General features: G+C 42.5%; 1 protein-coding gene across 3 annotated transcripts; it reads left to right on the top strand.

Moving 5' to 3' along the window:
• The first annotated feature begins 56,519 nt into the window (after positions 1 to 56,519).
• Positions 56,520 to 143,960, top strand: RHOBTB1 (Rho related BTB domain containing 1). 3 transcript variants are annotated; one of them, XM_069753614.1, is made up of 11 exons: positions 56,520 to 56,590; positions 73,566 to 73,671; positions 110,681 to 110,882; positions 113,294 to 113,397; positions 124,079 to 124,264; positions 125,991 to 126,952; positions 129,733 to 129,851; positions 132,771 to 132,921; positions 134,072 to 134,160; positions 135,725 to 135,830; positions 143,628 to 143,960. In XM_069753614.1, the coding sequence occupies exons 3-11, from the start codon at positions 110,691 to 110,693 to the stop codon at positions 143,798 to 143,800; spliced, it is 2,082 nt and encodes a 693-aa protein (XP_069609715.1). In that variant the 5' UTR covers positions 56,520 to 56,590; positions 73,566 to 73,671; positions 110,681 to 110,690; the 3' UTR covers positions 143,801 to 143,960. The 3 variants fall into 3 exon arrangements, with proteins under 3 accessions (XP_069609715.1, XP_069609717.1, XP_069609716.1); XM_069753616.1 differs by lacking the exons at positions 56,520 to 56,590; positions 73,566 to 73,671 and adding an exon at positions 95,465 to 95,961 and having other exon boundaries at positions 143,628 to 143,931; XM_069753615.1 differs by lacking the exons at positions 56,520 to 56,590; positions 73,566 to 73,671 and adding an exon at positions 102,287 to 102,481 and having other exon boundaries at positions 143,628 to 143,931.
• Positions 143,961 to 144,179: the final 219 nt, after the last annotated feature.

Below are 144,179 nucleotides of genomic sequence, written 5' to 3'. Positions count from 1 at the left end.
AGCAGAGCAGTTGTGCACAAGGGATTTTTTTTGTAACTGATTTAAGATAGCATGTTTGAATGAAGAGGGAAAGATACTGGATTAAAGAGGGAAGTGTTCAATATTTTAGTTAGGTGGGTAGTGACAGCTGGGGAAAGAGACTGGAGGAGATGTGAGGGAATAAGGTTACTAGTGCAGGTTTTAGGGCTTCTTCTGTGACAGGCTTGAAGATGGAATGTGAGCTTGAGGTGCGGGAGGGAAGGGGATCCAGGCTCTGAAGGGATTGTTGAAAAATGTACTGACGGATGTGGCTGAATTTATATGGGAAATGAGTGACAAAATCGTCAGCACTAAGGTAGAATCAGAAAATGATAGAGTTGAAAGGGACCTCCAGGGCCATCGTGTTCAACCTCTTGATCAATGCAAGATTCACTAAATCATCTCAGACAGATGTCTATCCAGCTTCTGTTTGAAGACTTCCATTGAATCACCACCTCTTGTGGCAGCCTGTTCCACTCATTGATCACCCTCACTGTCAAAAACTTTTTTCTAATATCTAATCTGTATCTTTTCCTTTTCAGTTTCATTCAAATGCTTCTCGTGTTTCCATGTGCAAACTATAATAAGGATGATCCCACACTGTGATATCCCTTGAGATATTTGTAGACAGCTACTAAGTCTCCTCTTAGCCTTTTTTTGCAAGCTAAGCATTCCCAGATCCTTTAAGCTTTTCTCTTAGGACATACTTTGCAATCCGCTCACCATCCTGGCATCTCTTCTCTGAGCTTGCTCCAGTTTTTCAATGCCTTCTTTAAAATGTGATGCCAGAACTGGACAACGGATTCCAGATGAGGCCTGACCAAGGAGGAGTAGACGGGGATAATTACTTCATGTGATCTAGACTCTATTCTTCTCTTAATATATCCTAGAACTTAATTTACCTTTTTTGCCGCTGCATCACCCTGTTGACTCATGTGCAGACTGTGATCTATTAGTATATCTAAATCTTTTTCACATGTGCTGTTGCTTAGCTCTATTCCTCCCTAAATGGAATTTTTGTTTTGTCTTCCCCAGATGTAGAATCTAGCAATTCCCCCTGTTAAATACGATTCTGTTAGTCACTTTATCTGTCTTCTCTAATGTTAGCTAACCCTCCTTGCTTTGCATTGCCTGCAAATATGATTAGATTACTTTCAGTTCACTTATCTAGATCATTTATTAAAATGTTTAACAACACTGGGGCCAGGACAGAGCTTTATGGTACTCCATTTGAAACACTCTTCCAATTGGATGTGCAACCATTTATCACCACTCTTTGAATACAATCACTGAGCCAGTTATGAATCCACCTAACTGTAGCCTTGTCAATCCCATACTTGGTCATTTTTTCAATAGGGATAGTATGAGATACTTTATCAAATGCTTTGCAGAAGTCAAGAAATACTATATCTACCGCTTTTCCCTGATCCACCCAGTCAGTGATTCAATCATTGGAGGAAAGTAATTTAGTCTGGCATGACTTGTTCGCTACAAATCCATGCTGGCTCTGGTTAAATACTGTATTCTTATCCAAGTACTTACAATTGTGTTCTAAAGTTTACATACCCCGGCAGAATTTTTGCTTTCTTGGCCTTTTTTCAGAGAATATGAATGATAACACCAAAACGTTTTCTCCACTCATGGTTAGTGGTTGGGTGAAGCCATTTGTCAAACTACTGTGTTTTCTCTTTTTAAATCATAATGACAACCCAAAACATCCAAATGACCCTGATCTAAAATTCACATACCCTGGTGATTTTGGCCTGATAACATGCACAGAAGTTGATAGAAATGGGTTTTAATAACTAATAAAGGTAACATCCTCACCAGTGACCTGTTTGTTTGTAATCAGTGTGTGTGCATAAAAGCTGAGTGAGTTTCTGGGATCCAAATGGACTCTTGCATCTTTCATCCAGCCACTGACGTTTCTGGATTGTGAGTCATGGGGAAAGCTAAAGAATTATCAACGGACCTACGAGAAAAAGTAGTCGGACTGTATAAAACAGGGAAGGGATACAAAATGATATCCAAGGAATTGATAATACTAGTCAGCAGGGTACAAACTGTGTTTAACAAATGGAAAATCAGGGGTTCTGTAAAAACAAAAATACGGTCAGGTAGACCAACAAAACTGTCGTTCACAACTGCCTGGAAAATTGTTTGGGATGCAAAGAAAAACTCACAAATCACATCAGCTGAAATACAGGACTCTCTGAAAACTAGTGCTGTGGCTGTTTCAAGATACACAATAAGGAGGCACTTGAAGAAAAATGGGCTGCATGTTCAAGTCACCAGAAGAAAGCCATTACTGTGCAAATGCCACAAAGTATCTTGCCTACAATGCACATTGCGTAGATTACCAGCCACCTCTGCAGTATAGCACACGTGGGTGGTTTCTTAGACAAAAAGCTTACGGTGGCAAACTCTTAGCTATAGAGCTGCTCTGAGGCTGGCTATTTCAGTGCCCTTGGGCTCCTCTCATGCTGTAGAAGCGAAGATGCCTCTGCTCGCAGCAGCAGAAGAGCAGAAGTGCCCAAAAGCGTTGCAGATGTATTCTGAATTGCAGAAGCTTTCCAGCCAGTGGCACTACAATGTCAGTAGTCCGAACTGTCAGTCATTCAGGACTGCATCGCCCTCTGTCAAGAATGTAGCCAGGAGGCAGGGGAGTGGTGCACGTCAAAAAAAGCATATATGACAATAACTCTTTAATGGGGGAAATACGTACTAAACTGAATTGTTGAGGAAACTGTCTTACCCTCTATAAAAATGACATATTTTTAAAATCATATTGTATTTCACTATGATTTACTGAATTTAAAGGGTTATTCTCAACAGTTCAAGTAATCACCTATTTCCACTGAGCTTGACAATGAATGGAGCATTGGCAACTGTGCATGGCAGCCAATCTATTCCAACATAGTACTTCAGCGCCCATTGGTTGTGAGCAGTGATTGTCCAAGAGGACAGACTCCACTGATTAGCAAGCTATTGTCTATCCTGTGGTTGGTTGACAATTTGAAATGTTGGGAGCAACCATTAAAATAAAAAAATATTTCAAAGTTTGGAAACCATTCCAGTTCAGATTCAATGGCAGTATTTTTGTAAGGTCTGGGAACTTACTAATCAGACTCCCATATTATTGAAAATCTGTGAGTAACTCAGCACAGAGATATTTATGCCTGTACATGGCCTATCAGCACATTGCCATTATTCTTGGTGATAAATCTGGTCCTGTTTACAGCCCGTAATCATAAAACCCCAATCCATTGATTATTCCTGGTGTGAATAATGATTGATGCCGTAGTGATAACACACAATGGACTTAGTGGACCTGTTATTGTTGTTGGCTAAACAAGGTTTACTACGTAAACATGATTTTGTATTATTGCACAGAAAGACTAAGCCTATCAAAAACAAACACATCACAAAGAAAGGCAATATACCGTAAGTGAAAGAATCACCATCTGTAACATTAATCAGAAACTTGTATTAGCTTTGCAGCATGTACCCTCTTTTTTGTTTGTTTTTAGTTAAGCTTTAATTGACCTACTTACATAATCAGAGTTTCTAAAATTGTTTGCTACGTTAATTCACTGCAGTAACGTTACTGATTTGTATTTGTCAGGACAGGTGGTCCTTCTGTCAGGATCCGTGCAGATTATGGCCCCATCTGACATTTGGGCTACATCCAACTGTTACCCACCAGTCCTAACATGATTGCAGCTACAAAATGTCGCTTGGAAACCAAAACCAGTATGTGGTTCGCAACATAAGTGTAAATGAACAAACTCCAATAACTAAAATGTTCACTGACTTTGTAAAACCACTAATTATGCGATGAGTTGATATCATATTATAACCCTTCATTTCAAAATCAGCGATAAATGTACCTAAGAAGAAGAATGAGCATTATCCTTATATGCACCCAAAATTTACAAAATAGGGGAAAAGATTTAAGGTAGGGAAATATGACAGTGCTCGAAGGTTCTGATTACTGGTTGGTATGAGGTCTTTGTTTTGTTTTTGCTTTTGTTAGCAGCCCTCATCTGTCCTAAATAATATTCTTATGAATAAACACTAAATAATATTTCACCATTATGTCCATTCTCCATGCCAACAGAAAGGGCTGGTCTCTTTTAAACAATTGTCACCAAGTACTTAATGCGGCTCTCCACTACTTGAATAACCCCATCTAACTCATTAGAATTCTCATGATAAAATAACAGACTATACACATCTACAGTGCCGTCGTCACCTGGTCTCCAGGTGTTTAGTCGAGGTTGTTATGTCACGTGAGCTCTGCAGCAAATCAACGACTGCCTCGCTCTTACTTCCTTTGGACAAAACTGACACACGTAAGAAGTGAGAGCTGCAGCTTTTTTCTGGCTTCTGCCAAATGTCAGTTACGTCTAAAGGAAGTGAGGATGAAGTGGCCACTGATTTAGCTGCAGGGCTCACATGGCATAAAAATGGCACACAAGCCCCGGGACAGCCAGTGACATCATCGCTGGAATATTGCCGACATCAGAGATGAATATAGCTGTTGTTATTTCAAAAGGGGAAATATGGCAATTGAGAAGGGGTTGTCTGAGTACTTGATACTCCCTTTCATGTGTCATTTCTCAGGTTCTATTTAGAATCTAATAGTGCCTTTACACTGCATTAGATAAAATTTGGTCAAATGACTGATATTGAACATAATTAACGGTCAGTTGTTTAGATGAAGCAAAAAATTGTTCGTTTTAACTGATGACCATCTAAACGAATGTTCCTTGTCTTTCAAAACACTGGTAGGGCATGATGGATTTATTCATCATCAACCGAAATAATCCAACAGAGCCGATGCAGTCCGATGCACCAACAAATGACTGTATACCTGACCAATGAATGATTGCTCATCTGCCCACTTTTACCTAATGTGTATGGGGGTCGTTCTTAGTAGCATTATTTCTCCTTTTGTAAGATGATCATTTCATTTGTGTTGATCACTTGCCATTTTACGTGTTTATTACTTTCCCATTTGAAAAGTGCTGACTACCTTGCGGTCATTCATTACAGGACAGAACTGCTTACTATGCTGTATCACTCAGAGCCCATGTGCACATTACATGACTAGTGTAGTGACAGGCTTTTAATTGACAGCAAGAAGAGATATTAAAAACGATAATTTGCCACAGAAAAGTTGCAGAAAATTTGATATGTTTCATTAAACTGTATTCACCCCTTCTACCCCGGGTGATTTTCGTTTTTATTTTTTCCTCTTCTTCTTCCAAGAACCATAGTTTTTTATTTTTGCATCCACATAGTCACATTAGGGCATGTTTTCTGCGGGACAAGTTGTATTTTTGAAATACATCATTCACTTTATCATGTGATGCACTGGAAAGTGGGAAAAAAAAATTCCAACCGTCGAAATTGGAAAAAAAAAGTACAATTTCACAATTACTTTTTTTTTTTGCCATTTTCACTATATGGTAAAAGTGACCTGGCAATTTGGTTCTTCAGCTCAGTACAAGTTTGCAAATGTTAAATATGTATAATTTATTTTTATCATAGAATGTCGATTTCCTTCAAGCAGCTCGATCTAGCTACACCCAAAGATCTTCAGACTCGCGGCAACTCTTCACTCTTCCCACAATGCAACAGAAATATGCAGATTGCATTCCACAAGCTCAATTCTCATTTTTTATTTAGAAGGAACCGATCTGGTCTGCCATGCCCTCCAACTGAGCTGCACTCACCTATGTATGAGCAAATTCCCTGACTAACAAGCTCTTCATACCATTATTGAGTGAAAACAAGGAATAAAAAAAGCATTTATAATGCCCTCATTTTCTATGCTAATGAGGGCCTTGACTAGTAGGTGAGGCATTAGATGCCCCAGATTAGTCAGCCCTCTTTCCATGTTATCACACTCCTGTGGATGTGATAGCATAATTTGCACGAGCGGCATCATCGAGTTCATGCAAATCTAGTACATGGGTGCTGCTCATTCTGGAAACATCACTCCGTCTCTGAAGTCAGGTTTATGGATCCCGGCTCCATACCTGGAAGTTTAGAAGATAGCTTTGCACTACTGTACCCAATTTACTAGATATTTTAGGAATTGGAGGCGGTACCTTTTAAACCGTCTACGCCAAAATGGACACCGACTCCATGATTTTGACTATGACTACACAGCCCTGATTGCTATATGTGCACAGAATGTTTCGAGGAATTTTGGTACTTAACTGAGAAGAAACTCTCCAAATCATCCAGAAAAAAATTGCTGAGTTTCTGCTCCAAAAACTCTTCAAAAAGACTTAGTGTACACATACGATGCTATTTTCTTGTGCCATAAAGAAGGGCACTAACTAGTGTATTGTTTTTCATCTTCTTTTCTTTCAGTACAAACATTTCTGCTGTTCTTCTTTTAATAAACAAGTCTATCGTTTTGAGCTCACAGATTGCATGAAAACATCTGTCTCCACAGTAACAGACTACAAACAACCCTTGTGTGGTCTGATCTTGCTTTCCGTCGTTTGTTTGTTAGTAAGCCTTAGTGGAAAGGTGGAAGGGAATACAACTGCGTATGATCTTTGAGACACATAGGGCTGTATAGAAATTATAGACACATAAAGATATTATTAGAAGACGGTTATATTTTATTTTATCAAATATCATTTTTACTCTTGATTTTCCCAGGAAGATTGGTTCCCTAGTTCTCTCTGCATTTTGTGTTCAAGGCTTTTATTGAAATCTAGATGTTGCCTTAGTAACAGACTACAAACGGTGTTGTTAAATTTTGCGACAATATTACCTTCCATCAAATGCTTGTTAAGTAAGTCACAGTGGAAAGATGGAAGGGAATATCACTATGTGTTACCATGAAGATACCGGCCTCCATGGGAATCATGCACACGAAAAGCTTTGATGATATTTATGAATCAAGGGCTTCTCAAATGTTTTCTACCCACATCAGACAGATGAAGATAATGCCCGGACCTCACCAGACAGACCAACATGATGTCAGGCCTCAATTTCTTTACTAGAAGTCCATACAAAAGCAAATAAAAAAATATTTCAATTTTTTTTCTTTTTTGTCACCTGAAATCAATTTAACATTCTAACAACTTAATGACTCAATTATAGAGAACATAAAGGAACCAAGAGTTTTTAAATCCTAAAGTATAAACAAATAATATATCTAATAATAATCACAAATGTCCAGGAAAATAACTATCAAAATATCTTTACTAATAATACAAAACACACACTAGACATGAAAAAAATATATATAAACACATACAATACAATACAAAAAAATAATTGGATTGGTCTAATGAACGACAATGCAAACTGGCGGGGGGTGAGCAATCCTACAATAAGAGGGAGAAGAGGCACTCAAAAATGTAAGTAATCTATCCCTGCAACCATATATACAAGCTGGAAGGCACAAGTGTGCACAGTTACTAAAAAAGAGTAACCATAAAATAACCCTCATATCATTTGGGAAAAGACACCAAGGATCACAGGAGCCACTCCATAATAATATAGGCCATGTGGCAGGATAATCATACCCCATGACTCCCAGAGTTAAAGTGCCAATAATGCGCATACATACAAAATACATATGTCTTACCCAGGAAAGCCAGACACCCACCGCACAGGTACCCCTGATAATGATGAAGATAATGCCCGGACCTCATCAGACAGACCAACATGATGTCAGGCCTCAATTTCTTTACTAGAAGTCCATACAAAAGCAAATAAAAAAATATTTCAATTTTTTTTCTTTTTTGTCACCTGAAATCGATTTAACATTCTAACAACTTAATGACTCAATTATGTTGTTAAGCTTGATATTGATGGAGCCATAGAAGTATTGTTCAGCATTTACTTATACGAAATTTGCCTCCCCAACCACTCCTCGCCAACACCCAGAGAGTTGAGGCCAGGCACAGAGATTGATAAGCTTTGGTAAAGGCTAGATCCACATATCCCTGTGTTTGTTGCCATAAGAGAAAAATGGACAATTGTTTTATCAGACGTTATCCTAGATGCCTCCTACTTGCTTTCGTTTTTTTAATTCCATTATTTTATTCACTGAAGAGGTGTGTTTGCCAATAAAAATTCCTTGGAAGGTCACTTGTTTTTGTTTAAGGTTATCACCAAATCAGCAGATCTGTGAGGCATGGGTGCAAAATGGAATCATATCAGTCTTTTAAATTTGCATCTGTGTCTCATGGATCCCCATAGAGTTGTATGGCCAAGTCTGATCTGCAAATTGGATCAGAATAGGACATGTGCTGGCTCTCTCGGATCTCATTATCTGACCCGTGATTGTAACAGCTGTGTGAATATATCCACCTATGAGTGATATCTGAGAAAAAATCAGACAGCATTCAGATGTGTCATATGGATATGTGAATTTAGCCTTAAAAATATATGATTTTTACTCTTAATTTTCACAGAAAGGTTGGTTCCTTAATGATATATATTCATGCATTAGATGAGAAGGTCGTAGCAGTGTGTAAAATATTACAAGACTTCACTGTTGGTAGGTAAAAGCACACAGTCCGGACAGTGATACCCAATGTAAACATTCCTGGAGAAGGAAGCAGAATATATCCATGATGCAGCACCATATGGAGACGCTATTCAGCTGCACACAAATACATATGTATCAGGACTCTCATAAAAAAAACAGGTGCGGATTCATTATTGCATTTGCTCTTTTTATTGTCTACTTTTTGGTGTCTTTTGCCTGTTTTTTGTTACCATTATGGTAATTTTTCTTTTAATGTGTGCCTTTTTTAGAAAGTATTTGATATGTATTCACTTTTAAGAAAAAAAATTGCTGTTGTGGTCTAGATGTGGGACTTCCAGATGTCTTCGCCTGATTCATCATTTACGACTTTTCAAAACATCATAAAATGTTGCCACAATTGTCCCCTCCTTCAGACATTTTGCAAACGGTGCTACTGTTTATGCTAAAAGTCACACAAAAAAAAGGATTCTAGAAAAAAATAAAGACCATTTTTGACTTTGCAAAAAAAAATTCATAAACCGCTAGTGCTATTTTGAAGAATTTGATTAAAAAAGACAGCATGAATACCAGGAAACAAAAAGAAAAATGACAGCAACAAAACAAAAGCACAAATGATGAATTGGGGCCATAATATTTTTACTTCTAGCAACAGCTACAAGAGCAGGGAAATACTGGTTGATATTAATAGGAACAATGTAACATAATAGCCCCTTTAGAAAAGTGACATCTTGCCCTGGGCCACTGGAGATTGAATAGCTTCCTGGTTATATAAACAAACAACAGGGAATTTTTCTAACAATGGATTTTTATTATATTTTTATAGCCCCCTTAAGGGTATTTTTGTCTGCTCAGAGAAGCCACAATGTCTATTTAAAATTAAATTACCTTGAGGCCAGGCCCTTTGATTTTGGCATGTATAAAATTCCAGGTAAAGTAGAAAAAGTCAAACAATATTTTACTTGTCCAAAACGCTATGCCCTTTGGAGCAGTAGAGTAATTAGATGCATTTTCATTTTCCTCCTGCTAGATTTACTATATGCAGTGGGGGAAAAAAGTAATTAGTCAGAGAGACCTGTAATTGACATCATAGGTAGACCACAACAACTATGAGAGTCAAAATTAGAAAACAAATCCAGAAAATCACCTTGTCTGATTTGGCAAGATTCATTTAGCAAATTATGGTGGAAAATATTTGGTCATTAACAAAAGTTCATCTCAATATTTTGTTATATATCCTTTGTTGGCAATGACAGTGGTAAAACGTTTTCTGTAAGTCTTCACAAGGTTGGCACACACTGTTGGTGGTATGTTGGTCCATTCCTCTATCCAGATCTCCTCTAGAGCAGTGTTGTTTTGGGCCTGTCGTTGGGCAACACGGACATTCAACTCCCTCCAAAGGTTTTCTATGGGGCTGAGATCGGGAGACTGGCTAGGTCACTCCAGGACCTTCAAATGCTTCTTACAAAGCCACTCCTTCATTGCCATGGCGGTGTGCCTGGGATCATTATCATGCTGAAAGACCCATCCATGTTCTATATTCAATGCCCTTGCTGATGGAAGGAGGTTTGCACTCAAAATCTCACGATACATGGCCCACTCCTTCTTTCATGTACACGGATCAGTCATCCTGGTCCCTTTGCAGAGAAACAGCCCCAAAGCATGATTGCCACTCCCATGCTTCACAGTAGGTATGGTGTTCTTTAGTTGCAACTCAGCATTCTGTCTCCTCCAAACATGACAAGTTTTGCTTCAATCAAACAGTTCTACTTTGGTTTCATGAGACCATATGACATTCTCCCAATATTCTTCTAGATAATCCAAATGCTCTCTAGCAAACTTCAGACGGGCCCGGACATGTGCTGGCTTAAGCTGAGGACACGTCTGGCACTGCAGGATCTGAGTCCCTGGCGGCATAGTGTGCTACTGAAGGTAGCCTTTGTTACGGTGGTCCCAGCTCTATGCAGGTCATTCACTAGGTCCCCTCGTGTGGTTCTGGGATTTTTGCTCATCATTCTTGTGATTATTTTGACCCCACAGGGTGAGATCTTGCGTGGAACCCCAAATCAAGGGAGATTATCAGTGGTTTTGTATATCTTCCATTTTCTTATTATTGCTCCCACAGTTGATTTCATAACACCAATCTGCTAATGCAGATTCAGTCTTCCCAGCCTGGTGCAAAGCTACAATTGTGTTTCAGCTCTTTGGTCTTCACCATAGTGGAGTTTGGAGTGTGACTGTTTGAGGGTGTGCACAGGTGTCTTTTATACTGATAACAAGTTCAAACAGGTGCCATTACTACAGGTAATGAGTGGAGGAAAGATGAGTCTCTTAAAGAAGAAGTTACAGGTCTGTGAGAGCCAGTAATCTTGCATTTTTTTAAGTGACCAAATACTTATTTTCCATTATATTTTGCAAAATAAATCTTGCAAAATCAGACAATGGGATTTTCTGGATTTGTTTTCTCATTTTGACTCTCATAGTTGTGGTCTACCTATGATGTCAATTACAGGCCTCTCTCATATTTTTAAGTGGAAAAACTTGGTGGCTGACTAAATATTTTTTTCCCCACTGTATATCTACTAAAATTTATCTACGCCCTTAAATGTACTTTCAAGTAATTTGGTCGCATTTTTTAAGTGTTCTTGCTCTGAAAAAAAATCACTCCAAAGTTCCAGCCACTCTGTGAAGGAAGGAGAGGTTTAATTGGCAGCTTACAATCCTCCTGAAAACATGTGTAGGTGTAACAAGACACCTGGCTCAGCAAGGGGAGGATATTTAGGTCCAGCCCAGAGGGCAAGAGGGGAGTGACCCCAAGGGGTTAAATGCTTGTGTAAAGCATGGCCTATTGCTTTGCTCTGGAGAGATCACAATGACATATTGTGTGGGGAGAAGTCAACAAACAGAGGACCACCAGCCTCCCTCACAATACGGCAGTCCCTCCCCCACAATCCAGGCCTTTCATCTGACTGGTAAGTGACTCTTATATTCTTCATACTTTGCCCTACATCTATTGTACTTGCATATCTGATAATTGCATATGTATAACAATTGGGTATATATATTGTGTATTGTCTAGTGTGCCCTTAAGGCAATTAAATATATAATTTAACCTTGGGTTGCTCTTTTATATTGATACGAATCCACACATCCGTGTTCTTGGCTGAACTTTCCATGCATTCTGGGCTAGTTACTGGCCTGATATAACCCCATTAACAGATTTGTCTTATATCTAACAAGGAACTGGTGGCAGTCCTACCAGGCTGACCAGGCGCTGTTTCACTGGTGCTAGTGAAATGGGCCTCTTGTGATTGTGAGCGAGTGTGGTGCCAAGTCAGCAACTGAGTGAGTCACATCCTTGTGCCTCCCTGGGCCCATGTGGACAGGGAGTGTCTGTGTAAAACTGTGCCAAGCTGACCTTATGTGTCCCCAGGGGGTGCAGAACGTCAAGTTGGTGCAAGTGAGGAGAGTGTACCACGTAATCCCTCGGACATAATAGTGACGTCAGGTAGGGTGGCAAGATGCGGGTTCTTCACATGTGATGCTCGGCTGTGACTCTCGTGGGATTTGACCTCACTGGGGGATTTTCCCTACCCGCAGCATCACTACGAATTCCAAATGCAGCGCCGACTTCGGCGGTGACTCTCAGTGCGCACGCACCGATTCCCCACCAGCTCCAGTTGGTTACAGCGGAAGGTAATTTGGGAATTACTATGCTCCTATATATTGTAGGCATAGCACACAAGGAGTCACGCCCCCCTGAAGAAGCCCACGCGAAATGCGCGGTGGGGCTGATTCCATTGCATTACCACACACAGGTTACAATGGGTGAGACGCTTGTTTGGTTATCTATTCCAGCCATGGTTTGATCCCTGCATATAAACACTTCTGGGTTTGTCTTTTTTCACCACATTTTATGGTGTAACTTAATGATTAGATAGACATTCCCTTGCTTCTTATATTAATGAGTTTGGTATTTTGACCTCTGGCAGTTCATGGATATACCATACATTATTTACTCTGATATACGTTATACTATTGCAAAGAGTGTATGTTGTTCTTACGTCTCTTATCCCATGCCTGATATGATTATTTGTGGTGTTGTGTAATGAAATTTTTTTGACACTGTGCTCCACTTTTCCATCGCCTTTTTATTAAATATGAGTGATTGTCAATATGTTTTTGTAATAAAAATTGATATTTTTTATATATATTTCGGACTTCGTACTCTATGTCTCATATAGGTTGCTGATTTTCAATATGTTTTTGTAATAAAAATTGATATTTTTTATATATATTTCGGACTTCGTACTCTATGTCTCATATAGGTTGCTGGTTTGGCAGAGTGTCCATTTTTTGGTCCAGCAACATATACAATGACACTAATTTGTGTCTTTAATTTTTCCTTTTGGTTTAGTTGATATTGAATATATCTTCACATGTGGTGGCAGCGGTGAGATTCTGCGTGTCATCCTTCACACACTCAATGTGTCCCTTCTGTATAATACACTATGCATTGCCTGTTGTCAAATGTAACTTGTCTCTAGCCATAGACACCAAGAAGAATCACAGGAAGATATAGAGTTTTGGGACCGATCCATCAAAACTTTCACTTGAGAATTCTGACGTAAAAGATTTGAAAAGTCACAAAATTTAGGCGCAATTCAGAGTTGCTCCAAAATGTTGCCACCTTTGGCATTTTCACACCAGTTTACCCCAGCTAGGCCAAAATTGGGCGTACTGGGGTGGGATGCGAGCACAGTGGGGACAGGACAAAAACAGCTTAACCAATTCATTATGAGTTGTGGTGTTCCCAGTACATGACTGGAGTTAGATTTTTGGTGTAGTGCAAGGAGGCGCACACCACTCATCAAATGCTCCAGATTCATAACCTCTTCATGAATTAGGAGCGTCGGACTTCAACATGCACCTTCATCAAGACTGGCGACAACAATGCCAATCTTGATGAATCTGGACACTTTGACTTTGCTCTTACACTCCAGTATGTGAAGTGATTAAAGGGTATCTGTCAGAAGGATTTTACATCCCAAACTATTTCTATGCCCATGTAGCTCAAAAACAAGTCCAGCCATACCTTTACCTGCCCAGTCCATTCCTCCTTTACAGAGAAATTACTGTTTGACTTGATATGCCGAAGACTTTGCCTCATTTTTCAAGCAGAAGATTGACCACCACCACCTGTGCACTTGACCCGATCCCATCCTACTTCATCCCAAACCTCACCACAGTCTTCATTCCAACCCTAACCCATCTATTCAACCTATCACTAACAACTGGTGTTTTCTCCTCAAGCTTTAAAAATGCCTCAATCACACCTATCCTCAAAAAGCATTCTCTTGACCCATCCTCTGTATCTAGCTATCGCCCCATATCACTTCTCCCCTATGCCTCAAAACTACTGGAACAACAAGTCCATCTTGAACTGTCGTCCCACCTTTCTTTTTGCTCCCTCTTCAACCACTTACAATCTGGCTGCCGGCCGCATTACTCCACTGCCCTAACTAAAGTCACCAATGACCTATTAACCGCCAAAGCCAAGCGACACTACTATGTCATCCATCTGAACCTGTCCTCTGCTTTTGACACAGTGGACCATTCCATATTACTACACACCCTCTCATCTCTTGGCATCACTGACTTGGCCCTATTTTGGATCTTGTCATACCTAACAGACCGGACATTTAGCGTCTCCCACTCACACACCACCTCCTCACCTCGCCCCCTATCTGTCGGAATCCCACAGGTTCAGTCCTAGGGCCCCTGCTCTGCTCCATTTACACCTTCAGCCTGGGACACCTCATAAAATTTCACAGCTTTCGGTATCACCTCTATGCTGATGACACACAGATCTACATCTCTGGACCAGATATCACCTCCCTACTAACCAGAATCCCACAATGTCTGTATTTCTAAAACTTAATATGGACAAAACAGAATCTATCATCTTTCCCCCATCTCCCTCGACCCCCCCAAGAGACCTATCCATTAAAGTAAATGGCTGCTCATTCTCCCCAGTTCCACAAGCTTGCTGCCCCAGGGTAATCCTTGACACTGATCTCTCCTTCAAACCACATATCCAAGCCCTTTCCACTTCCTGCTGACTTCAACTCAAAAATATTTCCCGGATCTGTACATGCCTCAACCAAGAATCTGCAAAAATCCTAGTCCATGCCCTCATCATCTCCTGCCTTGACTACTGCAACCTCCTGCTCTGTGGCCTCCCCTCTAACACTCTCGCACCTCTCCAATATATTCTAATCTCTGCTGCCCAAATAATCCACCTATCCCCCTGCTATTCCCCAGTTCCCCAGCCTCTCCCCTCTGTCAATCCCTGCACTGGCTCCCCATTACCCAAAGACTCCAGTTCAAAACCATAACCATGGCATACAAAGCCATCCACAATCTGTGTCCTCTATACATCTGTGACCTCATCTCCCGGTACTTAACTACATGCACCCTCCGATCCTCACAAGATGTCCTTCTCTACTCCCCTGTAATCTCCTCTTCCCACAGTCACATACAATAATTATCCCGCGCATCACCCCTACTCTGAAACTCTCTACCACAGCATATCAGACTCTAGCCTACCGTGGAAACCTTTAAAAAGAACCTGAAGACCTACCTCTTGCAACAAGCCTACAACCTGCAGTAACCACTGATCCACCAAACCACTGCACGACCAGCTCTGCCCTCACCTATTGTATCCTCACCCATCCCTAGTAGATTATGAGCTCTCGGGGGCAGGGTTCTCTCACCTCCTGTACCAGTCGTGACTTGTATTGTTTAAGATTACTGTACTTGTTTTTATTATGTATACCCCTCCTCACATGTAAAGCGCCATGGAATAAATGGCGCTATAATAATAAATAATAATAATATGCAAATTAGGCTGTTGATCTGAAGCCTCTTTCACTCGAGCACTATTTCCCGCCCAGCGTCACCTCCTTCTGCTTCCATAGATCCTCATCCTCATCTGCATATTCATTCAAATACTGAATTCTCAGTAATGGAAGAACAGAGTGGCCATGTAAAGATATTGCTGGACTTGTTTTTGAAAGTGCTACATGCTCATACAAATAGTTTGGGGTGTGAAATCCTGCGGACAGACTCCCTTTAAGAGATGTGTCCCAATACTTTTATTCATATAGTGTATATTACAAGTTTACATCTTAATTAGTAATAAGCAGATGACTTTTCACACAAATGCAACTATTTATGGTATTCACTAATTCATGATTATTTTCATCAAGGATAAATAAAGCTACTGTTTTTCTAAATTAAACTGTTAAATAGACAAATCCACTATTGATGGTAGCTAAATACAGTGGGGCAAAAAAGTATTTAGTCAGTCAGCAATATGGCAAGTTCCACCACTTAAAAAGATGAGAGGCGTCTGTAATTTACATCATAGGTAGACCTCAACTATGGGAGACAAACTGAGAAAAAAAATCCAGAAAATCACATTGCCTGTTTTTTTATCATTTTATTTGCATATTATGGTGGAAAATAAGTATTTGGTCAGAAACAAAATTTAATCTCAATACTTTGTAATATATCCTTTGTTGGCAATGACAGAGGTCAAACGTTTTCTGTAAGTCTTCACAAGGTTGCCACACACTGTTGTTGGTATGTTGGCCCATTCCTCCATGCAGATCTCCTCTAGAGCAGTGATGTTTTTGGCTTTTCGCTTGGCAACACGGACTTTCAACTCCCTCCAAAGGTTTTCTATAGGGTTGAGATCTGGAGACTGGCTAGGCCACTCCAGGACCTTGAAATGCTTCTTACAAAGCCACTCCTTCGTTGCCCTGGCGGTGTGCTTTGGATCATTGTCATGTTGAAAGACCCAGCCACGTTTCATCTTCAATGCCCTTGCTGATGGAAGGAGGTTTGCACTCAAAATATCACGATACATGGCCCCATTCATTCTTTCATGTACCCGGATCAGTCGTCCTGGCCCCTTTGCAGAGAAACAGCCCCAAAGCATGATGTTTCCACCACCATGCTTTACAGTAGGTATGGTGTTTGATGGATGCAACTCAGTATTCTTTTTCCTCCAAACATGACAAGTTGTGTTTCTACCAAACAGTTCCAGTTTGGTTTCATCAGACCATAGGACATTCTCCCAAAACTCCTCTGGATCATCCAAATGCTCTCGAGCAAACTTCAGACGGGCCCGGACATGTACTGGCTTAAGCAGTGGGACACGTCTGGCACTGCAGGATCTGAGTCCATGGTGGCGTAGTGTGTTACTTATGGTAGGCCTTGTTACATTGGTCCCAGCTCTCTGCAGTTCATTCACTAGGTCCCCCCGCGTGGTTCTGGGATTTTTGCTCACCGTTCTTGTGATCATTCTGACCCCACGGGGTGGGATTTTGCGTGGAGCCCCAGATCGAGGGAGATTATCAGTGGTCTTGTATGTCTTCCATTTTCTAATTATTGCTCCCACTGTTGATTTCTTCACTCCAAGCTGGTTGGCTATTGCAGATTCAGTCTTCCCAGCCTGGTGCAGGGCTACAATTTTGTTTCTGGTGTCCTTTGACAGCTCTTTGGTCTTCACCATAGTGGAGTTTGGAGTCAGACTGTTTGAGGGTGTGCACAGGTGTCTTTTTATACTGATAACAAGTTTAAACAGGTGCCAATACTACAGGTAATGAGTGGAGGAAAGAGGAGACTCTTAAAGAAGAAGTTACAGGTCTGTGAGAGCCAGAAATCTTGATAGTTTGTTTCTGACCAAATACTTATTTTCCACCATAATATGCAAAAAAAATGTTAAAAAAACAGACAATGTGATTTTCTGGATTTTTTTTTCTCAGTTTGTCTCCCATAGTTGAGGTCTACCTATGATGTAAATTACAGACGCCTCTCATCTTTTTAAGTGGTGGAACATACACTATTGCTGACTGACTAAATACTTTTTTGCCCCACTGTATGTCTTTGTTCTGGTGCTCACCAGCCCCAAAAAATAGCTAAATACTATAAGTATGTTATATATGTTTTTAAATATTATGTAATATTTTGTAATGTCAAAAATGGACCAAAATTTAAGATTGAATACTCACAGATTTATGGTCTGTATTGGTATTACAAAAGGCACACACTGGAGTATTTCTAAATATTTAACCTCTGTAGTAATAGGAAGAAAATATTTGACTTGGTTCTCATCCAATATTCATGAAATACTACATTTTGGCATTGAGGTCTTGTTTGGAGAGATAGAAACCACAAATAAAGCTATACATTGGCAAGAGCCTTGAGGAAGATCATAACAATAACCCTGGAATAGGATTCGGCTGGTTCCCACTGGTTCTCCTGAACCGGTTGCTAAAATTACAGCCGGTTCTGAGAACCAGTGGAGACACAGATGCGGATTCATGTCACGTTTGCTCAATTTAGTTGTACCACATCTTTAAGATGTTGATGTAATTGAAAATGCTTACAGCCCTTCTGAGCTCCCAACTCCAGTATACCATGTCTTCTCAGTGACGCGGATTACGTCATGATGTCATGGGGTCATGGGGGCACTAATATCTTGTGAAAACACAGAGGAGGGAACTATTACCACTTGTGGGCAGACATAGGATTATTACCATACCTTGACCCAGAGGATTACTATTACTGTGTGAGGGCACTATTATCGAGTAGAAGTAATACTAGCTGTGGAGGCACAGAGGGGACACTCCATGTGGAGGCACAGAAAGGGTAGTATTACCATGTGAAGGCACAGAGGGAAAACAATTACATAGTAGAAACACACGGTGAGCATTATTACTTTGCTATACAATGTAATGAGCAGCAAGTGCAGTGAGGTGGGCACTGCAATTACAGTTCTCTTGTACTCCTCCATATTCCTCACCTAAAGCCTACCTCCTGTCTTTGACTGACCTGTCATTGAAACATCAATTAGAGAAAGGAGGCAGGCAGTAGGTGGAGAATAGAAAGAGAGACTTGAGAGCTATATGTGCACTGCCTGCCCACTGCATTTGATAACTGTGGCTGCTCTCTCACTTCTTCCGGATGTCTGATTTGTCCAAAAGAAGGGAGAGTGAAGTGGTCATCATCACATAAAATTGTCACATGAGCTCTGGGAGAGAGAGTGCCAATATCGCTGGAATGGTGCCGACACCAGAGGTGAATATAGATTTTATTTTACTTGGTGGAAACATAGTGATTTTCAAGGGGTTGTCGGAGTAATTTTTAGGCGCAATTGTTCACGGAATGGTTAACCTCTGACCATCTTTTCTTCTGAGAGACCCTGCCTCTAACATGCTCTTTTTATGCACAGTTATGCGACTTAGTTGAAAATTGATCATCCAGATGTTTTTCGTTAGTAACACTTATTTTTCCAGCCTCTCGTAAACCCTGTCACCAGGCTTTTGAGATGTGCTGCTGCCATCGCTTTTTAAATGAGTTTATTTTTTCAAATGAAATGGAAAATGGCCAAGATTCACCTTCTGATGTGATATGTGTTCTGTTATGAATAAAATATTGCTACAAGAGGTTTCAAAATCATTGCGTTCTTGTTTTCTCTACATTTTACACATTGTCCTAACTTTTTGGGAAATAGGGTTGTAGTTGTAGGCTTGTGATTGGGGCACCAGACATGAGGAGAATAACAATTGGCCACCAGGCTAACCTATCCACTTACATACACCACTGATGATGATCCCATTATCATAGGGTACAAAGTGCAGTAGCCACATGTGACAAAAGGACATACTTTTTATTGCATTTTGTTATAACCTAGCTGTGATTAGGGATCTACATAGTGAAAATATTACATGTTCTTGCCAAGCGCCATCTCATGCCATCGGAATAAATTTTCATACGTTTTATTCAAGTTAACAGTCAAAGACACATACTATTATTGTAATTAGTGTTTACGAAGGTGAGGTTTTCTAATTGTACTACCAAAAAACAGAAAAAAGATGTATTTTTGTGCCTCCATAGTTTTCGAGTAATATCTCAGGGTCACATCAAAACCATGCTCTCATTCGCTCCTACATGTATACACATGGTTTTCGGCTGCATGTGGCCACCTCACCATGGCATTCTAGGTTAAAACCCAATCACTAGATTTTTAATTTATTTTATATGGAACTTTGGAGGAGGCATAATTTTCCCTATCTTCCTTGAGAGTCCATTATCTACTTTGGATGCTTCTGTGCTAATTGCTGGCACTGTGGGCAGTGGAGAGGGGTGAGATGCCATAGACTATTGGTTCTTATAGCTATAACAGCCAGCATTAAGTTTTTCATCAATTTCTGCTACAGAACCTATTCAGTACTGCATCATTGCTGGTTCAGGACCCAACAAGAAGGGGGGCACTGCTAGACCTAATATTAACCAACAGGCCAGCCGCATATCAAATATAAGGGTTGGGGGTCACTTGGGGAATAGTGATCACAAAATAATAAGTTTTCATGTATCCTTTAATAAGATGTGTAGTAGAGGGGTTACAAGGACACTAAACGTCAGGAGGGCAAACTTCCAACGGATGAGAGAGGTTCTTGGTGCAATTAACTGGGACGATATCCTGAGAGATAAAAATACACAAAGAAAATGGGAGACGTTTATTAAGATCCTGGATAAGACCTGTGCACAGTATATACCGTATGGGAATAAACATACTAGGAATAGGAAGAAACCAATATGGCTAAATAGAGCTGTAAGGGGAGCAATAAGTGACGAAAAGAAAGCATTTAGAGAATTAAAGGAAGTAGGTAGTGAGGAGGCATTAAATAAATACAAAAAATTAAATTCTGTAAAAAGCAAATCAAGGCAGCAAAGATTGAGACATAGAGACTCATTGCAAGAGAGAGTAAAAATAATCCCAAAATATTCTTTAACTACGTAAATAGTAAGAAACTAAAAAATGATAGTGTTGGCCCCCTTAAAAATAGTCTGGGTGAAATGGTGGATGAGGATGAGGAAAAAGCTAAAATGCTAAATGACTTTTTTTCATCAGTATTTATACAAGAAAATTCCATGGCAGACAAAATGACTAGTGATAGAAATTCCCCATTAAATGTCACCTGCTTAACCCAGCAGGAAGTACATCGGCGTCTAAAAATCACTAAAATTGACAAATCTCCAGGCCCAGATGGGATACACCCCCAAGTACTGCAGGAATTAAGTACAGTCATTGATAGACCATTATTTTTTAATCTTTAAAGACTCCATTATAACAGGGTCTGTACCACAGGACTGGCGTATAGCAAATGTGGTGCCAATATTCAAAAAGGGGACAAAAACTGAACTCGGAAATAAAAGGCCAGTAAGCTTAACCTCTACTGTGGGTAAAATCCTGGAGGGCATTCTAAGGGATGCTATACTGGAGTATCTGAAGAGGAATAACCTCATGACCCAGTATCAGCACGGGTTTACTAGGGACCGTTCATGTCAGACTAATCTGATCAGCTTCTATGAAGAGGTAAGTTCCGGACTGCACCAAGGGAACCCAGTGGACATAGTTCCTATGGACTTTTCAAAAGCTTTTGATACGGTGCCACACAAAAGGTTGATACATAAAATGAGAATAATGGGGATAGGGGAAAATATGTGTAAGTGGGTTAAGAGCTGGCTCAGGTATAGGAAACAAAGGGTGGTTATTAATGGAGCACACTCGGACTGGGTCACGGTTAGCAGTGGGGTACCACAGGGGTCAATATAAGGCCCTCTTCTTTTTAACATATTTATTGATGACCTTGTATGGGGCATTCAGAGTAGAATTTCAATATTTGCAGATGACACTAAACTCTGCAGGGTAATCAATACAGAGGAGGACAATTTTATATTACAGGATGATTTATGTAAACTAGAAGCTTGGGCTGATAAATGGCAAATGAGCTTTAAAGGGGATAAATGTAAGTTCATGCACTTGGGTTGAAGTAATAAGATGTATAACTATGCGCTTAATTCTAAAACTCTGGGCAAAACCGTCAATGAAAAAGACCTGGGTGTATGGGTGGATGACAAACTCATATTTAGGGGCCAGTGTCAGGCAGCTGCTACAAAGGCAAATAAAATAATGGGATGCATTAAAAGAGGCATAGATGCTCATGAGGAGAACATAATTTTACGTCTATACAAGTCACTAGTTCGACCACACTTATAATACTGTGCACAGTTCTGGTCTCCGGTGTATAAGAAAGACATAGCTGAACTAGAGCAGGTGCAGAGAAGAGCGACCAAGGTTATTAGAGGACTGGGGGGTCTGCAATACCAAGATAGGTTATTACACTTGGGGCTATTTAGTTTGGAAAAACGAAGACTAAGGGGTGATCTTATTTTAATGTATAAATATATGAGGGGACAGTACAAAGACCTTTCTGATGATCTTTTTAATCATAGACCTGAGACAGGGATAAGGGGGCATCCTCTACGTCTGGAGGAAAGAAGGTTTAGGCATAAACTGTAAGAGCAGTGAGACTATGGAACTCGCTGCCGTATGATGTTGTAATGAGTGATTCATTACTTAAATTTAAGAGGGGACTGGATACCTTTCTTGAAAAGTATAATGTTACAGGATATATATACTAGATTCCTTGATAGGGCGTTGATCCAGGGAACTAGTCTGATTGCCGTATGTGGAGTCGGGAAGGAATTTTTTTCCCCAAAGTGGAGCTTATTATTTGCCACATGGGTTTTTTTTGCCTTCCTCTGGATCAACATGTTAGGGCATGTTAGGTTAGGCTATGGGTTGAACTAGATGGACTTAAAGTCTTCTTTCAACCTTAATAACTATGTTACTATGTTACTATGTATTGAACTTTGAGCACCTACGACTCTGTTTCCAGTTCACCAGTTTAAATAATATAGAAAAAACTACAAAATCCTTCCAGTTGCTGAAAAATATAATTGATTTGAGAGTGACTTTAAGGACACAGTTTGTGTTTCATTGAAACATGCTGATATCAATGACCTTTTGATGATGGCCCATTATTTTACCAATGTTAGTGATGGCAGACTGCATGGCAAGGGGCCAAATTCTATACACTTGTGGCAATGAGACTGAATGAAAAATCTTAGTTCAATGATTAAGAGGTGTGTCACTATTCTGTCCATATAGCATATGGATGGTTAGCACTGAAGTGTGTAAATATTTTTAGAATCACAGTCCAAAAAGTCCAGCGTTTAATCTGTTTATATACATTTTAGCTTAGCTGTGATTAGATATGTGCACAGTGCAAACTGGTAACATAGTTTTAATGTTAGTGTTTAATAAGGATTGGTTTTATTATTCTATTACTAAAAGACAGTAAGTAAACTACAGTTTGGTGGCTTGTGCAAAAGCACATTTAGTGCTGCATTTTTATTGCATTCAGTGCTATGTTCACAATTGAATGTATTTAGAAATAACAGGGCACCATATAACAAAGTCCTAATTAGCCCAACCCTTAAGCAAAATATCTTGCAGAGTAGGTTAGCTCATACCTCTCAACTTTTAAAAACAGAGAGAGTGTCATGTATTGGGACATGTACACATTAACCCCTTCATGACCCAGCCTATTTTGACCTTAAAGACCTTGCCGTTTTTTGCAATTCTGACCAGTGTCCCTTTATGAGGTAATAACTCAGGAACGCTTCAATGGATTCTAGCGGTTCTGAGATTGTTTTTTCGTGACATATTGGGCTTCATGTTAGTGGTAAATTTACGTCAATAAATTCTGTGTTTATTTGTGATAAAAATGGAAATTTGGCGAAAATTTTGAAAATTTCGCAATTTTCACATTTTGAATTTTTATTCTGTTAAACCAGAGAGTTATGTGACACAAAATAGTTAATAAATAACATTTCCCACATGTCTACTTTACATCAGCACAATTTTGGAAACAAAATTTTTTTTTGCTAGGAAGTTATAAGGGTTAAAATTTGACCAGCGATTTCTCATTTTTACAACGAAATTTACAAAACCATTTTTTTTAGGGACCACCTCACATTTGAAGTCAGTTTGAGGGGTCTATATGGCTGAAAATACCCAAAAGTGACACCATTCTAAAAACTGCACCCCTCAAGGTGCACAAAACCACATTCAAGAAGTTTATTAACCCTTCAGGTGCTTCACAGCAGCAGAAGCAACATGGAAGGAAAAAATGAACATTTAACTTTTTAGTCACAAAAATGATTTTTCAGCAACAATTTTTTTATTTTCCCAATGGTAAAAGGAGAAACTGAACAATGAAAGTTGTTGTCCAATTTGTCCTGAGTACGCTGATACCTCATATGTGGGGGTAAACCACTGTTTGGGGGCACGGCAGGGCTTGGAAGGGAAGGAGCGCCATTTGACTTTTTGAATGAAAAATTGGCTGCACTCTTTAGCGGACACCATGTCACGTTTGGAGAGCCCCCGTGTGCCTAAAAATTGGAGCTCCCCCACAAGTGACCCCATTTTGGAAACTAGACGCCCCAAGGAACATATCTACATGCATAGTGAACCCTTTAAACCCCCAGGTGCTTCACAAATTGATCTGTAAAAATGAAAAAGTACTTTTTTTTCACAAAAAAATTCTTTTACCCTCAATTTTTTCATTTTCACATGGACAACAGGATAAAATGGATCCTAAAATTTGTTGGGCAATTTCTCCTGAGTACATTGATACCTCACATGTGGAGGTAAACCACTGTTTGGGCACATGGTAAGGCTCGGAAGGGAAGGAGCGCCATTTGACTTTTTGAATGAAAAATTATCTCCATCGTTAGCGGACACCATGTCGCATTTGGAGAGACCCTGTGTGCCTAAACATTGGCGCTCCCCCACAAGTGACCCCATTTTGGAAACTGGACTCCCCAAGGAACTTATCTAGATGCCTAGTGAGCACTTTAAACCCTCAGGTGCTTCACAAATTGATCCGTAAAAATGAAAAAGTACTTTTTTTTCACAAAAAATTTATTTTCGCCTCAATTTTTTCATTTTCACATGGGCAAAAGGATAAAATGGATCCTAAAATTTGTTGAGCAATTTCTCCCGAGTACGCCGATACCTCATATGTGGGGGTAAACCACTGTTTGGGCACACAGCAGGGCTCGGAAGGGAAGGCGCGCCTTTTGACTTTTTGAATGGAAAATTAGCTCCAATTGTTAGCGGACACCATGTCGCGTTTGGAGAGCCCCTGTGTGCCTATGCATTGGAGCTCCCCCACAAGTGACCCCATTTTGGAAACTAGACCCCCCAAGGAACTAATCTAGATGCATACTGAGCACTTTAAACCCCCAGGTGCTTCACAGAAGTTTATAATGCAGAGCCATGAAAATAAAAAATAATTTTTCTTTTCTCAAAAATGATTTTTTAGCCTGGAATTTCCTATTTTGCCAATGGTAATAGGAGAAATTGGACCACAAATGTTGTTGTCCAGTTTGTCCTGAGTACGCAGATACCCCATATGTGGGGGTAAACCACTGTTTGGGCGCACGGCAGGGCTCAGAAGGGAAGGCACGCCATTTGGCTTTTTAAATGGAAAATTAGCTCCAATCATTAGCGGACACCATGTCGCATTTGGAGAGCCCCTGTGTGCCTAAACATTGGAGATCCCCCACAAATGACCCCATTTTGGAAACTAGACCCCCAAAGGAACTAATCTAGATGTGTGGTGAGCACTTTGAACCCTCAAGTGCTTCACAGAAGTTTATAACGCAGAGCCATGAAAATTTAAAAAAAAAATTCTTTTATCAACAATGATTTTTTAGCCCGCTATTTTTTATTTTCCCAAGGGTAACAGGAGAAATTTGACCCCAAAAGTTGTTGTCCAGTTTCTCCTGAGTATGCTGATACCCCATATGTGGGGGTAAACCACTGTTTAGGCACATGCTGGGGCTCGGAAGTGAAGTAGTGACGTTTTGAAATGCAGACTTTGATGGAATGCTCTGCGGGCGTCACGTTGCGTTTGCAGAGTCCCTGATGTGGCTAAACAGTAGAAACCCCCCACAAGTGACCCCATTTTGGAAACTAGACCCCGAAAGGAACTTATCTAGATGTGAGGTGAGCACTTTGAACCCCCAAGTGCTTCACAGAAGTTCATAACACAGAGCAGTGAAAATAATAAATACGTTTTCTTTCCTCAAAAATAATTATTTAGCCCAGAATTTTTTATTTTCCCAAGGGTTACAGGAGAAATTGGACCACAAAAGTTGTTGTCCAGTTTGTCCTGAGTACGCTGATACCCCATGTGTGGGGGTAAACCACTGTTTGGGCACACGTCGGGGCTCCAAAGGGAAGTAGTGACTTTTGAAATGCAGACTTTGATGGAATGGTCTGCGGGCGTCACGTTGCGTTTGCAGAGCCCCTGGTGTGCCTAAACAGTAGAAACCCCCCAAAAATGACCCCATTTTGGAAACTAGACCCCCAAAGGAACTTATCTAGATATGTGGTGAGCACTTTCAACCCCCAAGTGCTTTACAGAAGTTTATAACACAGAGCCGTGAAAATAATAAATACGTTTTCTTTCCTCAAAAATAATTTTTTAGCCCAGAATTTTTTATTTTCCCAAGGGTTACAGGAGAAATTGGACCACAAAAGTTGTTGTCCAGTTTGTCCTGAGTACGCCGATACCCCATGTGTGGGGGTAAACCACTGTTTGGGCACACGTCGGGGCTCCGAAGGGAAGTAGTGACTTTTGAAATGCAGACTTTGATTGAATGGTCTGCGGGCGTCACGTTGCGTTTGCAGAGCCCCTGGTGTGCCTAAACAGTAGAAACCCCCCACAAGTGACCCCATTTTGGAAACTAGACCCCCAAAGGAACTTATCTAGATATGTGGTGAGCACTTTCAACCCCCAAGTGCTTTACAGAAGTTTATAACACAGAGCCGTGAAAATAATAAATACGTTTTCTTTCCTCAAAAATTATTTTTTAGCCCAGAATTTTTTATTTTCCCAAGGGTTACAGGAGAAATTGGACCACAAAAGTTGTTGTCCAGTTTGTCCTGAGTACGCTGATACCCCATGTGTGGGGGTAAACCACTGTTTGGGCACACGTCGGGGCTCCGAAGGGAAGTAGTGACTTTTGAAATGCAGACTTTGATGGAATGGTCTGCGGACGTCACGTTGCGTTTGCAGAGCCCTTGGTGTGCCTAAACAGTAGAAACCCCCCACAAATGACCCCATTTTAGAAACTAGACCCCGCAAGGAACTTATCTAGATGTGTGGTGAGCACTTTGAACTCCCAAGTGTTTCACAGACGTTTACAACGCAGAGCCGTGAAAATAAAAAATCATTTTTCTTTCCTCAAAAATTATGTTTTAGCAAGCATTTTTTTATTTTCACAAGGGTAACAGGAGAAATTGGACCCCAGTAATTGTTGCGCAGTTTGTCCTGAGTATGCTGGTACCCCATATGTGGGGGTAAACCACTGTTTGGGCACACGTCGGGGCTCGGAAGTGAGGGAGCACCATTTGACTTTATGAATACAAGATTGGCTGGAATCAATGGTGGCGCCATGTTGCGTTTGGAGACCCCTGATGTGCCTAAACAGTGGAAATCCCTCAATTCTAACTCCAACACTAACCCCAACACACCCCTAACCCTAATCCCAACTGTAGCCATAACCCTAATCACACCCCTAACCACAACCCTAATTCCAACCCTAACCCTAAGGCTATGTGCCCACGTTGCGGATTCGTGTGAGATTTTTCAGCATCATTTTTGAAAAATCCGCGGGTAAAGGGCACTGCGTTTTACCTGCGGATTTACCGTGGATTTCCAGTGTTTTTTGTGCGGATTTCACCTGCGGATTCCTATTGAGGAACAGGTGTAAAACGCTGCGGAATCCGCACAAAGAATTGACAACGCAGCGTTTCCGCATGGTATTTTCCGCACCATGGGCACAGCGGATTTGGTTTTCCATATGTTTACATGGAACTGCAAACCTGATGGAACACTGCTGCGAATCCGCAGCGGCCAATCCGCTGCAGATCCGCAGCAAAATCCGCACCGTGTGCACATAGCCTAATTCTAAAAGTATGTGCACACGCTGCGGAAAACGCTGCGGATCCGCAGCAGTTTCCCATGAGTTTACAGTTCAATGTAAACCTATGGGAAACATAAATCGCTGTACACATGCTGCGGAAAAACTGCACGGAAACGCAGCGGTTTACATTCCACAGCATGTCACTTCTTTCTGCGGATTCCGCAGCGGTTTTACAACTGCTCCAATAGAAAATCGCAGTTGTAAAACCGCAGTGAAATGCGCAGAAAAATCGCTGTAAATCCGCAATAAATCCACAGCGGTTTAGCACTGCGGATTTATCAAATCCGCAGCGGAAAAATCCGCAGAGGAACAGAATACGTGTGCACATACCGAAACCCTAACCCTACCCCTAACCCTAGCCCTACCCCTAACCCTACCCCTAACCCTACCCCTAACCCTATCCCTACCCCTAACCCTACTCCTAACCCTACCCCTAACCCTACCCCTAACCCTACCCCTAACCCTACCCCTATCCCTACCCCTAACCCTACCCCTAACCCTACCCCTAACCCTAACCCTATTCTAACCTTAGTGTAAAAAAAAAAAAAATTCTTTATTTTTTTATTGTCCCTACCTATGGGGGTGACAAAGGATGGGGGGGGTCATTTACTATTTTTTTTTCATTTTGATCACTGAGATAGGTTATATCTCAGTGATCAAAACTCACTTTGGAACGAATCTGCCGGCCGGCAGATTCGGCGGGCGCACTGTACATGCGCCCGCCATTTTGGAAGATGGCGGCGCCCAGGAAAGAAGACGGACGGATCCCGGGAGGTAAGTATAAGGGGGGGGGAGATCAGGGCACGGGGGGAGCGTCGGAGCACGGGGGGGTGGATCGGAGCATGGGGGGGGAATCGCTGTGCGGGGGGGTGATCGGAGTGCGGGGGGGTTTGATTGGAGCACGGGGGGTGTGATTGGAGCACGGGGGGTGTGATTGGAGCACGGGGGGAGCGGACAGGAGGACGGGGGAGCGGAGCACAGGACGGAGGGGAGCGTACCACAGATCGGAGGGCTGGGGGGGCGATCGGTGGGGTGGGGTGGGGGCACATCAGTGTTTCCAGCCATGGCCGATGATATTGCAGCATCGGCCATGGCTGGATTGTAATATTTCACCAGTTTTTTAGGTGAAATATTACAAATCGCTCTGATTGGCAGTTTCACTTTCAACAGCCAATCAGAGCGATCGTAGCCACGGGGGAGGTGAAGCCACCCCCCCTGGGCTAAACTACCACTCCCCCTGTCCCTGCAGGCCGGGTGAAATTGGAGTTAACCCTTTCACCCGGCCTGCAGGGACGCGATCTTTCTGTGACACAGCATATGCGTCACAGGTCGGATTGGCACCGACTTTCATGACGCATACGCTGTGTCACAGGTCGGGAAGGGGTTAATTATGCCCCTAATAAAGTCACTTAGTGGTCTCACCCACAACAATTCTACTTTCATGGCCCACCTAGTATATGACCCTACCTACACACAAAGTTAATTCCACCACATGAAGTATAATAGCCCCAGAAAGCCCCCAACACAGTATGATGTCCCACAGTGCCACCAAAACAGTATAATGTCCCCATGGCATGAAGCTCCTAATGTTCCCTACACACAGTAGGATGTTCCCATTGTTCCCCCACACAGTGTATAATAGCCCCCCAATACCCGCCACACAGTATGATCGCCCACACAGCCCCCATGCTCAGTAGAATGAGCCTCACAGCAGTGTTTGAGTCTCTTGAGTCTGTTTGTGTGTGTATACTGTATATACATTGCGTGTGTATAAATATATATATATATACAGTGCAGACCAAAAGTTTGGACACACCTTCTCATTTAAAGATTTTCTGTATTTTCAAGACTATGAAAATTGTACATTCACACTGAAGGCATCAAAACTATGAATTAACACATGTGGGATTATATACTTAGCAAAAAGTGTGAAACAACTGAAATTATGTCTTATATTCTAGGTTCTTCAAAGTAGTCACCTTTTGCTTTGATGACTGCTTTGCACACTCTTGGCATTCTCATGATGAGCTTCAAAAGGTAGTCACCGGGAATGGTCTTCCAACTATCTTGAAGGAGTTCCCAGAGATGCTTAGCACTTGTTGGCTCTTTTGCCTTCACTTTGCGGTCCAGCTCACCCCAAAGCATCTTGATTGGGCTCAGGTCTGGTGACTGTCGAGGCCAGGTCATCTGGCGTAGCAACCCATCACTCTCCTTCTTGGTCAAATAGCCGTTACACAGCCTGGAGGTGTTTTGGGGGTCATTGTCCTGTTGAAAAATAAATGATGGCCCAACTAAACACAAACCGGATGGACTAGCATGCTGCTGCAAGATGCTGTGCTAGCCATGCTGCTTCAGTATGACTTCAATTTTGAATAAATCCCCAACAGTGTCACCAGTAAAGCACCCCCACACCATCACACTTCCTCCTCCATGCTTCACGGTGGGAAGCAGGCATGTAGAGTCCATCAGTTCACTTTTTCTGCGTCGCACAAACACACTATTAGGAGTCGAGTTTCCTCTGCTGCACAGGGGGAATCTCGATCCGTGTCTGCTGCGGTCTCCCATTCTGCATCAGCCGCAGTGGGGTCTGCTCAGCGGAGACGTCGCTCCCGGCGTCTCGCTGAGGCTGATTCTGTGCATAGGGTTACTACTGCCTTTTCTGGCTCTCCTATTGTACCCTGCACTGATCTGCGGCGAGCAGGCTTCTCTGGGACTAAGTCCTTATTTACACACACTGAGCATGCCCAGGGCAAGATCTCTCAGTGGAGGTCTAGGGTCACATGCTCAGGTACTGCAGCGACTCCCATTGGTCCTTCTCATGGAAGGTCCTGCAGGTACTAGGACTAGTTCTGCTTTGCACACTGAGCATGCCCAGGGCAGGATCTCTCAGTGGAGGTCTGGGGTCACGTGCTCAGGTGCTGCAGCAATTCCATTGGTCCTTCTTTCACAGGTCCTATATGTGCTGCAGCTATTTAAGGCTCGCATGGCCGCATGGCCATGCGCTAGTATCGTCTTATGTTATATGCTTTGCGCGAATGTGGTCATGCGTTTGAATGTGTTCAGGGACCCGGCTGAAATAAGCCCCTAGAATGCTGGCACCTCCGGCGAGGAGATTGTGTTTAAGTGTGTTCAGGGACCCGGCTGAAATAAGCCCCTAGAATGCTGGCATCTCCGGCGAGGAGTTTTGTATGCATGCATGACCACTCACTGCTCACATCTGGGTAGTTGGCCTGTGCCTCTGTGAAAGTCTAACAGGGCACATAGCTTTCCTCTCGCGGTTACTCTGTGAAGCTAACAGAGTTGGTATATACCGCCATATAGAGCCGCCATTATTTAGCAGCAGGTACTTTCCTGCACGGTGGATCCCGGGTTGCGAACGCACCAATTCCATTCAATAAATAATATATTTGGTGCGTTCCGCCAACCCTAACAGTATACTAGCGCCAGGATCTGGCTAAGTAATGGCGGATAAACAGCGATTGCAGGGGTACATCCAGCTGCTGGAGAGCCGGTTGGCGTCTCTTGAGCGTGCAACCTCGGCGGTGGATGTTACCGCAATAGCTGTTCAGGCTGCTAGCGTGGCTGCAGCAGCTTTACCCACTGCCACCTCTGTTCCAACCCTATCTCACCTTCCTTTGCCCGAGAGATACTCTGGGGACAGTAAGTCCTGTAGGGGTTTCGTGAGCCAATGTGGTATACACCTCGAGCTCCTGGCTGCACGTTTCCCTACTGAGCGGGCAAAGGTGGGATTCATAATCTCTCTCTTGTCAGACAGAGCGTTGGAGTGGGCTACGCCGCTGTGGGAGCGCAACGATCATGTGGTGTGGAGTGTTCCTCTGTTTCTGGACACTCTGAAACAGGTCTTTTTAGGACCTCAGGTCACCCATGATACAGCGCTCCAACTGCTGGCTTTGACTCAGGGTTCAACCATGGTCAGCCATTTTGCTGTTCACTTCCGGACGTTAGCGTCTGAGTTGGAATGGCCAGATAAAACCCTCATTCCCATATTTTGGAGGGGGCTGGCTGACCATGTGAAGGACGCTTTGGCCACTAGGGAGATTCCCGCCACACTGGAGGAGCTTATAGCCGTATCCACTCGCATAGACCTTCGTTTTCACGAGCGAAGGTTGGAGCGAGTCCAGTGTAGGCAGAGGTTTCGGCTGGCTCCCACCATCGCCAAACCTTTGGAATCTCCAGTCCAGGCGTCCGAGTCACATGAGGCCTTAGAGGTGACACGAGCGGGATCCAAGTCTCAGTCCGCTCGTGCACATAAGGTTCGTCATGTTTGCCGGCAGTCAGGACATCTTGCCTCCAAGGGTCCTCAGTGGTCGGGGAAACGTCAGCGTCTAGTGGCAGTTGGAGGAGGTACACTAGACACGGTGACGTTTGCCTCAAAGTTGTCCTTCAAGGGGACAATTACCATAGGCCCATCCACTCTTATGGTCGAGCTATGCGTGGATTCTGGGGCAGAGGGTAACTTTATGTCTTCCACTTTTGCCAAGCGTTACGCAATACCCTTGGTGATGCTCGCCAAGCCAGTAACCGTTCGAGTGGTAAATGGGTCGACACTACCCTCACAGATTACCCACCAAACCATTCCTTTCACGCTTTCTGTGTCTCCATCACATCAGGAGATAATCTCCCTATTAGTCATTCCTGAGGGAATTGATGAGGTCCTGTTGGGGATACCATGGCTTCGCTACCATTCTCCTCATATTGAGTGGTCCTCAGGGAGAATTTTGGGATGGAGTAAATCCTGCGAGGGTAGATGTCTGAGGGAGTGCGTTCAGGTTGCTACTACACAGGTACCCGCAGATCTTTCTTCTCTCCCCAAGCAGTATTGGCCCTATGCAGACGTGTTCTCCAAAAGGGCTGCGGAGGCCCTTCCTCCTCACCGCCCCTATGACTGTCCTATTGACCTCTTGCCTGGTGCTGAGCCTCCCCGGGGTCGAGTCTATCCGTTATCTCTCCCGGAGACGGAGGCAATGTCTCAGTACATCCAAGAGAATCTGGCAAGAGGATTCATTAGGAAGTCAGTGTCACCGGCAGGGGCTGGTTTCTTCTTCGTACAGAAGAAGACTGGAGACTTACGTCCATGCATAGACTACAGGGGTCTTAACGCCATCACCGTTAAGAACAAGTACCCATTACCCCTGATATCTGAGCTTTTTGATAGGCTACGGGGAGCAAGGGTATTTACAAAGTTAGATCTGCGGGGTGCTTACAACCTGATTCACATCCGTGAGGGGGATGAATGGAAGACGGCTTTTAACACCATGGATGGGCACTATGAATATCTGGTGATGCCCTTCGGGCTCTGTAATGCCCCAGCCGTTTTCCAAGACTTTGTGAACGACATCTTCCGAGATATGCTCACCACATCGGTTGTAGTCTATCTGGATGATATCCTCATCTACTCTCCAGATATTGACTCCCATCGGAGAGATGTTCGCAAAGTCTTCGACCTCTTACGGGCAAACTCCCTCTACGCCAAGTTGGAGAAGTGTGTGTTTGAGCAGGAGTCCTTGCCTTTCCTTGGTTATATCATCTCTGCTCAGGGTTTGGCTATGTATCCTGCCAAGCTACAGGCTGTAATGGACTGGCAGGAACCCCATTCTCTGAAAGCGGTGCAGCGCTTTATGGGGTTCATTAATTATTATCGCCAGTTCATTCCACACTTCTCAACTTTGGTAGCTCCCTTGGTTGCCCTCACCAAGAAGGGAGCAAATCCCAAGTTGTGGTCAGAGGAGGTCTCCAAAGCCTTTCTCTCGATTAAGTCACACTTCGCTAGCGCTCCCATCCTACATCGCCCCGATGTAGATAAACCATTTATCTTGGAGGTGGATGCCTCATCCATTGGTGCTGGAGCAGTCCTTTTCCAAAAGGATGCTCAAGGTCGGAAGCATCCTTGCTTCTTCTTCTCCAAGACCTTCACACCAGCGGAGAGAAATTATTCCATCGGGGACAGGGAGTTGCTAGCCATGAAGTTGGCTTTTTCAGAGTGGAGACACCTCTTGGAGGGAACTCGCTTTCCCTTCCAAGTCTTCACTGACCACAAGAACTTGATGCATATACAGACGGCCCAGCAGCTGAATTCTCGCCAGGCTAGATGGTCCCTGTTCTTCTCCCGGTTCCATTTTACCCTCCATTTTCTCTCCGGGGAGAAGAACGTTCGTGCCGACGCTCTCTCCTGCTCCATAGTGTCGTCTGAGGAGGAGGAGGAGGAGCCTCGGCTTATTGTCCCTTCTGAGAGCCTGTCCTTAGCAGTGGTTTCCTAGCAGCTATTTTACCATGAAGGCCTGCTGCACAAAGTCTCCTCTTAATAGTTGATGTAGAGATGTGTCTGCTGCTAGAACTCTGTGTGGCATTGACCTGGTCTCTAATCTGAGCTGCTGTTAACCTGTGATTTCTGAGGCTGGTGACTCGGATAAACTTATCCTCTGAAGCAGAAGTGACTCTTGGTCTTCCTTTCCTGGGGCTCATGTGAGCCAGTTTCTTTGTAGCGCTTGATGGTTTTTGCCACTGCACTTGGGGACACTTTCAAAGTTTTCCCAATTTTTCGAACTGACTGACCTTCATTTCTTAAAGTAATGATGGCCACTCGTTTTTCTTTACGTAGCTGCTTTTTTTTGCCATAATACAAATTCTAACAGTCTGTTCAGTAGGACTATCAGCTGTGTATCCACCAGACTTCTGCTCAACACAACTGATGGTCCCAACCCCATTTATAAGGCAAGAAATCCCACTTGTTAAACCTGACAGGGCACACCTGTGAAGTAAAAACCATTCCCGGTGACTGCCTCTTGAAGCTTATCAAGAGAATGCAAAGAGTGTGCAAAGCAGTCATCAAAGCAAAAGGTGGCTACTTTGAAGAACCTAGAATATAAGGCATAAATTCAGTTGTTTCACACTTTTTTGTTAAGTATATAATTCCACATGTGTTAATTCATAGTTTTGATGCCTTCAGTGTGAATGTACAATTTGCATAGTCATGAAAATACAGAAAAATCTTTAAATGAGAAGGTGTGTCCAAACTTTGGTCTGTACTGTAGATATATATATATATATATATATATATATATATATATATATATATATACTGTATACTATGCAGTTTGTATTGTGGGATCTGGTGTCTAGTGATGATCGAGCACTAAAATGCCTGAGTCCTCAGTACTCAAATCGAACACTCGGATGATCGTACATGCTCAATTTGAGTAAAGAGTATAATGGTCAATGGGAAACTCAAGCATTTTTCCAGAAGACCCTAAGACCCACTGAAACGGATTGAAACAGTGCTCAAATGGAATGGGAGAAGCATAGGGAAGATGCCTGGACACATATCTGACTCCAGGGTCACTGATGGCAACAATGTTATTAGAGTATTACACAATTTTCCCAGACTGACAATAAAACATACAAAACCGAGGAGAAAATGGATTTTACAGGAAAAAGTGTTAGTAAACATTCTTTCCTGTATAATGACTTGTATGTAAGGCAAAATTAAAAAAAGGGAAAAAAATCCTCCTCCACCCCTTAATAGTCAGGCAATCTCTCACCGTATGTCTTCATCACCTATGACTACAGGTAGTAGAGGAAGAGATAAAACTACACCCACTGGCAGTCACCGGTAAATGTCATTTTAACACGTTACTACCTTATCTGGCCATGTGGCGTGTGTGACATGGTCAGACAATCCTGTTTAATTTACAAAGGAGGGACTATTAAACTCACAAAGGCTATGTGGACTATACAAGAACTACCAAAAATAGAAAGAAAAGGGACTCCGATACACCCTGTATTAGGCATAAAGAAGGGTTTCATACACTATGTGTCATCATCATCTATCTCTTGAGACACTAATTGCCGTTCACCACCATGATCTTCTTCTGACCGTAGCTGCTCAAATATTTGGGCATCACTACAAACTATCTTCTCATGTTCCCCTTTATGCAGGGTGAGAAGCTAGAATCAATAAATTGCAATGTAAAGAGTTCCTCAGAGTGTCCGAGTGTGGGATCACTTGTCTCATGGGACTCAACATGATGAGAGAAAGAAGGATGAGGGAGAGGATTATGTGGTCCAGACTATTGGCTAGTGAGACTGAACCGTGTGAAAGGCATGGTGGTGTAGGGAAATATACTGGAAGCATTATCTACCATTCAACCGACCACCTGTTCGCACTGTTCTGATTGCAGGAGTGGTGTCCGGCGCCCCCTGAAAAGTGGGACAGGAAGCTGGGTTTTGTGGATGAGCATGTTTGTTGTGTTTACACAGCAGGCACAATTTCACCTGGCCCACGCCTTCGGCCTCTTAGTGCACCTCCAGCAGCACATCCGCTTCCTCGTCCCTTACCGCATGCCTTGCACATTTTAAATTAGGTATATAATATATGCCTGCAAACTTTCCGGTATTAATAGGGAAAAGAAAATATGTAGTCCTGAAAAGGCCTTTTGTTTTTACATTTCAGCAGCAGTATACCTATAGGACTATAGGGCAATAAACCCTGCCTGTATGCCTCTAATCCAAAACTATCCTTCCTGAACCAGCTATCCCTACATTGAATACATATAACAGAAGTTTTACTAGAGAAAGGGAAGTATGTAGCCCTGAAAAGGAATTTCGTATTAATGGTGGTGGCGCTATATAAATAAACATTATTATTATTAATAGTGCAGCTGCGGTATACAAGTACTGCATTAACAATTAAACACTGCCTATATGCCAGCTGTAATCTAAGCTCTCCGCCCTAGATCATCTCTCCCTGAATAGCATTATCCTGAACTGCTTCCAGAGGAGAGTGTGTCGAGCATCGTGTATATATATATTTATATAAGACCAGATGATGCAGTGCGGCTGGCCAATCACAGTAATGCCACTAGGCAACATGGCTACGGCATTACCGTGTATGGTAGGGAATCCCCACATGTTTATTGGCTATCTAACAGCCACGAAACATGTGCATGGTACTCGAGCATTCAGAATACTCAATCGAGTAACAAGCCTACCCAAGCACCCCGATGTTCAATCGAGTATTGAGTAGTGGTGAACATGCTCGCTCATCATTACTGATAACATTACTATCAACTGATACCGCACTTGGGTGATTAGGTAGCTACTAACTCTGGCCGCAGGGACACGACCATCTGGACCTGGAGGCACGGCACACACCGCGAGGTGGCAATTTGTTTTGGCAGCGTGCACATTAGCTAACAATTGTTCAATAGCACTCCTTGTGCGGTATTTTATTTAAGTGCTGTATCCATGCGTGGTTCTTAGGTCGTGTCCCTGCGGCCAGAGTTAGTAGCTATCTAATCACCCAAGCGCGGTATCAGTTGGTAGTAATCTCATTCGGTTTTGACAGAAGTGGCACAATTTCTGGGGATACCAGCAGCTGGGGGTTTTTTTCATTCCCACTCACCTAGTGGGTACTAGTGGTGAGCACCAGTGTTATTTGTGTACCATTACTGATAACATATTTGCCTTAAGCTAGAGAAAAGGGGGAGAAGCCAGCGCTGCTTATGGTCAGAACGCAATACATAAAGTGAACATGCACATATTGATTTCTAACTGTATTTCAAAATGAGACATTTAGCAAACAATTGATAAATTCTTTGAGCCACCCCGCCACGTCAAGGCATTCTCATAATGGGGCAGTCCTGCTCTACGTTTTTTATATTCGCTGTGCCATTACAGCCTCCTGAATGTATTAAAAGAAAGAAAGAAAAAAATGTCAGCTTCACCAAATCCGTGAAAAAAAGTTTTCTTTACTCACAAACTTAAATATGGAGGATACAAACGTCAGCACAAACCATATGGGTACGAATCTCAACTAATTTCTGGAGACTAAGCTCTCTTAATCATGGTCATGATTTTATATATAAGTTTGTGAATAAAGAAAAAATTTTCACGGATTCGGTGAAGCTGGACATTTTTTTCTTTTGGATTCTACACGCCTGGACACAGTGGGTCTGTGCTCCCGAAATTCAGTTTATGCATCATGGGAGAGCTGGTTTATATTCCTTATATAAAAGAAAGACCCCTTTTAATTTGCTTTAAGCGGTCCTATAATTGTGGAGTACATTTTTCCCATGGAAAAACAACTTTATTTTTTATGCTTATGTGGATTTTTGCAATACATTATATGAATTGACATTGAAGAGGTAAGCTATAGGCTGGACCACGGTGAGTCATTGGACGTGGTATATCTCGATTTTTCCAAAGCGTTTGATACCGTGCCGCACAAGAGGATGGTACACAAAATGAGAATGCTTGGTCTGGGGGAAAATGTGTGTAAATGGGTTAGTAACTGGCTTAGTGATAGAAAGCAGAGGGTGGTTATAAATGGTATAGTCTCTAACTGGGTCGCTGTGACCAGTGGGGTACCGCAGGGGTCAGTATTGGGACCTGTTCTCTTCAACATATTCATTAATGATCTGGTAGAAGGTTTACACAGTAAAATATCGATATTTGCAGATGATACAAAACTATGTAAAGCAGTTAATACAAGAGAAGATAGTATTCTGCTACAGATGGATCTGGATAAGTTGGAAACTTGGGCTGAAAGGTGGCAGATGAGGTTTAACAATGATAAATGTAAGGTTATACACATGGGAAGAAGGAATCAATATCACCATTACACACTGAACGGGAAACCACTGGGTAAATCTGACAGGGAGAAGGACTTGGGGATCCTAGTTAATGATAAACTTACCTGGAGCAGCCAGTGCCAGGCAGCAGCTGCCAAGGCAAACAGGATCATGGGGTGCATTAAAAGAGGTCTGGATACACATGATGAGAGCATTATACTGCCTCTGTACAAATCCCTAGTTAGACCGCACATGGAGTACTGTGTCCAGTTTTGGGCACCGGTGCTCAGGAAGGATATAATGGAACTAGAGAGAGTACAAAGGAGGGCAACAAAATTAATAAAGGGGATGGGAGAACTACAATACCCAGATAGATTAGCGAAATTAGGATTATTTAGTCTAGAAAAAAGACGACTGAGGGGCGATCTAATAACCATGTATAAGTATATAAGGGGACAATACAAATATCTCGCTGAGGATCTGTTTATACCAAGGAAGGTGATGGGCACATGGGGGCATTCTTTGCGTCTGGAGGAGAGAAGGTTTTTCCACCAACATAGAAGAGGATTCTTTACTGTTAGGGCAGTGAGAATCTGGAATTGCTTGCCTGAGGAGGTGGTGATGGCGAACTCAGTCGAGGGGTTCAAGAGAGGCCTGGATGTCTTCCTGGAGCAGAACAATATTGTATCATACAATTATTAGGTTCTGTAGAAGGACGTAGATCTGGGTATTTATTATGATGGAATATAGGCTGAACTGGATGGACAAATGTCTTTTTTCGGCCTTACTAACTATGTTACTATGTTACATCAGACAACATCCTATTTGTCAATGCAATAAATGTCATATTATTAATTATGCAAAACAATCAAATCCGCAGTTATACTTTGGGATATTTATGGTTAATTACTTATGGTTAATTTTTGTCACTGCACACACTATACAGGAAGTTTTTTATTTAAGCCTAGAGTTAGAGATGGGGGTTCTGTTAATGTAAATATAAATATTTTAGATATGCTAGACGCTGCTAATTAAGTCTGCTTGAACGCAGTTTTATCTCTGGCAAGTAGGCTATAGGGAAATGGAAATGGAAATTATTTTATGCTCCAAAACAAGGGTTCACCCCTCAAATTCTTTGCAATTATCTAACTACTGACAAATTCGACATGTATGAGCAAAAAACTATTATTAATATTTTGAAAAAGGAGTGTAACAGATTGGTGTTATAGTTTGTGTCAATTTATTTTCTTTACTGCCAAAAAAATAATACTCTAAAAATAATACTCTAAAGTAACTTATATTCAATATGTTTTTATTAATCATATGCAACAATACAAATAAAGTCTTATAATGAACATAAGGCTCGAGGCAACCCCTCACCCAAAAATAATGGTATGTCTGTACTAATAACATTGTTACTTTTTGTTCAACGAGAAATATCAATCAACAACCTTAAATAGGTAACACATATAGAAAGAAAAGAAGAATGGAAAAGAGACGAAAAGAGAGAATTGAGATGTCACTTGTTTTCACATCGTAATGATCTAAATATCTTTTTTGGATAGCTAATCGATAAAATGAGTCAACTCTGAAAATGTTTAGATTCTTTGAAATCAATACAGATATACTATGTAGCAAGCCACACTGAATCCAACCTGTTATTGAATGCCCTGAGTTCCCCTAATCGTTGAAGCACATTCACCGCCTCCACCCAGTCTATCGGTTTTGGTGAAGAAGGAAATCTCCAAAGTGTGGGAATAAAATTGGCAGGTGGCTATCATAAAATATGGCAATACGTCTTTCTTAATTTTAGAAAAAGATCCCGGAAGCATAGAAAGTAAAACTATATCTGGAGAAGACTCAAACTGGATGTTGTGAAAGTGAATGTAGAGAGACAATATATAATTCCAAAGAGGTCTAACTCCTTGACAGCTCCACCAAATATTTAACATTGACCCAGTTGTACCCACACACCTCCAGCATGCATCTGAAACCACTGGGTAAATTATTTGCAATTGAGCAGACATCTTATACCACTGAGTCAATATCTTACAGTTCAGTTACTGGAGTCTACAGGATACAGTTAGATTTAAGGATGAAGGACGCTGGGTATGTGCACACGTCCAGATTTCTTGCAGAAATTTTCTGAAGAAAACCAGAAATTTTCTGCAAGAAATACGCATTTTTTTTCGTTTTTTTTTTTCGTTTTTTTCGCGTTTTTTTAGCATTCTGCAAGCGTAATTAGCTTGCAGAATGCTAAAGTTTTCCAAGCGATCTGTAGCATCGCTTGGAAAACTGACTGACAGGTTGGTCACACATGTCAAACATAGTGTTTGACAAGTGTGACCAACTCTTTACTATAGATGCTGCCTATGCAGCATCAATAGTAAAAGATAGAATGTTTAAAAATAATAAAAAAATTTAAAAAATGGTCATACTCACCCTGCAGACAGCCGATCTCCTCGGCGGCGTCCGTTCCTATACATGGTTTGTGTGTGAAGGACCTTCGATGACGTCGCGGCTTGTAATTGGTCGCATGAGCGGTCACATGAGCGGTCACGCGACCAATCACAAGACCGCGACGTCATCGCAGGTCCTTCACACAGACCATCTAAAGGAACGGAACCGGCAGCATGCACCGGAGAGGCGGGAACACTCCTGGGGCCATCAGAGGGTGAGTATATGACTATTTTTTATTTTAATTCTTTTTTTTTTTTACCAATTATATGGTGCCCAGTCCGTGGAGGAGAGTCTCCTCTCCTCCACCCTGGGTACCAACCGCACATAATCGGCTTACTTCCCGCATGGTGTGCATAGCCCCATGAGGAAAGTATGCAGATCAATGCACTCCTAGGTGTGCGGAATCCCCGCAATTCCGCATATTTAATGAATATGTTGCTTTTTTTTCCGCGATGTGATTTTTTCGGAGAAAAAAATGCAACATTTGCACAAAAAATGCGGAATATCCTGCAAATAATAGGAGGCATATGTTAGCATTTTTTCCGCGTTTTTATAGTGAAAAAATGCAGAAAAAACGCGAAAAATCCTGAACGTGTGCACATGGCCTGAGTCCACATTTTGGATAAGATGTGCAATTAAAGAGTTTGTCCTTTGCCTCTTCTGACACTATTATATTGTATATCAGAGATATGGCATGTGTTCGCATTTCCGATGAGAGGCATAGCTGTTCAAAGGCAGTGAGATCGTGGGGAAGCCCAGATCTAGTAGTCAGAGATTTGATGTAGCTGCGTAGTTGAAAATATTGTAGCCAATGTCTAGATGTCCTCCTCCCAACCCTCTAAGATGATCCAATAGTTGCCACATGATATGCCAGCAAGTAAGGCAAGCCTGTACTCCCAGTTTCTTTAGATCTAGTCAACTGGGCATGACTTAGTCGAGGCTGCAGATTGGGCGGTAGACCTGTCATTCACAATCCTAACAGCTAAGCCAACCCTCGATCCCATAGGGTGGCAAAACTGTCATTCACAGCATACTTAGAACACCGTGAGTGGTGGAATCATGAGAGGGTAACATTAAGTGACTCTGATTTTTGTAAATTTAAAGTTACTCAGTTTGCCAAAACTAATAAACTCTTTTAGGATAGATGGGAGACTAGTTCTAGGAGAAGATTCATACAAGAAAAGGTCATCCGTGAACAGGGAGAGTTTGTGTACGGTTTGGCCTTTTTGAATCCCCCTAATTGATGGGTTACATCAAAGGTCATTCACCAAAGACTCCAGATATTGGAACAAAGGACATCTCCAGCAAGTCTCTGGATTCAGTAAGCTGAAATTGGATCCATTACTGGATCCCTTAAGCAAAATTAGAATCCGTCTGCGGAGGTTGGGGTGACCGGTCTTTGGATATGGTTCCCTCTGACATGGAAGATGTCACCCTCCCCCAGGAAATAGCTGTAGCTTTGATGCAGTTCTCTGCATTTTTGTCAAAGGCAGACAGAGCCATCTTGCTCGTTCAAGACAAAGTGGGAGGACAAGACTTTATCATCTTGGAGAACATGTCATTGCTCGTCTGTCATGAAGGAGCCTCGAAGAAGTAGGATATGTCCACCCCTTCGCTCTCCAATATTGCTGCCGTGGATGTAGATCTTTTCCTGCGGACCATTACACGATCTGAAGTCAACTTTGTGCCTCTAATTTTTTGTGCTGAGGATTTGTAGGAGCTCCGTTCCCCTGTTGCTTGTCCTGTCATTAGAAAGTCACATCCCCTAATAGAACTCATTTAAAGGGGTATTATTTAATGAGGTAAGACCCCATAAGTACACCATCATACACACCATCATGAACAAAAGACCAAGGGAGTGATCTTTTGCCACATTTCTGGTGAAAAAAGCCTTGAAAAGTCACAGTTTTTTTAAGCAATGTGAGGTTGCACAAAAAATGCGACTTGTGGCATTTTCACACCATTTTCACCCCAGCTCTGACAAAGAATGCAGAGCTGGGGCAGGACGGATGCGTGACAGGGCATGGCGACACCCACTTGTTAAATTCATAACGAATGACGGTGTTTGCTTAACCATAAATCTTACTCCAGAATGGAGCCTTTTAATGAATTAGTAGCGTCTGCTCAAAATGTCTCTGTATCAAGACCAAGAAATGCCTCACAGATGTTTATCTATGCTACCTGCTTTCACCCTTGTAAATCTTTTTTCTTTGGCCTGGATCTGCACTCTGCTGACTCTGAATCGCACAATAAAATGTAGTCTTAATACATATTAATTTCCTAAATAGACTAGCTAAAATTAAAGCTACATTATACTTTAAATCGCTGTTGGCCAATTCAATTGAAGATTTGTATCTCCCTGACATTATCTGTCAGGTAAGGGTCAGGGGCCACAAACACATAGTCTATCAGCTGAACCCTTCCATATCAGCGGGTTCAGCTGACGTCATTTTAACATGTATGGGGTCTTAAGGCAGCAAATTGACCTAAGGAACATATAGCATAATTATCTTGGTGAGATCAATGCTGGCCATACACATCAAATAGCTGTTGGCTGAACAATCATTCAGCTTATAGCAATTTTTAAGCGATTCACAGGAACACTCAGGTAGGCCAATTGTTCTTATGTTTTCTATCAGAGATCCACTGCCAAAATAATCTGGCAGCAGTTTATCTCCCTGATAAACAAAGGGATTGGTAGATTTAATTCAAAACACCCAGCCTTTGTGACAGGGAGTGTCAGGATGCCTTCATGCACATTTGATGGCTGTCCAATCTTGTTAATGTCAGCATACTCAGCCAACTTTTATCTAAGACAAACTCTGATGACAGAATCACAAGGAAAGGAAGTGCAGGAATCATGAAGATGACATAATTTTATTTAATTGCCTAACCACAAAAATAAGCAAACATTAGGTAAATGCAGTACCACAGGACCTTACAGAAGATTCTGGACCAAGTTCAGGTCAGTTTATTAGGACTGATATATAAAAAATGAGATCACTTCTCACTAACAATAACAAGTGCCAGACTTGTGAGGTGAGTTGTATGATGTACTAAATCGAGAAAGCAAACCTGGAAGACAGACATTGAGGAGCAGGCCCATAGACTTAGGGACACCTGTGAGTGAGGAAGAGAGCCTGTGAAACGTTATGAGCAGTCAGGTTTGAAGTAGCTGTCCCTCCCTCTAGAAATATACAGGTGCTTCTCACAAAATTTGAATATCATCAAAAAGTTAATCTATTTCAGTTCTTCAATACAAAAAGTGAAACTTATATTTTATAGAGTCATTATAAACAGAGTGATCTATTTCAAGTGTTTATTTCTGTTAATGTTGATGATTATGGCTTACAGCCAATGAAAACCCAAAAGTCATTCTCAGTAAATTAGAATAATTAACAAAAAACACCTGCAAATGCTTCCTAAGTGTTTAAAAAGGTCCCTTAGTCTGTTTCAGTAGGCTCCACAATCATGGGGAAGACTGCTGACTTGACAGATGTCCAGAAGGCAGCCATTGACACACTCCACAACGAGGGTAAGCCACAAAACGTCATTGCTAAAGAAGCTGGCTGTATCCAAACATATTAATAGAAAGTTGGGTGGAAGGAAAAAGTGTGGTAGAAAAAGATGCACAAGCAACCGGGATAACCGCAGCCTTGAAAGGATTGTTAAGTAGAGGCCATTAAAAAATTGGGGGGAGATTCACAAGGAGTGGACTGCTGCTGGAGTCATTGCTTTAAGGGCTACCACACACAGACGTATCAAGGACATGGGCTACAAGTGTCGCATTCCTTGTGTCAAACCACTCATGACCAATAGACAACACCAGAAGCGTCTTACCTGGGCCAAGGAGAAAAAGAACTGGACTGTTGCTCAGTGGTCCCAGGTGTTGTTTTTAGATGAAAGTAAATTTTGCATTTCATTTGGAAATCAAGGTCCCAGAGTCTGGATGAAGTGGAGAGGCCACAATCCAAGCTGCTTGAGGTCTATTGTGAAGTTTCCACAATCAGTGATGGTTTGGGGAACCATGTCATCTGCTGGTGTAGCTCCATTGTGTTTTATCAAGACCAAAGTCAGTGCAGCCATCTACCAGGAAATTTTAGCGCACATCAAGCTTCCCTCTGTCGAAGCGCTTTTTGGAGATGGAAATTTAATTCTTCAGCAGGACTTGGCACCTGTCTACACTGCCAAATGTACCAATATCTGGTTTAAAAACAACAGTATCACTGTGCTTGATTGGCCAGCAAACTCGCCTGACCTTAACCCCACAGAGAATCTATGGGATATTGTCAAGAGGAAGATGAGAAACACCAGAACCAACAATCAAAGCAACCTGGGCTTCCATAACACCTCAGCTGTGCTACAGGCTGATCGCCTCCATACTAAGCTGCATTGATGCAATAATTGATGCAAAAGGAGCCCCGACCAAATATTGAGTGCATTTACTGAACATACATTTCAGTAGGCCAACATTTCAGATTTTAAAATCATTTTTGAAGCTGGTGTAATATGGTATTCTAATTTACTGAGATAATAACTTTTGGTTTTTCATTGGCTGTAAGCCATCATCATCAACACTAACAGAAATAAACACTTGAAATAGATCACTCTATAATGAATTGATATAATATATGAGTTTCACTTTTTGTATTGACGAACTGAAATAAATTAACCTTTTGATGATATTCTAATTTTGTGAGAAGCACCTGTAATGTGAGTGCATAGCATTGACTCTGGAGTCTCACTGGAAGAAGCCAGACTTTTGAGTCTGAACAGAGACTCTTGTGGATAAGGCCAGGAAGCGGAGTTACTGTATGTGAAATATTTCACTTAGTGGAAGGGAAATTGCATAATGAGGACTGGCTGCTCAGTGGACTAGCAATGGATCCACAGACGAAAAACAAAAAAACCCTGTTTGGGAGAGAAGAAAAGATAAAACGCGGCGCCCTAAGTGTGTAAACACAATATATAATAGTCTTTGATGGGTGCACAACTTCATGCACTCACCTGATGGAAGACTGATATGGCTTTAGATCGTGTATCCTCAAAAGATTCCTCTGAGATACTTTTCAATGGATAGGGTTTGCAGTTTGCATCGGGTAGATCCAGGTGAAAGAGCCAAACACAGGCTGACACAGGACAAGTAAATCAAAACGAACATATCCAGCCCATGAACGGCAGCGCTTCCCGGGACTCACATCCAAAGATGATATTTTTAATTTTTTCTTTTTTTATTATTTGCTAAGAGGAGATACAACGCATTTCGGATACAGTATATATCCATTTTCAAATATCATAAAAACACAATACAATTCCTACCAGGTTCGTTTTGATTTAAAGGATCCATCGAGAATATAGCTAAATAATGCTTGTAGGCCAAATATAGAAGAGACCAAGAATGAGTCTGGAGTTCAAATCTAGACCGATTGTCTGCCAGTGAGACTCCTTATTTGTGCTGGATTAATGTCTAGCAGTTGCTCAAACAACTGCACTGAAGAACTGCAGATAATGTAATGCATAACTATCCTAGCAGCCCAAAAACCATAAGGTTGAACCAAAAAGTTAATCAAAAATGGGTTATTGGTTCTTTTTTTCTAATTAATAAAGACAGCCCACCATTGTGTAAAAATAACAAATATTATATACTCACCTACCAAACCCCAACATTCCTCAACCTCTTTACCCTATACGAACAATGGAGAAATTTTACTAAGCTAAATGTGTAAAATTATGTCTTAATTTAATTTACACAAAGAAACAGGCATACATTATAATTTAGATTCTTTTTGCACCTCAGCATATAGTTTTGAAAAGTGTTTAAGTGTTTGGGTTATACCAAATTTAAAGTTACGGTAGTGAGGTCTAGTCTTTTATGATGCACAAACCCAAGATAAAAGTCAGAAGAAATTACCTATTTTGACCTTTTTTTGCTGACCATTGTTTGAAAATTATATGCAATCAATTGTGATGGCTGCTGCCTGTCGAAAAACAGGTCTGTCATGATGAATTTTTTTGCTTTTTGTTAATTGAAACTAGACATGTATGGCATGTTAAGCCAAATGTTTGTAACTTTGTACAAGCAAATTACACTCTTTTATTATAAAATGGTAAATGTGTCAATGCTCTTTTTGTTTGTACGAATAATCTGAAGTGCAACTCATCTGCCAGGTCTGGTAGTTTCCATTTGTATGCAAAAAAATACACCTAAAGAGGTATCTCATCTAAACATTGTATCACATATCACTCCACTGGATAGGTGATAATTGTTTGATTGGCATGAGTCCAACCACTGGGACCCCACAGATTGCCACAATGAGGGACTTGTGTTCAATACCCATAGTCTTGAATGAAGAAGCTTGTCATGTATGTGTCCTGCCATTTTGTTGAAAGGTAGTAGGGGAAAAAAATTGATAAGTAGTTAGTGTAGTTAGCGAAGGATAGGGAATTTTTAATTAATTTATATTAGAAAACAGTTTAGATTAGGGCTCAAAATAGATAGCGATTTAGAATGAAAATGACATTGCCTTCGGACCATTCCTCTTATAGAGATGTTGTGGAAGGACCTGAAGCGAGCAGTTCAAGGTGGAAACCACATCAACATAAAAGAGCTGAAGATGTCTTGAGGAATGTAATCACAATTTTAGGTTGATGTGCAGGACTAATCAACAAATGCTGGAAACAATAAGGTGCAAATACTGCTGCACAAGGGGATCACACCAGGTACTGAAAGCAAAATTTTATATACTTTTGCCACTCACAGACGTGAAAATGCAACATTTTTCTCATTTAAAAAAAATAAAGTTTTATGTTCTTAACCCATTTATTTTGTTTGGTTCTCTTTATCTACTTTTTAGGACTTGCTTGAAAATTTGATGTAGGTTTAGGTAACATTTTTGTAGAAATTCTTAAAATATGTGTGTATATATACAGCTCTGGCAAAAATTAAGAGACTACCACATCAAGACCCTGTCATGGGCAGCCCAATCTCCAGACCTGAACCCCACCGAAAACCTCTGGAATGTAATCAAGAGGATGATGGATAGTCACAAGCCATCAAACAAAGAAGAACTGCTTAAATTTTTGCTCCAGAAGCAATGTGAAAGATTGGTGAAAAGCATGCCAAGACGCATGAAAGCTGTGATTAAAAATCACGGTTATTCCAGAAAATATTGATTTCTGAACTCTTCCCGAGTTAAAACATTAGTATTGTTGTTTCTAAATCATTATGAACTTGTTTTCTTTGCATTATCTGAGGTCTGAAAACACTGTTTTGTTCTTTAATTTTGACCATTTCTCCTTTTCAAAAGAAATACAAAATTTATTGCTTGGAAATTTGGAGACATGTTGACAGAAGTTTATAGAATAAAAAAACAGTTTACATTTTACTCAAAAATATACCTACAAAGAGAAAAATCTGACAAACTGAACATTTTGCAGTGGTCTCTTAATTTTTGCCAGAGCTGCATATACACTGTTGTGCTCAAAAGTTTACAGACCCAGGCAGAATTTTTGTTTTCTTGGCCTTTTTTCATAGAATAGGAATGATAACACCAAAACTTTTTCTCCACTCATGGTTAGTGGTTGGTTGAAGCTATTTATTGTCAATCTACCGTGGTTTCACTTTTTAAATTATAATGGCAACCCAAAACATCCAGATGACCCTGATCAAAAGTTCTATACCCCATTTCTTAATACCGTGTTTTGCACCCTCTAACATCAATGACAGCTTGAAGTTTTTTGTGGTAGTTGTGGATGAGGTTCTTTATTTTCTCACATGGTAAAGCTACCCACTCTTCTTGGCAAAAACCCTCCAGTTCCTCTAAATTCCTGGGCTGTCTAACATGAACTGCGGGCTTGAGATCTTCCCCAGAGTGGCTCACTGATATTGACGTCAGGAGACTGAGATGGTCACTCCAGAACCTTCACTTTGTTCTGCTGTAGCTAATGACAGGTCGACTTGGCTTTGTGTTTTGGATCGTTGTCATGTGGGAACATCCAAGTACGTTACATGCTCAGCTTCCGGGCTGATGAGTGCAAATGTGCCTCCAGTATTTGCTGATAATGTGCTGCATTCATCTTTCCTTCAACTTTGACCAAGTTTCCTGTGCCTTTGTAGCTCACACATCCACAAAACGTCAGTGATCCACCTCTGTGCTTTACAGTAGGATCAGTGTTCCTTTCATCAAATGCCTTGTTGACCTCTCTCCAAATGTAACATTTATGGTTCTGGCCAAAAAGTTCAATTTTGGTCTCACCACTCCAAATTACCTTGTTCTAGAAGTTTTGAGGCTTGCCTCTGTGCTGTTTTGCGTCTTGTAGGCGAGATACTTTGTGGCATTTGCGCATTAATGGCTTTCTTCTGACGACTCGACCATGCAACCTATTTTTCTTCAAGTGTCTTCTTATTGTGCATCTTGAAAGAGGCACACTGCTAGTTTTTAGAGAGTCCTGTATTTCAGCTGACGTTATTTTTGTGTTTTTCTTTGCATCCCAAACAATTTTCCTGGCAGTTGGCCAACATTTTTGTTTGTCTACCTGACCGTGGTTTTGTTTTTACAGAGCCCCTGATTTTCCATTTGTTAATCAGTTTGAACGCTGCTGACTGGCATTATCAATTCCTTGGATATCTTTTTGTATCCCTTTCCTGTTTTATACAGTTCATGCACACACTGATTACAAGCAAACAGGTCATAGGTGAGGATGTTACATTTAGTGTTATGATCTGGTGGTTTAGGAACAACATGAGACAAGCTCTGAAGGAGGTGGTATCTGTACTGACCGCAGACCCTGAACCTAGCAGCGCAACTAGAAATAGCCGTGGGGGGTACCTGACGCTCCCTAGACCCCTCGGCACAGCCTAAGATCTAACTTCCCCTAAAGATGGAAACAGGAAACCTATCTTGCCTCAGAGAAAATCCCCAAAGGAAAGATAGCACCCCACAAATATTGACGGTGAGAGGAGGGGAAAATAACATACGCAGAGATGAAATCAGATTTTAGCATAGGAGGCCAGTCTAGCTTGATAGATAGGACAGGAAAGGATACTGTGCGGTCAATATAAAAACTACAAAACAATCCACACAGAGTTTACAAAATCTCATAGTAACATAGTAACATAGTTAGTAAGGCCGAAAAAAGACATTTGTCCATCCAGTTCAGCCTATATTCCATCATAATAAATACCCAGATCTACGTCCTTCTACAGAACCTAATAATTGTATGATACAATATTGTTCTGCTCCAGGAAGACATCCAGGCCTCTCTTGAACCCCTCGACTGAGTTCGCCATCACCACCTCCTCAGGCAAGCAATTCCAGATTCTCACTGCCCTAACAGTAAAGAATCCTCTTCTATGTTGGTGGAAAAACCTTCTCTCCTCCAGACGCAAAGAATGCCCCCTTGTGCCCGTCACCTTCCTTGGTATAAACAGATCCTCAGCGAGATATTTGTATTGTCCCCTTATATACTTATACATGGTTATTAGATCGCCCCTCAGTCGTCTTTTTTCTAGACTAAATAATCCTAATTTCGCTAATCTATCTGGGTATTGTAGTTCTCCCATCCCCTTTATTAATTTTGTTGCCCTCCTTTGTACTCTCTCTAGTTCCATTATATCCTTCCTGAGCACCGGTGCCCAAAACTGGACACAGTACTCCATGTGCGGTCTAACTAGGGATTTGTACAGAGGCAGTATAATGCTCTCATCATGTGTATCCAGACCTCTTTTAATGCACCCCATGATCCTGTCTGCCTTGGCAGCTGCTGCCTGGCACTGGCTGCTCCAGGTAAGTTTATCATTAACTAGGATCCCCAAGTCCTTCTCCCTGTCAGATTTACCCAGTGGTTTCCCGTTCAGTGTGTAATGGTGATATTGATTCCCTCTTCCCATGTGTATAACCTTACATTTATCATTGTTAAACCTCATCTGCCACCTTTCAGCCCAAGTTTCCAACTTATCCAGATCCATCTGTAGCAGAATACTATCTTCTCTTGTATTAACTGCTTTACATAGTTTTGTATCATCTGCAAATATCGATATTTTACTGTGTAAACCTTCTACCAGATCATTAATGAATATGTTGAAGAGAACAGGTCCCAATACTGACCCCTGCGGTACCCCACTGGTCACAGCGACCCAGTTAGAGACTATACCATTTATAACCACCCTCTGCTTTCTATCACTAAGCCAGTTACTAACCCATTTACACACATTTTCCCCCAGACCAAGCATTCTCATTTTGTGTACCAACCTCTTGTGCGGCACGGTATCAAACGCTTTGGAAAAATCGAGATATACCACGTCCAATGACTCACCGTGGTCCAGTCTATAGCTTACCTCTTCATAAAAACTGATTAGATTGGTTTGACAGGAGCGATTTCTCATAAACCCATGCTGATATGGAGTTAAACAGTTATTCTCATTGAGATAATCCAGAATAACATCCCTCAGAAACCCTTCAAATATTTTACCAACAATAGAGGTTAGACTTACTGGCCTATAATTTCCAGGTTCACTTTTAGAGCCCTTTTTGAATATTGGCACCACATTTGCTATGCGCCAGTCCTGCGGAACAGACCCTGTCGCTATAGAGTCACTAAAAATAAGAAATAATGGTTTATCTATTACATTACTTAGTTCTCTTAGTACTCGTGGGTGTATGCCATCCGGACCCGGAGATTTATCTATTTTAATCTTATTTAATCTCCACACCTGACTAAAGGTGTGGAGGGTAAATCTGCTTCCCAGAGCTTCCAGCTAACAGAAAAAATCCATAATGACAAGCTGGACAAAAATAGACTGCACAGAACAATAAGTCCACAACATGTGGACTGAAATGAGCAAAGCCAGAACTTATCTTTGCAGAACTGGTCAGGAAACCAGGAGAATCCAAGCAGAGATGTGAATCCAGCCAGAGAACATTGACAAGTGGCATAGGCAGAAGACTAGAGCCAGGTTAAATAGCAGAGCAGGAGAGACGATTAGTGAAAGCAGCTGCTAAAGCTAAACCCAAGGAGCGGCAGTTCCACTGAAAACCACCAGAGGGAGCCAAGGGCAGAATTCACAAAAGTGCCATTTACAACCACCGGAGGGAGCCCAAGAACGGAATTCACAACAATTTAGTAGCAATTCAAACCCATTTGTGTCAACTTCTCTGCATGTTATCAGGCTAAAATCACCAGGGTATGTGAACTTTTGACCAGGGTCACTTGGATGGTTTGGGTTGTCATTATGATTTAAAAAGAGAAAACACAGTATATTGACAATAAATGGCTACACCCAACCACTAACCGCAAGCGGAGAAAATGTTTTTGTGCTATCATTCATATTCTCTGAAAAAAGGCATGTAAACTTTTGAGTACAACTGTATATATATATATATATGTATATATATATATATATATATACATATACCGTATTTTCTGGTGTATAAGATGACTGGGCATATAAGACGACCCACAACATTTCCATAGAAAATATGCAGTTTGGGATATAATCGCCGCATAAGACGGGGGTCATCTTATACGCTCAGCCATCATATACGGCGTGTGCGGTGCGGATGGTTCCCAGGGTCTGGAGGAGAAGAGACTCGCTTGCACCCCTGAGAGCCGCGGGCGGTCGGAGGGTAAGTATATCCCATATTTTTTTTTTCTTTTTTTTACATGAATATGGATCCCAGGGCCCGAAGGAGAGTCTCCTCTCCTCCAGTTCCCGGGAACCATACAGGACCACTCCCTGCACATGCCGTACCTGGTGTATAAGACGACCCCCGACTTTTGAGATCATTTTCAGGGGTTAAAAAGTCATCTTCTACACCGGAAAATACGGTATATATATATATGTATATATATATATATATATATATATATACACACACACACACAGTGGGGGAAATAATTATTTGATCCCCTGCTGATTTTGATTTTGTAAGTTTTCCCACTGGCAAAGACATAAACAGTCTATAATTTTAAGGGCAGGTTAATTTTAACTTTGAGAGAAAGAATATCAAAAATAAAGTCCAGAAAATCATATTGTATAAATTATATAAACTTATTTGCATTTTGCAGTGAGAAATAAGTATTTGATGCCTCTGGCAAACAAGACTTAATGCTTGGTGGCAAAACCCTTGTTGGCAAGCACAGCAGTCAGACATTTTTTGTATTTGACGATGAGATTTGTGCACATGTCATGATAAATTTTGGTCCACTCCTCTTTGCAGATCATCTTTAAATCATTAAGATTTTGAGGATGTCGCTTGGCAACTCAGAGCTTCAACTCCCACCATACGTTTTCTATGGTCACTCCATGACCTTAATGTGCTTCATTTTGAGCCACTCCTTTGTTGCCTTGGCTGTATGTTTTGGGTCATTGTTTTGCTGGAAGACCCAGCCACGAACCATGCTTAATGTCCTGGGGGAGGGAAGGAGGTTGTCACTCAGGATTTTATAGTACATGGCTTCATCCATTCTTCCATTGATGCAGAGAAGCAATCCTGTGCCTTTTGCAGAGAAACACCCCAAAACATAATGTTTCCACCTCGATTCTTGACAGTGGGAACAGTGTTGTTTTGCATCATAGGCAGCATTTCTCTTCCTTCAAACATGGCAAGTTGAGTTTATTCCAAAGACCTCAATTTTTGTCTCATCTGACCACAGCACCTTCTCCCAATCACTCACAGAATCATTCAGGTGTTCATTGGCAAACTTCAAACAGGCCTGCACATGTTACCAATGGTTTTCTTGGTGACTGTGGTTCCAGCTGCTTTGAGATCATCAACAATTTCCCCTCATGTAGTTTTAGGCTGATCTCACCTTCCTCATCATCAAGGATACCCCATGAGATGAGATTTTGCATAGTGCCCCAGATTGATGTCGATTGACAGTCGTTTTCTATTTCTTCCATTTTCTTACTATTGCACCAACAGTGTCACCTGCTCACCCAGTGTCTTACTTATTGTTTGGCAGCCCATCCCAGCTTTGTGCAGGTCTTTGATCTTGTCCCTGACAGCCTTTCAAAGCTCTTTGGTCTTGCCCATGTTGTAGAGTTTAGAGTCTGACTGATTGAGTCTGTGGACAGGAGTCTTTTATAAAGGTGACTATGTAAGACAGCTGTCTTTAATACAGGTAACGAGTTGATTAGGAGCGTCTAACTGGTCTGTAGGAGCCAGAACTCTTAATGGTAGGTAGGGGATCAAAAAAATTTTTATCACTGCAAAATGAAAATAAATTTATATAATTTATACAATGTAATTTTCTGGATTTTGTTTTTGATATTCTAACTCCCAAAGTTTAAATTAACGTACCATACCTTTAAAATTATAGACTGTTCATGTCTCTGTAAGTGGGCAAACTTACAAAATCAGGAAGGGATCAAATACTTATTTCCCCCACTGTATGTATATATATATATACATATATATATTGTGGCATAGCGACCAGTCATGTGATTAAGGGACGGTATGTATCGCAGAGGTGGGTGGCCCTGTGATAAAAGCCTGGGTATGTTTTGCTCAAGCAGATCTACTGCTGAGGGATTTGTTTACATTGGGAAGGCTTCCAGGTGATTGGAGAGATGGGTGGGTCCAGTCACCTACAAACCCACCCAAAGAGGCGTGTTTGAATACCTAAGATGGTTTTGTGTTGAAGGACCTGTGGTGATGTCACGCTCACCTGACTGGCCATGTGACAGGTATCTGGGTGTGGTTACACCTATGTAAAGAGGTGTGTGTAGCCCATGTAGGGAGTGTTTTTTGGGAGTCTGCAAGAGTGGACAGACTTCCATGTGTCCTGGCTGGACACTGCAGAGTGGCCTGTGTGTTGGACGGTTCCGAGTGGGGACAGACGTCCTGAACAGCACACAGAGACCATGTTTAGGCTGGAAAGCCTGCGTGCTGGACATAGCACAGCCTGTGTGCCTACAGGTCTGAGCGAGAGCGGAGTTCTACTATGGACATTGAGGATTCATCTGTCTGACATAAGACTGTTTACCTGTTGTTCATGTTACTATGTGGTTTATGGAGCAATAAACCTGTGAACTTTTAATGGAATGTGCCTCCTGAGTGTCACCCGCCGCACCTGAGCGAGTGCAACCCCTACAATATATATATATACACACACTGCTTACAAAAATAAAGGGAACGCTGAAATCCCACATCCTAGATATCACTGAATGAAATATTACAGTTGTAAATCTTTATTCATTACATAGTGGAAGGTGTTGAGATTGAGAAAAATAAAACCTATAAATAATCAACAAAAATCACAACCTACTGTATATCCCACGGAGGTCTGGAGTTGGAATGATGCTCAAAATCAAAGTGGAAAATGAAGTTACAGGCTGATCCAACTTCAGTGGAAATGCCTCTAGACAAGGAAATGATGCTCAGTAGTGTGTGTGGCCTCCACGTGCCTGTATGATCTCCCTGCAATGCCTGGGCATGCTCCTGATGAGGCGGCGGATGGTCTCCTGAGGGATATCCTCCCAGACCTGGACTATAGCATCTGCCAACTCCTGGACAGTCTATGGTGCAATGTGACGTTGGTGGATGGTGCAAGACATGATGTCCCAGATGTGTTCAAATGGTTTCATGTTTGGGGAACAGGCAGGCCAGTCCATAGCATCAATGCCTTCATCTTGCAGGAACTGCTGACACACTCCAGCCACATGAGGTCTGGCATTGTCCTGCATTAGGAGGAACCCAGTGTCAACCGCACCAGCATATGGTCTCACAAGGGGTCTGAGGATCTCATCTCGGTACCTAATGGCAGTCAGGCTACCTCTGGCGAGCACATGGAGGGCTGTGCGGCCATCCAAAGAAATGCCACCCCACACCATTACTGACCCACTGCCAAACCGGTCATTCTGAAGGATGGTGCAGGCAGCTGATTGCTCTCCACGGCATCTCCAGACTCTGTCACGTCTGTCACATGTGGCACAACCCCCATCTGTGGATGTTGGGCACTCAGACCATCCTCATGGAGTCGGTTTCTAACCATTTGTGCAGACACATGCACATTTGTGACCTGCTGGAGGTCATTTTGCAGGGCTCTGGCAGTGCCCCTTCTATTCCTCCTTGCACAAAGGCTGAGGTAGCGGTCATGCTGCTGGGTTGTTACCCTCCTATGTCCCCCTCCACGTCTCCTGGTGTACTGGCCTGTTTCGTGGCAGCGTCTCCAGCCTCTGGACACTAAACTGACAGACACAGCAAACCTTCTTGACACAGCTCGCATTGATGTGCCATGCTGGATGAGCTGCGCTACCTGAGCCAATTGTGTGGGTTGTAGAGTCCATCTCATGCTACCACGAGTGTGTAAGCACAACCAACATTCAAAAGTGACCAAAACATCAGCCAGAAAGCATTGGTACTGAGATGTGGTCTGTGGTCCCCACCTGCAGAACCACTCCTTTACTAAGTGTGTCTTGATAATTGCCAATAATTTTCATCTGTTGTCTGTTCCATTTGTACAATAGCATGTGAAATTGATTGTCAAACATTGTTGCTTCCTAAGTGGACAGTTTGATTTCACAGAAGTTTGATTTACTTGGAGTTATACTCTATCGTTTAAGTCCTCCCTTTATTTTTTGAGCAGTGTATACATATGTATATATTCATTTTTAAATCCTATAATAAATATAATTCATGCAGTCATTTGCAGAAGAGGTATTTCCCTCTGGGGAAACTGCTGAGCATAAGCACATTTATTGACCAGAAGGTGCTTCGCCCTCTTATGAGTAGATCACACCAGGTGACACACCAGGCAGCTTGTTTGCAGAGACTCTACTTTGGAGCACAGTCTACTGACCCTGATAAGGTGTACTAAGCCAGTTGTGTTTACACTGTGTTGCAAGAGAAAATGAAATTGTAGGTGTGCTGTAGGTGTGACAACCTCTTTAGGGGCCGGGTCTGGACTGAGTAAAAGCTTGTATAGAAGGTGAGGTATTGTAAACCCATGATCCAGGTTGTATAGTCAGAGGTGACTGCAGGAGAGATTTCAGTGACTCCTTACCTTACATCAGGTATGGCTTCTACAAGCAAACTGCATCTCAATGAGTTTGTTGCTGACGGCTCAATGATTTTACACTCAGTGTTTTATATAGCAGCTGTGTAATAGTTCTCAGGGAGCAAATGTGCTTTCTATGAAGCAGCTGATCCCGTCCTGGAATCAGATTGTGCTGATTTTGTAGTTTATTTCACGCATGTAAATAGCTTACTTGTATATGACTGCAGCCGAATGACACTAAAAATGTCTGATTATATAGGATAATGTCAGAAAAGTTGGAAATTGTCAGAAAAGTTTTGGTAATGTGTTCTTGCGGTGCAGACAGCTGTGAGCAAAACACATCCATAGAGCTTTCAGAATAACAGCATGCTTGTGACTCTCCGCCAATGAGCATCGCTCAGAAGTCTCCAAGAAAATTGCTGACAGGGCATCACCTGGCACATCCCCTGGCAGTGCCATTCAGCAGGATACCTAACACTGCTTGTTTAATATGAGAAGCCCTTTTTTATTACATATAATCTAGATAAAAGGGCTTTTTATACTCTTTGCAATCATATACTGTATTAGGCTATAATAACCCATTTATGTGAATTTTGCCATGGGTGAGAAATGGGCCATTTTTTCTCAGGTGTCATCGTAAGTGGATTTGTGTGGTACCGACGTTGCATCTTTGTTTTCTCATCCATTTTTCTTTCATTGAAGAGCGGTATTTGTTCTCATCCCAATAAATAGACTCCTAGAAAATAATATTTGTCTTAAAATCTATCACTAGGCAACAGATCCGTGAGACACAGTTGCATAACGGCAAGAAATCGGAAGTGTTTCATGGATCCTTATAAACTTGAAAGCCCTATTGTGATACTCAATATATATATATATATATATATATATATATATAATTTTACATGTCTGTGTTCACTTGGGGAAAAATAAAACGGACAACACATGGACGTGTCACTTTGATGTTTTAATGTAGTCTTTATCCAGGGAGCACAGGCGCTAATCATTCCTTGTAAGATGTGGGTGCACGTTACAATGGAGCGGAATACTTGTTCATCATCACAGTAGATCATATAAAGGTAGCTGGATCAGGACTCTTAACTTTGCCTCAAGTAGTTTTGATTTTCCGCATTCAGAACAAAACATACATGCATACGTAAATATTTTTTCTTGTAAGCAAAGTTTTACGTCAAAAACCTTTCATCTGGCATGGTATAGTGCTCAACAAAGGATTATGACTGAGGGTTCTGGTGAGAAGGTACTATGGGTGGTGTTCCTAGTGTATCGGACCTTGCTGCATGTGGACATGGAAAATACTGTACTCATGCACCTCGTTCACATGCAGCCAGGTCAGATGCACAAGGGCTACCACCTTTTCTGGGAACGGTGAAAGTAGGAAAAGAATCCAGCTCAGGAAAATGTATAAAATCGAAAATTCTTTATTCCAAATAATTTTTAAAACGAGCTAAGTGTTCTTAGTCCACAGCAAGACTTGCTGTGGACTAAGAACACTTAGTGTTCGAAACGCGTTCAGCTGTACCATGGTTGTCCTTCCATTTTTTGGATATTGTTGATTTTTGACATGCAGTGTTTCTTCTTGTTTTAAAAATTATTTGGAATAAAGAATTTTCGATTTTATACATTTTCCTGAGCTGGATTCTTTTCCTACTTTCACCGTTCCCAGAGAGCTTTGGCAGAAGCCCTTTCCGTGCTCGGATTGATTAAAACTCATCGAGATCATTCAAGAAGGGTGAGCTGAAATTTTGTGTGTGTTTTTCTACCACCTTTTCAACCTTGTCACCAGACTCTTCATGGTCCTTTTTTCTACCTTGCCCCATACAATGCCATATATTATGCTGTCCGCTTATAATTTATAGAGTTGTTTTGGAATATTGCAATTTCCCAAACCTACAATTTTCTACAAATATGCTGGATGAACTCAATGGACTCTGTATGAATCCATAAATGCAGTAAATGACTAGTTCACTTATTTATGTGTTGTGAATTCTGTGGCTGAATTCACTCCTGTGGTCACAAGTGGTATTGCAGCCTCTGGGCTTCCTCCCTCAGGTGTTTTGGTGAGCTCGTTGGCTGCCTTGCTATTTAACTCCACCTGAGTCTGTCTTCCTTGCTCCTTGTCAATGTTCCAGTGTTGGATCTGAGCTACTGCATCTTTCCTGTGGCCTGCTGCTCTGCTAGATAAGTGTTACTTTGTTTTTGTTTCCGTTTTTTCTGTCCAGCTGTGCTATTCTCTTTTGCTGGAAGCTCTGAGACGCAAAGGGTGCACCGCCGTGCCGTTAGTTCGGCACGGTGGGTCTTTTTGCCCCCCTTTGCGTGGTTCTGCTTTAGGGTTTTTTGTAGACTGCATAGTTCTCTTTGCTATCCTCGCTCTGTCTAGAATATCGGGCCTCACTTTGCTGAATCTATTTCATTCCTACGTTTTGTCTTTTCATCTTGCTAACAGTCATTATATGTGGGGGGCTGCCTATTCCTTTGGGGTATTTCTCTGAGGCAAGTCAGGCTTGTATTTCTATCTTCAGGCTAGTCAGCTCCTCAGGCAGTGCCGAGTTGCATAGGTAGTGTTAGGCGCAATCCACTGCTGCTTTTAGTTGTGTGAGGATAGGTTCAGGTATTGCAGTCTGCAGAGATTCCACGTCTCAGAGCTTGTTCTATTGTTTTTGGGTTATTGCCATATCACTGTATGTGCGCTGATTACTGCACACTGTGTTGCCTGATAGCACAGCATAACATTTATGGACTGGAATTAGATTAATAGATTGGGTTTAGAATTTAAAAGATTAATTTCATGCAATTACATATGTATAATGACACCCATAATCAATAGGGTGTGTCAAATTCACCCTCTGTGTCATCTTTTCTTAGATTACCTTCCTTAGTGTTTTTCCTTCACATGTAGCTTTCTCCCTTTCACTGTTGAGTGGTTGTCCAGGTCTGTACACTTCTGTGTCAGTAATAGAGCGCCATTGATGACATTGTGTGCACCAGTCCTATTCATTAGAAGAGAGCAGTGACAGCCTGTTTAAGGTTTAAAAGGGTGATACGAAGTCCAAAGTAATTTTCCTTCTTAAACCCTATCTATTTAATGCCATAATCTATATAATTTTCTAATATACTTGAATTAAAAATTCCCTATCCTTCCCTCACTTCACTAACTGCTTTTCTATTTTTTTCATCGCTTTGATTGAGAATCTCAGCACATGCTGGGATACTCAAATGAAGCATCATCACGAGGCAGGACCAGTGGTCACTGTTCCTGCTCCCTCTCTGAATCAATGCGCCATCAGTGACGCTCATTCCAGAGGCTGGGTTACTCAACGCTCTGTTACAGCGCACTCTCTGTCACCGGCTCAGATCAGCAGAAATAAGCTAACAACGAAGAGAATTGTCAGAATGTCCAGCATGCAGCGACCAGTGATGTCACTTTCGCGGTGGCGCATACCGGTATTCTGACAAAGTGCTCTGTTGGCAGCTGATTACTGCCAATCTGAGCCAGCATAAGAGAGTGTGCACATTGCACAGAGTGCAGGGACTAGCCCAGCCAGGGCCACCATCAGGGCATTACTGCCCTGACTGGCGTATGGGGCCCGGTGGGCAGATGGGGCCCGCATCGGGCCCCGTCTCATCTGCATATCGAGCCCGGCTCCGGGCCCCGAGACGCAGGCTCTATTGCTTTGCGGACCCGTCCGGGCCTGCAAGGCAATAGGTAAAGTCGCCAGACAATCGGAGGCTGGCAGCTGACGTCAGCGCGCACGTCGCCGGCGTATGATGTCATTGTCATTCGCCGACGAGTCTGCGCTGAAATGTCTGGGATGGACATCGGCGCTGGAGCCTGGCCAGGTAAGAAGAAAGATGGGGTTTTTTTAACTGAATGCGGCAAGCCCGGGGCAGAATGGAGACACAGGGGGCAGGAATGAAGAAAACAGGGGGCAGAATGAAGACAACACGGGGCAGAATGAAGACAACACAGGGGGCAGAATGAAAACAACACAGGGGGCAGAATGAAAACAACACAGGGGGCAGAATGAAAACACAGGGGGCAGGAATGGAAACACGGGGCAGGAATGGAAGCAACACGGGGCAGGAATGGAAACAACACAGAGGGCAGAATGAAAACACAGGGAGAAGGAATGAAAACAACACAGGGGAAGAATGTGGGACACAGGGGGCAGAATGAGACACGGGGCAGGATGTGAGACACAGGGGGGCAAAATGTGAGACACAGGGGGGCAAAATGTGAGACAGGGGGGGCAGAATGTGAGACACGAGGCAGAATGTGAGACACGGGGGGCAGAATGTGAGACACGGGGGCAGGATGGGAGACAGCAGAATGTGAGACACGGGGGCAGGATGGAAGACACAGGGGCAGGATGGAGACAGATGGGGCAGGATCATGGGGACAGATGGGGCAGGATCATGGCGACAGATGGGGCAGAATCATGGGGACATATAGAGCAGGATCATGGGGACAGATGGCGCAGGATCATGGGAACAGATGGGGCAGGATGGATACTCATGAGGGCATAACGGGAAAACATATGGCTGGAGCCAGGAATGAAATACACGGGGCCAGGATGGGGGATATTATTACCATAGGGGCTAATTAAGGGACATTATTACTGCAGTGATGTATTTTTTTTTTTTTAGGATACTGTTTTAAATGGGGGGCGGTCATGTTAATGTGCAGAGCGACACTATGTTAGCTAAAATTAAGTAATTTGCTCTGCAAGCGGAGCTCTAGATAACTGTGTTAATTCCTGCAGTGACGACCCCTGGCTGGAAAAAGTGATGGTGGTCTGTGCTGGATTAAGATGAAAAGCGAAGCTGAAGGAATACACTTATAGACGTCACTGGTGAGTCAGTGTGTTACCTGTACGCTGACACTATACACTGTATACTATATACAGCGGTCCTGTGTACAATGTCACCAGTGATCACTGTATTACCTGTGCACAGACACTGCATACTTAGTACAGATCTCCTGTGTATAATGGCCATTTTGGTGATAGTATTGTGTTTTTTTATTAATGGTCAGTATTTTAATATTCAGTGTGGTGGTAATATGTTGTCCGGCCTGTTGTGAATTCTGTGGCAGAGCTCCCTCCTGTGGTCACAAGTGGTACTTCGGCTGATTCTCTCTGTAAGCTTCCGTTGGTGGAGGGAAGTGGTACTGCGGCTTCTGAGTTTCCTCCCTCAGGTGATGTGGTGAGGTCGTTAGGTGCTGCTCTACTTAACTCCACCTAGTGCTTTTATCCTGGCTTCCTGTCAATGTTCCAGTATTGGACTTGTTTTCCTCCTGGATCGTTCCTGTGGCCTGCTGCTCTGCATAGCTAAGTTTTCCTTTGCTATTTTGTTTGCTTTTCTTCTGTCCAGCTTATCTATTTGTTTGCTGGAAGCTCTGGGACGCAGAGGGTGTACCTCCGTGCCTTTAGTTCGGTACGGAGGGTCTTTTTGCCCCCTTTGCGTGGTTTTTAGGGTTTTGTGTTGACCGCAAAGTTATCTTTCCTATCCTCGCTCTGTTCAGAAAGTCGGGCCTCACTTTGCTAAATCTATTTCATCTCTACGTTTGTCTTTTCATCTTACTCACAGTCATTATATGTGGGGGGCTGCCTTTTCCTTTGGGGTATTTCTCTGAGGCAAGGTAGGCTTATTTTCTATCTTCAGGCTAGCTAGTTTCTCAGGCTGTGCCGAGTTGCATAGGTAGCGTTAGGCGCAATCCACGGCTGCCTCTAGTGTTGTTGGATAGGATTAGGGATTGCGGTCAACAGAGTTCCCACGTCTCAGAGCTCGTTCTATGTTTTTGGATTATTGTCAGATCACTGTATGTGCTCTGACCTCTATGTTCACTGTGGTACTGAATTGCCTAATCATAACACCGGCCATGGTGTAGCGGTATTTGTTCTCTGTATGTGGTATTATTGGTCTCCATGTGGTGGTAATATGTGATCTGGTCATGGTGCGTCAGTATTTGTTCCTTGTATGTGCTATTCTTCGGCCACTGTGGTGGTCATACTGTATGTGATCTGGACATGGTGTGGCAGTATTAGTTCCTTGTATGTGGTATTACAGGTCACTGTGGTGGTAATATGTGATCTGGTCATGGTGCAGTGTATTTGTGCCTTGTATATGATATTATTGGTCATATTAAAAATTGAAAAATAAATAAAAATATACCTAAATTGTATTGCATATTTTCACACATTTTTAATAGGTTAGTGTAGAGTAGAGCTCGGCCAAAAGAGTCTGCCTTGTTGTGGTGGCAGATTAGAAAAATCTTTTGGCTAAAACAAAAGCTGCCGGCTATATGTGTGATCTGGTGATGGGAACTGTTAATGTGTGTTTGGTGAGAAGTGGAGTTTTTTCAAGAGAGAGCGGTGGGGCTGTGGACAGTTTGAGGGATGGAGGCGGGGCTGGGGTGGAGCCAGGGCGAAGTCTCAAGGGGGCCCCGAAAATTTTGCCAGTATGGGGCCCCGAAATTCCTAGTAGCAGCCCTGAACCCGGCCCCTGAAATGAGCATTACTGAGCATAAAAGCCATCCCACAAGGGCCAAGTTATACCCAGTCGGGACAGTCCAAACCTCTTGTATTGAAACCTTATCATGTGTCAAAAATAACCTCAATTTGAATAAGGCGGCTTTCACACATCAGCTTTTTGTCATCAGGCACAATCCGGCGCATTTTTTAAAAAACGGATCCGTCGGAAATTGTGAAAAACTGATGCGATGGATCCGCTTTTTCGCAAGATCTGAGTTTTGGATCTGCCGACTATTTTGGATTCTGGGGAGGAGAGAGAGAGAGAGAGAGAGAGAGAGAGAGAGGGAGAGACTCCAGAGTGGAAAATGCATGATTTGTTTAAAAAACGGGATCCGTCGCCGGATTCCATCATTTTGCCTCACGTTTCACCCGTTTTTCGCCACATCTGTTGCTGTCCGTTTTTTCAACGGACAGAAAAAAACGTTCCTATGTCCGTTTCCTCCAGCTGCCGGAAAACGGATTTTCGATGGACCCGGCAAAAAACGAATGAAACAGTCACAATCCGACGCTAATACAAGTCTATGAGAAAAAAAACGGATCTGACTGCAACTTTATCCGGGTCCGTTTTTTAAAAAAATTCGCCGCATTGTGCCTGGCGGCAAAAAACTGATGTGTGAAAGCAGCCTAAGGGTCGAGAAGGACTTGGACCCAACTATTGATACCCAGCCCTTGCGTGCATGAGTGTAAGAAATTAAAGCAAAACAAAAAGAAATCAATTAGCGTATACGTTGTTATACATGTTATACGTTGTTATGTATGTTCACACTGGCCATTTAACAGACAACACCTAAGCAATTAACACAATGAAAATATACCCTACTATAAGTACCGGAAGTAAAAAGCAATAGGGCATGGAAATAACACGGGGAACTTAGCAAACACTGGCTTTGACTGTCCCTGCTCAGTACACCTTGGCGCTGGTGGGATGGCTTTTACGCCTTTTTTAATCAAAAACAGTGTTTACCAACTACCCTAAGTTATTCACATGCACCATTGCTTTTTACTTACTTACAGCCGGGTATATGTTCATTTTATTTCTATACTATAAGATAGTTTAGATTATGGCACTAAATAGATAGGAGGAAAATTACTTCGGAGCACCCCTTTAATTAACAAATGCATTTTTTTATGCATTACAGCCAAAGTTTGTTAATCTAGGAGTGGATCCTAAAGAAATTAAAAGTATTAGGAAACAACTGATACATGTCTCTTCTTCATCCATACCATTGTTTATCTGAAAATAAAAATGATTGGCTGCCACTATGGCGCTACTTATAGCACAGTGAATGACTAATTCAAGTCTCGTTTATCGGGCCTGCCTAATGGCAGAAACTAAACTATATTCAGTGATAATAAAAAAAGGCAGGCATGAGATCATACGTCACCTGTATGAACAGCAGGCTCTGCGAGGAATGCTCCAGCGTCTGACTATATTTTCTAATAATAACTTCTCTTTAAAAATCTGTACCTCTAGAGAAAATCAAGTCGTAGATCAATTTATTTTGCATTTATGGAATGGCCTTGGCTCACTCTGGAGTTGGCGCCTTTCCAGTCTCACCTCTGTGCTGTAATAGCAAGAAGCGTAATCACGGCGAAACATCAGACTTACGCCTGAATTCTGTAAAGGAAGTAGTATAGAATTCTCTGATAGGAATGAGATAGGAATGTGAGACAACTTCTGCACATGTACTGGAGTAGTGTCTGGGCTTCTTCAATTTACAGTTTTTACAATACTAGACATACAGTTCTTAATTTAGATGTCTGTTATCAAAATCTAACAAACTGTGCACATTCCTCGGAAAGTCTAGAGGGGTTTAACTTCCAGAAACAAGTCAAATTTCCAAAAGTTTCTAAACCTGCAGCCCCTATTAAGTAAATATAACGTAAAGGACATGGACACCTTCAGGGGTATTTTCACGTTACTTTAATGCATGCGCTTGGGGCTAAAAAATAAATTTAATTCAAAATTCTCACTGTTTCCTTTTTGTTTATTGCTGGCTGAAGAGTGAGTTAACTGTTGTGAATTCTGTGGCTGAATTCACTCCTGTGGTCACAAGTGGTACTGCAGCTTCTGAGCTTCCTCCCTCAGGTGTTCTGGTGAGCTCGTTAACTGCTTCATTACTTAACTCCGCCTGATGCTGCTATCCTTGCTCCTTGTCAATGTTTCAGTGTTGGATCTGAGCTTCTCCTGATTGTTCCTGTGGCCTGCTGCTCTGTATAGCTAAGTGCTTTTTGCTTTTTTGTTGCTTTTTTTCTGTCCAGCTTGTCTTTTGTTTTGCTGGAAGCTCTGAGACGCAAGGGTGTACCGCCGTGCCGTTAGTTCGGCACGGTGGGTTTTTTTTGCCCCCTTTGCGTGGTTTTGCTTTTGGGTTTTTTGTAGACTGCAAAGTTCGCTTTACTGTCCTCGCTCTGTCCTAGAATATCGGGCCCCACTTTGCTGAATCTATTTCATCCCTACGTTTTGTCTTTTCATCTTACTCACAGTCATTATATGTGGGGGGCTGCCTTTTCCTTTGGGGAATTTCTCTGGGGCAAGTCAGGCCTATTTTTCTATCTTCAGGCTAGCTAGTTTCTTAGGCTGTGCCGAGTTGCCTAGGTAGTTGTTAGGCGCAATCCACAGCCGCTTTTAGTTGTGTTTAGGATAGGATCAGGTGTGCAGTCTACAGAGTTTCCACGTCTCAGAGCTCGTTCTTGTATTTTTGGGTATTTGTCAGATCACTGTGTGCGCTCTGATCGCTAAGCACACTGTGTTTCTGGATTGGCTTCATAACACCTGTCATTAGCAAGCATAACAGTACAAGGAGCCTAACTAATGATTCTCAATAGAGGGAAAGAAAAAGTTCTGACATCATTTTTTTTTTTTTTTCTGCTCTGTGTTCACTTTTTTTTTTTTCCCCTAGACATTTGGGTGATTCTGGACACAGGTGTGGACATGGATATTCAGGGTCTGTGCTCTTCAATGGATAATCTCGTTATAAATGTACAAAAAATTCAAGATACTATTGATCAGAAATCTATGTTAGAACCAAGAATTCCTATTCCTGATTTGTTTTTTGGAGACAGAACTAAGTTTCTAAGTTTCAAAAATAATTGTAAGCTATTTCTGGCCTTGAAACCTCATTCTTCTGGTAATCCTATTCAACAGGTTTTGATTATTATTTCTTTTTTGCGCAGCGACCCTCAAGACTGGGCATTTTCTCTTGCGCCAGGAGACCCTGCATTGAGTAGTGTCGATGCGTTTTTCCTGGCGCTCGGATTGCTGTATGATGAGCCTAATTCAGTGGATCAGGCTGAGAAAAATTTGCTGGCTTTGTGCCAGGGTCAGGATGATATAGAAGTATATTGTCAGAAATTTAGAAAATGGTCAGTACTCACTCAGTGGAATGAATCTGCGCTGGCAGCTTTGTTCAGAAAGGGTCTCTCTGAGGCTCTTAAGGATGTCATGGTGGGATTTCCTATGCCTGCTGGTTTGAATGAGTCTTTGTCTTTGGCCATTCAGATCGGTCGATGCTTGCGCGAGCGTAAATCTGTGCACCATTTGGCGGTACTGCCTGAGGTTAAACCTGAGCCTATGCAGTGCGATAGGACTATGACTAGAGTTGAACGGCAGGAATACAGACGTCTGAATGGTCTGTGTTTCTACTGTGGTGATTCCACTCATGCTATTTCTGATTGTCCTAAGCGCACTAAGCGGTCCGCTAGGTCTGCCGTCATTGGTACTGTACAGTCCAAATTCCTTCTGTCCATTACCTTGATATGCTCTTTGTCGTCGTTTTCTGTCATGGCGTTTGTGGATTCGGGCGCTGCCCTGAATCTGATGGATTTGGATTATGCTAAACGTTGTGGGTTTTTCTTGGAGCCTTTGCGGTGTCCTATTCCATTGAGAGGAATTGATGCTACACCTTTGGCCAAGAATAAACCTCAATACTGGGCCCAGCTGACCATGTGCATGGCTCCTGCACATCAGGAAGTTATTCGCTTTCTGGTGTTGCATAATCTGCATGATGTGGTCGTGTTGGGGTTGCCATGGCTACAAACCCATAATCCAGTATTGGATTGGAATTCCATGTCGGTATCCAGCTGGGGTTGTCAGGGGGTACATGGTGATGTTCCATTTTTGTCGATTTCGTCATCCACCCCTTCTGAGGTCCCAGAGTTCTTGTCTGATTATCAGGATGTATTTGAAGAGTCCAAGTCCGATGCTCTACCTCCGCATAGGGATTGTGATTGTGCTATCAATTTGATTCCTGGTAGTAAATTCCCTAAAGGTCGATTATTTAATTTATCCGTGCCCGAACATGCCGCTATGCGCAGTTATGTGAAGGAATCCCTGGGGAAGGGACATATTCGCCCAAAGTCATCACCACTAGGAGCAGGGTTCTTCTTTGTAGCCAAGAAGGATGGTTCGCTGAGACCGTGTATTGATTACCGCCTTCTTAATAAGATCACTGTTAAATTTCAGTATCCCTTGCCATTGTTATCTGACTTGTTTGCTCGGATTAAGGGGGCTAGTTGGTTCACTAAGATAGATCTTCGTGGTGCGTATAATCTGGTGAGAATCAGGCAAGGAGATGAATGGAAAACTGCATTCAATACGCCCGAGGGTCATTTTGAGTATCTAGTGATGCCGTTCGGACTTGCCAATGCTCCATCTGTGTTTCAGTCTTTTATGCATGACATCTTCCGTGAGTATCTGGATAAATTCCTGATTGTTTACTTGGATGACATTTTGATCTTCAGATGATTGGGAGTCTCATGTGAAGCAGGTCAGAATGGTTTTTCAGGTCCTGCGTGCTAACTCTTTGTTTGTGAAGGGATCAAAGTGTCTCTTCGGTGTGCAGAAAGTTTCATTTTTGGGGTTCATCTTTACCCCTTCTACTATCGAGATGGATCCAGTTAAGGTCCAAGCCATCCAGGATTGGATTCAGCCGACATCTCTGAAAAGTCTGCAAAAGTTCCTGGGCTTTGCTAATTTTTATCGTCGCTTCATCTGTAATTTTTCTAGCATTGCCAAACCATTGACCGATTTGACCAAGAAGGGTGCTGATTTGGTTAATTGGTCTTCTGCTGCTGTGGAAGCTTTTCAGGAGTTGAAGCGTCGTTTTTGTTCTGCCCCTGTGTTGTGTCAGCCAGATGTTTCTCTTCCGTTCCAGGTCGAGGTTGATGCTTCTGAGATTGGAGCAGGGGCGGTTTTGTCACAGAGAGGTTCTGATTGCTCAGTGATGAAACCATGTGCTTTCTTTTCCAGGAAGTTTTCGCCCGCTGAGCGTAATTATGATGTGGGCAATCGAGAGTTGCTGGCCATGAAGTGGGCATTCGAGGAGTGGCGTCATTGGCTTGAAGGAGCTAAGCATCGCGTGGTGGTATTGACTGATCATAAGAACTTGACTTATCTCGAGTCTGCCAAGCGCTTGAATCCTAGACAGGCCCGTTGGTCGTTATTTTTTGCCCGCTTCGACTTTGTGATTTCGTACCTTCCGGGCTCTAAAAATGTGAAGGCGGATGCTCTGTCTAGGAGTTTTGTGCCCGACTCTCGGGGTTTATCTGAGCCAGCGGGTATCCTCAAGGAAGGAGTCATTGTGTCTGCCATCTCCCCTGATTTGCGGCGGGTGCTGCAAAAATTTCAGGCGAATAAACCTGATCGTTGTCCAGCAGAGAAACTGTTCGTCCCTGATAGGTGGACTAATAAACTTATCTCTGAACTTCATTGTTCGGTGTTGGCTGGTCATCCTGGAATCTTTGGTACCAGAGAGTTAGTGGCTAGATCCTTCTGGTGGCCATCTCTGTCACGGGATGTACGTACTTTTGTGCAGTCCTGTGGGATTTGTGCTAGGGCTAAGCCCTGCTGTTCTCGTGCCAGTGGGTTGCTTTTGCCCTTGCCGGTCCCAAAGAGGCCTTGGACACATATTTCGATGGATTTCATTTCTGACCTTCCCGTTTCTCAAAAGATGTCAGTCATTTGGGTGGTCTGTGATCGCTTTTCTAAAATGGTCCATCTGGTGCCCTTGGCTAAATTGCCTTCCTCCTCTGATTTGGTACCTTTGTTCTTTCAGCATGTGGTTCGGTTGCATGGCATTCCTGAGAATATTGTTTCTGACAGAGGTTCCCAGTTTGTTTCAAGGTTTTGGCGAGCCTTTTGTGGTAGGATGGGCATTGACCTATCCTTTTCCTCGGCTTTCCATCCTCAGACTAATGGCCAGACCGAACGAACCAATCAGACCTTGGAAACATATCTGAGATGTTTTGTTTCTGCAGACCAGGATGATTGGGTGTCCTTTTTGCCGTTGGCTGAGTTCGCCCTTAATAATCGGGCCAGCTCGGCTACCTTGGTTTCTCCATTTTTTTGCAATTCTGGGTTCCATCCTCGTTTCTCTTCAGGACAGGTTGAGTCTTCGGACTGTCCTGGTGTGGATTCTGTGGTGGATAGGTTGCAGCAGATCTGGACTCAGGTAGTGGACAATTTGATCTTGTCCCAGGAGAAAGCTCAACTTTTCGCTAATCGCAGACGCCGTGTGGGTCCCCGACTTCGTGTTGGGGATCTGGTTTGGTTATCTTCTCGTCATATTCCTATGAAGGTTTCCTCTCCTAAATTTAAACCTCGTTTTATTGGTCCGTATAGGATTTCTGAGGTTCTCAATCCTGTGTCTTTTCGTTTGACCCTCCCAGACTCCTTTTCCATACATAATGTATTCCATAGGTCGTTGTTGCGGAGATACGTGGCACCTATGGTTCCATCTGTTGAGCCTCCTGCCCCGGTTTTGGTGGAGGGGGAATTGGAGTATATTGTGGAGAAGATTTTGGATTCTCGTGTTTCTAGACGGAAACTCCAGTATCTGGTTAAATGGAAGGGTTATGCTCAGGAAGATAATTCCTGGGTTTTTGCCTCTGATGTTCATGCTTCCGATCTTGTTCGTGCCTTTCATGCGGCTCATCCTGGTCGGCCTGGGGGCTCTGGTGAGGGTTCGGTGACCCCTCCTCAAGGGGGGGGGTACTGTTGTGAATTCTGTGGCTGAATTCACTCCTGTGGTCACAAGTGGTACTGCAGCTTCTGAGCTTCCTCCCTCAGGTGTTCTGGTGAGCTCGTTAACTGCTTCATTACTTAACTCCGCCTGATGCTGCTATCCTTGCTCCTTGTCAATGTTTCAGTGTTGGATCTGAGCTTCTCCTGATTGTTCCTGTGACCTGCTGCTCTGTATAGCTAAGTGCTTTTTGCTTTTTTGTTGCTTTTTTTCTGTCCAGCTTGTCTTTTGTTTTGCTGGAAGCTCTGAGACGCAAAGGGTGTACCGCCGTGCCGTTAGTTCGGCACGGTGGTTTTTTTTTGCCCCCTTTGCGTGGTTTTGCTTTAGGGTTTTTTGTAGACTGCAAAGTTCGCTTTACTGTCCTCGCTCTGTCCTAGAATATCGGGCCCCACTTTGCTGAATCTATTTCATCCCTACGTTTTGTCTTTTCATCTTACTCACAGTCATTATATGTGGGGGGCTGCCTTTTCCTTTGGGGAATTTCTCTGGGGCAAGTCAGGCCTATTTTTCTATCTTCAGGCTAGCTAGTTTCTTAGGCTGTGCCGAGTTGCCTAGGTAGTTGTTAGGCGCAATCCACAGCCGCTTTTAGTTGTGTTTAGGATAGGATCAGGTGTGCAGTCTACAGAGTTTCCACGTCTCAGAGCTCGTTCTTGTATTTTTGGGTATTTGTCAGATCACTGTGTGCGCTCTGATCGCTAAGCACACTGTGTTTCTGGATTGCCTTCATAACACCTGTCATTAGCAAACATAACAGTTAACTAACAACCTGTCAGTGAGCCCATTCTGACACAGAATTTGTAACTCTATTATCAATCTTTGAACAGGTGCAGACGAGCGGATTTTCGGTCTGAATGCGTTCCGTCAAAACATCAGAACCAACCCTGACCAATGTTATTCTATAGGGCTTTGCACCTGTTGGATTGTTTCCTCTGATAGAGTCTGTCTCAGGAAAAAAAATAACAGCATGCTCGAGTTTGACCGATGTTGGGATAAGTCATAAGCCACGTAAGTCAATGAGACTGTGGAAACCATAGGACTGCACTCGGATGTCATCCGAGTACAATCTGATTTCCACGGACAGACAGAATGAAAAAGATGAAGACATCTTTTCCTCATCCGAGAGAATCGGATAACGATGTGATCAAATCAGAGTTTGATCAGAGTGTGATTTGCATAAACATCCAGATTCTCTAGGATGATGGAATATGCGCTCGTCTGCACCTGCACAGCTTTACTTTGATGTAGTCTGTCGTCATAAATCAGCTATGAGGAGCTCAGAAAAAGATAGATAAAAGAGTTACAAACTCCACCACCAAATGAGCTCACTGACAGATTCTTACTTACCGTAATCCCATTCTGCAACCAGCAATGGGAAGGGGAAAAATGGCCTTGAAAGCCAAAGGGTGCAACATTTATAATGAAACCCAATTGAAACGATTATATTTAGCTCAAAGTAGAAGGAAGGAAGTAAAGGAAGAAAACTGTCCCTGAAGGTGTCCATATTCTCTAAGGCCTCCTTCACACATCTGTGCTTTAAACACGTACATGATAAAACAGTAATGAATTTTAGATAAGTGAGTCATCAGTGTGTCCGTTTTTACCATCAGTGTTTTTCCAGTTTCGATAAAGAAAAAAAGTAGAAAGCTTCTTCTATACTTTACAATGTTAAACACGGATGACACACAGATGGTACATGGATGTGTGAATGAAGCCTAGGTTGTTCCCATAGGCTCACATTCTCATAAGGCCATATTCACACGGTCAGTATTTGGTCAGTATTTTACATCAGGATTTGGAAGACAAAACCAGGAGTGAAACAATCAGAGGAAAAGGATAATAGAAACACGTCACCACTTCTGTATTTATCACCCACTCCTGGCTTTGGCTTACTTCTCAGGGGCAGGTTAAATGAGCTGTCCATCTCTGATTTTTTTCTAAAACAAAAAATACTCAGAAGGTTGTAAAATAATGAAGTAACTAGGATTCTCCTTACGAATGCCCCTTCCTGCCTTTCTTACACTGCCGGGCCCTCCACTAGTCTCCATACTTACGGCTCCGCCTGAACAGGCATGTGACCTCAGCAGTGACCAAAACGTCACCTCTACCTCTGCAGTCAGTGACTGGCTGCAGCGGTCACACGTCTGTTGGGACCAAGCAGGAGGTACAGAGTTAGTGATGAATAAGATGTAATGTATGGTAGGTTGAAAATGTCTCCCCTTGGGAGAAAAATGCATAATAAGCTACATTTAAGCAGCCCAGCTCTTTTTCTTTTCTCGAAATAGGCAGCTATTGAGAGGCTCTCCTTCTTCATCCTACTGAAGTAACCAGGACTTGAGGTTAATGTCTGTCTATGGTCAACTTTACTAATTAAAAAGACTTTTCTGGCGAAGGCTCAGAAGCATAAACTAAGGCTTCTTTCACACTAGCGTCGGACGCTAGCAGTGAATGCGCCGCACAACGGAGGCAGCGGATGCATTTTTCCTGCGCATCCACTGCCCCATTGTGAGGTGCGGGAAGGTGGAGGCGGAGAAAAAGCGGTCCGTCGGCAGCAAAAAACGTTACATGTAACGTTTTTTGCTCCCGTCGGTCCGCCATAACACAGCGCAACCGGCGCACAACGGTTGCAACGTGTGTCAATGCGTCGCAATGCGTAGCTAATGTTCATCTATGGGGCAAAAATGCATTCTTCAAACAACTTTGCAGGATGCGTTTTTTCCCATAAACGACGCATTGGGATGTATTGCAAAAAACGCTAGTGTGAAAGTAGTCTAAGAGGACTTTATTCTACATCATATTCATAAAAGCCCCATTGGGGACAGTGCCGATAATGTCTGTGCCTCGGTATATAAGTGAGTAACATAAGTAAATGTGAACAGAGGCTTACTGATAATTTTATGAACATGATGTAGAATAAAGTCATCTTAGTTTGTGGTTCTGAGTCTTCGCCAGCCTATCAGTATGTATCTGGAGTGTGGGAGGAAGCCGGAGAAAACCCACGCAAATACGGGGAGAACATACAAACTCCTTGCAGATGTTCTCCTTAGTGGGAATTGAACCAAAGACCCCAGTGCTGCAATCCTAATTACTGAGCCACCGTGCTTGCCACATGTCCGTTTATGTTTTCCGTTTGTCTGTTCCATATAGATCCAACATTCAAAACATATAAACAGAATGAGCATCCCGCGCAGTCCTATGTCAAGGGCAGAGAGCCTCTTCTGATTTGCATAGTGTCCATCTGCTTTCATTATACTTTTAGAATGAAAAAAAAAATAGTCCTGCAAAGGAGAACTAGAACAGACAGACAAAAAACCATAAACGGACATGTGAACAGAGCCTACGCGTCGCCATTAGTGACTTCCTTAGCTGCTGTCCGGGATGTTGTTACTTCTTTCTGTCGCTCACAGACTGTTTCATCTTACAGCTACCAACATATAAAGAACAAGGAAGAAGACTGCATGAGAATAATTCAGTCACTGCCTTGGCCTGAGGAATTCCTGAAGATGGCGTGTTTTTCTTTCTTTTTTGTGGTAAGAGAACATTTCCCATCCCAGATATGTAACACTTTGCATAGAAGTCTGTGATGTGGTATTGTTGGCAAACAGATCTGCAAAACATACTCTCCAAAAATATTATCAACAAAAACTATTGACCGAGAAAAATCTTCATGGGAACCTGCCAGCTGATTCATGCTGCCCGAGCCACGGGTGGCATAAAGCACAGAACGGTTCCTATATGCTAGACATTGGCGCAGGCAGCGTGAATCAGCTGACAGGTAACTTGCATCTCTAACTAATCAATCTCTGACAGCGGCATCTGACATGCGTGCGCCGGAAGCGTCTCACTAATTCTGCCCATCGGCTCTCGTGTCACATGACCTCGGGTCGCCGATGGGCTGGCATGACAACCCGGGGTCTGTAGCAGACCCCTGTAGTTGTCATTGTCGGACTGCTATGGAGCGCCGCTCCAATCATCCCCATTCACCGCATTAAAAAAAAAACAATAAAGAAAAAAAAAATACACATAGTTGGTATCGCTGGGTTCAAAATCGCCTGATCTAACTGTATATAAAAAAATTGATCTGAAAAATAAAAGGCGTAACGAGAGAAAAAGTAAAAACGCCAGAATTACCTTTTTTTGGTCGTCCACAACATTGCATTAAAATGCGATAACGGGCGATTAAATGATCGTATCTACACCTAATTGGTATCAATAAAAACGTCAGCTTGACACGCAAAAAATAAGCCCTCATGCAGCCCCAGATCACAAAAAAATGGAGACGATACGAGTCTCAGAATATGGCGACTTTTTTTTTTTTGAGAAACTTTGGATTTTTTTCGCCACTTAATTAAGCCCTTTCTGACCTCGGACGGGATAGTACGTCCGAGGTCAGAAGCCCCGCTTTGATGCGGGCTCCGGCGGTGAGCCCGCATCAAAGCCGGGACATGTCAGCTGTTTTGAACAGCTGACATGTGCCTGTAATAGGCGCGGGCAGAATCGCGATCTGCCCGCACCTATTAACTAGTTAAATGCAGCTGTCAAACGCAGACAGCGGCATTTAACTACCGCTTCCGGCCGGGCGGCCGGAAATGATCGCATCGCCGACCCCGTCACATGATCGGAGGTCAGCGATGCTTGCACATTGTAACCATAGAGGTCCTTAAGACCTCTATGGTTACTGATCGCCGGTACCTGTGAGCGCCACCCTGTGGTCGGCGCTCACAGCACACCTGATTTTCTGCTACATAGCAGCGAACATCAGATCGCTGCTATGTAGCAGAGGCGATCGTGCTGTGCCTGCTTCTAGCTTCCCATGGAGGCTATTGAAGCATGGCAAAAGTAAAAAAAAAAAGTTAAAAAAAAATGTGAAAAAAATTAAAAAAATATAAAAGTTTAAATCACCCCTTCAGTGATTGGATTGGGCGTTCAATTAAATATTAAAACAACCTTAGTTTTTATTTCATTAAAATAATGTTTAATAATGTGTTTGTGTATTTTTTAACCCTTTACTAGTATTGGATTAATAATGGATAGGTGTCATAATTGACTCCTCTCCATTATTAATCTGGCTTAATGTCACCTTACAATAGCAAGGTGACATTAACCCTTCATTACCCCATATCCCACCGCTACACGGGAATGGGAAGAGAGTGGCCAAGTGCCAGAATAGGCGCATCTTCCAGATCTGCCTTTTCTGGGGTGGCTGGGGGCAGATGTTTTTAGCCAGGGGGGGGGGCCAATAACCGTGGACCCTCTCCAGTCTATTAATATCTGCCCTCAGTCACTGGCTTTACTACTCTGGCGGAGAAAATTGTGCGGGAGCCCACGCCAATTTTTTCCGCCATTTAACCCCTTAATTTACTAGCTAGAACGGCCAAATTTTGCATAGACACACTACTGACATTAGTAGTGTGGAATATGCAAAACAAATGGTGATATGAGATGGTTTACTATATGTAAACCATGTCTCATATCATGTCGGGTTTAGGAAGGAGAAAGCAAAAGCCGGTAATTGAATTACCAGCTTTCTGCTATATCGCGCTGGATGAAATATTAATATATATACATATGTGTCTACTGACATATATACAGTGGGGCAAAAAAGTATTTAGTCAGTCAGCAATAGTGCAAGTTCCACCACTTAAAAAGATGAGAGGCGTCTGTAATTTACATCATAGGTAGACCTCAACTATGGGAGACAAACTGAGAAAAAAAAATCCAGAAAATCACATTGTCTGTTTTTTTAACAATTTATTTGCACATTATGGTGGAAAATAAGTATTTGGTCAGAAACAAACAATCAAGATTTCTGGCTCTCACAGACCTGTAACTTCTTCTTTAAGAGTCTCCTCTTTCCTCCACTCATTACCTGTAGTAATGGCACCTGTTTAAACTTGTTATCAGTATAAAAAGACACCTGTGCACACCCTCAAACAGTCTGACTCCAAACTCCACTATGGTGAAGACCAAAGAGCTGTCAAAGGACACCAGAAACAAAATTGTAGCCCTGCACCAGGCTGGGAAGACTGAATCTGCAATAGCCAACCAGCTTGGAGTGAAGAAATCAACAGTGGGAGCAATAATTAGAAAATGGAAGACATACAAGACCACTGATAATCTCCCTCGATCTGTGGCTCCACGCAAAATCCCACCCCGTGGGGTCAGAATGATCACAAGAACGGTGAGCAAAAATCCCCGAACCACGCGGGGGGACCTAGTGAATGAACTGCAGAGAGCTGGGACCAATGTAACAAGGCCTACCATAAGTAACACACTACGCCACCATGGACTCAGATCCTGCAGTGCCAGACGTGTCCCACTGCTTAAGCCAGTACATGTCCGGGCCCGTCTGAAGTTTGCTAGAGAGAATTTGGATGATCCAGAGGAGTTTTGGGAGAATGTCCTATGGTCTGATGAAACCAAACTGGAACTGTTTGGTAGAAACACAACTTGTCGTGTTTGGAGGAAAAAGGATACTGAGTTGCATCCATCAAACACCATACCTACTGTAAAGCATGGTGGTGGAAACATCATGCTTTGGGGCTGTTTCTCTGCAAAGGGGCCAGGACGACTGATCCGGGTACATGAAAGAATGAATGGGGCCATGTATCGTGAGATTTTGAGTGCAAACCTCCTTCCATCAGCAAGGGCATTGAAGCTGAAACGTGGCTGGGTCTTTCAACATGACAATGATCCAAAGCACACTGCCAGGGCAACGAAGGAGTGGCTTCGTAAGAAGCATTTCAAGGTCCTGGAGTGGCCTAGCCAGTCTCCAGATCTCAACCCTATAGAAAACCTTTTGGAGGGAGTTGAAAGTCCGTGTTGCCAAGCGAAAAGCCAAAAACATCACTGCTCTAGAGGAGATCTGCATGGAGGAATGGGCCAACATACCAACAACAGTGTGTGGCAACCTTGTGAAGACTTACAGAAAACATTTGACCTCTGTCATTGCCAACAAAGGATATATTACAAAGTATTGAGATGAAATTTTGTTTCTGACCAAATACTTATTTTCCACCATAATATGCAAATAAATTGTTAAAAAAACAGACAATGTGATTTTCTGGATTTTTTTTTCTCAGTTTGTCTCCCATAGTTGAGGTCTACCTATGATGTAAATTACAGACGCCTCTCATCTTTTTAAGTGGTGGAACTTGCACTATTGCTGACTGACTAAATACTTTTTTGCCCCACTGTATATATATATATATATATATATATATATATATATATATACAGTATATATATATATATTTTTTTTAGCACATGGATCCCTTGTATATCCGTATGTCGGTTTTGCAAGCCTGCGATAAAAACACGCAGTACGGATGACATACGGATTACATACGGAGGATGCCATGCGCAAAAAACGCTGAAACACCCTGCCTACGGAGGAGCTACGGACCACTATTTTCGGGACTTTTCAGCGTACTACGGCCGTAATATACGGACCGTATTTTCATACGCTGAGTGTGAAGCTGGCCTAAAATGGCATTGATAAAAGTGTCAGCTCAAGGCATAAAATAATAAGCCCTCACTCAGACCCGGAACCCAAAAATGAAAAAGCTACAGGCCTCGGAAAATGGCGACGTAAGCAAAAAAAAAGTTTTCTTACAAATCTCCACATTTTTTTTCATCATTCAAATAAAAAAAGAACAATACATATTTGGTATCTGCATAATCGTACTGACTTGGAGAATCATATTGCCAGATCAGTTTTACCGTATAGTGAACGTGGTAAATTAAAAAAAGTTGTGAAATTGCACTTTTTTTTTCCAAATTCAACGCACTTGGAATTTTCCCGCTTTCCAGTGCATCACATGATAAAATGAATGGAGTCTTTCAAAAGTACAACTTGTCCCGTAAAAAAAATACCCTCATACAGCTATGGACATGGAAAAATAAAAAAGGTTATGGGTCTTCGAATAAGGGGAGGAAAAAACCCAAAACGCAAAAAAAAAAAAAACGGAAAATTGCAAAGATCATGAAGGGGATAAGTAATAATGTGATAGTCTATAGTTAATGATTATTATTGTCTATTTATTTTGTGTGGTGAATAGGCATATGTTGGTGTTTTGATACAATACCCTGTCTATCATTCCCAGCAATTATTTCTTTTATAAATGTCTATTTGCTTTAAGGAATGACCTGCCATATAACATGTACTTTATGGCTCTATCAACTCAAACTTTTTCAAACTATGTTGTAAAATGAATATCAGCATAGTAAAACCTACGGTGGGTAATTCCAGCACAATAATACCATCTGTCTACACATGTAATAAACCACAAGATCATACAGATTGTTCCATCCTAGGCTCACAATATGTTTCAGTCAATGACCGGTCAACTAAAGGCCTCCCATACACATCAGGGAAAAATTGGCCCAAAATGGATGATTTTGACCATGATAGATGATCGGCAGCTGACCCAGCAAAATGAACCAACCAATCTCAAAAGTTCAAAAGACCAACTGGGCATTTTGGATTTTTTAGGCCAATCATAACTCCTGACTATAATATCAGCAGAAAAATATTCAAACACAGCAAATGCATTCTGAGATGTTTTTTTACTCACCCACGAACGACCGTTCATCAGCCCTTAGTCAATCATTTGTATGGGGGCTTTAACTCCCTAATATTTAGTTTTGGCCACTGAAAAAAATACAACATACACCACAAGGTATTGTTTTTTATAATGACTCAGTGAGTGATACCACTGTGTGGCTACACATTAGCGAATGTTGGAGAATTCACCAGAAGTATATATGAGAAAATTCACCTTCTGTTTCTGTGTACTCTCTGTTCTTGAGCAGCCATCCGCCCATCCGATTTTATCTTCTGCCATCTGTATCAGTATATTTGCCTATGTGTATTTACATAATTGTCAGCTGAATTCTAGCAGAACTCAACTCTCCTGCCCTCCTACACCATGGCAGGAAAGAGCTGTGCTTGTTGCAGCTGCTGACATATTAGTTTTGTGAAACTGCAAATGCCACCCTATTGATGTGTGTGTCAAAAGATAATCATATGCATAAATAGTTTGCCATTTGCAATTACACATCACTGATCTCTCAACACCAGGCAACAAGCACAGTTCAACTAATCTTAGCCCCTATACAGAGCCCCATCTTGCAGTATGTCCTATTTTCTGGCCCCTATATACAAAGCCATTTACTGCAGTATATTATTGTTGTTAGCCCTTCTATATACAGCCTCCTCCTGCAGAATATGTTTTCTCACACCCAATATACAAAACCCCCTCCTTTAGTACACATTTCCTTACACCCTACTGTACACAGCCCATCCTGCAGTATATCTCTTCCCTCAGCCCGACACAGATCTCTCTCCTCCAGTATATCACTCCTCTCAGGTCCTGTATATTGCCCTATTTTGCAGTATATCACTCCTCTCAACCACTCTATGTACTGTACATCCCCATCCTGCAGAACATCGCTCTTAATTACCAGCTCTCAGGCACGCTGCTGCTTCCTGGTATGAGCTCTCTGCACTGTGATGAAGGAGGCTCCGTCCTCTCTAGTGGCATTATCCCTCTCAGTAGAATCTCAATTCCAGACATATGCCAGAGACGATCTAAGCTGGTAGCAAGCCAAATGAGATACACTGCAGTGCGCTAGGTCCACCAGGGCCATTTCATCTACTACAGGATAGTTCCAATGGAAACTTTTACTTTAGAGCATCTTGTAGGACTCAGTGTAGCGGGACTACAGGTCAAATACCTATGGTTACGGAGGAACTGTTAGTGGCAGACTGGAAACTGCATATAGGGCCTCCACAGACAGGCTTAGCGCAAGCCACTTCATCTACCAGATCCCAGGGGGTTGTGCTGGCCTTCACCCTTTAAACTCTGTACCAGGATCTGAACTTACACAGTTTACAAAATCGAATATTTGATATTGCAGCTAATAATTGGCCACAGATTGGCTGCGGTGCACACATCTCATCCCAACCAGAATAAAGAGCTTGGTGACTGTTTCTTACAGATCAGACCAAACATAAATGCTGCAGCCAATGATTGTCTACAGCGGTCATCTGACACTGTTGCATAATATCTTCAGACGACCCAGACGGCAGTATGGAACAGCAGCAGCGTTCTGGTAGATAAGAATGCGTCCATTCTACAATGACCATCGGTCTATTTTAAAACTAACTTCTTCAAGTGGACACATATTAATTTATTTGCTTTAGCAGAACTATTCAAGAGCTTGATGGTTGCCAAACTACAGTTTCTATCACTCGCAATCTGAACCTTGAATCTTTATGCTACTGAGGCTGGAAGTGCACCAAGAGAGCAGGGCTACCTACAAGTATGGACGGGGCTGAAATTCAACCCTGGCATTTGAAATCACACAGACCCATGGTGTCCTCGTTCCCAAGCACCAGATGGGATATATTACTAATATTTCCCTGCATGGAGGAAAGCAAGATTTACAAGACAAATATTTCTAATGATACCTCCGTCACAACTCTTAACAGTATGGGTGTCTTGAGAACACTGATTCTGTTAATGTAGCAGACAAGGTGGCCCACGACCAGACATGCCCTTCTGGCATTTGCCAGAATTGCCAGATGACCAGTCCGGCCCTGGTTACCTGCTACTGCACCGATCTTCTTCATTATTCCCAAAATTGTAAGCTATCTTCTATCCAAAGGAAAAGGGGATAACTTAATGATTGTGGGGTGTCTAATTCACAGACATTTATCTTGCAAAGGTAAGGGCCAAACACATATGAGTTGTATAGTTCCTTGGCTGCAAGTAGAAATAAAGAGAAATATTCATGTTAGTGCCACTTTCATCTACCACTCTGCCCACACTATTCTCAGAGTAGAAGTTTTCAATTAAAGTGCAAAACTTTCTGCTAATTACGGTAGATTTTATTTATTTTCTAACTATCTTGGTAAGACCATTTTGTGACTCGGGTCATTGGCCCGATGATCTATACACATAACTTAAGGTACCTGACATAACCTGCACATGTAATTATGATTGTCCTCTAGAGGGCGCGAATATACAATAGTGCTCTACCCATGTCCTCACTCCTAGCCCAGAATGTCTTCTCTTCATGCATTTAAGCAACAGTGGTGGAATTTAATACAGGAGGCAGGTGGAAAGGTGACTTTTAATTCTCCTAATGTTACAAATGCACAGCAAAAGATTTTAGGGCACAACAAAATAGAGCAAATAATTTCAGAACTTATTTGCAAAAGCTGGTAAATTTGTTTTGCATTGATACTATATGGGTAGAGTTGAGCGAACCTGAAGTGAAAGTTTGGCGTTCGTACCAGTTAGTGTCTTGTGCTAAACGACGAACACGGACTTTCCCCGGAAGTCCGTCGTATTGTTCTGGAGTTAACTTAACTTAAAAAGAGAGGCCTGTAATTGACATCATAAGTAGACTATGAGGGTCAAAAGGAGAAAACAAATCCAGAAAATCACCTTGTCTGATTTAGCAAGATTTATTTTTGCAAATTATGGTGGAAAGTAAGTATTTGATTACCTAAAAACATGCAAGATTTCTGGTTCTCACAGACCTGTAACTTCTTCTTTAAGAGGCTCTTCTGTCCTCCACTCATTACCTGTTGTAATGGAACCTGTTTGAACTTGTTATCAGTATAAAAGACACCTGTGCACACCCTCAAACAGTCACACTCCAAATACATGAAACCCGAATAAAGGACTAAAAGGTCATGGTCACAGTTTAAAAGTATCAGAGGACTATCAGGTTCCCTTTAAGGTTATGCTGTGTTTTTGCATAAAATAAAAGGAAAATTGAGCAATATTTTACATTTTGGCTTTTGTTTCGACCATGGGTGATGACACATAGGCACCATTGTATTTTTACTGATGAGGCTACAGTAGAAATACTTTGAGAAGCCCTGTTTCTTTTAGTATTTGGGAAGGGCACAATGCAATGCAAACACTGCCAAAAATGCTGCCTTGTGAACAATATAGGAAAGTACCTGCTTTTACAAAGAATTATTTATACAGAATAAGGTTTGCATTTTTTTTGTTATGGAAAAACAATTGAATGAAGAAATGTAGATTTCTGCTCATAAGATTACAGATTACCCAGAAACAGAGCTGATAAATAGCATTTCAAGAGCTATGCAGAATGACTTGTCGACTTCCTGGTACATTTTAGACCACACTGGTTATTAGAAGTATCAGCACAAGGAAAGAATACGTCAGCAAAATGTGCAGTAATGTCTTTTCTTATATAATAAAAGAACTAAATCTTCAAATAATTTCATGGCATTTTCAAAAGTACAAATATGGGGAATGAATGATGCAGGTGAGTGAAAATTCAAGTGAAAACATAAACTAGGTAAGATAATGCTGATTTCTGTTATAGGGAGGATATTCCCTATAGAATTATGATCCGTATACATTCCGATATAGACATACATTGGCATATGTCCCCCCAAAGGTCCCATTGGAAAAGGATGCATACCACATGGTATACATTTTATGCAGTGGCTCTCTGTTTTGTTTCCATATAGAGTTGAAAAAATGTGTGCCGATGCAGTATACCCCGACAGAGGGCAAAAAGGCACCCTTATAGCTCCTGGTGAGTGAAGGGGCTTTTCCACAGATAAACTGTGACACAAGAAACACTGGCCCTAAGAAATTGGGAAAAGGCTGTGTGCCGTTTGCAGTTACTTTTTGTTTTGGCCCACTTAGATGAGCCAGTAATCGAGGAACGAGCATTCATAAGAATGGTCGTTCACGAATCTAAACAGGCCGGAAATCACTAGAAATCACTAGAAAAGTTAGCAAAGTGTTTGTTTCTCGGGTGCTATAAATGCAGTACCCCGAAAAACAGTGTCTGCAAATTGAGATTCTGGTTTGGCTTTTATGTCATGTGACAAGGCTCGTTAAAGGGTCGACATTGACTGTTAGGATTGCTACTTCCAATAGGTGGCACTAGAGTTCTAGTTCTCTTCTCTCTGAAGAGACAATTTGCATATTTCCCAGAGGAACATTGCGGCTTTAAGTCTCCTCACCTCGACATGCTTAACATGTCACTCTCCACAAGGAGAAACGATACTTCTTGGATGAATGTTTAAGACATTTTTAAATTGTTATTTGCAGCATATGGTCCTGAGTAGACAAGTGATGTGCTGTCAATAACGTGAGGTTGTATGGGCACAGAATGATCATATTGGTAACCAATCATTCAGTGTGCACAGGCCGATGAAAGTTCTATTGGCATAGTTCTGTAAACGAATGCCAATTGGTGGTCATTTAATGGGGTGTATTGTGACCTGTAAACCCATTATTAGGATCTTTTGCTGATTAGCAAATCACATGGTGTCCTGCTCCTGAGTCCCATTTGATATAGCGATCTGCAGGAGAGTCTTGCGGGAAGGGTCCAGTTTTCCTGCAGCTCCGACAAGTGGAAAAATAAGCATTACTCACAACCCTTTGAAATTAATAGGCTATCCAATAAAGTCACTGATGTGGCAGGTCCTGTAGACTAAGAAAGGGAGATCCTGAACATTTTTACTCCCAATGAGGCAGACAGGCAGGACTAACAGTTGTAGTCTTTTAAAGAAGCACTCCCATCAAAGTTTTTATTCTCTTAATATATTGCACTGTGCACTTACAGTTGCTCATTTTGCCTTTCTACCCAGCTAATTCTTCTCTTTTACTTGCTCCATATAGAAACAGGAAGTCCCTTGTCCCTGCATTTATCATTCCTCTCTTCAACTCCTAACTTAGCAGCTCTCTCCTCCCCCTGCCAGTTACTTTTACAGTGACTTATGACTCATACAGGGATCATTGACCTCCTGTTTCTACATAGAGCTTAGAAGGATGCAGCTAGTCCGTTTTTAATGACGTGATGTCATAGAACTAATTGGAAAGAGAAGAATAAGCTGGGTGGAAGGGCAAAATAAGCAATTGTAAGTACAAAGTGCTATATAATATGATGATAAAAATGTTGATGGGAGTGCTTCCTTAAAGAGGGCAGGGCTTCTACATGAGGTTTCTTGGTCTCCCATTGTGCTAAAAAACCAAATGAGCACGCTTTGACTGTCTTCAGTCGTATGCATGCTTAACATAACTATCAATCATTGTGTCTGACCCCAGCATTTGGCGCAAGGTGCCCGATACTTAAAGGGATACTTTCACTTTATTGGAAGGGCCAGTAATCACAACATATTAGAACAGCATAAACAGCATGACCCTAATATAACAGGGAGTGACGAAACTCATGATGGCCAGTTACTTCACTGGTCCAACCAAGCAATACAGTTCAAAGTAATGTGTTCTATAAGGGATTGCCACAATACTGCTCGGCTCAACTCCTTTATAAGAGTGAAATGATGATGTCTGTATATACTGTATATTGTTTTTTTCCAATAGTACTCTCATTTAATGACAAAACTTAATATTCAGTTAGAAGGAATTACAGAAATTAGGCTATTTTTATACTCCGTTTGTCTGACAATATAAACTGATAACTTTGATCTTTCCGCAGAGCTCTGATGTTTTAGACAGCCTTAATCTCTCTTTTTCTGCAATGATAGAGCTGGGTCTTTTGTCTTGAAACTGGCTGATTAGTGTTGGAATAGTTATGTTGGTGCTCTGACTGGCATATAATTGGTCTGTGCACAAACATTAATAGAGATTTCATATTTGACATCAAACATTCTGTCACTTAGACTAGTTAACCTGTGATTCTTGTGTCCTGCATGAAATTCAATGTATTGAAATTCAGTGTATTATTTCATTGTATTATTTCAGTCATTTCCTGCCGGGATCTTTTTGACTTTATACTTGCTGTATTCTGGCTTCCATGTTTATAGGGCCTCCCAGATGCTCTACTGACAGATACCAGGGAAGAAGGATGAGGTAGTTTAAATTTAATAGCCCAATCTTTTCCATAGGCGATCAAAGATGTCTGACAGTGGCTTTCTCCACTCTCCACATTAAAAAACACATGAATCCTCAGTCGAGTGTTCATCTGTATGAGGGAGTTGGGAGAGATAGATGTCGACTGAATTACAGCTATCTCATGCAATAGGGAACATTAAATAGGTTGTCAGGCCAAAATAATAAAAATTCCAAACTCAGTCATACTCACTCAGTGGTCTGCTCAGAGACAGTAAGCAGTAATGTCTCGGTCCCACCAGCCAGGAGATCGCTGTGACCTGTGATTGGCTGCAGCTATCAGGTGACTTGAGCAATGCACCATCAGAAGTTTTATGATGACTCGCTGCCCAATGACAACTGATCTCTTCAGCGGTCCAGCGGCTAGTGGAACATTGACATCGGCATTTACTGTGTCTGTGCAGACGATGGAGCAGCCTGCACTGGATCCAGGGGTGTGCTAGTAGGTGAGTATGGCTGAGTGTCCTCTTTTTTACATAACTAGTCTAGATCAGAGCTAGGCAAATTATGGCCTGAGGTTCAAATCCACATCTGGCACTCTGGCTGTTTAATTCAGACTGAGACAGCCAAAGGGCTGAAACAGTTGTCGACGAGCGCACCTTGACCTCTGCCGCCGTCCATCCGCTGCCGCCACCCACTGTCACCGCTATCCACATCTTTGGGATGCAGACAGCATTGAATAAATTGGTGGAGGACAGAGCCGTTGGCTTGTCAACGTGTTTCGAAGTTCCAAACTTCATGAAGACAAACCACAGTGTCTACCTATCATGCCATTTCAATTATTGTCTAAACTGTGGGTCTACAGCAGCCTTGAGCCTTTTAGTGGATGTGGTCACACAAACAAACCACGTGAGTACCATTAACTTTGGTCTCCCCATTGTTATTCCAGCTTTCTCTACCTAGTAGAGTTGGAAAGCTCCCATCACAGACAGCTGGCTGGTTGGGTGGTCATTCCATTCTGCCAGTATCATCAGGTTTGAAAGACTTTAATGTGTTTGGGGGCCGACTATCTCAACCTTACATTACTGAATGGGTGGATCATGACACTGCAGATAAGGTGTTATAATCTAGATGGAACACACATGATAAACACCTAATTTCTCTAAATTGTAGGACATTGGTTGAACTGGTGGTGTGGGAAATAAGACCACCATGTCATGCTTTTTCATTTTTTCTATCAGCTGAATATCATGCAGTGCAGTACATGGTTATTCATGTGCACTGTCAGTGGATTGCCATAAAATAAATCCCTTCTTCTTTTAGGGCATGTCAGCATAGACAAAACCTTCATGATGGATGCCCTAACTAAACCAACTGCCTGTTGGGAACCTGTTTTTTGTTTTTCTTTCCCACAGGCTCAGCTTAATATTTCCTTTATGACGCACCTTAGTGACCAGGTGTTGGAAGCTATTACTGGAATCTTACCTACATGTCGATCTGCCAAATATTTATTTTCAAAGCAGCCTGAGAATAGTTAGTAGCCCACAAAATGCACAACCATCCATATGAGGGATAACCTATTGACCAACTGTTTGCTGCCTCATTCCAAAAATCTCTCTATTGTCATTTTCACCTTGTTCTGACCTGTGAGCGTCTAACAACCTCACAAGTGAATTTAAGTTGAGAATTAAAACGTGCCTGAACCAACATTACCCACCGGAACAAACCTGTGAGACATCAGTGACTCATTGTCCTCACCAATAGCTGGGATTGAGTAGATGACCTCAAAAATGTCATATTGCTACAACGTTAAGATGTATAAATACGCAACGCGGCTGGAGATTTATCAGTTTTTGAAATGTAATTTTTTTAGAGTTTATAGTAAAGCAGATGTGTTGCTAGGTTAAGAGACCTAATGGCATATGTACCAATGTCTTCTGTTATGTGCCTGGGGGGCATTGGGGCTGAGGTGCTACCTCTACATTTCCTAGAACTGCAGTATATCTCATTAGTACAAATAAATATTGTTACGTTCTTGTGTATATTGTCATATTTAGGACACATGGACCTTCTTTCTTCATTATCTGCATACGATAATTAGTTGACACAATTTTAAATGGAAATCTGATCTTGCAAGTATGCGTTTGTAACAAATTCTGCAAAAAATAGGACTTTGTCTAACAATTTTTAAGCCAATTTGTTAATCAAAAACTTACAAAACGTTTGGACAGAGATAATTCTATTTAGGAATGTGCCAAAATGTAACCTTGCTGACCTACTTTACCCATTAATTAGTAACTGTGAAGAGCATAGTAGTAAGCTAAAGGCGAAATATTGGGAAATAATTGTAAACAGCACATACACAGACCAGGAGGCACATCTATTAGTAAATATGGCATCCTGAATTTACAGATATTTCTGTATGTATTACAAACAATACATTATATGATATTATTGATGTTTCAGCTTCCAACCATGATAGAAGTCTAAGGGTGAATTCACGCTTTATTTTCCTATGGTGGTTTGCATTGCCAAAACACACTTCAATGAGACCAATATGAGTGGATGTGAGCAGCGTTTTACTGGTTATACTGAATATGTCATGGAAGGAAGACACAGAAGATCTGAAAGAGGGCTTCTTTTTACTGCAGGAAATCATTTCTGTAGTAATTCAAAGGATTTCCTGTTGTCAATAGGCTTCCCTATTCTGCTTTTAAAAGGAGTCTATCAAATGATTTATGCATACTTAACCATATACTTTAACACATTGTCAAACACACCTGTGTGGCCGCAGATTGAGTTATCAATGTATAAAAAACTATGTTTGTTCCATTAGATAAAATTATTTTGCAAGTGCTCCGAGGGCAATCGCAGTCCTCAAGCGCTCCAGCTCTCCCCCCAAACCATGCTTAACACTACCCCACTTGGTCTTGATGGACAGTGTGATCCGTATAGAATCAAGGAGCAAGTGTTCCCAGCCAGAATAATTATCATCCGATGGCACTACCATTAATTTTGTTGTTCCCCTATGATGGACCAGAACAATGGAATTAAGAAATGCAGATATTATACAAGCAAGCCTAGGTATATACTGGATTTTCATCCTCTCTTTTGCTCTCATTTAATGATGAAGTACTAAAATATTAAGTAAATTAGAAAGTTTTCTAACACTTCATTTACATAGTGATTATGTATCGTTACTCTAAAATAGGAAAACTCCATTAGATACAACTCCCATTTTCTGGGATATGAGCACTAAAGAAATAAAAAGTCTCAAGACACTCAAGATATTACCCTTAAAATGAATTGTTTTTCAGCCACTGAACCATTTAGATAAAGCTTTCTTATGTGGTTGCTGTATTTCTTAATTCAGTTGGAAAAAGTATTAACTTGACTTATCACTTATTTTGGGAATATTCAGGTATTTCCAGTGACGAGTCAAAGTGCCATTTGCTGCATTTGGCATCCATGTTAAGTGTGTTGGGAACAACTCCAGCGTTGTATAAAGATCCGTCCAGGGACCATAGCCAGAAATGAAGCTAGTTCACATCCGTCACTGGCCTTGTCTTCCCAGTGCCGCTGCAGATGATTGACGGGTCAGTCCCTTGGAACACGCAAGTGAGAGACCTGTTAATCATCTCTAGCAACACTTCAAAAAGATGACCAAGGCAGAGGCAGACTAGTCTCATCTCCAGCTATAGCCCAATCTTTAAAGTATATTTTCTATTAAAAGCCTTCGTGATAGTGGCGTAACTAGAGTCCAATGGGCCCTGAATCAAAATTTGGACCTGGGCCCCCACCTACATGTTGGTCAGATGTATGGGCCCTGTGGCATCCTAGATCATGTATTAATCTCCCCCATTGTGGCCTTCATCCTATAATGTCTTTCATCCTAGGCCCCTTCCTGGTATAACATCCCAAATCACGGGCCTATTCCTGTTATAATGTCCACCATCCTGGGCCCCTTACTTTTATAATTTCCTCCTTCCTGGTATTCAGGGTCTCAGCTTCTACATCATGCTTCAAATTACATAGCAAAAACCTGCTGACAGATTCTCTTTGAGTAACATAGTAACATAGTAACATAGTTAGTAAGGCCGAAAAAAGACATTTGTCCATCCAGTTCAGCCTATATTCCATCATAATAAATACCCAGATCTACGTCCTTCTACAGAACCTAATAATTGTATGATACAATATTGTTCTGCTCAAAAACTACAAAATAAAAAAAACTGCTCAAAAACTACACAAAATAGTTAAAATTAATGGAATTAAAAAAAAACACAAATTCACACTAAATAGTTTTCATGTCATTAGTGGAGCACACCTACAAATGTTCTGCTGTATTCAAAAGATTCTGAGAAATGTCACAGAGTTGACATTCAGACCTTCCTGTATCATCTCGGCTTCTTTTGAGCAACTGAACTTGAGCATTTACTGATGTTCTAATTGATTTCCTGTGCTATTCTAGACAGGATGTCTCGGTATCACTTTTATTATCACTGTATATTTCATTCTTAGAAAGAAACTAACACTTTGGGCATTTCTAGAAAGTCCGGAAGTCATAGTCGTCTTCTCAGTTTAATGAGGGGGGGATCAACCAATGCAGTGTATGCATAACTTTCCATTTCCACTACCTGTTAAACATATTCATGCCGCATATGTATATATATATATATAGTATGTATATATATATATATATATATATATATATATATATATATAGTACAGACCAAAGGTTTGGACACACCTTCTCATTTAAAGATTTTTCTGTATTTTCATGACTATGAAAATTGTAAATTCACACTGAAGGCATCAAAACTATGAATTAACACATGTGGAATTATATACTTAACAAAAAAGTGTGAAACAACTGAAATTATGTCTTATATTCTAGGTTCTTCAAAGTAGCCACCTTTTGCTTTGATGACTGCTTTGCACACTCTTGGCATTCTTTTGATGAGCTTCAAGAGGTAGTCACCGGGAATGGTTTTCACTTCACAGGTGTGCTCTGTCAGGTTCAATAAGTGGGATTTCTTGCCTTATAAATGGGGTTGGGACCATCAGTTGTGTTGTGCAGAAGTCTGGCGGATACACAGCTGATAGTCCTACTGAATAGACTGTTAGAATTTGTATTATGGCAAGAAAAAAGCAGCTAAGTAAAGAAAAACAAGTGGCCATCATTACTTTAAGAAATGAAGGCCAGTCAGTCCGAAAAATAGGGAAAACTTTAAAAGTGTCCCCAAGTGCAGTTGCAAAAACCATCAAACACTATAAAGAAACTGGCTCACATGAGGACCGCCCCAGGAAAGGAAGACCAAGAGTCACTTCTGCTTCTAAGGATAAGTTTATCCAAGTCACCAACTTCAGAAATCGCAGGTTAACAGCAGCTCAGATTAGAGACCAGGTCAATGCCACACAGAGTTCTAGCAGCAGACACATCTCTACAACAACTGTTAAGAGGAGACTTGGTGCAGCAGGCCTTCATGGTAAAATAGCTGCTAGGAAACCACTGCTAAAGACAGGCAACAAGCAGAAGAAACTTGTTTGGGCTAATGAACACAAGGAATAGACATTAGACCAGTGGATATCTGTGCTTTGGTCTGATGAGTCCAAATTTGAGATATTTGGTTCCATACACTGTGTCTTTGTGCAACGCAGAAAAGGTGAACGGATGGACTCAACATGCCTGGTTCCCACAGTGAAGCATGGAGGAGGAGGTGTGATGGTGTGGGGGTGCTTTACTGGTGACACTGTTGGGGATTTATTCAAAATTGAAGGCATACTGAACCAGCATGGCTACCACAGCATCTTGCAGCAGCATGCTATTCCATCCGGTTTGCGTTTAGTTGGACCATCATTTATTTTTCAACAGGACAATGACCCCAAACACACCTCCAGGCTGTGTAAGGGCTATTTGACCAAGAAGGAGAGTGATGGGGTGCTGCGCCAGATGACATGGCCTCCACAGTCACCAGACCTGAACCCGATCAAGATGGTTTGGGGTGAGCTGGACCGCAGAGTGAATGCAAAAGGGCCAACAAGTGCTAAGCATCTCTGGGATCTCCTTCAAGATTGTTGGAAGACCATTTCCAGGGACTACCTCTTGAAACTCATCAAGAGACTGCCAAGAGTGTGCAAAGCAGTCATCAAAGCAAAAGGTGGCTACTTTGAGGAACCTAGAATATAAAACATAATTTCAGCTGTTTCACACTTTTTTGTTAAGTATATAGTCCCACATGTGTTTTGATGCCTTCAGTGTGAATTTACCGTTTTCATATTCATGAAAATACAGAAAAATCATTAAACGAGGTGTGTCCAAACTTTTGGACTGTACTGTGTATATATATATATATATATATATATATATATATATATACCAGCAAAGAACATATAGAGCAAAAGCACACATTGTTTATATGCTGTCAATTTTACGCACAGATTGCATGTGAAAAATATACAGCATGATGTTTTTAGATGCATTTGGGCATTTTTAGTATTTTTTTTCCTAAACACAGCATGCATAAAACAAAAAACACCACGATAAAAAGTGTGTTCACACTATCAGTATTTGGTCAGTATTTTACATCAGTATTTGTAAGCCAAAACCAGGAGTGGGTCAAAAATACAGAAGTGGTGATACTGAAGGGTTATCTGATATTGAAAAAAAAATGTTACTCAAATTCGTGTTTATTGTTAAAGGGAAACTATTACCTCGAAAAATGCTATTTACCTGAAGATATGGGTTAATCTGCACATAAATAGAGATACAATGCTTCTTGGTCGCCTTTCTGAAAGTGTTGCACTCGGACCAATGTTATGCTAAGGGGCTGTGCACATGTCCCATTTGTTTCCTCAGATTGGCAGGACTGAGGAAAAAAATCGCAGTATGCCCGAGTTTGATCCGACAGGCAGATCACGTTCGGCCACGCTTGTGGACTGACTGACAGAATGGAGAAGATGGAGAAATGTATTTTTTCCATCTTCTCCTCATCCGATAAAATCGTAAAACACTGTGATGAGATTGTGATTAGTATATTCGGCCTGATTGTCTCGGATGATAGAATATACTGTCGTGTGACCCTAGCCCCAGGAGAAGATGAACTTATTTCGAACTGAAAGCTGCCATCTTTCAGTCACATGCGTGTCAATGGAGCGATTACAGTCATTGCTCACAGTACCACTCACTATACTGTAAGGCTAGGTTCACATTGCATTAGTGCAGTCCGTTTAGCGCATTAGGCCGGCGTCACACTAGCGTATTGCATCGGATGCGAGAGCATTGGATGCGATATGCTAATGATACTCGGCTCCTGCTCGCAACAGAGCAGGAGCCAAGTGTCATGCGTCTGTGCTCCGATTCTCTCGCACAGGGAGGATCGGAGCACAGCTGCGGAGGAGGCGGAGAAATGAATTTCTCCCATCTCCTCCATTGCTGGGGTCTGCTTATAGCGCACATCAGTCGGATGTTATCCGAGTGGTGTGCGCTGTCTCACTCGCACCCATAGGTTTAAATGGGTGCGAGTGAGCCGAGATTTTTCCTCGGTCCGAGACAATCGCAGCATGCTGCGATTGTCTCAGACCGAGGAAAACGGCCGACAAAAAGTCGGCTGCTGGGAGCGGCCCCATATGTTAACATTGGTCCGAGTGCAATGCGATTTTTTATCGCATTGCACTCGGCCGTTTTAAACGCCAGTGTGACGCCGGTCTAAGCTAACGGACTGTGTTACCGCAATGTGCAAAAAGGGATCGCGTTTAACGTTCGCGCTAGCGCAGATGCTCTATCTGCGCTAGCGAGAACGGACCCAAAAACGCTGCAGACAGCGTTCAAAGTCCGTCACAAAATAACGGAACATCGCTAACGCATGCCAAAAATGGAATGCGTTAGGGATGCGTTACATGCATTGCGGTCAATGGGTGCGCTAACGGATCCGTTACATTGCGTTAGTGGCGCTATGTAACGGATTCCGTTAGCAGATACCCACTAACGCAATGTGAACCTAGCCTAAGGCTGCTTTCACACATCAGTTTTTTGCCATCAGTCACAATCCGTCGAATGCTGAAAAAAACGGATCCGTCACAGATTGTGAAAAACTGACAGTTTTTTTGCCGGATCCGACTAGCTAATCTGGCTAATTGGATCCAGAAAAAAATCGGAGCATGCTCAGTTAAAAAAAACAGAATCCGTTGCCGGATTCCATCATTTGACGGATCCGGCGCCATAGGCTTCTATTCTAGCAAACGACGGACGGCGACGGATCCTTTGCTGTCCGTTTTTTCAACGGACACTAAAAATGTTACTATGTCCGTTTTCTCTTGCCGCTGGATAAACAATTTTCGACGGATCCAGCAAACAACGGATGAAACGCGAGGCCATCCATCGCAAATACAAGTCTATAAGAAAAAAACGGATCCGGCGGCAACATTCGCTGGATCCGTTTTTTCAAAATTCGCTGGATTGAGACTGACGGCAAAAGACTGGTGTGTGAAAGGGGCCTCAGCGTTGGCTGTAAACATGTCCTGGCCCTTTGGTTGACAGCTCCCTCTGCACATATGCTCTGCACAGCCGGCTGACAAGGTGTCGGGCATCCTTACTGCCTCCGCTAACACTATAGAGAGCTGTGCTGTGAGCGGTGACTGTAGCTGCTCCGCGCATGCCCCCATGACTGGCAGCAAGTGGCTCCTAGATAATAAGTTCATTTTGTTCCTGATAGCCGCATTTTAAGTAAGATAGCCAGACAGCATTGTAATGCTATCTAACTGCAGATTAATGGATTATCCAGGACAGTGATATGGATGAGCTTTCCCTAGGGACTGATCATCAGTATCAGATCAATGGGAATCTGCTGCCCTACACCGATCAGCTGCTATCAGGTTTGGTGGTGGCAGAACAGTTCTGTATTCTTTGTGTTGACCATTGCAGCAGGGCGTTGCAGGTCAGTTCCTATGGAAATGAATGGGGACTATGCTGCAGTAATTGGAAAGAGTCACTACAAAGTGTAAGGGAAGCTTCACACGCCCGATTTCTCCACAATCAAGAATAAACAGTCCGATTATTCTGATCAGACTTTGAATAGAATTTGGTCAGAGTGGCATCAGTTTTTCTCAGATGTGAAGAGAAAAAAAATAATTCTCCAACTTCTCCATTTTGTTAGTCTGTAATGTCAACCGAGTGCGCTCCGATTTTTTTTTCATGGAGCCATAGACTTGCATTGCTGATTTTGATCTGAAACTTGGATCAAAATGACACATCTCTGATTATTTCCACGGACCACTCGGTCTCAGGAAAAGAATCGGTCATGTGCACAGTCCCATAGAATATCATGGGTATGAGTGCTACCTGTGAAAACCACCTATAGCACTTGTATGAGAAAATCAATGGTGTGCGCGAGCCCTTAGGAGCTGTGCTGTTCCTGCTGTGCACACTGTATATATCCGGCTGCAAACAGAGATCATAAAAACTCGTAGGTGGGCGTTCCGGGTGTCGGACCACCACCAATCTGAAATCAAAGAACTTGTCGGCTACTTGGACAACCCCTTCTCATACCCCAAGCTTGGCCCTGATAAAATAAAAAGCTTATACTCCCCTCGCTTGCCGATGCTGCGATGTCGGCACTCGCGGCTCCTGTGCGGTTCTTGTGACAGGTGAACCCGGAGGTCAGTCAGCGCTGGCGTCACTTTCCCTGCCTTCATCCACCAAGAGGAAGCCCGGGCTGCGGCTGATCTCGCACTTCCTCTTCATGTTTCATTTGTCCGATGGCGGAGACAGTGACGCCAGCGCCGATTGGGCGCCAGGCTCAAGTGTCACAACAGCACGAGAGTCCCGGTAGTGAGAGCGCCGACAAAGCTGGAACAGCGCCGGCACGGGAGGCGAGTATGGGCCTTATTATTTTATCGGGGCCGAATATTTAGATTGAGAAGCGGTGGCCCTAGCGGTGGAGAACCCTTTTAAAGACGTGTCCCAATGATAGGTCACTACGTAATTCAAGGACAACCCCCTTATTAGCCGAAAAGGCCACTATAAGCAATTAGCGATATTAATGCACCATTCTGGACATTTTGGCCGCATTCTGTGACCCTAGAGCATTGTTGGTGGCAGATATTTTACAAACACATGAATTATAAAAAATCACCACAAAAAGCACAAAGTGCAAAAAAAAACCATGAAATTCATGGTGCTTATTACAAATGAACTCTGACCCCAAAAAACGGTCTGAAGGTAGCCAGACAATGTGGGACTTGTGCACTGTTTTGTCTCCCTCCTCAGGGCAGTGGGCGGTAAAGACTGCGATACGTGCGCTGCAATGGAGAAGCTGTCACTACATTGACGTCACTAGTCCATTGAGTGACACGAGGCGCCTGCGGCCCTGGCTGCACACCGTGCCGCTGTATAGTGTGCCCGCCGGGCTTACAAGCCGCACGGAGCCGCCGCCGCCGCACGTACAGGGTAGACCGACCGCTCGGGGGCGCGCTCTGAGGCGGCCGCGCGCCTGCGTTCCGCTGCTGCTCCGGACGCTCGTTGTTTTTCATGAATGAAATCCAATCGGGCGGATATAAATAGCACGGGAGGGCGCTGACGTCACGAAGCGGAGCTGCTGCAGCTGGAGGTCGGCTTTACAGTAGACTGCCCTGCGCTCAGTACGCTGCTGCTGCTGCTGCTGCTGCTGCTGCTGCTCGATTCACGTTTTTTTTTTCTTCCCTAAATTGTCTGCGGGAGGGCGGAGATTAAAAGAAGAAAAAAAAAGGGGGTGGAGATGCTGAAAAGGGTAAAGCTCGCTCCGTAAGATGGATAGGGGTAGGGATTGTCATCGCAAGGAAAGAAGACAATGAGATCGGGCGATGGTGCGCTGCAAACTTGTGCCTAGACTCAGCCTGGCACCTCCATCCCTGCGAGCGAGCACTTGAGAACAATAGCGAGCTGGAGGCTCGGGGATAACAAGTGATCCGGGGAGGAGAACACACCAGGTCTGTAGCACATTTCTATCCTATCTATGTGTGTGTGATGTGCTATGGATAGCACCAACATATTCCGTAGCGTTGTACAGAAAGGCACTAATATTTTTGACTCTGTCTCCAGTGAAGATCACTGTTTAATCAGGGATCACACCAATTTCCTAGGCTGCCAATTAGCCTTATCAGTGTGAGAACCATAAGGAACGTGGAGAAGGGGCAAACTCCATGCAGATATTGCTGGGGTCAGATGCCACCATGCCCAGTGCTGGGGTCGGATCCCACCATGCCCAGTGCTGGGGTCACATCCCACCATGCCCAGTGCTGAAGTCAGAGCCCACTATGCCCAGTGCTGAAGTCAGAGCCCACTATGCCCAGTGCTGAAGTCAGAGCCCACTATGCCCAGTGCAGGGGTCACATCCCACCATGCCCAGTGCTGAAGTCAGAGCCCACTATGCCCAGTGCTGGGGTCAGATGCCACCATGCCCAGTGCTGGGGTCAGATGCCACCATGCCCAGTGCTGAAGTCAGAGCCCACTATGCCCAGTGCAGGGGTCAGATCCCACCATGCCCAGTGCTTGGGTCAGATGCCACCATGCCCAGTGCTGAAGTCAGAGCCCACTATGCCCAGTGCTGGAGTCAGAGCCTACTATGCCCAGTGCTGGGGTCACATCCCACCATGCCCAGTGCTGGGGTCACATCCCACCATGCCCAGTGCTGGAGTCAAAGCCTACTATGCCCAGTGCTGGGGTCACATCCCACCATGCCCAGTGCTGGGGTCGGATCCCACTATGCCCAGTGCTGGGGTCGGATCCCACCATGCCCAGTGCTGGGGTCAGAGCCCACCATGCCCAGTGCTGGGGTCGGATCCCACTATGCCCAGTGCTGGGGTCAGATCCCACCATGCCCAGTGCTGGGGTCGGATCCCACCATGCCCAGTGCTGGGGTCAGAGCCCACCATGCCCAGTGCTGGGGTCGGATCCCACCATGCCCAGTGCTGGGGTCAGAGCCCACCATGCCCAGTGCTGGGGTCAGATCCCACCATGCCCAGTGCTGGGGTCAGATCCCACCATGCCCAGTGCTGGGGTCAGATCCCACCATGCCCAGTGCTGGGGTCACATCCCACCATGCCCAGTGCTGGGGTCGGATCCCACCATGCCCAGTGCTGGGGTCAGATCCCACCATGCCCAGTGCTGGGGTCACATCCCACCATGCCCAGTGCTGGGGTCGGATCCCACCATGCCCAGTGCTGGGGTCAGATCCCACCATGCCCAGTGCTGGGGTCAGATCCCACCATGCCCAGTGCTGGGGTCAGATCCCACCATGCCCAGTGCTGGGGTCAGATCCCACCATGCCCAGTGCTGGGGTCACATCCCACCATGCCCAGTGCTGGGGTCGGATCCCACCATGCCCAGTGCTGGGGTCAGATCCCACCATGCCCAGTGCTGGGGTCACATCCCACCATGCCCAGTGCTGGGGTCGGATCCCACCATGCCCAGTGCTGGGGTCAGATCCCACCATGCCCAGTGCTGGGGTCAGATCCCACCATGCCCAGTGCTGGGGTCAGATCCCACCATGCCCAGTGCTGGGGTCAGATCCCACCATGCCCAGTGCTGGGGTCACATCCCACCATGCCCAGTGCTGGGGTCGGATCCCACCATGCCCAGTGCTGGGGTCAGATCCCACCATGCCCAGTGCTGGGGTCACATCCCACCATGCCCAGTGCTGGGGTCAGATCCCACCATGCCCAGTGCTGGGGTCACATCCCACCATGCCCAGTGCTGGGGTCGGATCCCACCATGCCCAGTGCTGGGGTCAGATCCCACCATGCCCAGTGCTGGGGTCACATCCCACCATGCCCAGTGCTGGGGTCGGATCCCACCATGCCCAGTGCTGGGGTCAGATCCCACCATGCCCAGTGCTGGGGTCAGATCCCACCATGCCCAGCTGACTTCACCCCGGCCTGTGGCTCATCCTGGCTGCACCGCTGGGTTTGCCTATGTTGTATGATGCAGCACATCATACATGTACACAGGATCCCTGCACTCACAGGTATGTGCTGCTCGGATTCCTGCGCTCTCTGATCACTCATGATCTTTTGATGTGCGGCACGTTGAAATAACGGTAACACAAGAGGGAGAGAGGCGTTATCAGTTCAGCTAGGAAATAAAGCAGATCAAGGCGGATGTAATGAGGCTTTGTGTGTTTTTTTTTTTTTGTTAGTGGACGCTGCTGGCATTTAACCCTGGCGAGGCAGCGATGGGATGTCAGATGCATGTGTGTGTTTGGGTTATGGAGCCACAAATTGTCTTTGTGTACACTGAATGGCAGCACTAGGTTTATTCGGAGGCTCGGGCTGTGTTGTGTCTATGGAGTGTGTTGTGTGTTGCTGTGACAACCGTTCTGTAGGAAGGCGTGAGGGGGCTCGAGGCGCAGAACGCTGCCATATGATTGTTTAAAAATAGAGTCCATATTCGTCAGGGAATATTATTACATCCACCTTTACACACGTGTGTCTGTATATTTATATACATCATTATGCTGGTTCGTATCGAATAGAACAATAGAAATGTATCAGTGCTGTAAGATGTGTGAATAAGAATACAGTGTATACTATGAGAGTGTGGGGAGTGACTATGGCAGTCCTCATTCATCTGAATCTAAGGCCGGATTCACATGTATAGCATTCAGGTTCCTAGTACAGAGCACAATGACCTCACCGGACGGCGGTCTCCTGACCCAAACTCTGCAGGACCATATACATACGTGTAAGGGTCACACCACTGGTTTATTCTCTTCCGAGAAAATCTGGACCGATTTTATGCCACTCTCACTCTGATCAGACTGTAATCAGAGTTTCATCAGTGTGATCCTATTTTCTTAGAGGTGGGAGAAAAAAAAAAGTTTTTTCACCTCCTGTCTATGAAAGTGTCATACATCCTAGTGCGCTCCAGTGTTTTCTACAAACCCATAGGGTTGATTGGCCGACCACGATCCGATTATCGGAGGCAGATCATGCATGCTGCAATTTTTTTCCTTGGACATGTGCGCGGCCTCAAAAAATAACATGGGGATGAGTACTATCCATCAAAATGACGGGTAGCACTTGTACATTTTTTACTATCATCTACACAAGCCTTACGGCTGTTGAGGTTCGGTCAGGAGACCCACCACCAGTCCTGTGCAGGGAATGGCAAGAAAGTAAGATGACCACTAGATAATTCCTTTAAATACAGGAAATGTGCTAAAATTATAAAGAAAAAAACAACTGGTAAGTCGCATGTTATATTCCCTGTGGTTCTGCTGGTTCCCGTTGATCTTTGTTTATTTTGATGTAGTGATGACTTGTGATATATCCATAGCCAGTCACTGACTGCAGCGGTGCGATGATGCTGCATCACCGATACGGTCAGTGATTGGCTGCAGAGTAGTGATGAGCGAGTGTGCTCGGATAAGGTGTTATGTGAGCATGCTCGTGTCCTAATCGAGTATGTTCGGCCTGTTTGAAAAAATACCTGTTTGATAGGCAATCCCTGCATGCGTTGCGACTTGAACAGCCGCATGATGTGCAGCCGTGGCAACTGGAGCATTTTTTCAAGCACGCCGAAAATACTCGACTAAGGCCTCAGTCAGATGTCAGTTTTTATTACACACAAGAAAAACAGATTAAGTTTTTTCAGTCATATTCCGTCCGTTGCACTACAATGTCCATAAGGGAGTGAAGAAAAATGCACAAAGTCAAAAATATTATAAAATTGTATTTTATTAAATTCTTTTAAAAATACTGAAACCATTAAATAATTATAAAAAAGCAAACCAAGTAACCTCAGATGTGAGGGACACAATGGGCTACAAGCCCCTTTAGACACACCAATAGCAAAAATATCAAAAGTACTGGGAACAGTCCACAATAACTGATTTAGGAGGCAATATAATGCAACCCGGGAAAAACAGAGGAGCGTTTAACATCTAACTGATATGTATGAGCATGACCTGGCAATATCCCTAGTTCCTCATGCCTGAATATCAAGGTATCAGGGGCGCCCCCTGAAGAAGTGGGGACGAACCGCGCGTCGGGGTGGAGGGACACGGCACTAGCCCCACACATTGTAAGTATATTTTGGATTTGTTCAGTCCACATCTCCATATTCAGTCTTTAGGAGTTCCTATTTTTGCAGTGGCACATGAGGATTAGTGATACCTTAGTATTCAAGCATGAGGAACTAGGGATATTGCCAGGTCATGCTCATAGATATCAGTTAGATGTTAAACGCTCCTCTGTTTTTGCCGGGTTGCGTTATATTGCCTCCTAAATCAGCTATTGTGAACTGTTCCCAGTAATTTTGATATTTTTGCTATTGGTGTGTCTAAAGGGGCTTGTAGCCCATTGTGTCCCTCACATCTGAGGTTACTTGGTTTGTTTTTTGTAATTATTTAACTGTTTCAGTATTTTTAGAAGAATTTCATAAAATAAAATTTTACAATATTTTTGAATTTGTGCATTTCTGTTCACTCCCTTATGGACATTGTAGTGTAACGGACGGAATATGATAGTATATGTAGCACATTATGATTGATGGATCATTTATTAATAAATGTGTAAGATTTATCAGTGTTTTTTTTTATCAGAATTTGGTCCAATTTTCATTAGTTTTTCTTATATGTGAAAAAAAAATGTTTCCACCTTCTCCCATCTGTTTGTGAAAAACAGACAGCGCTCGGATACCATATGATTTTTTTTCGCAGACCAATAGACTTGCATTGACGATTTGATCTGACACTCGGATCAATATCGGACATGTCTACTCGATTTTGAGTCACTGTATCTTTCGGTCCTAGTGTTTTCCGACGCAGAAAAGGTGCCCTCCCGACTTTCTTCCTCTCGCCCTGCATAATAAGCATGTCATTTGCACCTTTTTCTGAACGCTGTAGAGCACTGGGAATGGAAGTTACAGTAACTATCTGACGCCTGTGCAGAATAAAAGTTAATCCAATCTCCATAGAAGAACGGAACAGTGAAGAACAGAGGATGCGCAGGTGATGGATTTCGGACCGCGCACCTGAAGTCATCGGGACACAGTGACAATGTGGGAGCAGAAAGATAGACTAATGAAGCAAGGAGGCAGCATTATCTTTCGGGCAGTGTACGCCAGGGGTGTCAAACTGCATTCCTCGAGGGCCGCAAACCATGCGTGTTTTCAAGATTTCCTTAGCATTGCACAAGGTGCTGCAAACATTATGTGTGTAGGTGATTAAATTATCACCTGTGCAGTACAAGGAAATCCAGAAAACATGACCTGTTTGCAGCCCTCGAGGAATACAGTATGACACCCCTGGTGTACGCCCCATAGCCTGGAATAGGTTATTTACACAAAGTGATCAAAGGTGATTTATCCACAACAAGGCATCATCCATGAGGCATACAAGTATCACTGGCTGGTCGGTCATGGTCCGATCCCCGCTGATCAGCTGTTGTCTGTGTCGTTGTCGTCGGCCGCCTGCCGGAAATGCTCAATTGCGGAGCTGCTCCGACTTCTGGCCGCGGCAGGGTACTACGCATCCGCCTCCTATTCAAATCAATAGAAGGGGGATGTGTAGTGCCCGGCAGAGACGGAGCAGCTCCGCAATTAAGCCGTTCCAACCGGTGCCCGCTACCGAGAACAGCTGATCGTGTGGGTGCCAGGCTTCAGACCCTGACTTATCAGACATTGTTAACCTAAGGATAGGTCATCAATGATAAAGTAGTGGACAACCTCTTTAAGATCCGATTGTACTCGGAGGACACACATATAACATCCGAGTATTAGTTGTTTTTCTCATGGACCCATTCAATTAAAAAGGCAGCTTCAACATCCTGGCTCAAAGTAGGACATGTGTTTTTCTATTTGTGGAAAATTGGTTAGCAGCAAAAATAAAGGCCATGAGGAGAAGCACATTGATTGTCAAGTGTCCCTGAGTTACCCATGAAATAATCAGATAGTACATATATGACAAAAACTGATGTGTGAATTAGCCCTAACTTTTTCACTTCCCAGTTAACCTCTAGTGTGCGTCCCTCATTAATGTTTTCCTTTCAGGAGGAAGTTTTATTTATAAGTTTAGGCATCCGTGCTCAATAACGCACTCACAATGGAGGCAGGTACAGAATGTACGACGGTTATTGTAGAATGCGTTCATCATGTAATGGCTGAAGACTGGTAACTTCCCCTTTGTACTCAGGTATCAGGTGCTGACTAGGTAGTGACACACCTGCAACCTCCTTGGATTTGTCATCTGTAGATGTGAGTCACAGTGAGGGACGGGATGTCACTTCTTAGGACTGGATCCAAGCCCACATATTTGTCTTGTCTAGTAAAGTTCAACCTCAGAACAGCTATTGCCTGCCTCCTGTTCAGAGAGCAGCCTCTGTCTGATGAGACCTGTAGCAACATGGAAATGCCAGGATCAGAAGTTTGGTGCAACTGACAATTGAATCAAGACTGAAATCATTGTGTTCACAGCTACCATCTGAGTTTTCCCTCGTTCTTGGCATACAGGTGAATAACTTAACTTTTTCATTGGTGTTCTTTTACTCTATCCACTGACTAAAGTAGGCATCATTAACTTACTGCTGTATAAAGTTCTAGTATGTTATGTATCTAGGAAGGCAAGACTTGGGCTGTCTTGTTCTTTAAGGCTATATTCACATGGAGCTTTTGAGGTGTTCAAAAACAATGAGTTTTAAACACGTTAGGAAAGGCTCTTTTTAGAGGAGTTTTTCTTTGAAGAGTTTTGGAACAGGTTTTTTTTTTAAAAGAAGCAGATTCCATCAAGATCTTCAAACAAGTGACATGCACTTTTTTCCACCAGGCATATTTACAAAAAGTCTTAAGGAAAAAAAACACTTTTTAAAACGCTATTAAAATATAAACAGCATAGTCAATTTCCCGCAGAAAGAAATAAGTTTATTTTAAGCTTTTTGAGGAGGATTTTGGAGCTGATTTCTAAAAATCATAGACAAAAAGGTAACTCATACAATGGAAACAATGCTCTCAAACCATAACATACGGTATGTGTTAAAACACTTTTTAGTGTCAAATTTGTAAAACAAAAGGGTGAATATGAATTTCTGATATGTGACAGTTATATACGATATGTGTACATTGATAAAATTTGGATCTTGCGTGAAAGATTTTGAATTTCGGACATCTCGGAGCATGGTTAAAAGGATTTCACTCCATTGATTTTGGAAATCGGTGACTTTACCATTTAAAACCTTTTTGAATCTGTGATCTATCAAAAGATAATTTTTAGTCCGAATTCCTTTTTAAACAGTCCTCACAGTTTGCAGTTTATTATTTAAGGGGTTTGTGCCAAATTTGGATTTTTTTTTTGTAGCCATAAATAAGGGAATAACCTTCCAAATGATGGAGATGCGACTTCTGGGACACCACCGATCCAGATAACAAATCTCTGAGGAGCCCCCTCTGAACAGAATGGAGGTTGAGTATGTGCGCTTCGTCTACATTCATTCATCATGGGATTGCCGGAGATAACCGAGTTCTGTGTTCGATGGTCAACCTTCGATCCATTCATCCAGAGCCCTGTTTTGGGGATAAGTGGGGGTCTTGGAGATCAGACCCCCAGCGATCAGGAAGTTATCCCTTCTACTATGGATAAAGGATAACTCCCAACCTTGGCACAAACCCTTTAACAGTTATATACTAATGTGTCATGCTTTATACAGTAATTCAGCCTATTTATAGGAATGCTATGCTATTTCACGCTGTACCAGGACTAGGTGCCTTGACAGGTACAGATGTCTGTGTAGATATAGGATCTGGCATGTTGGTCCTGCCATAGTGTTTTGTCATTGTCCAAAGATTTTCCGCATTTCATGACTTCTGTAGTTAGCAGAAGGCCTGAATTATCAACACTGCCTAACAGTAAGACTATCAGTTACCAATAGCAACCAATCAGAGCTCAGCTTTCATTTTTCCAGAGCAGCTTCACAAATGAAAGCTCAACTTCGATTGGTTGCCAAGGGCAACAAAGAGTCTTCCTGTTTGAAAATCTTGATAAATGAGTCCCGATTTGTAGTAAAAACAGTTTAGGTTCATCTAGTGTGTGTATATAGTGCATCATGTTGTCGGTATGGGTTTATAACAGTAGAGTAAGCAGGCAAACACTGTAGTAACGTGTTAATAGCATGTTTCCCATTGTGTACGTATAAATATCTTTCCTCACAACAAGGCGTAGTAATGATGACATCTTATTCTCTTTAGAAACATATGTTGAGTAATCCAGTGGCAATATTTGCCTACGGCTAAGTGCAAACATAGTGCACGGGTTCAATTAAAGCTATATATATAATTGTGATGAGTACAGTGATCTTCATTCCTCCTTCATGTCTTTTCATGACTAGTGAATCACAGCCGGCATCTCACAGTTTTGGAACTGGAAATTACCATACCTGGTACCTTCTTTACTGACAGGAAAGGGTGTCATGGCTTGTTGAGAATGACTGTACTTTGAGATAACCCTGCATAACATGCTTGTTCATGCACATTGCGCCATATCTTTAAAATATATGAATGAGTCTTAAAGGGGCTGTCCACTACTGGATATCAATGTCCCCAGGGTGCTGTATAAAGTAAAACCATTCTATAATATAGACTCAGCTAGTGGCTGCTTTGTTGTCAGCCCTGTTTCCCCCACAGGTGTCCTGTCATAAAAACAATATCAAGTGACCACTGCAGTTAATCAATAGCTGCTGATCGACTGCAGCCTTCACATTTTTGTCTCAGCGGAAGGCTAGGTTCACATTGCGTTAATGGGTTAACGCTAGCGGACTCCGTTACATGGTGAAATTGTCGCAATTAGCGCCATGCAACGGATCCGTTAGCGCACCCATTGACGGCAATGTGCTAACGGATCTCTAGCGCATCGCTAGCGCATGCCATTTTCAGCACGCGCTAGCGATGTCCCGTTAGTTTCGGACGGACCGTGGACGCTGCTTGCAGCATCCGAGGTCCGTTCCTCGCTAGCGCAGATCGGGTATCTGCGCTAGCGGGATCGCTGAACGCGATCCCTTTTGGGACATTGCGTTAGCACAATCCGCTAGCATATGCGCTAAACGGATTGCCCTAACGCAATGTGAACTGAAGAAAGAGGGGTTTGTTTTTAGTCTTTTAATACAAATTTGTTAGCTTTGCATAAGAATCACCTTGTTATACTGAAAGGCATTTTCTAGAATTTGTAACAACAAAAAAAAAAGCAGGGAGTGGTTAAAAAAACAATGAAAAACTATTTGTCTCTTCCATCCCCCCACCCCCACTGTTCCAGGTCTATTGTTCATGTGATCGCTACTGATCTATGCTCACTCCCTGCAGCAATCACATGTGACATGTCATTCATGTGACCACTGCGGCTAGTGATACTGGCATTCACAGCATCGGACCCCTGGGGTCAGTGATTGGCTGCAGCTGCTAGAAGATTGTGATCACTGCAGGATGTCAGCATAGACTACTAAGAAGCACTGGATTGAATAAGTGAGTATAAGTGTATTTGTATACATCGGGTAAAATAAGTATTGAACATGTCACCAGTTTTCTAAGTAAACATTTTTCTAAAGCTGTTGACATGAATTTCTCACCAGATGTCGGTAACAACCCATCCAATCCACACAGGCAAAGAAATCGTCAATAGATATATAGATTTCCATATATTAAGTTATGTGTAATAATGAGAAATGACACAGGGAAAAATTATTTAATTAATCGCCCGTCCAAAAGTCTGTGTTGGTGTTGACAGCTGCAAGACGCCTCCGGTATGGAGAAACTAGTCGCATGCATCGCTCAGGTGTAATTTTGGCAAATTATTCCCTGCAAACAGTCTTCAAATCCGGAACTAAACTTTAAGCTTTAGTTCCTCCCATAAATTCCATTCCTTAAATTTCTATTGGATTCGGGTTAGTTGATTGGCTAGGCCTAGCAGCTTTACTTTCTACTTCTGAAACTAGTTGAGAGTTTCCTTGGCTGCGTGTTTGGGATCATTGTCTTCCTGAAATGTCCACCCTCGTTTCATCTTTGTCATCCTGGTAGATGGCAGCAGATTTTTATCAAGAATATCTTGGTACATTTGTCCATTCAACCTTCCTTCAATCATATCAAGTTTTGACAGGTTCGTATGCTGAAAGACAGCACCAAGATGTTCCCTCCTTCAAACTTCACTGTTGGTATAGTCTTTTTGGGGTGATATGCAGTGCCTTTTGGCCTCCAAACATGGTATTATGCCTTCCAAAGAATTCAATTTTGGTCTCATCTGACCAGACTATAGTCTCCCAGTATTTCACAGGCTTCTCTAAATGTCGTTAGCAAAGTTTAAACATGCTTGAACATGCTTTTTGTTTAGCAATGGAGTCTTGCATAGTGAATGTGCATACAGGCCATGGAGGCTGAATGCATTACTAGTTTTCGTTGAAACAATTGTACCTGCTGATTCAAAGGCTTTCCACAGTAGGTCTTTGGCTCTTGGACAACTCTTCTGATAACTCTTTTTACTCCTCCGTCTGAAATCTTTGGCGGGGAGTACCTGGTCATGGCTGGTTTATGGTGAAATGACGTGCTTTAGACTCCCGGATTATGTCCCAACAGTGCTCACTGGTACAGTATGTTTTGCAACAATATTGATGGGTTTTACCCATCTTGAGATGTTTCTCGTTTGGCACCTTGGTAATGAGACACCTTTTAATAGACCATCTGTTGAACCAGTGGATATTGTTTTTCACAAAGCAGCAGGTTTGCTTTCTAATTACTGATAGACTTCAGTTGGTGTCGTTGGTGTCATGACATTCCATGGCTTTTTGCACCTCTCTTTCTTCATGTTTGGGCTACCTTGTATGTAACAATAATGCGAAGGTTCAGCACAGTTCTTTAGTAGCCAAGAGCTTTTTGTCAGTTTATGAATGTGTAATCAGATGAGTTAAAATGACAGACTACAAACATTTTCCTATCGTGCTATGTTCCTTTTCTTCAATGACGGAACAAGCATCCTGCTTTCCAGGATCTTCCTAGACTGAACAGTCTGAAATGGAAACAAGGAAATAATCAGGTCATAAGATGTAATGCTGGATTGCAAGTACGGTAGATACTTTGGAGCTCTTTAGTTTTATGGACAATGCAATTTGTGTGATGTTATGTCCAAGAGCATATTATGTACAACTTCACATTATATTTAATTGAATAAGTTCCTTGATGATCTGGCATATCTGTATACATGTGGTGCATTGTGCAGGACTTTGAACGATATATAACATTAGAAATGGCTGTAAAAAGCCATTACTAAAGGGAAAAAAATATGCTGCTGAAAGTGACCATACAGTCTCCATTCTCGTGTAAAGATCAGTGATTTTGCCTTCTGTACAGTGAAAGCGTTGATTCGCATATTGTCACGATACCAGCTCTTGACCACTAACGAGTAACTGCGGCTGAGATCACGAGAGATTTGAATGGGGTAAGGAAGACTTTACCAATTGGGTGAGCAAGAAAGATTCTCCCCACCAATGGTCTGATTTTCATTCATTTATAGATGATCTCTGAGTTTTTAAAACTAGTTATTGAGATTGTAATTGGCAGATTATTTGCATTTAAATCCCCTCTTGAGGGGTTGTACAAAGCTCTACCAGATCTACCCAGGATTGGCATTTCATAACCTTTGCAAAAGTCTTACCCACGTTGAGGTTCATTTTGTGGCAAAGTTCTGTAAAAAAAAAAAATAAGATTTGTTTCCTAGAGCCTTGTGTATGCATACGTAAAATATGTTACTATTTAGTGCTGAGATTAGAAAATTAAATCTGGATCTTGGTGATTGAGATAATTGTAAGACAAAACCCTCTGTAAAAAAAAGGTCTACACCCTGTGCCATCATGCTGCTCATTATTTCAAGTTCCTATGCATATTTGAAGTCTTGGATAACTTCTGGAGACACATTTACACCCCACTGTACTGCACAAGCCTATTATTCCTTATAATGTACTGCTTACTAATAACAGTGATTATTATGGCCATTGACAGTAGACACTAACAAGTAATTTTTACCTTCTGCTTAAACTTGTAATTAGACTTGATTGTGTAGCCAGTTATTTGTTGCTTTTCTCATTGCACCTACTTTCTCCTCCATGCAGATTGACAAATTTCACAATAGTCTAATAATGTCTGTCAATGTAGATCTGTATTATTGTTGGCACACCTGCAATATTTATTGATGGCACCCAAGATTTCCTGACCTCAGTAATAAGTGTACACTAGTGGAGCATGTCTTACAGCCATTAGATGGGTTACTCTGATCATAACCATGTAATGGTTAAAGTTGGAGACTGTGTCTGGTGCCATTCTTTCCAATAGATTGGCCAAACCCAAAATCTCAAAAATAACAGATGCCGTGAAATGTATTGCTACACATATAGGAGCACAAATTGGTCGTCCAGGGCTTGCCCCCCACTATGAGAAGACATGATAAACCTCTTTTATACAATACTTTAGGTAAGTCAATAGTACATGATTCCCCTAAGGTAGACTGGACCACCATTTTTACTATTTCGATTTGTGCTGGAAGGTCCACTGTGGTCATCGTGGTCTTGTCTTTTTACTGATTACACCTCTGACACTGTAACATTTGAACTTTGCTGAGTAAAATTTAGCCTTGGTCGATCATTATTACCCAATGCTATTCCCTATTTAGCTTGATTATTTTCAGCCCTGTGGCCTTCACATTTGAAAGTCTTGAGACTCATGAGCAGCCCAAAAATGACCACTGTTCTATGCTACTTCCTATTTATAGCTAGCCGTTGGCACACCATATTGAGCAATTAATAATTACCCCAGTCACTTCATCACTGCCGACAACCGGTAACAACTATTTTCTATGACTAGATATTCAATATAGGTCAGCAGCTTTGGGAAAGTTTCTCAAGATTACAGGCCTTGAGGCATTATTGCCCTGAAGGTATTGACCGGTGTAAAATCTTGTTGCTCATTAGATTTTGTAGCAGAAGTTCCCTTTAAAGTTTTAAAAATGAAAGTCTAATAAAATAATTGCCGAAAATTAAGACAACTATTAATAAAATGAATTAAAAAAAAATGTAAAAACACTTTCCTAAAGTAGTAGTATTATTGTTAACAATATCATGCTGTCAGTAAAAATAAAGGAAGCATGATATTGCCCGGTCAGTTTCTTCCGTTCTTGCCGTAGAATCACTGTTTATCTTCTGTATGAGGATCCTATTGATCAAGTGTTCTCCTTTATGTATTGTAGTGGCATTCTGGATATTTGATCCTATTGAATCAAGTATTCTCCTTTATGTATATTTGTAGTGGAATTCTGGATATTTATCAGTTACCGACTATTCGTAAACCACATTCACCTGCTCTGACTCGCAGCGTACGGAGAAACCTGTCAATCAGAGTCAAGAGGGTAGGACTAGCCTGCCGCTTTTAGATAGGAGGACTCCGCACTGGGCTCTCGCAGCAGCATATAAGTAAGAATTTTATGAAAAGGACTGTAAGGACCAAATTTAGAAACTTGGCGGTAAAATCTGAGTCTCTGTCTCTTTGATAACATCGCTCTTCCATATTACCGTTATTTTAACTGTGTGCACGGGTGAGTGCACCGCCTCTTGAAAATTAAGTACAGATCATGTTTTCTAGAAAGCAAGCAAAGATCGCCTCTCATAAGGCATTGTAATTTTTAGGATAATTTCTCTTGGTGGCGGTTAACAAGCTCTGAGAATAGATGCGTGGACTAGAAAGCAGAGAAGCTGAAGTGGTGTAATAACTTATTTCCTATGGGAGTATGTGTAGAAAATTAACAGATATAATTACTGCACTGCAGTAAAAGCACAGGAATATTGCGTACAGAGAGAAAGGCAAGCTAAATATATATCCTACGTACTGAGTTTGATGTTCAGTATATCATGGCTTTTATCGCAGATGAATTCCAAAGTTATTCTGAATCTTGTCCTCACTAGTATAATATTTGCATAACGCTCATCGAACAGTTTATATGTAGAATTGAATTTTGTTGTTGGGTTATCAATGATATTTACATTTTTCCACAAAAATCTTTTCATCTTGGCCCCCAAATAATTTACATGTCACTTTAGTGTTAATTAAAATAATATTTTTTATTATTCTCATTATTAGTGAAAAGTACTGTATGTTTTTGTTAAAAACAAAAAAAAAATAATAATAATAATAGTCAGCCAAACAAGGCCCACACTGCAGACTCCACAGAATCACTTATGCTTAGGACAGATGACAAACATCTGATCTCTGGGACCCCAGCAAGAGTTTTCCCGTGCTCCCGGATCCTTCTCACTGTATGACCCCAGTAAGGAGTCGAGTAGCGTGGCGGTCCAGCATGTCTGGTGGCAGTGGCGGAGATACTTGCTGGAATGAACTAACCTTGTGTATCTCTTATAGATATATCGTGCTTTATATTTTGTGTAAATGCAGTCAAAATCCAGAAGATCGGCCACATTCCAGATAGTCCTGACTGGTGTATGTTTAAAGCAAACAAATGGTCTCATGATGTTTTTCATCCAGGTGTGCCCTGCCACGGCGAGACTCAGCTCCGGGCGGCTCACTGTAAAAGGAGGAACATACAGTAACTCTCACCTTTAGATGTAAATTAACTCTTCACAGAGTTAGGAGTGTATTGCCATCGCCTTGCTCATCTAACCATTATCTTCTCCTTAGGGCTGCATAAATGGACACTGATATGGACTACGAAAGACCCAATGTGGAAACCATCAAGTGTGTGGTCGTGGGAGATAATGCGGTGGGCAAGACGCGGCTCATCTGTGCAAGAGCATGTAACACTACACTAACTCAGTACCAGCTGCTGGCCACCCACGTACCTACAGTATGGGCAATAGATCAGTATCGAGTATGTCAGGAGGTAAGCCTCTGTCTAACTCTACATGTATGTGATATGGTAGCCAAGCCTCTTCATCCACAGGAAATGTTATCATAGTTCTTCAGCTTTTTATATCTAGTATGGCAGAAGTAGGAGATATATTGATTATATTACTTCTCTTTTTCCCATAGTTTATTGTTTAACTAGCTGAAGAGCCCGGCGTTGCCTGGGCATAGTAAATATCTGTGGTTAGTTATAGCACCTCACTTCTCTTATTTTCCCATCGCGCCTCTCATTTTCCCAATCACATCTTTCATTTTCCCCCTCACATCTCTCATTTTCTCCCTCACTCCTCTCATTCCCCCCTAACACTTGTCATTTCGATCTCACATCTGTCATTTTCCGATCACTCCACTATTTTCCCTCACTCCTCTCATTTTTCACACACCTTTTCATTTTCACCTCACACCTCTCATTTTCACCTCAGTATATACATGTTTGTCATCTCCCTTATATATAGCATACACCTGTATGTCATCTCCTGTATATAGTATATACCTGTATGTCATCTCCCCTGTATATAGTATATACCTGTGTGTCATCTCCCCTGTATATAGTATATACCTATGTGTCATCTCCCCTGTGTATAGTATATATGTGTGTGTCATCTCCCCTGTAGATAGTATATACCTGTGTGTCATCTCCCCTGTATATAGTATATACCTGTGTGTCATCTCCCCTGTATATAGTATATACCTGTGTGTCATCTCCACTGTATATAGTATATATCTGTATGTCATCTCCTCCTGTATTAGACCTCATTCACACGTTATTTGCTCAGTATTTTTACCTCAGTATTTGTAAGCTAAATTGGCAGCCTGATAAATCCCCAGCCAACAGGAAGCCCTCCCCCCGGGAGTATATATTAGCTCACGCATACACATAATAGACAGTTCATGTGACTGACAGCTGCTGTATTTCCTATATAGTACATTTGTTGCTCTTGTAGTTTGTCTGCTTATTAATCAGATTTTAATTTTTGAAGGATAATACCAGACTTGTGTGTGTTTTAGGGTGAGTTTCGTTTGTCAAGTTGTGTGTGTTGAGTTGCGTGTGGCGACATGCATGTAGCGACTTTTGTGAGATGAGTTTTGTGTGGCAACATGCGTGTAGCAACTTTTTGTGTGTCGAGTTGCATGTGACAGGTTAGTGTAGCAAGTTGTGTGCAGCAAGTTTTGCGCATGGCGAGTTTTGCGCGTGGCGAGTTTTGTGTGGTGCCTTTTGAGTATGTGCAAGTTTTGTGTGAGGTATGTGCAACTTTTGTGCATGTGGCAATTTTTCCACGTAGCTGTAGCTGCGACGCCTCCAACACTTTTCCTTTCACTTTTTTCCCCATTATGTAGATAGGGGCAAAATTGTTTGGTGAATTGGAACGCGCGGGGTTAAAATTTCGCCTCACAACATAGCCTATGACGCTCTCGGGGTCCAGACGTGTGACTGTGCAAAATTTTGTGGCTGTAGCTGCGACGGTGCAGATGCCAATCCCGGACATACATACACACATACACACACACACATTCAGCTTTATATATTAGATTTACCGTAACCCTTTTTGACAGAAATTTTGACAAAATCTAAGCTAGATAAAGAATGAGCATATACCCTGCTGTAAGTTATGGTAAGTTAATAGTAATAGTGCATATAAATAACAAAAGGTATTCCAAAAAGTGTAAACGCCATCCCACCGCAACAAGGTGTACCCCAATCTGGACGGTCCTGTCCTTTGGTATTAAAACCTCTCCTAGAGTCAGACACCCTCAATGTAGCTGGGAGCAGAGCAGGACCGGAGTCCGACTGGTGAGATACCCGGCCTTGGGAAGCTATATAAATTTAATTCTGAGTTTAAAAACGGGAGCCACACCCCTGTTTTTACAAGGTGCAAAAAACTCACATTTTCTATATAGAGTAAAAAACGTCAGCGATCTACCTCAAGAATGACGGCAAAATCACCAGCAAAGACCCTTCAGGAAAATGACCACTGGTGTTACCTGAAGTGGCTTCTCCTGGGAAAAACTTGAATCCACTTGAAAAATACACATATCCTTGGGGACTTTTTTTTGACAGGTTTTTATTTTCCTGAATTGATTTTGAAGAGTTCTAGAAGATTTTTCATTCCTGAATTATGTTTGCATCCTTCCAATTGGACATTGCCTAGTTTGGAGAGTTTTTCACTCAGGATCCTCATCAAAGTGATGTGCACTTTTTCACTCTACCGAGTGGTTTTCAATTTCACAGACATGAAATCCACCTTTTATTACTTGTCCTGCATATTACATTTCAGCAAAGATCTCGTGCTGCCACATTAAATAGTGCGCAATCTTCAGAATTCTTAAACAGGCGGAGGAGGATGCTGCAGCGTTAAACCTATCATTATATTTATATCTCTTCTTCAGGTTCTTGAACGCTCCCGGGACGTTGTCGATGAAGTGAGTGTTTCTCTCAGGCTGTGGGACACCTTTGGGGATCATCACAAGGACAGACGTTTTGCCTATGGAAGGTAAACCATAATGCTTACTGCCTACATAGCAAGCAGAGTAAATCAACGTTGGATTTGACTTTATCCACGGGATATGGGCTTTTACAAGCTTTAATTGTGCTGAAACCAGAGACCAGGATCTCGTTTCACAGTGTAGGCATATCCGATATGCAGTACTTTATGGTAGTTGCATAGAAATCCCATGAAAGAGTTATATACTGTTCTGTTTTACCCATGGTTGCCATAATTATAAGTGCACAATCCCAAGGTCATGTAAATATGTCTTTCTATGTAGACATTAGTGATGAGCGAACGTGCTCGGATAACGTGTTATCTTATCTGAGCACGCTCGGATGTTGTCTGAGCTTGTGGGCGTGCTCATATATTATGTTCAAGACCCTACGGTTGCATGATTTGCGGCTATTAGACAGTCCTTAGGCTACTTTCACACTAGCGTCGGAATCTCCCAGTCGCAATGCGTCGAGCAGAGATTCCGACGCTAGCGTTTGACGCACTGCACAACGGGTGCAGTGGATGCATTTCTCCGGCGCATCTGCTGCCCCATTGTGAGGTGCGGGGAGGTGGGGGCGAAGTTCCGGCCGCGCATGCGCGGTCGGAAAAAGCGGTCCGTCAGGAGCAAAAACGTTACATGTAACTTTTTTGCTCCCGGCGGTCCGCCACAACACGGCGCAACCGTCGCACACAGCCTTACACATGTGGGGATTGCATAAGGCTGACCATCTATTGTGGGCCTCCAGACTTCCAAACTCTTCCCCAAGAGATGAGGAGAGAAGGATCCTACCTGTAGGAATGGTTGATCCTTTTGTTCAGCACAGGGATAATCTTTCTCCCGACTCCCCATACACATGCACACTTAGTTCAGTTGAGCATGCATGTGTTCAGTGTTCACTGTATGGAGAGAAGACAGTAAACTGCTGCCTGACATCTTCCTTGACCACTAATTTTTACAGAAAAAGAGGATCAGGCATTTACAATGAAACAGGACAATTCTTCTCTGCCCCGACATCATATGTTAGACAGCTCGAGAGGCCCCCATGTAAACAAGTTGGTTGGCCAGTTGTACTAGAATTAGAATTTAAAAAACTAAGTCATGCCCATGTTAACTCAGTTTTCTATACGCCAACTGCTTTGCCAGACTATTGCATGGCGTGATGAAAAAAAGAGCAAAAATTTAAAAAACGCTCTGTGATTTTCCAATATTCTCATCTGAATGAGCCCTAATGCGGGATTTGTGTGCTGTGTTTTGTATTGAACCGGATGATTAGTGCGGTAGATACTTGCCAGACCACCTCGCATGGGAATTTGTTAGAGAAGGTGGTGGGATTAAGTATATATATCTGCACACCTCAGCAGGGGCAAATGTCAACTGGGCTGTGAATAGGAGTGTGACAACAATGGAAAATGATATGAAAACAGTGAATGAAAAGAGGAAGGTTGTGTAATGTAAGGTATTATGGAAACATTACAAAACAGCATTGTAAATTCCTAAGTCACAGCCTGAGGCAGGGACCATATATTGATTTATAGAAGCGTCAAGAATTTACTAAGAATTTCAAGATTTTTTGTAATGGATAGCACCGTGCACACGGCTGCACCTGCTCGTCTAGAGGTCGCAATGACAAGTATGCAGCACTATAGAGACTGTATTATCATGTGAACAAGGCAGGTTGGCTATTCAGGAATTTAGAAAAAGTCTACGATGGCCACAATGAGGTCACTAGTGGCGACAATATTAAAGGGGATGTCCACTACTGTACAACCTTTTATTAATGGGCCTATGGAGGTCAACACGTTTAAAAAAAATTGATATCCACATTATGGACCTGTGAGCCTCCTCTGTATTCAGGGATGCAGTTTCTTCAGGTGGCTGAGATCAGCATTCAGTAGGTCTTGTTGGCTGAAATATTCACATTTTGTCCGTGCAGAGTGAATGCTGCAGCCAATCATTGACTGCAGCTCTCACATGACTCCTCACCCAGATATTGATCCATGAAGTGCTGAGTACGGAGAAACGGCTCCAGTTCGGGAGTTGTGTATAAGTTTTTTTCACCTACCTGGGCCCATTAATAAAATGTTGACCATTTTAAATACCAAAGTAATAGTTCGAGGGGTATTCCCATCTTATTTGTGATATAGCCAGTGGATATGTCATAAATGTCTCAGTGGTTAGCATTGTTGCTTTGCAGCGCCGGGGTCCTGAGTTCAAATTCCACCAAGGATAACATCTGCAAAGAGTTTGTATATTCTCCCGTGTTGGTTCCTCCCACACTCCAAAGACATACTGATAGGGAATCTAGATTGAGAGCCAAAATGGGGACAGTGATGATAATGTGTGTATAGTGCTATGCAATATGATAGTGCCATATAAGAAAAACATAATAAATAATAATAATAACAGCGCATGCACTAACTCTGGGATCCTATCTCTAACTGTGACCTTCCTATTTAGCAATGTGTATAAATCACTTTACCCTTTAAAATTAATGGAGTACTGTTAATGCAGTAATATACTAGCAAAACTCCACCAATATCTGTGTTTCGCAGTTGCTTCCGGGTCCTGGCAGCTTTTGATCATGCTATGTGTTGGCATGTCATTAAAGATGTGCATAAAGGTGGCTGACTGAGTTCACAGCAGTAGCTAAGCCAACCCCGTTCTCCGTCACAATGGATGAATACGCAGAGAAGGGGGCTGCCTTAGCTATTACAGTAAGCAGTCAGCCAGCCTCTTTCATATACCCCATTGACCACAATCCACCATATCAAATGACTTTTCTGTGTCAAGCACAGGGTCTGAAGTGGAGTTGCTCCAGTGAGTTGGGTTTGCCCATATATCTCAGGTGTATATTTTAGGAATTGTGGAAAAAAATGAGCTCTGCTTCCACTTTTTTTTATGAAGATCCCATAGATAAAGGCCACACCTGTCAGACATTTATGGCATATACTGTGCATTTACTGGAAATGCTTAACATGAGTAATTCCCGTTTCACAAAAGCTTCTCCGAAACTAACGTCCGACTTTCCACTTTTGTTTTCTCTTACCTAAAGTTATCACTGACCAGTACAAGATGAAGCAGTGCACAGAACCTTTAAAACCTGTTCCTTTAGGTTAATTCTTCTTATGCCAAATCCTCGCCACCTGCCATCAGACCCTAGTCTGCTTACATGGAGGGTCAACAGTAGGAATAAGTGCTACTTGCAATCTGTTGACAGAAGGGTGACCCCATAAGGGTTCAGCTTCCTCGAATACAAGTAAAGATTTAATTACTTAACAGTGTATACTTAGGATTAAATATAGTGTGGAATCTACTTGCAGAAAGGCAGAGCTGTTCCCAGGCGCCTCTTGGGTCGTATTAGAGCCTCTCATATCTCGAGTCATGAGACAGATAATATGGATTACACAGATCTATATTGCTGGCTCAGTCATTTAAAAACATCCATTTGTGATCTCTTCTCCACTATAAGTTTTTGGGATATTGAAGGACATTGGTGATCATATTATTTGTTAGGCAATGGAAGTGAGTACGTTGACGCCCTCTAAGGGCAACGTCGGCCCTGTAACCTTTGAAGCAGATTTACAACATGAATTAGGGTATTTCACATTTCATTTATGTTTGTAGTAACCTCTGACTCTGAGATAGACGCCTACAGTTGACACCAAGTAAACAAGTAATGAATATACAATGTCCCAAAACTGTAAAGCACCATAAATTAACCAGGCCCAGGAACGTATTTGGTTAATAAAGCGTTTTGATTAACTCATTCTTCAGTTTCGATGTTGAACCTTCAGTTTCACTAACAACATGAATCTTCCAGAGAAAACAACAGGGAGAATATGTGGGTATCGCACGGAAAATGCCCATTTCCTATAAATGTCAGCATTAGTGATGAGCGAGCGTGCTTGTATAAGGTGTTCTCGGAGCATGCCCATGTGCTATAGAGCGTCTTCAGCGTGCTCGGATACTATGTTGGAGTCCCTGCTGATGCATTTCTTTTGGCTGTTTGACAGCCACAGCACATGCAGGGATTACCTATTTGTTAGGCAATCCCTACATTTTGTTGAACAGCCACGAGACATGCAACCGCAGGGACTCAAACCTAATATTCGAGCACGGTGAAGATACTCTATTAGCACACGAGCATGATCGGATAACATCTTATCCAAGCACGCTCGCTCATCACCAGTCAGCATATATACTGTATATCTGTTGGGACCTTGCGTTTGGATTGCATCAGGTGCCCAGAATATGGATACAACACTGGACAATTAGATAGGTGAGGGTCCGACACCTTGCAGTCCCACCAATTAGGTACAGGTGAATAGGAAATAAGGAGCAGTACTTGGTAGCGGTCTCTAAGCATCGTGTGGGTGTCACGATCCATGTTTGGATCTGTGGCAGATCTGGTTTCCTTCAGATTAAAACTTTTTTTCCTTTCAGGTCATTGGGGGTTAATGCAGTTTTTCCCTGGTGGCCGCTGGTGTAATTGCCTTGCAGCTTGTTCTGCTGATGTGGGTGGTGACCACTCCCACCTTCCTTTAAAAGGTCACCTGGTTCATCAGCTGACTGTTGGTTATACAGGTCCTTTGGATACCAACCTTGCTGGAATAGGAGCTTGCTGAGGGATGTTGTTCTACAGCTGAATACTTATTCCTGGTGCCTTACTCTGTTGTGCGGTGCATTGCAGCAGAGAAAGCTAAGTGTGGTGTTATTGTTTCTTTGTCCCTTTGTTGTTTGTAACTTTCCCAGTGTTGTATTGGTGCAGAGGTGGGACCACTGCTCTCACCTGCCAGTTCCCTACATAGGGATTAGAGCAGGGCAAGTGAGGGACTAGGTATCCTGGTCGGCGACGGGTTGAAAGAACCCGTATAAGGACGGTAGCAATATCAGGGCACAGCCTCAGGTGAGTGCAGGAGGTGCCCATTCCCCGTTCCCTACCGACAGGGCCCACTGTTGTTAAAGTGTCCCCGGTGTACCCTTGTGTGTTTCGCCGTTTTGTGACCAACCACATGCCAGGTCGTGTCACACCAGGACAGTCACATCGTGACAGTGGGGCTGCAGTTTTCCACCCATTACAATGCTTATATCCGGCAACTGTACGCCAGTCTTCAGACCCCAACGATGTCATATTGCTGACCTAACCTGGATAGTTAATCAATTGTTTAGGCCCACAAAACTCCTTTAAGGCATATAGACATCATACAGAGGGTCTTTACGCTCAGTCAGAACCCTTTGGTATTTTCCAGAACTGGGAGCTACATCGTAAAACTCTCACTCAGGTTGACTCGACATGCTGATGCGAGTCATGGTTGCCTATTTTTTCAGTATAACCTGCATAAAAGCTGTTTCCCAAAGACGGCTATAAAATAATTCACTAAGGGTTAGTGAAGTCAGGCTGATGGTCATACACATGGGGGTGGTGGCTGTACTTTCTTATATCTTTCTTCTCCCATAATAGTACTCTGTCACAATGACTTTCGGTTCCACCTTTTCAATTAGTGGTGAGTCCATCCTCAGTCTAATCTTCCAAGCTTTGTTCTGTGTTACTCTATTAGCTCAGTGGAGCATTGACTCATAATTTGGGGTGTGTGACAATGCTGAGGATTACAAGCTATTAATGCTCGCTTAGCACCATTGATGACTATGGTTGTACGTGACTGATTACAGCGTCCTGCCATCAGTGGAAAGAGCATGTGGGTTAAATAGCCTGGATCAAAAACCCTCAATATGCACATGCACTGCATTTTTGTAGGGAGATGGCAGAGCAATAACTTGTGCGGTTTTTATTATGATGGCTCATGATAATATTTACAAGCAAAGGATACAAAAAAAAGGTTGGCTTTCTTTATTGCACTTGTCTTTTAAGTACTTTTCTCTGCACTTTCTAGCTTAATCAGTACTTAGCCCCGGGCAAAGTCTTGGATTGAAGTTTTTTTTTTATTAAAAAAGTTATTGGATATCTCCTAGACACTTGGAGCAGTGCCTGGGTTTGATATTTATAGCTTTAGAAGTATTTTTTATGTTGAGGATAGAAATATGTAGAGCAGTTACATAAAGCACTTTATTTTGTGATTCTTTATTGTGGCTTACATAGAGTTTGTCACAAAACCGAGGACAGATATAATGTTTTTGTGGAGCAGTGATGACATTAAACCTTAAAAATGTTCCCCAGTGATTTTTTTTTTATTCATTCTGTAACTAGTTCCCCAATGTACTTAATTCAGCTAATATTATCCTATTTAGTTGTTCCTTTCTATCTGAAAATTAATGGATTTTTTCTTCTCAGTTGGGTCCTGTGATCTCATGGTGACCCCCTGGGATTTGCACGCCTTCATGTTGTCTGTCACTCGAGGTTTCTTTGTGATGAAATGGCATGGACTGTAACACAAACCTTCTTCACAGTTACTGATGATGATTACTCAGCTCCTATTACATGGTTACAGTGTAAGAGATGACCATTCAGACTCCTGACTTATAAAATATAAACTAATTTAGGAGAATATAGAGGTATTCAGACTCCTGACTTATAAAATATAAACTAATTTAGGAGAATATAGAGGTACTGGTAGTTGCCACTGTAATGATGTGCTAATGCATGATGTGACTTATAGCCGAGCCTAGATGAATAACATGAGGGTGAAATCCGAGAATGAAAATGGAGGATACAAGCCTGAACTGCATGGAATTAAAGTACACTATATTAATATGTGAAAGAAGTGCAGAATATAAAAGGGTAGCCCTCTTTTTGTTACTTTTTAATGCAGTGATCATGTATTGACCATGCACAAGATGGCTGAGACTTAAAGAGATCCTGTGATGTTAAACATGGTGCCTGATCTGCAGGATGCATATCATAAAGTACAAGGAGGCTTTATGTTTAGGAGTCCAGTGGGCGGTCCTAATCACAAATTTCCACCCTTCCTTGTATGACTATGCATGGAGATAGCTGTCAGTGACTAAACATAGAAATGTTAGTCATTTCAATCAATAAAATACAAGTTTTTATTCTTTTCCCACAAAACCAAATATTAGTCTCATCGTCTCCTGCTTTTTACCATACCGCCTTAGATGTGATTACATGTACAATCTGACCAGTTCACTTTAATCACTTTATATTGAAACTGTCACGCCGTAAGTGGCGTTAAAGGGGCAGGAGGGCGTACTGGGACCCGCACCTGTCCCTACCACTTTAATGGGGCCCTGGCTTTCCCTTATCTCGGGGGTACCTATGATGGTTAGGAGACCCAAGCCGCCAGCGTATCCCTGTCTCCTGTGCAGGCCCTATAAGTGGCCCCCTCTCCCCCCCAGGGAGGAGGACTGCACCAGTGTGTAAATACAACACTAAACAGGGTATACAGACAAGGTAACTAAAAGTCTCAAACTCACCAAATGCTCACACAACCACAGAGGAAACACATAGAAGGGAAGAGAAGGAGAAAACTAGGAAGGAAAACAGGTATAACATGCAACCAAAACCGCAGACACCAATCTCTGTAATAAACCTCCAAGCTCCAAATATCACTCTCCTTCAACCTCCAAGCCAGGCAGCAGAACTGATCACTGACACTTGCTGTAGTCAAGGCTGGGTCTATATAGAGGAGGAGATTACAAAAATCCACTTCAGCTGAGAGACCCAGCTCACAGCAACTTAGCAAATAAGGTTAACTCCTGCACTGCTGGCACAAAGCAACCAGGTTAAAATACAGGAGAAGAGCTTCTGTTCATTGTGTGTGAACGAGGCCCAGAGCGCTGCGGTTCTCTGTAACCTCTCTGTCATGGTAGCCCCGTGACAGAAAATCATTGCCCCAGATTTTTTTTTTCTTATATTTTGCAACTTAAACTTGACTCTATGATGATAAAGCAGTTAAATAACTTTGCATACAGCCATGAATGAATGGTTTGTGCTACTGATTCCAACTCCCTATAATTACCATTGTAGAGGACGAAATGATTATTAGCAATGGGCTGTAGAGATCAGCACTTATGTGCCAGTAATGAACAAACTTGCGTCACCTCCCAGTCCAGAACATGGATTGTGCTGATGACCCAAATATTAGTAAATGGGGGGGCCTACGCCTTAGCTGGAGGAGGGTTGGGGGTCCGCTCTGCATCCATATTAATTTTCTTAACATCCATTTAGATGACTATAAGAAATCATTTGTAATCATCAACCCTTGCCAAAGGCATTTCATTATTAAATTTAAGAGGCTAATTATTGCAGTAAAAACCTATAATTAGTTAGGTTGTGCCCTTTTAGCAGGCAACGCAAGCAGCGAGACTTCAGATATTTTATATTTTGCCTAAATATACACACTTTATTTCATTCTAACAAGGAGAAACCTGCGGTGTTAGTATATTAGCATATTATTTTTAGAAACTGTGTCTGGCGTGATCTTCATGCCATTCTGTTGAGATCTAGAAAAAGAACATGAAGGTGTATGATCACGCGGCAATTAGTTCTTCGATGTGTTGTGTATGTATCAACTCGTACAGTATTGGGGGGATAACCAGTTTAAAAAAAAAATGTGTTAATAATGTATGTAAAGTGCTGTGGAATTAATGGCGCTATATAAGTGAGTAAAAAGAATAAAAATAAATACTGTTAATAAGTACAGCTTGTCGGTGGTGAAGGCTGAGAATAGCTACAAATGACTGTATAGATTTAATTCTGTGTGTATATAAATATATATACATAATCACGTCCTTATTTATACTGGATGTTAACTTCCGTGATCAGAATATACAGCCCATGCTTTCATAACAGGGAGAAACATGGAAGAGGCGCAAATATTCTGTTATGACAAAAGTAGGGTAATAAATGGAAAAGTTACCGTATGTCCCCTTAGTAGGAGTTTGCCTGTGTTGGTCATGTAGTGTCAAGAATGATTATGTAAACCAGCTTACTGGTGTTAGAAGAAATCAGCATTATAAAGAGGTTGTCTCGGAGAAAACCCAATTTTGAATGTAAGACAACAGGTCCAGCTTCTTTACCACTGACGAAAATTGGGAAACATTCCCCAGGCAAAAGTAATGTAACATTGCATGGTGGCTATTTAAGCAATGAACGTAAGGGTCAGATCTAGTGATGAGCGAGTATCCTCGTTGCTCGAGATTTCCTGAGCATGCTCGAGGAGGGGGGGGTCTCCGAGTATTTGTAACTGCTCGGAGATTTAGTTTTTGTTGGCGCAGCTGCAAGATTTACAGCTACTAGCCAGCATAAGTATATGTGGGGGTTACCTGGTTGCTAGGGAATCCCCACATGTACTTATGCTGGCTAACAGATATAAATCATTCAGCTGCAGCGATGAAAATGAAATCTCTGAGCACTAAAAAATACTCAGAGGACCCCCGAGCGTACTCAGGAAATCTCGAGTAACGAGTATACTCGCTCATCACTAGTCAGGTCCTGTTCTGGCTCAGGTCAGGGGGCTCCATATATGAAATCTATGTGCTCCAATAAAACGTATGGACAGGGGTTGTCTTTACAAGGCAACTCCTTTAGTGAAAAAGGACCAGTCATTTACCATAAATAGGTATATTTATTTGGAATTGTTTATTTTTCATTTAAAGGGACTCTGTCAGCTGAATTTGGCGGGACTGGTTTTGGGTCATATGGGCGGATTTTTCGGGTTTTTGATTCACCCTTTCCTTACCCGCTGGCTGCATGCTAGCTGCAATATTGGATTGAAGTTCATTCTCTGTCCTCCGTAGTACACGCCTGCACAAGGCAAGATTACCTTGTGCAGGCGTGTACTATGGAGGACAGAGAATGAACTTCAATCCAATATTGCAGCCAGCATGCAGCCAGCGGGTAAGGAAAGGGTGAATCAAACACCTGAAAACTCCGCCCATATGACCCAAAACCAGTCCCGCCAAATTCAGGTGACAGGTTCCCTTTAAGAAGAGTTGAGGGTCCCATCCACTGGGCTAAAAAAGACTTAAGATTTAAATACAGGGGAAAAGGGGGCATATCTTAGGGATAGAGAGGTGCAAGAACAAAATTAAAAAAAAAACACTAGATTTGGTATAACAGTGGCGTTCACACCAGAATAAATGTGCCAGACCTGGCATGTCGCTCTCTATAAGGAGAAAACTTACCTCTTAGATTCCAGTCTTAGCCTCTCATCTAGCCAAATCGGTTCTCATACCTTGCACTGACGAGGGGCAATACCCTTAAACACTGTATCTGCAAATTAAGATTCTGATTTGGCTTTTATCCCAAGTCATATTGCAAGGCTCGTTAAAGGGTTGATACTGACTTGCAGGATCACTACTTACAATAGGTGGCACTAGAGTTCAAGTCCTCTTCCTCTGTGAAGAGACCATTTGCATATTTAATTGCCTGGAGGAGCGTGCAAGGCGTTTAGGTCTCCTCATACTGGCATGCCAGATCTGGCATGTCACACTCCAAAAGGAGAAAACTTACCTCTTAGACACCAGGAAAAAAAAAGATCTATATTGATTTTTTTTTGTCAAGTATCTAGTTATGTCCTCTGTACGGCAGAAGTAAGGTCGCTTGCTTCCGCTGTCTTCTGGGTACATGCTAGGAACTTTGAGAAACTTTGGTCTCCATAGACATTTTTTAGACATTTTCTTCTACCCACTTACCTCATTTCTGCTCATGGAGTGACTTTTGTCAGTGATTTTAATGATGTATTTCTAATTCGATGGTGCTTTCTTTTTCAGATCCGATGTTGTTGTCCTTTGTTTCTCAATTGCAAATCCAAATTCCTTAAACCATGTGAAAACAATGTGGGCTCAGGAGATCAAGCATTTTTGCCCCCGCACACCTGTCATTCTTGTCGGCTGCCAGCTGGACCTGCGTTATGCCGATCTTGAAGCTGTGAACAGGGCAAGGCGACCACTAGCCAGGTGAGTTATATTCTTTATTTTAGCCCATTGTTAAAGAGGTGATGTAGATAGTACGTAATCATGAGCTGATAATGATTTCTATTTTTTCTTAAAGTGAATGTGTCATCAGAAAATTACCTATTGATTAAGCCAAGTGTTTTTGTTAAAGTTTTTTTTTCTCAAAAAGTTTTATTAATGATTTCATTTCTGATTTTGCTATGTATATAAAAAAGAATACTGAAATCTTGAAGCCTAATATTAGGGTTATGCCTAGAAGCCAATGAGCCAGAGAGCCTGTCTATTGCTGCCTAAGGTCCATGTGAACGCCGTAATGCATATTTGTAAATGCTGTTTATTAGAGAAGAGCAAAAATATTCACATTATCTTGATTTGGCGTTCACTTCAGTACCAGGCAAGTAGGGACTTCCTCGAACGGCACTAAAATGTCGGCATCCTGGGCGCATCTTGCGATTAATAGGCCCCCTCAATGTCATTACATCATGTGAAATATAGCCGTAGGCACTACTATAGGTTGTGGTGCTCAAGTAGGTGCCCAAACCGTACAATGTTAAAGATAAACAATGCAATGAAGATTTAATAGAAGGAGAGTACATACAGTATGACGTTTCGGTCACAGATTAGACCTTCATCAATGTACCTCTCATAGAGCATTTCATAGTTATTTTGGTCAACAGGGGATTAACCCCACTTCAGGCAAAGGGTCAGTTCGAGAAAAAAGCAGTATCCGGCGCAAGTGCAGCGACTAGCGGACGCGGTATCCACCGCTCGTCCAGAGTAAATAATGATCAGTGTCACAATGTGTATAAATACATCATCTAGCTGTGAGTATATTTTTGCATTTGCAAGAGAAATGGCACATTGCATAGATCTAAAGCTACATTTATATTGTGGGATTATTGTGAAGACATGCTGCTGATTACTAGTGAACCCCTAGATGTTCGGGTCCTGCAAGTTCAGCCAAACATTTAAAAAAAGTTTGGTTCGGGTACCGAAAAGATTCCCGAACCCGGACGCCATTCAGATGAATGGGGGACCCGAACATACGTTGTTTGCCACACTGCCATCTGAATGACAGCGTGGCAAACACTGCCTCTGATCGGCGATAAGATCATTACCGCCGATCAGAGAGCTCAGATTCTCTTGCTGTCAGATGACAGTTTGAGCCAGCAGCTGACTGGCGGTAAAAGTTTACCGCCGGTCACAGAGGCGTTGGCAGCCTGCGTCTGTTTGAGAAACACCCGATGTTCGAGGTGCCAAACCAGAACAGTAACACGGACTTCCTGTAGGTGTTTGGTACAGACCCCGAACTTTACTATTCTGGTTCGCCCATCACTACTCATTACCCAATGAATGAGTAACTTGGTCCTTCACTAGGTGTAGTGATCTTGTGGGCAGCGTTAAAAAATCATCGTTTAGGCTTGTGTAAAGAGGACTCGCACTTCCGAGAACCATGGCAGCTTATGCGCATTGAACGATTTATTACAGATTGCTCACTGCGCATTGTGGACCATTGTCTGCCTCTGCAAACAAGCAATTAATTGTTTACTGATCGGCAGTCGTTTAGTGCCTCAGGAGGGTCCGTGTGAACATACCATAAGAAAAGAAATACTTCAGAACAATCTCCATTGTAATTTAAGCCTTTGTAAATGCACATGTTAATGCTGAAGGGTTCATGAGATGAGTTTTCTAACACTACATTCACTGTTATGTTTCATTTCCATTATAGACCAATAAAAAGAGGAGACATTTTGCCTCCAGAAAGAGGAAGAGAAGTTGCAAAGGAACTTGGAATTCCATATTATGAAACCAGTGTTTTTGACCAATTTGGGATAAAGGATGTGTTTGACAATGCAATCAGGGCTGCCTTGATCTCTAGGAGACATCTTCAGTTTTGGAAGTCCCATCTGAAGAGAGTCCAGAGACCATTGCTACAAGCTCCATTCCTTCCCCCTAAATCCCCTCCGCCAGTTATAAAGATACCCGAGTCCACTGAGTCTAACATTAATGATGCTGGGGATTTACTGGACAATCCTCTGTGTGCAGATGTCATTTTTGTCCTCCAGGACCAAAAACAGATCTTTGCTCATAAAATTTACTTAGCTACCTCCTCTTCAAAATTTTATGACCTTTTTTTAATGGAACATGAAGAGTCTCAGAACCCCGTGGAAAGGTTCTGCAAGAAGGAAAAGCCTACAAAAGATTTGTTATTGCGGACATTAAGCCTCGATACAGACGAGGATACCGATGGAGCTTCCTTGAAACCATCAAATGCCTGTCTTCGGATTTCAAGAAGCGATGATACCTTACTAACATCAGATTGTGAGGAGGAAGGTTGTGTTGCTTTATCGTCTTGGAGCAAAGGCTTTCATAATATGCACCAAAAACTGATGGTCAACCCAGTCTCTAATAGGACTTGTTCGATGACCGTGGTCCGAATGGATTCCTCTGTTCAATATGGGCCTTTTAAAACTGTATTACGCTTTCTGTACACAGGACAGCTAGATGAAAATGAAAAAGGTTTGATGCGAGTAGCACAAATTGCTGAAATTCTAGAAGTATTTGATTTGCGAATGATGGTAGAGAACATCACCAACAAAGAAGCCTTTATGAACCAGGAGATTACAAAAGCGTTTCACGTCAGGAAAGCAAATCGAATCAAAGAATGTCTCTCCAAGTCAACCTTTTCTGGTGAGCAGATTCTCTTTTGATTAGATTTCCATTCATCCGTGCCTTTTGCTAAACACCTCTTCAAGCACTGGAATTGTAGATCTGGTACATGTGCAGGTCACGTTTACAGACCCTTGCGTCACCGATGACCTCTTTTCAGTGCTGTCACCTTTTCAACCCCACTTTTTACTCATATCTGCTCATAATTTATCTTGAAACTGCAAATCTTTTTTTCTCCAGAGTATTTTAATTATCTTTCAAGGCATATGCTCGCAGGTCATTAACCACTAAAAAAAGAACAGACGTCTTACTGAAAGCACTACACATGGAATGGTGTCTAGTTGCAATTCATTTTTGCAGCTTTTAATCTTAAATCTACAAAATAGTAAATTATGTGCAGACGAATGTGAGTAGACTATTGGTAAAATATTGGAAGAGTAGAATACATTACCTGCATTGACCTACACTTTTATACTGAGGCACTCCATATATACCGTAACTATTGCCCATTGTATACCCATTGTCAGATTTACTCTCTGTGTGAGAGTGAACCAATAAACTAGCCAAAAAGCCACTGAAAATTTAGGTTATTGCAACTTCCTCCATTTAATCACTGTTTCCGCTCTTACACAGGCAACATATAGATTCTTTAAAAAGTAGTCTGCATTCTGCAATTGCACCTATCCATTCCCGAAATAAGGCCCCCCTTCCTTGCATATAAAGCTAGGCTTATAATTCAAGGGGTAGCATCCACCAAAAAATGACCACAGAGAAGAGCTGAGTACAATGTCCCCATGGCTAATGACTAAAGTTACATATAAGGAAGATCAAGCCATATGTCAGGAAAAGAGAGGTCCATGATCACAAAAAAGTGCAAAATTTAGGAAAACGATGGCATTTACACCAGATAACACTATTACATGTATATGTAAAGTGACAGATCCTCTTAAAGGGAATCTGCTATAGGACAGGTACTTTCTTTTAAATTAGATCATCCAATCAGTGACCATTGGTGGAGGTGAAGAGGCAATTAAGGGCACATGGTGTTTGCTATTTAGAGCATCCACATGGCTGGTTGACCAATAGAAATCATAAACTTATAATGCACACACCTAAGGTGGCCATATACATCAGGTAACAGTAGGTTGTTGGCTTAGCAGCAGTTGTACTTTGGTCTGATGAACGATCTGTACACAGATGTTGTTCACAATTGAATCCAATGACACTGAGCAAAGGACAAATGGTCTTAAAGGGAATCTGTCAGCAGGTAATCGAAGGACAGCATGAGGTAGAGGTTAAAACACTGAATTCAGTAATGTGTCACTTATCAGGCTGTGTGCTGTAGTTTACTTACAGAGAAGGTTTTATCACCTGGTGATTATCATTGCTGTGACTAGCTGCCTTGTGAGCACTGGTCCGACTCCGCCCCTTCCTATGATAAGCAGCTTACTGTCAATATACAGTGTACATAGATAACTTAATGTGGGCGGCGAAGCTTTCTTAGCTCAGTTTCATGTTACATCTAAGAACTCTGATTGTGACACAACTGCTGCACCCAGTAAACTAAGTGACACATCGTTGGAAGCAGGGTCTCTTTCTCTACATTACGCTGCTCTCAGATGAGGTAGCCAAAACATAGTGACAGATTCCCTTTAATGGGAACGTTCTTTAAAAGAAAATGATCATTTATGAATGAAAGCTCTTAAATCCAACTATCAAATTAAATTATTTCAAACAAAGTAAACTTTAGTCCAGACAGTGACAGAGTGTCTAATGCATTTGGATGACCCATTTATTGGCCAACCAGCGTTTTATCGACAATCACCTGATGGACAATTAAAAGACTCGTTTGTCGGGTGTCGTTTGGTCAGAGTTAAAAATCCTCGCCATCAGCTACGCATCACCCCATGTAAAGAGATGATGTGCTGCCGATAACACGACGTCCCACAGGCGCAGAATGATCGTATTGACCATCGTTCTGTGTGCGTAGATTGTGCGATGTCTTGTAAAAAGAGGCCAGTAAATGACTACCGATCGGCGGTCATCTAACAGCCTGGATCGCCAGTAAAGGGGCAGTAGCGCAATTGTTATTAATATTATCCGACACATTAATTTTTATTAACTCCAAGGCGCCCATACACATCACTCAGCTCAACCTCCAACACACATGAACTCTGGTCTCGATCCAATATGCATGTGTTTTTAATAGGGAGAATGGAACACAATCCTTCTCGTCCTTGACAACCTGGAAGGTCTCATTACACAGTAGACGGTTGCGTGGTTACGCCAGTATCGGTTGACTTTAGTTCTATGTGTATAGACACCTTTATACATGAAGTATACCTGAATTCTCAACATTTCTCTCGGCCAAGAAAGGAAGAGGTGATTAGCATGTAATAGGTGCCTATGAAGAGGCAGGAACGGGGGCGCTGTCCAGTGTATCAGCCATCATCCCGTACACCTTCAGTTATATATCTACAGTAGATGTGTGACGTGGCCGGTAAAGCTGCTGTAACATTTACGTTCATCACACACAGAATAGTCCTTCCTCCCTTCACGAGGATATAGCGTTAAATATAGCCATTTTCATTTTACGTGCTAATGATGAAAAGCATAAGCAGGAGAAGGATGATTTTCTGACGCCTCGCGGGGCTTCCGCTCACTTTCATTAATGCCCGGGAGCATTGTGAAACGATAGCACGGTCTCTCCGCCTTTTGCTCTTATTCTGACACCGTTCCCTGTGTTCCTGGAAGCCGTGCCGCTACAGGCTTAGTGATCATGTTTCTATATTTGGTTCCAGATGTGACATTTAAATTGGATGATGGAAGCATCAATGCCCATAAGCCGCTTCTAATCTGTAGCTGTGAGTGGATGGCTGCAATGTTTGGAGGTTCATTTGTGGAAAGTGCGAATAATGAGGTATATACATTTATTAGGGTGTTTTTTCAGCTCTTACTACTTTATAGGAGCTTTTTTGCTTGTTGTATAGTTATGCACCCCTGGAATATATTCATTGCATTATTAAACTGTAACCTTCTGCAACAAAGTCTCTGACCCCAGCAAAAAAAAATAACATGGGCCCCATTTATAAGTGTCATTGCTAAGGAGGTCAGCAATGGAACATGGAAACCACTTTCAATCTTTACTGTGAAAATACATCTATTAAAGGAGTTGACACCCGATCTCCATACGATAGTTATTATGTTATCTTATTGCTAGGACCATCACCAATCATGAACTTTGAGGTCCATTGTTCCACCACCTGAATGGAGAACGGTGCCATGTGTGCTGGTTTTCAAGATTTTCTACTCAATATCTTCAGACTGACAAAGATAGACCAGTGCCATAGTCCCTTTCTCCGTCAGTACTGTAGACTTTGTGCAAGCACTACTCCATTCATGCAGGGGATTGGTGAGGGTCCAGTGGTGGGGCCTCTAGCTATCATGTGTCCATCTTGGGACATCTCCTTTAATAGATGTATGCATATTCTGTGCCAATGCATAATACTATACACAGAGGTACAGATCGCTATACTATTGGCACGTGTCATGGGACCCATTTAAATTTGAGGTCAGCCCTTTGGCTATTGCATAGTACAACCCCCCTCTGCAGATGAACTGAATTGTTAGGAGGTAATAGATAAAGGAATTGTCCCAAGGGTCAATAGAAGGAAGCAAACATCGAGATCTCATGAGACCGGTTTACAAAATGACTGTTCAAAAGAAGCACAGGCACTCTGTGGGGCGATCTAATAACCATGTATAAGTATATAAGGGGACAATACAAATATCTCGCTGAGGATCTGTTTATACCAAGGAAGGTGACGGGCACAAGGGGGCATTCTTTGCGTCTGGAGGAGAGAAGGTTTTTCCACCAACATAGAAGAGGATTCTTTACTGTTAGGGCAGTGAGAATCTGGAATTGCTTGCCTGAGGAGGTGGTGATGGCGAACTCAGTCGAGGGGTTCAAGAGAGGCCTGGATGTCTTCCTGGAGCAGAACAATATTGTATCATACAATTAGGTTCTGTAGAAGGACGTAGATCTGGGGATTTATTATGATGGAATATAGGCTGAACTGGATGGACAAATGTCTTTTTTCGGCCTTACTAACTATGTTACTATGTTACTATGTTACTCGGAGCACCTTTGTTGCGGTGTACCGAGCAGTTCACTGCTATTTCCCAACTACTTGTTTTCCATCTATCTTCTCTCTTCTCTAGCTCCTGTAGTCCAAAGCTGTCTGTTAAGGAAGAATGGGACAGAGATAGATAAAAAACATGTAGGTTGGAAGGTGCGCTGAACTGTGCCCTCCCATAAGGGGAAGGTGCGCTGAACTGTGCCCTCCCATAAGGGGAAGGTGCATTGAACTGTGCACTTCCATAAGTGGGAAGGTCTGCTGAGCTGTGTGCTCCCATAGGTGGGAAGGTGTGCTGAGCTGTGTGCTCCATAGGTGGGAAGGTGTGCTGAACTGTGTGCTCCCTAGTGGAAAGGTGCGCTGAGCTGTGTGCTCCCATAGGTGGGAAGGTGTGCTGAGCTGTGTGCTCCATAGGTGGGAAGGTGTGCTGAGCTGTGTGCTCCATAGGTGGGAAGGTGTGCTGAGCTGTGTGCTCACATAGGTGGGAAGGTGTGCTGAGCTGTGTGCTCCATAGGTGGGAAGGTGTGCTGAGCTGTGTGCTCCATAGGTGGGAAGGTGTGCTGAGCTGTGTACTCCATAGGTGGGAAGGTGTGCTGAGCTGTGTACTCCATAGGTGGGAAGGTGTGCTGAGCTGTGTGCTCCCATAGATAGGAAGGTGTGCTGAGCTGTGTACTCCATAGGTGGGAAGGTGTGCTGAGCTGTGTGCTCCATAGGTGGGAAGGTGTGCTGAGCTGTGTACTCCATAGGTGGGAAGGTGCACTGAGCTGTGTTCTCCCATAGGTGGGAAGGTGTGCTGAGCTGTGTGCTCCCATAGATAGGAAGGTGTGCTGAGCTGTGTGCTCCATAGGTGGGAAGGTGTGCTGAGCTGTGTGCTCCCATAGGTGGGAAGGTGTGCTGAGCTGTGTGCTCCCATAAGTGGGAAGGTGTGCTGAGCTGTGTGCTCCCATAGGTGGGAAGGTGTGCTGAGCTGTGTGCTCCCATAGGTGGGAAGGTGTGCTGAGCTGTGTGCTCCCATAGGTGGGAAGGTGTGCTGAGCTGTGTGCTCCCATAGGTGGGAAGGTGTGCTAAGCTGTGTGCTCCCATAGGTGGGAAGGTGTGCTGAGCTGTGTGCTCCCATAGGTGGGAAGGTGTGCTAAGCTGTGTGCTCCCATAGGTGGGAAGGTGTGCTGAGCTGTGTGCTCCCATAGGTGGGAAGGTGTGCTGAGCTGTGTGCTCCCATAGGTGGGAAGGTGTGCTAAGCTGTGTGCTCCCATAGGTGGGAAGGTGTGCTGAGCTGTGTGCTCCCATAGGTGGGAAGGTGTGCTGAGCTGTGTGCTCCCATAGGTGGGAAGGTGTGCTGAGCTGTGTGCTCCCATAGGTGGGAAGGTGTGCTGAGCTGTGTGCTCCCATAGGTGGGAAGGTGTGCTGAGCTGTGTGCTCCCATAGGTGGGAAGGTGTGCTAAGCTGTGTGCTCCCATAGGTGGGAAGGTGTGCTGAGCTGTGTGCTCCCATAGGTGGGAAGGTGCGTTGAACTTTTCACTGCCATAGTTGGGAAGGTGCACTGAGCGCCTGTGCTTGCTGTGAACAGTCATTTTGTGCAGATAGACTCCCCATTAAAGTTTACAGGTGACATCAGATCAATGAGAGAGGAATAATATTAAATTTGTGGCTTAATTTATTCTGATCGGATGGTTGCTTATTGAGAGTTTTGTACTTGTTTGCAGGTCGTCCTACCTAATGTAAGCAAATCTTCAATGCAATCTGTGTTAGACTATCTCTACACCAAGCAGCTGTCGTGCACATCGGACATGGACCCACTGGAGCTGATTGCGCTGGCAAACAGAATCTGCCTTCCACGTTTGGTGGCTCTCACTGGTAAGGGGCCTCAGGATTGATTACGTTGTCTACCTTCTGAGCTGCAGTTCCCATTTGTACTGTAATGCGGCTGTAGGAATTCAGTGCAGTAAACTGAAATATTATAGGAATAGTGGATGACTTATCCGTAGAATAGATTATCAAATCGATGGGGGTCCAACACTAGGCACCCCATCAATAGATACTTTTTTATAGTTGTTTAAGCCTATGATAGAACGGGTAACATGTATGTAAAAATGCACTACAACTCCCAGCCAGCTGTACAGCTTACAGTGCTATCATTAACCCACCCGTTTCCTCTGTTCTATATTATTTAATAACTTTTTAATGCGCACCCATATTTTAATTCTAGCTGATTTTTAAAGTCCTATTGTATGTAGAGTGTTAATAGAATCTGCTTTGCATGTATTTCTCGATGGCCAGAACAATTTCTATCTAATATATAATTGCCTAGAATACTACTTCCTGCAATTTGTGCCAACTTCCTGTCCGGAGCTAATGTCCGGAGATAATGTCCGGAGATAAGTGACGTCAACAGTGTCCAGTGTCTGATTGGTTGCCGCCTGCTGCGAGCGACCAATCAGAAATGTGCCGTACTGTGACACACTCCGCCCGCCATTTTGGTGTGATTTTTGAATTTTTACCTCACAGCAAGTTTCTACTGCGTGGAGGCAGGCCCAGTGACGTTGCTCTTCAAGCTCCTGCCGAATTTCGTCAAAAAAATGATAATACCATTTACCAAAACTATATATATTTAGTTGTGAAGTGGTTCAGTGACATTTTCACACCAATTTTGAACTTTTGTTTGGTGTTTTCTCCATATACTGCCTATTATTCACTGACTGTTATACTGAGAGACTGCCGTTTATTAACCTCTTCTTTGCCACATTGGGTATATTGCTCTATTATTTGCCACATAAGGACATTGTCCATTATTGCCCAGCAATTTCTTAAATAACAAGAATTGTCAAGAGCTGGTAACTGCAGCCATTTTTTGTTCTTTCTTACTATTATTTATTAATTGTATTATTCTTACATTTGAATAAATAAAGTATATATGGATTCTAGACTCCCGATTCTTTAGAATCGGGCTGCCATCTAGTAATTTATAATGGTTGTCATCGAGGGTAAAATGTGCTTTGTCCTGCAGAACAGCATGCTGTGCAGGAGCTGACCAAGGCTGCGATGAATGCGGTGGATATCGATCAGGAAGTGCTGACCTATCTGGAAATTGCTCAGGTTTGTGTTCTGGTCCTGTTCCATCAGGCACACAGGATATTACTGGATAAGCACCAGAGGCAGGGACAGCAGAGCAGATGTAATGGCGTTAGCTTTCAGCAGAGATTATCTTGGCTAAAGATCAGGCAGTCCTGGAATTGTGTTGATCGGATGAGAGAGACATAGATATTCATAACAGGCACAGACATGATGTTAACTCTTACTTCCGTAGCAATCTGTAAATATCATTTAGGATTTTATGTTAAATGAGGTTTTTTTTTAATTGATTGTTTTTAATTTAAATATCACTATCTATAAAAAAAAAAACAGAAAAGTTGCAATATTCACTAAGCTCAATACTAGACCCATACTTCCTGTTCTGTACAGATAACTTTTCTGCTGTGTCATTATCATTACCATGACAGATAACATCCATTATAGAGTATTGATGCCTTTGCCAACTTTGCTGCTGAAAAAGAATAGGAAGTATGAGTCTAGTATTGAGCTTAATGCCCAGTGTGAAATTTGCAAGATCTTTTATATATATATTGTAATAAGAAAAAATAAACAAAAAACATAAATCATTTAAAATATGTATCTTTCATTTAACACAAAAGCTGATTTCATTTTTCGATGACTCGTTCCCTTGGAGCTGTTTAAAGGGAACCTGTCACCCCGTTTTTTGAGATTGAGCTATAAATACTGTTAAATAGGGCCTGCGCTGTGTGTTCCTATAGTGTATGTAGTGTACCCCGATTCCCCATGTATGCTGAGAAATAACTTACCAAAGTCGCCGTTTTCGCCTGTCAATCAGGCTGGTCAGGTCGGGAGGGCGTGGTGACATCGGTGGTTCTTCCTCAGCTTTACGTTGGTGGCGTAGTGGCGTAGTGGTGAAGACACAGCGCGCGATCTGCGCTGTCATCCCTTTCGTCGGTGGGGGCGGCCATCTTCCTGGGGCCGCGCGTGCGCAGATCGAGTGCTCTGCTGCACGGGGCTTCAGGAAAATGGCCGCGGGATGCCGCGCGTGCGCATTAGAGATCGCGGCGGCCATTTTCCCAAAGCCGAGATGCAAACTCGGCTTTGGGAAAATGGCCGCCGCGATCTCTAATGCGCACGCGCGGCATCCCGCGGCCATTTTCCTGAAGCCCCGTGCAGCAGAGCACTCGATCTGCGCACGCGCGGCCCCAGGAAGATGGCCGCCCCCACCGACGAAAGGGATGACAGCGCAGATCGCGCGCTGTGTCTTCACCACTACGCCACTACGCCACCAACGTAAAGCTGAGGAAGAACCACCGATGTCACCACGCCCTCCCGACCTGACCAGCCTGATTGACAGGCGAAAACGGCGACTTTGGTAAGTTATTTCTCAGCATACATGGGGAATCGGGGTACACTACATACACTATAGGAACACACAGCGCAGGCCCTATTTAACAGTATTTATAGCTCAATCTCAAAAAACGGGGTGACAGGTTCCCTTTAATGGCAGATCCCATGTAATGGGCTGTGTGATTTACAGTGTACTTGATAACAAATAATATTTTAGGGTACACACTTATATGACTTTGCACATTCTTTCTTACAGTTTCACAATGCCCATCAGCTGGCGGCCTGGTGCCTGCACCACATCTGTACCAATTACAACAGTGTCTGCTCGAAATTCAGAAAAGACATCAAGTCGAAATCAGCAGGTAGGTACTTCTCAGTGTATACAGTACATAATTCTCAGTGTATACAGTACATAATTCTCAGTGTATACAGTAGGTGCTCTTCAGTGTATACAGTAGGTACTTCTACATTTATACAGTAGGTACTTCATGTATACAGTAAGTCCTCCTCTGTGTACACAGTAAATCCTCCTCAGTGTATACAGTAGGTCCTCCTCTGTGTAAACGGTAGATCCTCCTCTGTGTATACAGTAGGTCCTCCTCTGTGTATACAGTAGATCCTCCTCTGTGTATACAGTAGGTCCTCCTCTGTGTATACAGTAGATCCTCCTCAGTGTATACAGTAGATCCTCCTCTGTGTATACAGTAGGTCCTCCTCAGTGTATATAGTAGGTACTTCTCCGTGTATACAGTAGGTCCTCCTCTGTGTATACAGTAGATCCTCCTCAGTGTATACAGTAGGTACTTCTCCGTGTATACAGTAGGTCCTCCTCTATGTATACAGTAGATCCTCCTCAGTGTATACAGTAGGTACTTCTCCGTGTATACAGTAGGTCCTCCTCTGTGTATACAGTAGATCCTCCTCAGTGTATACAGTAGGTCCTCCTCTGTGTATAAAGTAGGTCCTCCTCAGTGTATACAGTAGGTCCTCCTCTGTATATACAGTAGGTCCTTCTCTGTGTATACGGTTGATACTTGTCTGTGTATACAGTAAGTCCTCCTCTGTATATACAGTAGGTCCTCTGTGCATACGGTTGGTACTTCTCTGTGTATATAGTAAGTCCTCCTCAGTGTATACAGTAGGTCCTCCTCTGTGTATATAGTAGGTACTTCTCCGTGTATACAGTAGGTCCTCCTCAGTGTATACGGTTGGTACTTCTCTGTGTATACAGTAAGTCCTCCTCAGTGTATACAGTAGGTCCTCCTCAGTGTATATGGTTGGTACTTCTCCGTGTATACAGTAAGTCCTCCTCAGTGCATACAGTAGGTCCTCCTCTGTGTATACAGTAGGTCCTCCTCAGTGTATATAGTAGGTACTTCTCCGTGTATACAGTAGGTCCTCCTCTGTGTATACGGTTGGTACTTCTCCGTGTATACAGTAAGTCCTCCTCAGTGTATACAGTAGGTCCTCCTCAGTGTATACAGTAGGTCCTCCTCTGTGTATACAGTAGGTCCTCCTCAGTGTATACAGTAGGTCCTCCTCTGTGTATACAGTAGGTCCTCCTCAGTGTATATAGTAGGTACTTCTCCGTGTATACAGTAGGTCCTCCTCAGTGTATACAGTAGGTCCTCCTCTGTGTGTACGGTTGGTACTTCTCCATGTATACAGTAGGTCCTCCTCAGTGTATACGGTTGGTACTTCTCTGTGTATTCAGTAGGTCCTCCTCAGTGTATACAGTAGGTCCTCCTCAGTGTATACAGTAGGTCCTCCTCAGTGTATACAGTAGGTCCTCCTCTGTGTATACAGTAGGTCCTCCTCAGTGTATATAGTAAGTCCTCCTCAGTGTATACAGTAGGTCCTCCTCAGTGTCGACAGTAGGTCCTCCTCAGTGTATACAGTAGGTCCTCCTCTGTGTATACAGTAGGTCCTCCTCAGTGTATACAGTAGGTACTTCTCCGTGTATACAGTAGGTACTTCTCCGTGTATACAGTAGGTCCTCCTCAGTGTATACAGTAGGTCCTCCTCAGCTTATACAGTAGGTACTTCTCCGTGTATACAGTAGGTGGTCCTCTGTGTGTACGGTTGGTACTTCTCCATGTATACAGTAGGTCCTCCTCAGTGTATATAGTAGGTACTTCTCCGTGTATACAGTAGGTCCTCCTCAGTGTATACAGGAGGTACTTCTCCGTGTATACAGTAGGTCCTCCTCAGTGTATATAGTAGGTACTTCTCCTTGTATACAGTAGGTCCTCCTCAGTGAATATAGTAGGTACTTCTCCGTGTATACAGTAGGTCCTCCTCTGTGTGTACGGTTGGTACTTCTCCATGTATACAGTAGGTCCTCCTCAGTGTATACAGTAGGTCCTCCTCAGTGTATACAGTAGGTCCTCAGTGTATATAGTAGGTCCTCCTCAGTGTATACAGTAGGTCCTCCTCAGTGTATACAGTAGGTCCTCCTCAGTGTATATAGTAGGTACTTCTCCATTTATACAGTAGGTCCTCCTCTGTATACACAGTAGGTCCTCCTCAGTGTATACAGTAGGTCCTCCTCTGTATATACAGTAGGTCTTACTCAGTGTATACAGTAGGTCCTCCTCTGTATATACAGTAGGTCTTCCTCAGTGTATATAGTAGGTCCTCCTCAGTGTATACAGTAGGTCCTCCTCAGTGTATATAGTAGGTACTTCTCCATGTATACAGTAGGTCCTCCTCTGTATATACAGTAGGTCCTCCTCAGTGTATACAGTAGGTCCGCCTCTGTATATACAGTAGGTCTTCCTCGGTGTATATAGTAGGTCCTCCTCAGTGTATACAGTAGGTCCTCCTCAGTGTATATAGTAGGTCCTCCTCTGTATATACAGTAGGTCTTCCTCAGTGTATACAGTAGGTCCTCCTCAGTGTATATAGTAGGTCCTCCTCTGTATATACAGTAGGTCTTCCTCAGTGTATATAGTAGGTCCTCCTCAGTGTATACAGTAGGTCCTCCTCAGTGTATATAGTAGGTTCTTCTCCATGTATACAGTAGGTCCTCCTCAGTGTATATAGTAGGTACTTCTCCGTGTATACAGTAGGTCCTCCTCTGTATATACAGTAGGTCTTCCTCAGTGTATATAGTAGGTCCTCCTCAGTGTATATAGTAGGTCCTCCTCAGTGTATACAGTAGGTCCTCCTCAGTGTATATAGTAGGTCCTCCTCTGTATATACAGTAGGTCCTCCTCAGTGTATACAATAGGTCCTCCTCAGTGTATATAGTAGGTCCTCCTCAGTGTATACAGTAGGTCCTCCTCAGTGTATATAGTAGGTCCTCCTCTGTATATACAGTAGGTCTTCCTCAGTGTATACAGTAGGTCCTCCTCAGTGTATATAGTAGGTCCTCCTCTGTATATACAGTAGGTCTTCCTCAGTGTATATAGTAGGTCCTCCTCAGTGTATACAGTAGGTCCTCCTCAGTGTATATAGTAGGTACTTCTCCATGTATACAGTAGGTCCTCCTCAGTGTATATAGTAGGTACTTCTCCGTGTATACAGTAGGTCCTCCTCTGTATATACAGTAGGTCCTCCTCAGTGTATATAGTAGGTACTTCTCCGTGTATACAGTAGGTCCTCCTCTGTATATATAGTAGGTCCTCCTCTGTATATACAGTAGGTCCTCCTCAGTGTATACAGTAGGTCCTCCTCAGTGTATATAGTAGGTCCTCCTCAGTGGATACAGTAGGTCCTCCTCAGTGTATATAGTAGGTACTTCTCCGTGTATACAGTAGGTCCTCCTCTGTATATATAGTAGGTCCTCCTCTGTATATACAGTAGGTCCTCCTCAGTGTATACAATAGGTCCTCCTCAGTGTATATAGTAGGTCCTCCTCAGTGGATACAGTAGGTCCTCCTCAGTGTATATAGTAGGTCCTCCTCTGTATATACAGTAGGTCTTCCTCAGTGTATACAGTAGTTCCTCCTCAGTGTATATAGTAGGTCCTCCTCTGTATATACAGTAGGTCTTCCTCAGTGTATATAGTAGGTCCTCCTCAGTGTATATAGTAGGTTCTTCTCCGTGTATACAGTAGTTCCTCCTCAGTGTATATAGTAGGTCCTCCTCAGTGTATACAGTAGGTCCTCCTCAGTGTATATAGTAGGTACTTCTCCATGTATACAGTAGGTCCTCCTCAGTGTATATAGTAGGTACTTCTCCATGTATACAGTAGGTCCTCCTCAGTGTATACAGTAGGTCCTCCTCAGTGTATATAGTAGGTACTTCTCCATGTATACAGTAGGTCCTCCTCAGTGTATATAGTAGGTACTTCTCCATGTATACAGTAGGTCCTCCTCAGTGTATATAGTAGGTACTTCTCCATGTATACAGTAGGTCCTCCTCAGTGTATACAGTAGGTCCTCCTCAGTGTATATAGTAGGTACTTCTCCATGTATACAGTAGGTCCTCCTCAGTGTATATAGTAGGTCCTCCTCAGTGTATATAGTAGGTTCTTCTCCATGTATACAGTAGGTCCTCCTCAGTGTATACAGTAGGTCCTCCTCAGTGTATATAGTAGGTACTTCTCCATGTATACAGTAGGTCCTCCTCAGTGTATATAGTAGGTACTTCTCCATGTATACAGTAGGTCCTCCTCAGTGTATATAGTAGGTACTTCTCCATGTATACAGTAGGTCCTCCTCAGTGTATATAGTAGGTTCTTCTCCATGTATACAGTAGGTCCTCCTCAGTGTATACAGTAGGTCCTCCTCAGTGTATATAGTAGGTACTTCTCCATGTATACAGTAGGTCCTCCTCAGTGTATATAGTAGGTTCTTCTCCATGTATACAGTAGGTCCTCCTCAGTGTATATAGTAGGTTCTTCTCCATGTATACAGTAGGTCCTCCTCAGTGTATATAGTAGGTACTTCTCCATGTATACAGTAGGTCCTCCTCAGTGTATACAGTAGGTCCTCCTCAGTGTATATAGTAGGTTCTTCTCCATGTATACAGTAGGTCCTCCTCAGTGTATATAGTAGGTACTTCTCCATGTATACAGTAGGTCCTCCTCAGTGTATACAGTAGGTCCTCCTCTGTATATACAGTAGGTCTTCCTCAGTGTATATAGTAGGTCCTCCTCAGTGTATATAGTAGGTACTTCTCCATGTATATAGTAGGTCCTCCTCAGTGTATACGGTTGGTACTTCTCCGTGTATACAGTAGGTTATTCACAGTGTATGTAAGCGTATGACTATATGTTAAGGGAAGCTCCACATATGGTCACATGGTAACGGCCGAGTTACACAAAATAATATTAGTAACATTGTATCTTTTTTGCTCATATGCTTATTTCTTGTAATCGGTGGTTTGGATCATTTTTGCTCTACTTCCCTCAGTAGACGAGCCATAATTTCTATTTTTAACCTCTCCTGCAAATGTCCATCTGTCAAGGTGATTTCTCCACTATTTCCGATGGTTTTCATTTTCAGCGTACTCATTTTTCTTCACTCTCACAACATCTGGTGCCATAAAGCTAGCAACACACTTTCTGATATTTCTGCTCAATGCAACTATCAGGTCCATGTCTGGGAATATCAGGTGACCAAATGCGCTCAGTCTGTAAAGAAGACATGACGGAAAATCTAATGGCAATTATTTAACTCTTTACTTTTCATTTTAAAAAATAGACTTCAAAATCAGCATCAAAATACTCTGTGAACATACCCTTACCAGTCGCAGGTCCTGATTTGATATTTCTTTGTGTATGGTATATACTTTTCAATTCCTCCCAGTTATTAAGAGTGTCATGTAATGGACATAGAAATGTCAGATTAGTGTCATCAGAGCGCAGTCAGCCTGGTATTTGTGGTATTGTGTCCATCGCATGACCGGTACAGTGAAACCATCAAAGTTTCTTTTTACTGACTTCAAACAGAAATCTTGAAAACTTCTAGAAAGATACAGAAAGCAGATTGGAAAATAAGTATTTTATTAAAAAATCAAATTTAAAGGGGCATTGTTATCTCAGTTAATAATGGCGCTACAGCCTTGTCACTGTTTGCACATGGGCATTCGCGACCATCTGCTGCAACAAAAATGTAGTTAAAGCAGCACTCCTCCTCCCATTAAACTTTTTATCCTCTTAATATATTGCAATCATCATGTTATACAGCACTGTGTACTTACAATTGCTCATTTTACCTTTCTACCCAGTAAATTCCTCTATTTCTATGTTCTCTGTAGAAACAGGAAGTCTTTTGTCCCTGCATTTATCATTCCTCTCTTCAACTCCTGACCCAGCTGCTCCCTCCTTCCCCTGCCAGGGATTTTTGCAGTGACTTATGACTCATACAGGGGAAAAATCGACCTCGTGTTTCTACATAGAGCTTAGAAGGAGTCGGTATTCAGTTTTTAATCACGTGACGTCATAGACCTAATGGAAAAGAGAAGACTGAACCAGGTAGAAAGGCAAAATTAGCAATTGTAAGTGCACAGCACACAGTTTAATATATTAAGAGAAAAATCAGATGAGAGTGCTACTTTATATAAAAATAAAGATTATTATTATTATTACTTTAACCCCTTTCTGACCTCGGACGGGATAGTACAACCGAGGTCAGAAGCCCCGCTTTGATGCGGGCTCCGGCGGTGAGCCCGCATCAAAGCCGGGACATGTCAGCTGTTTTGAACAGCTGACATGTGCCCGTAATAGGCGCGGGCAGAATCGCGATCTGCCCGCGCCTATTAACTAGTTAAATGCCGCTGTCAAACGCAGACAGCGGCATTTAACTACCGTTTCCGGCCGGGCGGCCGGAAATGACGGCATCGCCGACCCCCGTCACATGATCGGAGGTCGGCGATGCTTCAGTATTGTAACCATAGAGGTCCTTAAGACCTCTATGGTTACTGATCACCGGTGGCTGTGAGCGCCCCCCTGTGGTCGGCGCTCACAGCACACCTGATTTTCTGCTACATAGCAGCGAAGAGCAGATCGCTGCTATGTCGCAGAGCCGATCATGCTGTGCCTGCTTCTAGCCTCCCATGGAGGCTATTGAAGCATGGCAAAAGTAAAAAAAAAAAGTAAAAAAAAATGTGAAAAAAATAAAAAAAATATAAAAGTTTAAATCACCCCCCTTTCACCCCAATCAAAATAAATCAATTAAAAAAAAATCAAATCTACACATATTTGGTATCGCCGCGTTCAGAATCGCTCAATCTATCAATTAAAAAAAGCATTAACCTGATCGCTAAATGGCGTAGCGAGAAAAAAATTCAAAACGCCAGAATTACGTTTTTTTGGTCGCTGCGACATTGCATTAAAATGCAATAACGGGCGATCAAAAGAACGTATCTGCACCAAAATGCTATCATTAAAAACGTCATCTCGGCACGCAAAAAATAAGCCCTCAACCGACCCCAGATCACGAAAAATGGAGACGCTACGAGTATCGTAAAATGGCGCAATTTTTTTTTTTTTTCTAGCAAAGTTTGGAAATTTTTTTCACCACTTAGGTAAAAAATAACCTAGTCATGTTAGGTGTCTATGAACTCGTACTGACCTGGAGAATCATAATGTCAGGTGAGTTTTAGCATTTAGTGAACCTAGAAAAAAAGCCAAACAAAAAACAAGTGTGGGAATGCACTTTTTTTGCAATTTCACCGCACTTGGAATTTTTTTCCCGTTTTCTAGTACACGACTTGCTAAAACCAATCATGTCGTTTAAAAGTATAACTCGTCCCGCAAAAAATAAGCCCTCACATGGCCAAATTGATGGAAAAATAAAAAAGTTATGGCTCTGGGAAGGAGGGGAGTGAAAAACGAACACGGAAAAACAAAAAATCCCAAGGTCATAAAGGGGTTAAGCGAATGGAGCTGGCTGTGGTTTCTTGCAAAGACATGTAGTTGGAAGTGCCGCCATGGAGGGGATGCAATGCTGTGGCACCTTCATTCTCAAGATTGGTGGGGACTCCTGGCGATCATTGCGTGATGGGATATCCTGGAACTATGCCGTCCTTTACTGAGATGGGAATATACTCCTTGGCTGGATTAGCTATATGAAACCATCACCTTTTTTCTGGAGTTTCCTTTCATAGCAGTAGAGTAAAGCAGTAGAGCAGTCAGCCATTTTTTAAAGACATATGTCTATTCCCGTTTATATTCTAACAAGCCTCGTCTTAATATTCTCTTCCTCCAGAAAACCAGGAGTATTTCGAAAGACATCGTTGGCCCCCAGTTTGGTACTTAAAAGAAGAAGACCATTACCAGAGGGTGAAGAAGGAGCGGGAGAAGGAAGACAACGTCCTTAACAAACATCGCTCTAAGCGCAAGTGGTGCTTCTGGAGCTCCTCGTCAGCGGCCTTCGCCTAAGCAGTGACTTGAAAACACTTGTAAATGAATATTGTCTTAATGTTAAAAAAAAAAAAAAATAAGCTGTACAGTAGTTACCTTCGAAGCACTGATATGAATCCACACGTGTGCATTTATTGTTTTTTATAAGATCAAAGCACAATTTCACTTCGAGCAGGTCAAAAAAAAAAAAAATCTTCTTACCTAAAGCTGGCAAGGGTCGGTACGGACCCTCACGTATCGCAGGAGAGGGGTTAATTCATTGGCATTGATAGACAGTCATTGGGATCACCGTAAGCCTATCTAAGGAGACATATCGTGATTTTCAATACAAGGATCTGTCTCATTTTTGGAGCAAAACTTCTGGTTAGACGAAGCCAATACATGGGCGAGTGCTCAC

The sequence above is a fragment of the Ranitomeya imitator genome, chromosome 2 (genome assembly GCF_032444005.1).
Source record: "Ranitomeya imitator isolate aRanImi1 chromosome 2, aRanImi1.pri, whole genome shotgun sequence".
NCBI classification, from domain to species: Eukaryota; Metazoa; Chordata; class Amphibia; order Anura; family Dendrobatidae; genus Ranitomeya; species Ranitomeya imitator.
This window is presented reverse-complemented; position numbering and strand designations above follow the sequence as displayed.

Excerpts from the sequence above, each read along its gene's own strand:
- RHOBTB1 (XM_069753614.1), top strand. The coding sequence starts at position 110,691 with ATGGACACTGATATGGACTACGAAAGACCCAATGTGGAAACCATCAAG. Across the intron at positions 113,398-124,078 it reads AGACGTTTTGCCTATGGAAG|ATCCGATGTTGTTGTCCTTT; the intron begins GTAAACCATAAT and ends TTTCTTTTTCAG. Across the intron at positions 124,265-125,990 it reads GCAAGGCGACCACTAGCCAG|ACCAATAAAAAGAGGAGACA; the intron begins GTGAGTTATATT and ends TTTCCATTATAG.